Genomic DNA, 143480 nt, shown 5'->3' on the forward strand with positions numbered 1-143480 from the left:
CTGATAAATGTATAACTTGTCTCAACCAATTTTATCCTGAGAGTGAATATAAGAATTTATACATATTGGAAATCATACAAATGTGTACCAGCCTTCCCAGTTCTGCCTCAGAAGGCTTTAAAATTATTATAATTTGGCTTTTTTTTTTATTATTCACTAATTAGTGAATTAAAGAAACTTGCCAGGGAGGGAGTTCATGGGCTTCCCTTCCAGAGATGCCAGGTGGATTTTACTGAAATGCCCCGAGTGGCAAGATTTAAATACCTTCTGGTAATAGTATATCAGTTAACAGGTTAGCCAGAAGCATTTCCAGCCATTTCAGCAACTACAAGATCAGTTATTAAAGTATTTTTAGAACAAATAGTTCCAAAATATGAAACTGTAGAAGCAATAGACTCAGATAAGGAAACTCATTTTACAGGAAAAATTTTTCCAAGAATTATGTCTCCTTTAGGGATACGATAGAACCTCCATACCCCCTGGCACTCCCAGAGTTTGAGCCAAGTTGAAAGGATGAATAGAGAATTAAAGAAACACCTTCTGAAGCTGGTAATAGAAACTAAGATGCCATAGGTATGGCTCTTGCCACTGGCTTTAGCAAGAATAAGGGCCAGTAATTGAAGAAGTATTCAATTACCTCTCTTTGAATTGCTGTTTGGAATTCCTTACCCTTGTAATTCTCAGCCTAGTGGGGGGATAGAGATAAGTGATGTATATTTAAAACAATATGTAGTCCGGATACTGTCTCTTGTGAAATCTCTTTGACAGGAAGCTCAGCTGGCACAGATCCTTCCTTTTAGACTTTGTTGTTCACAACATCCAACCAGGAGATTGGGTCCTAGTTAAGGAGTGGAAAGAAGCACCACTGGTGGCTAAGTGGCATGGACTTTTCCAGGTGTTGCTGACCACAGAAACGTCTGTCAAGACAGCTGAACACGGGTGGACCCATCACACTCAGGTCAAGATCTCTGAGGCCCCAGAGATGTGGACATCTCAACTAGAGGAGAAAGATGAGAGGCCGCAACTGACACTCCACAGGAGTTGAACAGAGCAGTAGCCGTGCGTCGACATCAGGGGAAGCCCTGAGTGCCTACCCACAGACTGCCTGCTGAAATAGTTTGTGTGGGCATCCCTACTCTTGGATCTCCAGTCATTGGGGTCAATCCTGGCTGTCATTGCTTTCTTTATGCTAAGTTGTTTCTGTGCCTTCACTTGCCACAGGTAGTGCAGAAGACAATGTGAAAGTGGAAATTAGGTTAGGAGATTAAATGACACCATTAGAATGTTTCTCTTAATAATCTTACCTTTATATTGTCAGTTAAGTTGGGGCCAAAAGTAAGAAAATAATTTTTTAACCTTAAAAGAAGGAGTAGCAGAAACCTTTAACCTTATCAATTGTTCAGTCTACAGAGAGCCAGGAAGACCTAAAAACTAGACATGGGTGGCCAGCCCAGTCAAACCTAAATGGTGGGTTAGCACCCTAAGTGAGGTCCATAATAGAACAAGATTTCTGGGATGAAGAAAGAAGTCCATGGTGGCTTCATTCTTCTGAAAACGGCATTTATTGTCTGTCGCTGTTGGACACAAAGTAGAAGGGTGGATTCAATCACAGCAGCCAGAATGAGATGCTAAGGAAAGCTTTATTATCCAAACTTTTCAGCTATTTATTGGGTATTACGATACCGGTTTAACATGATTGGTAAAGGAAACACCACCTCTCTGTCCCACTGGTGGGACAAGAGAAAAACACACTAACCACAGCTGTACAGAACTCTTTTGAGAAAATGAAATTCTTTACAATAGTAGTCCTTGAGTGAGAGATGCTCTCATGAGACTTTCCCTTGGGACCAGATCAGCCACTGACAGGGTGGAACTCTCTCAGAAAAATCAGGTTCACAATTGTCTAAATAGAACAAGAAGCATATATATGAGAAAAAGCGTTTGTGACTAGACTTTACCTTTGGGTTTAGATTGTTGGATCCCCAACTGCCCTCCTTATGATTGTTCCAAATATCAAGGCAGATAGAATCAAACACGTTAAGCTCACTAATGGTAGCTGAGTAAAGTGTTCCTTCAATAATTACCAAATAAGTTTTAAAGGCTGTAAAGCTGTGGGGAAGGATAAGTTTTTTAACCCCTTATGAAGCTGCCCCTGAGAAAATTCCACAAACAGGACACATGCTGTCTGTGACTATCAATAGAAGTGGCAACAGCAAATGGAAGTCAAACCCTCTTAAATAAATTCTAGTCCAGCTCTAACAAAACAAATGTGGGATGTAACTGCAGGTAGCAACCTCAGATGGGAGCTTGGAAATGTAAATACTGTAATTCTTATGGGGGGGCAACTATTGTTGAGGGACCACTAGGTCTCGGAAACAAGCTGTTTTTTGACCCACCAGTTGATGATAAAAATTAGGAAAGTCCATTTGCCAACAGGACATGGATTTTAAAAGGGCATTATTAGATTTGTGGCCAATATGCTTACCACAAGTTACCCCCAAACTAGTCAGAGATGTGTTATGTGAAGGACCATGGTTCCTTCTGCTACCACAAGTTCAAGAAAATCAGTTAAGAATCAAAGTATATGATGATCTAGTTAGAAAAAAACAGTTAATAGATGCATCCCTGGCTAGAGGGAGCATCCAGAAGTAAGGTAAAAATAAATGGCCACCTAAACAAATCATACAACACTATAGACCAGCCACTTAGAATTCTACTGAATTAATATCAAGCGCCAGAGTACCAATTTATACAACTTTTTCAATGTGTGATCAGAGATGCAAGTAGTAGCCACACCTACTAATCCAAAGATGGCTACAAAAAGACAGAAATTAATGTCACTGCAAATAATTGCAAAAGCAAAAAATACCAAGAACAAGAAAATAAGTCAATAATAACTAAAGTTTGTAAAGGCAATTATTAAAAAAATAAAAGAAGGATTGAGAGAAATGACAGATTTGTCTTTACAAACAAGCTGTGGGTCTGCTGGTATATAAAACTAGCACTGAGAGATAAAAGAAACAATGGGAAAAATTCTTCTGACTTATGAGTAGAAAAAACATGTTTGCCTTTACAAACGAACTGTAAGTTTGCTGGTAAATGAAATTAGATATTAAAAGATGAAAGACAGAATGGAGAAAAAAACATAAATTCCATAAGAATTAAAAATCAAAAGGAAATGTTATACATTTGAGGATAATCTTAAGTATCACACATTCTGGGAAGTCTGTACCTCTCAAGTACCTCAGCCTATGGGGAAAGAGAGAAGGGACAAGTGGCCGGGAATTAAGATAAAAAGGAGGCTGCGCCCTCCAAAAATTTGAGAGACCCCAGGGGAATGCCCCATGGACTCTCCCTTTATTTGAATAAAGAAAAAAGGACTCCTCTGTCTCCTTTTTGGACATAAACCTCTGGTGTTTGTGGATTAATTTTCTTGACACCTGTTTTGGTAGGTGAGTGCAGTAGACAGAAGGTGGCACAGGTTTAGTAGATGGCACCTGCCCACAGGGCCAGGGCAGGCAACTGGGTGCTTTCCTGTGACTAGAATAGTTACTGCACTTTCCATCTCCATGAGTTGTTTTTAAAGCAGAGGAAGATGTTTTGGGGAAGTGCAATGAACCCAGCACCATGGGAGTGACTCCAGCATTTCAACATTTCCCTTGAGCTCCATGTCCATGCCTTACGTAGCTGTGGGCTCAGCTGGTCAAAGGCCCAGCCCTGCCTCCCCTTTCAGGGGAAGAAAGAGGAAGAGTTCATCAGGGCTCAATCTGAAATGAAGTTTTGGTGCTTACAGAAGCACAGCTTTGGTAGCAGAGGAACATCTCTGCTCCTGCCACCCGCTGGCCCTTGGAATGCACACACAGCCCTAGTTTCATTTCAGGAGACACCAAGAAGCTTGACAGTCTGAAAGGGCAGCTGTTGTTTCACTGTTGCAGTTCTTGGCTTGTTAAACACCCTCCTAGCTGTACTACAGCCTGTGCTTGAAGACACAAAAGTACCATCCTGGAGGAAAAGCATCAAAAGCTTGACAAAGGCTGAAGGGAGTGCCTTTGATTACCCCTTTTCCCAAGAGGTCTCTTGAGCTGAAGTTGCTAACAAGGACCGGACTTGACAGCCTAGAATGGGTTTATGGTTTTATTTTTTGGGTCCTCAGTCCTGCATGGGATTCAGTAAGTGGGTGCTGCAGAGGCTCCAGCAAGGCATCAGAAACGCCTGCCCCGCACCCAAGGGTGGCGCAAGATCTCCTCCAGCTCTGGCCTGTCCGCGGGGTGCTTGGACAAACACCAGCGGATCAGATGTTGGCACTCTGGGGAGAGAAGCCAGAAAGTGCTGGTCATTTTCAGAAGGCTCCAGCTCAGCTGCTCACGGCGCCCACGGGGCCCGGGCCGCGTTGCGTGTGCTCAGAGCTGCGCCAGCCTCCCAGCCGACTCTGCCCTGTGTGGGAGAGTGGCACGGTGGGACACATCCACCTCCTTCACGGTTGCTCGGGCCACCTCCTGCAGCCAGCTCTTGAGGGCAGATGGATGTCCTGTGGAGCTGTGTGAGGGCCATGCTGGGCTGCATGCTGCCATCTGCAAAAGTCTGCCTTCTTGAGGCCAGATACCAACCTGGAGAGACCTGCTGCCTGAAGAAGGGCTGCCCGAACATGATGTCACGGTCCTCCTGGAAGGGGTGGTTTCCACAGACCATGACATACAGCAGCACACCCAGGGACCAGATGGTCGCTGAATGGCCATGGTAGCAGCCAAGGTAGATCCACTCGGGTGGCCTGTACGCGCGTGTTCCTAGGGGAGATGGGAGAAGGCGCTGTCCAGACGCAGGCTGCTGGCTTTCAGCGCCTGGTGCTCGCCTCCTGGCAGAGGCAGGAGAGGCACCGGTGGACAACACTTCTCCCCGAGGCCACCCCACATCCCCCAGCCAAGTGGCCAAAGCCAAGAAACCATTCTGCAAGGCAAAGAAGGCCAGCGGAGCAGCCCAAGCCCTTGTGGGCCTGCTAAGCTGAGGGGCCAGGACCTGGCTTTTGCAGCTCCCCCCGTCGGCAGGGGCAGCAGCCAGCTCCTGGGGCACAGCATCTGCTGCCAAAGGGCAGCCAGCAGCCAGCTGAAGGATGCAGCCTGCAGCCGAGGAGGGAATGGGGCCGTGCAGTGCCTGGCACTGGGAGCAGGGCCCGGGCTGTGGGCTCACCGGCAAATTGCGTGAAGGCCCGCTCCTGGAGAAAGGTGCTGCAACCAAAGTCAATGAGCTTCAGGTGGCCGCTCTCCAGGTCCACGAGGAGGTTCTCCGGCTTGATGTCTCGGTGCAGGACACCGCAGGCAGTGCAGTGCCGCACGGCCTCCAGCACCTGGCAGAAAAGCCAGCATGCCACCTCCTCACACAGGAACCCCTGCTCCAGCAGGAAGTGCCGGAGATCCTGCGATGGCTCTGGACGCTCCATCACCAGCAGGAAGCTGTCAGGCAGCTCAAACCAGTCCAGGAGCTGGATGATGTTGTGGCAGCCAGAGCCCACCTTCTCCAAGATCACGATCTCCATGGGAACACGGGTGCCATCGGGCTGTGAGGAAGAGACAATGCCTCCAGCAGGCCTGATGCTGCCCTGTGGCTGTGCTGCCTCCTGCCTGGGATGCCCCAGTGCCCTCTTGGGCAGACTCCCTGGTGCTTGGGATTCCTCCTGCCCAGGGGTTGCTTGGAGGTGCCCCCTGCCCGGCCCTACGGTCCGTGTTTGGCATCTCTGGGCCCACAATGCCCCGGCTTGCACGCTCAGCCCATGCCCGCTCCCCCAGCCATCTACCGCCTCCCCCTCCCGGCACCCTGGGCTTATCCCTGCCAGCCGTGCCCCGCTCTGTCCCGCTGGCCCCGCTCACACACCAGCTTGTCCCACTGCAGGACGCTGTCCCGAGCCACGCGTTTGATAGCCACCTGCAAGGCATTGAGAGAGAGAGGCTTAGTTCAAGTCCTGCCCCTCCCCATCCCTCCCCCTCCTCGCACGCCCGGCCATCACGGCCACTCACGGGGCTCCCATCCGAGAGGCGGATGCCTGAGAAAACGGTGCCGAAGCCACCACTGCCCAGCTGCGGACCCAGCTGATACAGCTCCTGCAGCTTCTTCTTTTGCTCTGCGACCAAGACCGAGCCATCAGCCTTGTGCCCAGGAACCTCCCCAAATGCCCGCGAGTGCAGCGGGCCGGGCCAGTGTGGGTCATGTTGCTCTGACCTGCTTCCTGCCGCCTGCCGAGCAGTGGCCAACGCCTTGCAGCCGTCGGGCTGTTGAGCAGCAGAGCTGGGACAGCAGAGCACGGAGAGGCTGCAGGAGCCGGAGTGCAGTGTGGCTGGATGGCACCGTCACTGTCACTGTCCCCGGCGTTGTGGGCTGGACTCTGCTGTTGAGAACGGCCGGGGCTACAGCCCAAGGCTTTGCACAGGGGGGTCCCAGGAGCAGCTGCAAAGCAGACGGGTTTTTGAAGCCGTGCCATCAGAGGCACTGGAAACAGCCAGGGACTGGGCTGCTCTCAGGGGCCATGGCCTGGCCTGGGGTGTCCCTCAGGAGCACTGGGCGAACCTCAGACAGCTCCTCAGGAGATCTCACCTGCTCTTAGAAAGGCCTTTGTGGTAGTCAAGGTCTTTCTTGGGGCAGCTTCCTGGAGATGGAGGAACCTCCTTGGTGTCTTGAGGGTCGTCTCCACCACCAGGCTTGGGCTGTTGGCAGCTGGCACAACTTGCCCAGAGTTCTGGGAGCTGTGGGATGACAACTGCTGCTGCCAGGATGCTTGCTGCTCCGCCAGCTGCTCCTGAGAAGGCTCCCCTGGATTGGGCTGGGCTCCCACTTGGACTTCTGGGCTTTCCCTGGCCACGTCAATGGTCAGGCTTGTACCCTTACTGTTGAAGTCTGGGAGTCCAAGGGAGCTGGGAGAACTGTGCATGGGCTCTGCACCTTCTGCAGGCTGACAGGTCTCCCTGAGCCTCTGTGAGGGATGGAGGCTGTCAGAGATAGCAGAGGCTCCTGGCAGAATGGAGGCTCTCTGACAGCCTGAGGTTCCTGCATGGATGGTGGGTCTCTGCTGCTGTGCCATCCTTGCAGGGGTTGAGGCTTTCCCAGGGGTGGTGGAGAATTTTGCTGGGAGCAGCCTCTTGGGGTGATGGCAGCTTCTGGAGGAACCAGACGAGCCACAGCAGGCCAGGTGGCCTCGGTTCACCAGCTCTTCCAGTTCTTTCCAGAGTGCCTGCCACATCCCAGGGTAAAGTGGCGCACATGTCCCATTGCGATCCCAGAGCAGCAGCATCAGTTCCTGCAGCTCCTGGGCCACTGCCATGCAGGAGCCCCAGCTGCAGGAGCTGTCCAGAGGGATCGCGGGAGCACGTGGCCACTTGCCAGGGGCCGCCAGGGGCCTGGAGTATCTCGGAGCCACAGGGGCTCCTCGGTTCCTCCGTGAGCCTCTAGGCCGGACCCCACAGCGCTTGCCATGGCGCTTTGGCTTCCATGTCTGCTGCCTCCGTGGTTGCCAGTGGCCAACAGCCCACCAGACAGCCACAGCGGCCAGCAGCAGGACAAGCACAGTCATCAGGACAGCACCGTCATCCATGACTCCAGCACGTCCCATCGCGACTGCACTGACAGCTGTGGGTGCTGGCCGGTGTTATAGAGCGACAACGCAATGATGTCACAGTGCTGTGGCCAGGACAACTGTGGGACATCACAGCCCTGCCTCATGCCAGCTCTCAGCCCCTTTGTGCCGTCACGGCCCCTCCTGCCTCAGGGATCAGCAGAACTGGCTCATCTCTGAAGATGGACGTGGCCAGAAAAAGCCTGGAAGTAAGAACGGGAGCTCAGTCCGTTGTTGCAATGAATCATTCCCTGGACCAAATGGTGGCACATCAGGAAGGGTGCTGGTGCCAGCAGTGTCAAGCCCACAGCTCCCAAGATGCTGCCGCACTACCAGCTGGAAACAAACACTACTCTGTGCCTGAAAAAATCCTCCAGAGACAAAGGGAGTTGAAGTTCCTCTGTCTCTGGGAAGCTCTCCTGAACTGGCTGTCGAGGGCAGGAAGAGTTTTTTCTTAGCAGCTCACTGACTTCTGCAGTGCCTCTGCTATAAATAAATCTGGATTTGCCAGGGAGTGCTCATGGTGCTTCCACTGCTCTGGTTTTGACTGGGATAAGGTGTCTTTCTTCCCAATAGCTGTCACATGTTGTTGGGTTTGGATGGGAATGCTGTGGATCAAACAGGGGTGGTTTGCTTTCCACTGAGCAGGACTTACCCTCTTCAAGGACTTTGCAGTGTCCCTTGGTACAATGCAATGTTTTCCACTGGGAAGGGAGGGATGAGTGTTGAAGACAGAGGCAAAGAATGCACTAAACCCCTGTACCATGTCTCTGTCCCTGTTTGTGAGGTGACCATCCACACCCTAGAAGGGGACAATGTTATTTCTACAATGTTTTTTTCCATTCATGTATTTTAAAACTCTTTTTATTGTGTCCCACATTTCTGGCCACCTTCATCTCCAGCTGAGCTTTCACCATACCAAATTTCTCCCTACAATGGCAAGAAACATCTGTGTATTCTTCTCTTGACCTCACTCCCACTGGCCACACAACTTCCTTTTCCATCCTCTTTCCCAGAGAAGCTGCCTGTTCCGGGAGCCAGCCTTCTGCCTTGCCTGCTTGGGTTCCAACATTTGGGAATTGCCTGCTCCTGTGCTCTTAGGAGGTGATGTTTCCAAAGTGACCAGCAATGATGGACCCCAGCAGCCTCAACAACATTTTTTCCTGGGGACCTTGCGTACCAGTTCCCTGAGCAGCCTGAAGTCTGCTCTCCTCATGCCCCGAGCTGAGGTTTTGCTGGCCCTTTTTCTCTTGTCATATGTTTGAACCTAAATTTAGTTGTGGTTGCTGTGGCCAAGATGGCCACCAATCCCCACTTGGCTCAGGGCATGTGGGGCTCAGAAGGAGGCCTGGCTCTGGGGGGGCTAAGCTAAAGAATCCTGGGCTGAGGGGGGGCTCCCCCCTTACTGGGAGGAGGCTTCCTCGGGAGGAAGAAGGGTCTGGCAAGAGCCACAAGGCCCCTGGCCAAGGGACGGCAGCGGGGGATGTGTCCGTAGCAGATGCTGTCCGGAAGGAGCTTTGGGAAGGAGTGGGTGTGTGTACCATGATGGTCATGGATGGGGAGACAAAGAATGCACAACTCATGCTCCAGGTGCTCATGAGACAAACAGCCTCCTTTAATATTTAGAACTCACTTAAATACTCAGTTCAAATTTCCCAGGCTAGACAGCCATTGGCTGATACTTCTTTCCCTGCTCAGCGTCCTGGCCGGTGGTGTGCAGTGGTTCAGACATAAATTAGGCTAGCCACACTAGATTTGTGTTATGTCTAGATTTACTTCATCCAGTCCAGACCAGCTGCACTGTGACACTACTGCAACAATTCACCCTTTTCAGTTAAATTTAAAAAAAAATATAAATTGCTTTTTGTTGTCTTATCTGCAAGGGCCCTTTGCAGACATGATAGCAGGTACAGCATAGGTTTAATTTGAAGTTTTTGAATTAATTTGACAAACTTAGTTCTCTTCTGCTAGCAACATGCTTTGTGTACTAAATTGAGTTTGCAACACTCACTTCCAGGAACTGGCAGGTAAGATCACAATCCTTCAAGCTAACACGCCATGGGTTAACTCCTTATTGTTACAAGTTACAACTTAACATTAAAAACAAGAAACTGCTTAGAACTGACATTATTCTAGAACTCTAGAAACAAGAAACTAAAACATTCAACATTTAGAACCGTGAGAAAAACTCAGCAGAAAAACAATTTGAAAACAAACAGTTTTTAAATGAACTGTCCTTTTCAGGAGTCTCTGATTTCCATGAGGTAGATGAACAAGTTGTTCTGGTCACTCCTCTTCAATCTTCTCCATTACATCCATTGAGGTTCTGTCAGGAGGCTGTTGTTTGTGGTCCCGGGCAGGACATAGAGCAGGACAGACACATCTGGCAGGTACCCATTCTGTTCCAGTGTCTGTGGAAACACAGGCATATCCCCTTCCCCAGGTAATGAAACTCCATGGGCCTTCCCACTTCTTAGTGAGAAGGTCTTTCACCATTACCTTGGGTTTAGGCAACTGTTCATCTCCAGATGATTGTAATGATAGAAAGGGATTTAAAATGACTGGGTTCTGGTGCTTTTCTCATACTGTTAGCTGATTTGGTGTGTCAATAGCCTTAGCTATCTTGCTCTGTGGTGTCTCACCAGACATTCCTGCCTTTTCTTTTTCAGTAATATGTTTTAAAGTGCCATGTGCTCTTTCCACAATGGCTTGTCCCATTGCTATTTGAGGAATTCCTGTGTGGTGTGCTACACCCCAGAGCTGTAGGAAATGTCTTGTTCTCTGTGAAGTGTATGCAGGGCCATTGTCTGTTTGGATGGTGTGAGGGATGCCCAAAACAGCAAAGGCTGACCGCCAATGTGCAATGGCATCCCGGCCCTTTTCTCCTGTGTGCACTGTAGCCCATATTGCTGATGAGAAGCTGTCAGTGGATAAGTGTACACATTGTAAGCGTCCAAATTCAGGGATGTGTGTGACATGGGTTGGGCAGATTTGAAAGGCATGCAGTCCACGAGGGTTTACCCCCAGCTGCAGTGGTGCAGTGTGGCCTTGGCGGTCAGCACAGGTGCTAACAATATTATGAGCCTCTGTGTTTGTCAATTGGAATTGCCGTTGTAGGGCTCAAACACCCTGATGGAAGAAATCATGTGATGCTTTTGCTTGTGCTAGTGTGTCTGGCTGTGGTGCTCTCCAGGCAGGGCTCACTAGCATATCTGCTCTGGCGTTGCCTTCTGTGATAAAACCTGGTAGATTTGCGTGACTCCTGATGTGTAAAATATAATAATGGTAGGTTCTGGCTTGGATGCCATGGCATAGAGTCTTTAGCAGATTGAATAATTGTGCATTATTGTGGGGGCTGGGAAACCAGCTGATTCAGAGATCCTGGCTCTCCCTTGGAGGCAAGGCACTTTATCTCAGAGAGAGAAAAGTGTCACTCCCAGAAATCTTGGAGTTAGTTCTGTTAAACTGTTACACTCCATTGGTGCTCTCCCCTGCCATTCCACCCTGATACATGTGTATCCCAGTTTCCCCCGCACCCCTCTCCTCCCCTATAAATACCCCAGTTTTTCCCCTGTTCGAGGAGAGCTGCTGTCACTGGCTCCCTTTGCCGAGGGCCCTGCTTTAATAAAGGCTAGTTCTCTGCACAACGCCACACAGCGCTCTAGTCTCTCTCTCCGTGTCGCCTGCACGCTGTTGCTGAGCTGAGCTGAAATCGCTCACCAGGCAGAGGATGTGCCTGTGCCTCCGAGCAGTCCAGCCTCGGACCTCTTCTTCCGGGTCATCGCGGCACCCCTGCCACCTCTGCCGCCATGGCACATTATCAATTTCCTTTAACAGTGCTTGGTCTAATCTCTATGTGATGTCAGCTAGAAATGCAGAATCAGTTACTATATTTAGAGGGATATGGGGAAAACGTTGGAAAGCCATAGCTACAGCATGTAATTCTACTAACTGGGGAGATGCGTTCTGATAACTTTCCAACACTTGCCACTCAGCCTCCTCTTTCCAGGTCACTGTGGCTTTCCCTGTTTTCCCAGAGCCATCTGTAAACACTGTAACACCCTTGAAGGCTGTTCTGCTATTCAGAGGTTTAAGAGATAATGTGGTGTCTCCACTTAACTTTAACAATCTCTGGCTTGGTAAATGATAAGCAATTTGTCCTGTGAAATTTTTCAGGGCTCTTTGCAAGGCCGTACTGTTAGTAAAACACCATTCAAAATGTTCTTGTGTCACAGGTATAATTCGTGAAGGATCTCTTGTGTTCAACTGTAAAGACCTGTGACGACATTTGATGATTAACTGTGCTCTTAGCTCAAATACTGTGGGTGCTGTCTTTTTTGGTTGATGAGGTAAAAACAGCCGCTCTAGGATGTGCAAAGGATCAGGCCAGTGAGTGTTCTACTGTCCTAGAATAGCAGTAGGGTGCAGGGCAGCCTGGGCATAGCCGGTGGACTTGTTAGTTTGAGATAGCTTGCTCCACTGTTTTGAGAGCAGCCTTTGCCTCTGGGGTTAATTTTCTAGGGGAAGTTAATTCCGGATCACCTTGTAGTAGGTCAAATAAAGGTGCTAATTGTGAATTTGTCAGTCCTAAATAAGGTCTGACCCAGCTGATGGGTTTTTGTGCATCCTTTAGTGTCTGAATTTTGGTTGAAAATTGAATTGTTTGTGGTTGTATAGTCTGGTTCATTATTTTGAGTCCTGAATATTTCCAAGGTGCTTGCTGCTGCACCTTCTCTGGTGCTACCTGCAGCCCAAATGTTTTTAATGCTTGCAGGAAGCTTGGCTGAATCTCTGAAAGCTCTTTTTTGGTTTGGGTTGCAATTAAAATGTCATCCATGTAATGGTAACAGTATGCCCTTGGAAATTGCTTTCTCACTGATGAGAGTGCCTGTGCAATGTACCACTGGCAAACTGCGGGACTGTTTTTCATCCCCTGGGGTAGGACTTTCCATTGATAATGTTGCACTGTTGCTGTGTTATTAATGGAAGGCACTGTAAAAGCAAACTCTGGGGTATCATCAGGGTGCTGTGGAATAGTAAAGAAACAATCTTTCAAATCTACTGTCAGAATGTCCCAGGAGGTAGGTATCATTGTGGGAGATGGCATACCTGCTTGCAATGTGCCCATGCTTTCTATCACAGAATTGACTTTTCTTAGGTAGTGGAGAAATCTCCATTTATCGGATTTTTTTCTTATTTTTTATGACAAATACTGGGGTGTTCCAAGGGCTCATAGATGGCTCTAAGTGTCCTTGGGCTAGCTGTTCTTGTACTAACGATTTTAGGGCATCTAGCTTTTCAAGGGACCACTGTGGCACCCACATGGGCTGATCTGTAAGCCATTTCAGGGCTGGAGTAGGATAATTTACACCCATCAATACAGTGGCCCCTGTCAAAAATCCCTTCCCACTCTAACCCCCATGCTGACAGAACATCCCTCCCCCACAAGTTCAGTGGCACTGCAGTGATGTAAGGCCGTACTGTGGCTACTTGGCCTTCTGGATTTTTGATTAACACCGGATTGCTGCTCAAACAGCTCTGTGTGGTCCCTCCAAGGCCAGCAACAGCAGATCCTGCAGGTGTGGTAGGCCAGGATGAGTGCCATGTGTTGGTAGAGATAATGGTGACATCTGCTCCTGTGTCAATCATGCCACTGACCTTTATCTGTGAGGGCCTCGCCTGAAGCATCGTAGCAGTACAAACCATATTCGGTCTTTGATCACCTACGACTCGAGTCCAGTACACCTGGGGCTGTCCTGTTGATCCGAAGCCTTGGTCTCCTGGCTCCTTAGAATCTGCTTTGGGGACAGAAGAGTTAAAAGGAAGAAGTTGTGCAATTCTGGTCTTAGCAGGGATAGTCACAGGGGGAGTAGGGGTTGACACCATGGCTTGTATTTGTTTTGTAAAATCAGCATCCGTAACACCTGGGTACACAAAGATACCTTGTAAAGTTGCACTGCATCTCCCTATTAGCGGCGCACTCAGTCCTTGCCCTATGAGCCCGTGGGCCTCGAGAGAGACTTTGTGCACTTGGAATGAGTTTATGGTTATTGGGATTGAGGTGGAAACATCCATGCCAGCTGATCCCCTTGTCCTTGCTGTGAGCTGGTTGTTGCTATATTTTATATATTAGTAAAGGCCTGTATGCACAAACCAGCCTTTGAACTAAGTCGTGATATTAAGGGCTAAAGTCCTTGAAACCTTCATGCAGAAGAGAGAGTAAAGCAAAACAATATCCTTGTGTGTAAGAGAAAAAATGTAAACTGTGTGTGTTAGCCAATAGTAACTTGCTCTGCCTGCAGACCCTGTAGAACCCTATAAAAGTGTGCTAAAGATAGAAATAAACTGGCATTCACAATTACTTCTGTGAAGATTGGTGAACAGCTCAGGGGTCTCTCAATATTTGGCGCTCCGACCAGAGACATCCCTGCGGGCAGAAGGGCTTTGGAGTCATCGGAGTGGATCTGGGCGCTACGTCGTGGGCTCGGATCGGCACCAGATAGGCAGCCTGAGCGCGGTGAGACGCGGAGCGGTTAGACGTGGAAGTAAGGCTGCTGGGGGGGGCCCAGAAGGCAAGGGCGTTTGTAGAAGGGTCGCAACCTTCCCTCTTGCGGGGTGCTGTCAGCATGGATGTGGAATTTGCGGCGGCAGATAAACTGCTTCTCTGCATCCTCGTTAAACGAGGCGAAGCAGCCCAGGAAAGGGACCTGGATATGCTCATTATATGGGCTAATTGTCTTGGGCATTTGCAGTGCTCACTGCTTCTTGCGGGGCAAGAACGGACTGATATATATCGGCTCTGATATGGGAAATGGCAATTACGGAAAAGAGCAAGGACACTGTGTTTCTCGGTCGAACTTGGCAGATTGTAATTAATATGCTGAGGCTGTGAGCTCCGTAATTCTACCTGCGTCACAGCGGCAGATGCCTTTACCTCCCACTGCTGGGCAAGCACTCCTATCTGTGCTGCCCTTGGAGAGAGGGAGGGAGAGTTAGGGAGAAGAAAATAAAGAGAAAAAAAAGTTCCACAGGGAACGCTGAACCAACGAACAGAATCTGTTCAGTTATGGCAGGATGTGATACATCCAGAACTATTTGCTTCATTTTTGGAGTCACTTTTAGCACTACAACCTTATTTAAGTTCCATCTTTACCACCCTGAAAGAAAAGAAGCCTAATTTAGACTGGTTTCCACCCGAACCAGGGAGACATGAGGGAGCAAGGTGGGCGCAGAGAACAAAGGCACCCTGGGGGTAGAAGCAGTGCAAGGAAAGTTCCAAGGCAACTCTGAACAATTACAGAAACAACTGAGCAGAAACAGGTGGCTCAGACAGCTTCAAAGAGAGACAAACTAGTCAAAAAATCTCAAACTATATGGTATCTAGTTCAAAATTCATCCTTGTAATTAGAAGCTGATAAACTGCAATGATCGCTGTTGTTAGCACCTGGCCATGAGAGACTTTTCGTGTAAAATCGCCTGCTTTTGCAAAATCATGCCTTTTCTTCCTCTATCAGCGAACAACAAGAGAGATTGAGAGAAAAAACTGCATTTGTTAAACTTTGTGAGGCTTTTTTTCTTTCTCTCCGCTTTTCCTCGCTGCGAGAGTATGTAGAGAATGTGAAGAAAGATAAGAGCAGAGCTGCAGCAGCGGCGGGGTGGGCAGTCCACCCCCCCGCTCCCTCTCTCGGGGGGGGCACTGAGATGGTGCCTGGTTTGTTGCAGGGTCGTGATTTATTGGTTTTTCGGAGTGTTTTTGTATACCTTTTTGGAGTTAATTTTGTGTTTTAAGTAATTATGAGTTTATGCAGTTGCAGTTTTTAGAGTTTTACTAGAGGAATTATTGTGGTTCTTCGAAGGTTTGGAAAAAAAAAAAAAAAAGTGTTTAAGGTGAATACTAACAGAAGTTGCCTTGCAATAATTGGTTTTAGAACCCAAGGTTAAAACATGGTGTGATTTACTGCTTCTAGGAAAACCTTCCAATTAATGTTATCTACAGAAGAGATTTGTGGTTTAAGAAATAATTAGTCAAGAGAATTTTACTGTACAAGACAAAGTTAAGTTAAGGAACATATTATCTATTTGCTTGTTTTTTCCACAATTTTAATAAGGGAATTTTAATGTGAGTCCTTTTGTTATATAAAACACATATAACTGCATATATACCAATTTGGATTTTAGATTTTAGTTTAAAAATTGGACTTCATGTTTTTGAAAAGTGCTACAAGAGCTGGATGGCAACTTGCCAAATCCCATGTTGTTGTTGTGGTTTTCTCCAGAAAAACTGCACTTTAACATCCTAACCAATTTAAGCATATACTATGCTTATAAATTTTTATTATGAATAAGTATTTTTAGTAACATTTGCAGTTATTGTGGGTTATTCTCAAAGCTAGATGACATAGAATTGTGATGTGTTTGCTACATTTTTATAATCTTTATAGTGAATCCATGTTATTGTTATATTGTGTTTAAAAGGTATATATTAAACTTTTAGTTGTTTTTTTGTAGTAACAGAATAAGATTAAGTTATGTTTTCATTTAATATAGATTAAGTGTTAATAGAATTAAGGATAGTCAGGTTTTATAATGTTTAGGCTTGAATGCTTTTAAGTTAAGTTTTCTAACTTAGATATTCTTTTAAGGTTAAGTTTATTATTTCCTTTTGTCATATGTAATTATTATTGGGTTTAGATATTGTTTAATTTAAATTGTTTTATGTTTTCTTGGAGACACTTGTTTAAACTTCAAAGTATAATTGTTTTCCTAGAGTGAAGAGGACGGCCACAGCTGAGACAGCTGTGATGGAACACTGGTGCACACCTGCTTATGGATAGAAGTGAATGCAGTCTGTGACACCCTTGACTCCATTAGGAGTTCTACTAGTTGTTGCAATCTCTGCAGTTTTTGTTTGTTATAGTTTTCGTTTGTTATAGTTTTCTTATTTTTCAGTGTTTCCAGAATTTTAAGAAGATGTGCCATTGCTGAGGATCAAATGCCATAGGAAAGGCTTCAGATTAAACCAACTGCTGCATGGTTTAATTGGTCTGGTACCTAAGGCTCCTAATCATTTGCTTTGTACAAATGCATTTTAACAGTTTGCTGTACTGTAAGCATCTCATAGCTGCTACTATTGAGAACCTTGTTTTAGAAATGAGTTAAGAGGCATCTTTCCAGTTTAAAGCCTAAGGCCCTGGCCAAGCCTTGACTTTACCTGGACAGAATGTTTGCCAACAGATCCAGATATTTTCTGTCTCAAATCAGTATTTGAGTCACTTTTTGACTCCGCAATTTGACCCTATTAATATGACAGCTGGATCAATTTTGAAGTGGGCTTGGAGAATCATTTTCCGGAGGTGATGATCCAATCCTTCACTGATTTTTTGTTTCTGTTTGTTTGCTAACTATGGGATGCTAGTGCAGTGTTTTAGTAATTAATAGTAGTTTTATAATATATACCCTATTAATAATGTTTAAGATTTAATTGATTTTTAACTAGTATAAGTTCTTATTAATTGTGTATATGGTTTTGTGTTGATGTTGTTGCTTATAACAGAAGTACATCTCATTTTTATTTTTTTTTAAGAAAACGGGGGAGATTGATGCCCTAAAGCATTTAATTAGTATAATTCATTAACTTCAAGGAGAGAAGTGTCTGTGTTTTGTTGGCAGGTTCAGAAAGGTCACCTGTTCATCTGACCAGACTATGTGCCTCTGAACACACGAGATCCAGTGAACAGAGAAGTCATCACACAGCCGTGGTACTCCAGACATGGATCAGAAGTGGACCTGTCAGGACACAGTTGTGTCTGAACACTATATAGACAGTTGCCAACAGAGATTTTATGTTGTTATTATGATGTTGTGTCTCTACCAATTTTCAGGTATCCTTTGTTTTAAGATTTAGAAGGATTTGAAGAACAACTTGAACATCGAAGCCCTCAGTCACCGATCAACTGCCAGCTGACATCATGAGAGCAGTGAACGTTCCAGGACTGAATCGTGCTGGAGAAATTCTGTAGAAGATCTAAGAAGTGTAGAGACTCCATTTAACTGTATATAAAGCAAATTGTAGTTATGTGTTTACCCTTTTAGCAAATTGCTTTCACGCTTAGACTACACATATACCAGAGCACCTGTGTTAAAAGTAGTTAGATAATAGTTTAAGTGTTTAGCTTGTGTAGTAATTGTTATGTTAGTATAAAGTATAAGTATTCCCCCTTCAAGAGGTAGTGTAAGCATCTTTGAAAGTTCATTTAACAATTGAAGTTCTAGCTGTGAGTTTGCAAATATGGTGTCATTTACATGGTAAAATGCTTATGGTAATTGTGTTGTGTATAGTCATGACCAACTGTCTGCTAACTAACATCCAAAAGTGACAGAACATATGGGTCACTCTGGCACATTGAACTAGCCAAAGGTCAATGTGTTTGAGCCTAGCCACCCCTGGAGATCCTTTCGCACCTGTCTCACAGGAGTCCCTGAATGGGATCCTCCAGCATTTAAAGCTTTAATTAGTAACGAGACTCGACTGAATCGATTGGCAGTGTTGCAAGAGTGCAGTCGCACTGCTGGCTTCACATTAAGACAACTTGAAGCCTGTTAGCAAGCAAAAATTACCAAAGTTCTTAATGTTACAACCCTCAGAAGAATTAGATTTGTTATGTTCCACCAATACCTCGGGTGGATGGATAATGTTTGAACCCCCGACAAAAAGTCATTCTAACAAAGTAATGCAGCACTGGGCTGCAGTCAACCCTATAGCTGATCTCGTTACTACCACTGTAAGTAAAGCCTTTATTCGTGGTGCAATCTCACAGCACAATTACCAAAATGATCACCTAGTTCCATATTCCTAATCTGTGGAGATAGAGCATGGAATTAGATTCTTGCTAATCCACATGGAAGACCCTGTTATCTTGGGAAACTCACTTTGTTCCACCCAAGCTTACATCAATTGTTGAATATAGCTAGCAAAATGAAGAACATCAAACAGTCAAAGCGAAGCCTGAATGAATTAAAGTTTAGCCACCCTAAAAAGGCTCGCTTGCTAGACTAGGAAAGAATTAAACTTAACATCCACAATGTTAAGTGAGCTTTCAGGCGATGTGAGTAGTGTATATCATGCAGTACTATGAAATCAAGTTGCAATTGACTTTTTGCTCTTAGCACAAGGACATGGTTGTGGGGAGTTTGAAGACATGTGCTGCTTAGATCTTACTGATCATTCAGCTTCCATCCATGAGCAACTACAACAGCTACAGGATGGGTTACATGTCCTGAAAGAAGATAGTGATCCCATTGGAAGTTGGTTCGCCAGCTGGGGCATCACTAGATGGTTGAGGTCTCTTATGCTAGAAGGGGGACGGACTTTACTTATAATGTTAATTGGGATGACAGTCTAAGTTGTATGTTATCTTATCCAAAGCCTGGTTTGTGCAAAAAGAGAAAGGGGGAATTGTTGCTATATTTTATATATTAGTAAAGGCCTGTATGCACAAACCAGCCTTTGAACTAAGTCGTGATATTAAGGGCTATAGTCCTTGAAACCTTCATGCAGAAGAGAGAGTAAAGCAAAACAATATCCTTGTGTGTAAGAGAAAAAATGTAAACTGTGTGTGTTAGCCAATAGTAGCTTGTTCTGCCTGCAGACCCTGTAGAACCCTATAAAAGTGTGCTAAAGATAGAAATAAACTGGCATTCACAATTACTTCTGTGAAGATTGGTGAACAGCTCGGGGGTCTTTCAATAGCTGGTCACACAGGCTTGTGCTGGAGGGTGGGAAAATACTTGTGTCATCATGTGTTTCCCCTTCACGTTGGGCTTCTCTTTTCCCTGGTCTTTGAGAGATTGCCCATTAACATGAAATTTGGACCAGCATACCTTGGCTGTATGTCCGACTCTCCCACATCAGTGGCTTGCATTGCCACTTCTTTGTCCCTGAGATGTCCCCTGTAGAATGGGCTTGTGTGCACAGTTTATTTTCACGTGGCCTTGTTGTCCATGCTTATAGCAATAGGCTGTGAGTTTAACAGCAGCTCTAATAGAATTGGCTAGCATATCCATGTTATGAGATCCAGTCCCAACCTTAGCGCATGCTGTAATCATCTCCTCCAGAGAGGGATTCTCTTGAGGTAATGCATCTATAATTTTTCTAGAGTCTTGGTTTGCAGTATCTCGTGCCAATTCTAGCATCAATTGACCCCTTTTTTCACTGTTTGTGATTTGTTTTTCCATAGCATCCTGCAAACCTTCTATGAATTGCATATATGTCACTCTATTAGGAACGGCGAGAAGAACGACACAGACTCTCTCAGGAGTCAATCAGGAGAATTTTCTCTTAGTTTATTGCTTCAGGTCTTTTTTCTAGACCGATATGTGGAAAGTACAGAAAAGAAACTCTTACTGGTTAGTAAACTAACACATCACCATCATTGGTCAGTGGGGCTCACCACCCCTCGACCTTCTCCTGCAAGAAAACAAGGAACAGACAAACAGCACCTGCAAGGCTGTTTTCTGTCTGTGAGGATTGTTTTAATTCCTCCTCATGATTTCCCAGGCCACTTTCTCAGGCAAGACTGAGAAAGTTATGTGGCCTGCAATTTTCACAGGCACTGTGCTCCTCTGTTTCACAGTTAGCGTCCATACATATATAACTCATTGGGGTTCTGTCTTATGCTTGAATGGCTTTGGGTTGGCACTGACAAGTCTGTAATTTTTGTTTGAGCTCACATTGCTGAGTCTTTCACTTGGGCTAGAATTGCAGAGTTCAAGCGAGCCTGGGTTTGGAGATCTTCTGTGGGATACAATCCCATTAGTTGAGGAATGCCTGCCCCAAAGCATGGGTCCTGCTGCGAAGTTATTGCATTTTTCAACCCCTGATTCTCTGCGTAAGATCTCCAGGCCGTTTCAAACATCATATACTGCACCAGACTAGAGATTGATTTTGCAAAGTGCTGCATATCATATGGAGTTAATTCACTAGCAGTTATAAATCTTAGCATACTTGCTACAGCAGGAGATCCTAGTCCCTGTTAGCAGCCAGCTGGCGTAGCTCGGAAAGGACTTGCCAGTTAAAGGGTACATATTGATCAGGTGTTGTGCCATTACTTCGCACAACTGGGAATGCTCCTATTGTTCCCCCTCCCTGCTGCCAGCCCTCTTCTATTGGTAAATACACGGGTGCAGAGATCAGTTCAGTTCAATCCCCCCCGCTTTCAACTGCTTTTTGTTTTACCTCCATCCAGAAGATCAGTGGATCTCTAGTGGGGACGTTTTCTGCCTTGAACATCAGTAGGTTTGAAGCAGCTGACAGCGTGGCTAGACGTGCTTGTCCTTCTGGGCTAGTGGTGAGGTGAAGATTCTAGTTCTCTTTGTGGAGATCTTGTGTTTCCTTCTGCTGTGTGGCTTCTTCTGGCTGTGAATGATGTGCTTGTAGCTGTGGCGAAGCTGGAACTGCGCTGGGTGCTGGGTCGGGGTTCGGCGCCGGCACGCTCTTTGAAGCTTCTGGGGCACTTCCGAGTTCGGATCCGGCCATTTTACGTGACGTCATCTCGGGCCCTGCCCCCCGCAGCAGCAGCCTGTAGGCGTGGCCAGTGGAGGCGGATGGTGGGCGTGGCTTCTGGGCTGAGCCAATCAGCTCGGGGCGGGGGTGGGCCGGGCGTTTCCAGGCCGCTGAGGGGTGTGGGCGGCTGCGGTGGCTGAGGGGCGGTGCCGGCACAACCCAGGACCCACCGTTCTCCTTTGTTCTGCCGCTCAGCGGGGTCCGGACACCTGGCAGGGTTGCTACATTTCTCTGGTCATCTCATGCTGCCGTTTCTCTGCCTGGTGGGGTACAGCCTGCTCCCCAGGCTCTCTGGCTAGGCAGACTTGTAGAAAACGGCGCTCTAGAAAGCAGTTCTGGTGAGACAGGTGCGTTTAAAGCAGCCCTACCGCGCGGGACAGCTGTTTGGTGGTGCCGCTCCCTGCAGGGGCTTGGAACGGTGTTCCAAACTGTCTCTGTCCTCTCCAGAGCTCTGTTCCCGCTTTTCAGGTCAGCATTTATTTGTTTCATTATGTTAAAAATAAATCTCTAAGGTTTTAAAACCTTTATAGCATCATCATCCCCTTTTGAGACTGCTATAAGAATAAAATGTCCAATCCGTTCCCACATATTTGTATCAAAAGCCACTTCTTTGGTTGTATCTAAAACGTGGTTCTTTGCCCACGTTATTAAAGCTAATAAAGCTTTTTTTGTCATATCCTGATCACATTTCTTGTACAAAGAGCAATCACACCTTCAGAAGTGGAGGTGGTTGAGTGGATATCCAGCCTCCGTTCGCTCTGGTGAGTATTTTCTTCTATTTGTATGGATAAGGCCAGAAAGTATTATGGATTTTTAGCGATTTTTCGCTGCAAACAGCTTTCTTCACTGTGTGAAAAACGAGGTTCACGTAATTTTGATAGAACTTAAAAGTTTAATAAAAAAAAATACAATTAGGAGAAAAAAATAAAGTATACAGATATGGCCAGCTGTCTCTGCATTCAGCCAAGAGAGCACACCTTACTAACAAAGGATCGTCCCTTAAAAACAGAACCCTACAACATAGCCATAAATTCTCATACATATTCATACATTCTCATACATATTCATACATTCTTCTTAGGATCTTTGGTGTTCTTCTGTTTAGTTTTCTCTTGCCCCCTTCCCAATAGATCAATCTTCTTAACGCCATCGTGATTTACATTCCCTGATACCAGAATTGCAATAAATTCCTCCCCCCAGAGTTCTGGTCACTGCTGTCTTCATCTGGGTATGATAGTTTAGAAATGCAGGATTTCTCTAGCCATATTTTTTTTTTTTCTCTCAGTCTTTGGGTTATGCAAACAAAAGCAGTTTTTATTTTAATACTATTCTATAGCCTAACATATATGTATTATACCACTATTTCTAAGTTTCATCAATAATATAAATAAACTATATTAATAGAACAAAATTTCCATTCTTATACACATAACATTCATTTTAATATTTACGAGAAGCCAACAATATAGTATGTATCTATAACAAATCCCCTCTTTTATTCTTTGTAAATAATTTGTCTTGAGCAATAAACTTTTTTTTTTTTGCTTATCTGCATGTTTTTGGATTACACAGTAATTAGCTGAATAAAACAGAGAATACAACAAAAAAATTAAACCAGCTATAACACACAAAAGGAAGTTTAACTTTTTCCACTATCTTATTCCTAATAGATTATCTTACTTTTTACAGGGAGTATTTTCACTTCATTAAGAAATTTTCTCTATTCAATTTCTGTTTGAGCCTTGCACCCAGGTCTTGACATAAGGTTAATACAGGTCTAGGTTGCTGTGTTGGCTTTATCTTTTTACTTACCACTTGTTCTCTTACCAAATCTTGGTTCTTTTCTCTGGCGGTAACCGTGAAGCAAATGAATTTTTCTCTTTTCAGGTAATTGTTTTTCAGTCTGATACCCCTTGTTCTTAGATTGTCTGTCATCTAATATTTTTCTCTTTACGTATACTAATACCTAGCTTGGATGGGTTATAGCAGTGACTATTGATATTTGTGTGGGTAATAAAAAGGAAGCCCGGTGTCCTTCCATGTAAAGCTTTTGATAGCATTTGTAACATGGCTTTGCTGGCATCTCAAAAGGGAAAAAGATAAGTGACAGAAGAAGGAATAATAGAGGTCCAGTATGGCTTACACCCCCACCAATCCTGCCTATGAGGTTGCAGCTCACAGCAGGTGTTTTATATTCTTCTCAGTGGCGAGTTGTAGTGGCCAATCTGGTCTTGCCCCCTATTTCCTGGCCACTTCCTCTTTCCTGGTCACTTCCTCTTTCCTGGTCACTTCCTCTTTTCTAATTTCTAAGAAAATCCTTTTCGACACCTTTTAACAGTAGTTTCCCACCATTCCTCAGGTATTTCCCACTCAACAGGCACTAGTAATTTCCCATCTGCAAAGCAAAAGTTATCATTTAAGTTATTTTTAAGAGATTTGGCACACAACACTTCCTGCCTCTCCAATGAGAGGCTTAACTTTGTGAACCACAATACCTATTTTTCTCTAATTTAAACACTTATATTTAATCTAGCTAGCATGTCTCGTATTGGGATGGTTTAGACTAGGTATATGATGTGGCACTGATGGAAGTTGTGATTCTCCCCCCTCCTTTATACAAATCACAGGCAAAAGCAAAAATATATGAGGATCTCCCAACCAAAACAGCCCCAATCCACCTGTTTGGAGTGGGAGTTTTCCTCCCCAAGGTGGATATCGAAGGTGTCCCAGAACTTGTCCAGGCAGGACTTGAAACTACTGATACAGGCTTGGTCTTACTTCCCAGTTAGGTGTGATTCTTAGCTCATCCCTTGGATCATTTGGATTGTTTCAGTTCATTACCGCCCGATCTCTGCTTAAGAGTCCAGTTGGTATCACTCGGTTTCGGTGTTACAGTCCAGTCCTTAGGTCTTTTGATCTTATTGGTGTGAATCCAACTTCACTCTTTATTGAGAGACCGCTAGCTATTCACCAGTCTTCTCAGAAGTAAATGTGAACGCTGTTTATTTCTATCTTTAGCACACCTTTTATAGGGTTCTACAGGGTCCGTGGGCTAAGAAAACTACCATTGGCTAAAACACACAGGTCTACGTTCTTTCTCCTGTACACAAGGATATTGTTTTGCTTTACTCTCTCTTCTGCAGGAAGGTTTCAAGGACTTTAGCTTTTAATATCACCACTTATTTCAAAGACTGGCTTGTGCAGACAGGCCTTTACTAATATATAAAACATATCAACAATTCCCCCTTTCTCTTTTTGCACAAACCAGGCTTTGGATGTGACTCATTCTATACTCTTATGAAGACGAGATAACATACAACTTAGACTGTCACCCCGATTAACACTATAAGTAAAGTCCGTCCTCCTTGTAGCACAAGAGACTTCAACCATCCAGTGATACCCCAGCTGCCGAACCAACTTCCAATGGGGTCACTATCTTCTTTCAGGGCATGTAACCCATCCTGTAGCTGTTGTAGTTGCTCATGGATGGAAACTGAATGATCAGGAAGATTCAAGCAGCACATGCCTTCAAATTCCTCAGAACCATGTCTTTGTGCTAAGAGCAAGAAGTCAATTGCAGCTCAATTTTCTAATACTGCATAACGTACACTACTCACATCGGCTGAAAGCTCACTTAACATTGTGGATATTAAGTTCAATTCTTTCTTAGTCTAACAAGCGAGCCTTTATAGAGTTGCCAAGCCTTAATTCATTCAGGCTTCTCTTTGACTGTTTGATGTTTTTTATTTTGTCAGCTACATTCAGCAATTGGTGTAAGCTTGGATGGAAACAAAGTAAGTTTCCCAAGATAACAGAGTCTTCTATGTGGATTAGCAGGAATTCCATTCCATGCTCTATCTCCACAGATTAGGAATATGGAACTAGGTAATCACTTTGGTAATTGTCCTGTGAGACTGCACCACGAATAAAGGCTTTACTTTCAGTGGTAGTAACGACATCAGCCATGGGGTTGACTGCAGCCCAGTGCTGCATTACTTTGTTAGAACGGCTTTTGTTTGGGGTTCAAACATTATCCATCCACCTGAGGTATTGGTGGAACTTAACAAATCTAATTCCTCTGAGGGCTCTATGGTAACATTGAGAACTTTGGTAATTTTTGCTTGCCAACAGGCTTCAAGTTGTCTTAATGTGAAGCCAACAGTGCAACTGCACTCTTGCAACATTGCCTGTCTGTTGTTATTAAAAAAAAAAAAAAAAAAAACCAAACAAAAAAAAAACAACCTAAATCTTTCTTTGGATTACTTTTCAAGAAGGGTTATTTTTCCTTCACTCCTGTTTTAACAAATGAGGCTTTACAATATTCATTTTCCCACTTTTTCACTTGGAACCCAAAGTCCATTGTTCTTGCATGTGGGATCCAAGCTGTTTTGCTGTCAGCTGTGGTCTTGATACAGTTCACATCAGCGTGCTCGCTCTTCTGCTCTTTGGGCTGTCTGCTTGTCTCTGCAGCTGATGAGTTTCTATGTTTTTCTCTAGGAAGTTACTTCTGCTTTGAACCTGTGAATACACAAACATAGACTTTCCTCCAAATTATTAATTGAAATGAATTTTTTAATCTTGTTTCTGAACTTTTGACTAGACGCAAAGAATTCTCTCTTAACTTTGCTTGAGTACTTGTTAGAACAATACCTGGTAATTGATGGAATTGGCTTTGTAAAAGACTTGTTTAAAAAGGACTGTTCAAGAATTATTTGCAATAGATATAAGATCTTTACGTTTTTTCCAAAAATTTAAGATATATAAGGTTTTTATACTTCCGAGGCATAGCCTTGGTCCCCCCCCTTTTTCTTTATATAATTAAGTAAGGTATTTGTTTTTTTGTTATGAAAATGAAAAACCATCAAAGTAAAACACTTGCACATGTATACACATAGGAAATAACACTTTTACAGAAATTAAAAACTTATTAAGAAGATGCATAATTAATATTATGCGATATTAAACTTATCTAAATAATCTGTAATATGAATTGCTAAATGTACTAAATATATACTCTCATCCCAGAGTCTGCCACAGCTGATAAATCAATGGAAGATTGGAAAATCATGTCTGGATAACAATTTTCCAAGCTCACTGTAAAATCCATCTGCTATATTAATTCACTAATTGCCAAGTCAAATTGACCTGAATATTATTTTGATGCAGAAAACTTCTAGGTTTATTGGTAAATTCTCCATCCAGGTAAAGTCAAGGCTTGGCCAGAGCCTTAGGCTTCATCTGGAAAGATGTCTCCTAACTCATTTTCAAAGCAAGGGGTTTAAAAATAGCAGCTATAAGATGCTTAAAACACAGCAAACTTTTAAAAGGCATTTGTATAAAACAATGATCAGATGTTCTAGGCAATCGACCAATCAAACCATTCAGTAGTCAATTCAATCTGAAGTTTCTTTCATAACCCTTGACTTTCAACCATGACACATCTTCCTAGAATTTTGGAAACTAAAATAATAAAGATACATTGGATTAGGCAAATGCAAATCTTTTTAAACAAGGAAAAGAGTAAAAACCAAGACAAAAAAACTCTGTGTAGAAGCAGCTGCATAACTTATTTACCAAGATGCATCTGTAGTGAGAAAACAAAAAAAATCTCAAATGACACGTGTCTAAAAGGTAATTACACAAAGATATATTAAAATATGTATAAAGCTGCCTGTAAATACAATGACACTTTATACATAATGCTCATCATAGAAATCTATAAATTTACATTATAGAATGAATATGTCATCAGTGAGTGTCTGAGGAAATCAAGATAAATTTAAAATATTCACGTCTTAGTGACTAAAAATGAATTAAAGTGAAAAACTTTAAATTTTTTTGTAAATAACAATCACTAAGTTTTTTATGCAACTTTTAGAAAACTAAAACTGTAGAGATTATAACAAACAATAGAACTTCTAGTGAAATCACGGGTGTCACAAATTGCATTCACTTCTATTCTTAAGCAGGTGTTCACCAGTGTTCTGTCACCACTGTTTCAGTTGTAATTATCTTCATCTCTATAGGAAAATAATTATACTTTGCAATTTAAATAAACATCTTCAATAAAACATAAAGCAATTTAAATTTAAACCTGTTAAAAATTAATTATGATAAAAGGAAGTAACAAAACTTAAAATCAAAAAATACCAAAGTTATAACTTAACTTAAAAACACTCAAACTTAAACATAGTGAAATTTAACTTTGATTAATTCTATTAACACAATCTATATTAGATGAAAACACAACTTAATCTTACTCTGTTATTATAAAAAAAGGCAATTAAAAGTTTGGTATACACTTCTTTGAACACAATATAATAGGAATATTGGTTCACTATAGAGATTATAGGGATGCAACAAATTTATCATCATTCTGTGTTATCTGGTTTTGAGAATAATTTATAATAACTGCACATGTTATTAAAAATACCATTCGTAACAAGAATTTGCTTGGTATATGCTTAAATTTGTTAGGATTTTTAGAATGCAGTTTTACTAGAGAAAAAATACAACACCACAGATTTGGTAATTTGCGATTCAGCTTTTGTAGTACTTTTCAGAAACATTAAGTTTAACTTTTTTAACTAAAATCCAGATTGGTATATATGCTGTTATACAGGTTTGGTTTTGGTTGTTTTTTTGTTTTTTTTTATATAACAAAAGGACTCACATTAAAATTTCTTTATTAAAATTGTAAAAAAAATACCAAGCAAATGGGTAATATATGGTTAATATAACTTTGAGATTACTGAAAACTGTATTGAACTAAATCTACAATACACTTATTCAAATGAAAGGTTAAAAATGAAAGAAACCTGTCATTAAATCTTTTTTCTGTAGGATTAATCATATGATTTTTCAACTTAATTTTAAAGAAATGCATCTTGCAGAAATTAACTGTAATTTCAGTAATACTTGATCACTCCATATCATACAATATTACATTATCAGTAGATACATAGAGAAGATAACATTTTTAAAACCTTCATGTATTAAGAATACTAAAACAGAACCTAATTTTTTTAAATTTTTTGGGATGCTTAAGTATCATGTTTTTCTACGTTATTCTGTAAAAACAAAATCAACAGATATCATTAGAAATACAACATCCATATGCATTCTATTATGCAACATTTTTAAACTTTTAAATCTATTTTTGAAGGCACTTCAATAGGGGCTTCTCTCTGAAGCTTGTGACTGCTCTAATTTGCAGATCAGCCAGCAATGCATCTTACAATGCTTTTGATTTTGGCTTTTCGGCTATTTTTCTGAAACCATTTGAGAGATGCTGGACTTTGTACTGATATGTCCAGTAACTCTGTGTCCATGTCTGTGGGAGGATTTGTAGATTGACAGAACTGTGCATTAGCACGGCTGTGCTCAAAAGACTCTTGGCTTTGTGTGGTGTCCAGTGAAACTATCTGCGGTGGTGAAGCTGTTGTTTTTTCAAGATGTTGTTGCTCTGCCGCAGCTGTATTGTCAAGCGAATTCAATTTTAAAAGTGCCGCTGCAGCGCTCGGTGCAGGCCGAGGCTCGGTTTCTCCACCCGCCTGTGCCCCGGCTCCGGGCTGGGCACAGAGGGACGGGACCACGCCTCCCTGTGATGTCATGGGCACCCCTGATGAGGGCTGGCCTGGGGGTGGTGCCGCAGGCGGGGTATAGAGCTCCGGCTGTGGTTGCGTCACTGCTGACGTCACGTTGACTGACAGCTGTGGCTCCAAGCCCACCCCTGGCAGGCGGGGCGCAGGGACCGCCGTGCCCGTGGAGGTCCCGAGCTGCTCTGGGTCGGGCCGAACCCCCCCGTACCCTCCCAGGGGGGACAGGGCTGTCCCCTCCACCCCCCTAGGGCCGGAAAGGGACTCGGCTGCCGGCACGCAGGCGGCCAAGGAAGTTTCCCCTCCCTCTTCTGCCGGCACCAGCATACCGGCTGCTGGAACAGCTCCAAGAGAACTGAGACACTCTTGCAAAAGCTCTAAGACCCCTTTTTGCAAATTCTTTTTGCCCGCATTTTTGAATCGCCTCCTCGTCTCTGTATAGTTGTTTCTCTGGGCTTTCAACAGGCTTAGACATTCCTAAGGTAGATTTCAGGAAGTCTGATACAGACTTTACAGTGTGCGGTAATAAGCATTCCGCATCTGACTGAAACAAACCCTTCTGTTTTTCTGGACCCATAGTGTCCTTTGCCTGAGTTTCAGACTCCCATTTACAGGCGATGACTTCATAAGTCACTGCAGAAGCTGTTAGAAGTTCAGCTGCTACCTCGTCTCTAAGAGTGGTTTTTTCATATACTCTCACGTTTATCTTCTCCCACAGGCTTGGGGTAAAAATATTCTCTGAATTCACATTAGGGAATTCTACTCGTACCCAGGATAGAAGGCTTTTAAACTCATCCGTGGATACAGAGAGCGGGTGTTCCTTTACCATAGCTTCCAAGGTAGCCAAAACCTCCCCCTCAGGTTTGGACATGTTTCTCATATTTTTGCTCCCTTTTAACGGCTTACCTGACCTCAGGGTCAGCTTTCTCTCAGCTCCTCTATCCGTGATCCGTTCCACAGCTCACAGATGTCTGTCTTGGCTTGTCCGCTCTCACCAGCACTGGGATTACCGAGATCTTCTTTTTCCCCTTTCCAGGGAGTTTTCCAGCTTTCCGCTGTCTTCTCTTTTTTCCAGCTTTCCGCTGTCTTCTCTTCTTTTTTGTTTGTTTGTTTGTTTTTTTCTGAACAGGAGCCTTCAGTTCAAAGTGCCCCACGTTGGGCGCCATTTGTCTGTTTGTGGACTTTTTGATTTGGGTTCTTTTTCCCTTTGAACTGAAGATTGATGAGAGGGAGGCGGTTTTTTCTCTCGTTCGGTCTCAGTTGTTTATTTTTTCTTATCAGCATTACAAGGTACAAGGAGCTATGTGCACTATGATAGAAAAGGGGTAAAATGGCTAACAAAGATCTTCTTCAAGGTCTTTTATATGTCTATTTACCCAATTAACAGGTGCCAACTAAACTATTTTCCTTAGTGACCCAATGACCCAACACCTGTGTGCTGCACTGTGACATTTTCTACCCAATCACCTACTACTACCCAAACACCCCTAGGAGAAGAACATGAAGAAGAAAGAAGAAGGATAAGAGACAACACCCTAAATCCTCCATCTTGTCTCCTGTTCTCTAAACTACTTTTTCACCCAGTGATTTAAGAAACTTTCTAATCTACACATTTACACATTTCCTATCTAACTTTAACATTTGTTTTCATGTATCACCATGAAAACATGCACATGAATTTCATATTATATGAAATTCAGTGTTTCTTTGAATCTTGGAACTAAATATTAAAAGCAAGGGCACACAGTCTGTATCTCAGACTCCAACATCTGCCAATTGATTCAGTCGAGCCTCGTTACTAATTAAACCTTTAAACTTGAGGATCCCATTCAGGGACTCCTACAAGACAGATGTGAAAAGGATCTCCAGGTGTGGCTAGGCTCAGACACATTGACCTTTAGCCAGTTCAATATGCCAGAGTGACCCATATGTTCTGTCGCTTTTGGATGTTAGTTAGCAGACAGCTGGTCGGGACTATACACAGCACAATTACTATAAGCAGTTTGTTCTAGGCAAATGACATCATATTTGCAAACTCATAATTAAGATATTAATGTTAAATGAACTTTCAAAGATGTTTACACTAGCTGTTGAAGAGGGGAATGTCGCCCTGAAAACTCAGCTTCTGAGCTTGCTAACATGGTTTTCTAAGGACTTTCCCAGGACAGTAACTGTTAACATAGATATGTGTACATTCTTTCTGTTACATGTCTTGTGATGGGCATCTCTCATGGCCAGTGCAGTGAGAAAGTCTTATCCTGACCATCCAATCCCTGGCTGTGGTCAGAAACCTATAAATCCTGGGAGGAAAAATAAACTCTCTCTTCTTTTCACCACACCTCGACCTGTGTCCGTGTGATCTATTCATCTTCAGCAGCAACAGGGAATGCTTATAATTTATACTAATATAACAATTACTACACAGGCTAAACACTTTATCTTAAACTATTATATAACTACTTTTAACACACGTGCTCTCGTACATATGTAGTCTAAGCGTGAAAGCAATTTGCTGAATGGGTAAACACACAACTACAATTTGCGTTATATACTGTTAGATGGAGTCTCTACACTTTTCTTAGATCTTCTACAGAATTTCCTTCACAAACAGACTATGATTTAACACGATTCAGTCTTGGAACGTTCACTGCTCCCGTGGTGTCAGCTGGCAGCTGATCGGTGACTGAGGGCTTCGATGTTCAGGTTGTTCTTCAGATCCTTCTAAATCTTAAAACAAAGGATAACTGAAAAATTGGTAGAGACACAACATCATAATAACAACATAAAATTTCTGTTGGTAAACTGTCTGTGTAGTGTTCAGACACAACTGTGTCCTGACAGGTCCACTTCTGATCCATGTCTGGAGTACTAAGGCTGTGTGGTGACTTCTCTGTTCACTGGATCTCATGTGTTCAGAGGCACATAGTCTGGTCAGATAAACAGGTGACCTTTTTGAACCTGCCAACAAAACACAGAGACTTCTCTCCTTGAAGTTAGTGAGTTACACTAATCAAATGCTTTTAGGGCATCCATTTCCCCCGTTTTCTTAACAAAAAATAAAAATGAGATGTACTTCTGTTATACACATCAACACAAAACCATATACACAATGAATAAGAACCTATAGTAGTTAAAAATCAATTAAATCATGAACATTATTAATAACATATGTAATATAAAACTACTATTAATTACTAAAACACTGCACCAGCATCCCATAGTTTGCAAACAAACAGAAACAACAAAAAATCATCAGTGAAGGATTGGATAACCACCTCCAGAAATGATTCTCCAAACCCACTTCAAAGTTGATCCAGCTGTCATATTAATAGGGTCAAACTGCTGAGTCAAAAAGTGACTCAAATACTGATTTGGTACAGAAAACATCTGGATCTGCAGGCAAACATTCTGTCCAGGTAAAGTCAAGGCTTGGCCAGGACCTAGGCTTTAAACTGGAATGATGCCTCTTAACTCATTTCTAAAACAAGGTTCTCAGTAGTAGCAGCTATGAGATGCTTACAGCACAGCAAACTGTTAAAATGCATTTGTACAAAGCAAATGATCAGAAGCCTTAGGTACCAGACCAATTAAACCATGCAGCAGTTGGTTTAATCCAAAGCCTCTCCCATGGCAGCTGATCCTCGGCAATGGTACATCTTCTTAAAATTCTGGAAACACTGAAAAATAAGAAAGCTATAACAAACTATAAAGCTAACAAGCTATAAAAACTGCAGAGATTGCAACAACCAATAGAACTCGCGATGAAGTCAAGGGTGTCACAGACTGCATTCACTTTTATCCACAAGCAGGTGTTCATAAGCGTTCTATCACAGCTGTTTCACTTGTAGCTATCTTCCTCTCTCTAGGAAAATAACTATACTTTGCAGTTTAGACAAGTGTCTCCAATAAAACATAAAACAATTTAAATTAAACAATATTTAAACCTAATAAAAACTAATTATAACAAAATGAAATAACAAAACTTAACCTTAAAAGAATATCTAAGTTACAAAACTTAACCTTAAAACATTCAAGCCTAAGCATAATAAAACTTGACTATTCTTAATTCTATTAACACTTAATCTATATTAAATGAAAACATAACTTAATCTTATTCTGTTACTACAAAAAGCAACTAAAAGTTTGATATATACCTTTTAAACACAGTATAACAGTAACATGGATTCACTATAAAGATTATAAAAATGTAACAAATACATCACAATTCTATGTCATCTAGCTTTGAGAATAACTCACAATAACTGCAAATGTTACTAAAAATACTTATTCCTAACAGGAATTTGCCTAGTATGTGCTTAAGTTGGTTAGGATTTTAAAATGCAGTTTTCCAGAGAAAAACCACAACAACAGAGGATTTGGCAAGTTGCCATTCAGCTTTTGTAGCACTTTTCAGAAGCATTAAGTCCAATTCTTAAACTAAAGTCCAAAATCCAAATTGGTATATATGCACTTATATGTGTTTTATATAACAAAAGGACTCACATTGAAATTACCTTATTAAAATTGTGGAGAAAAGAAGCAAATAGATAATATATGCTCTAACTTAACTTTGTCTTGTACAGTAAAGTTCTCTTAACTAATTATTTTTTAAACCACAAATCTCTTCTGTAGATAACATTACTTGGAAGGTTTTCCTAGTAGCTGTAAATCACACCATGTTTTAACCTTAGGTTTTAAAACTAATTATTGTAAGACAACTTCGTTAATATTCACCTTAAACACCTTGTTCTTTTCTTTTTTTTTTAACTTTCAAAGAATCACAATAATTTCTCTAGCAGAACTCTAAAAACTGCAACTGCATAAACTCGTAATTACTTAAAACACAAAATTAACTCTAAAAGGGTATATAAAAACATTTTAAAAAACCAATGAATCATGACTTTTCCACAAACTGGGTACTATCCCGGTCCTTTCTCTTAGAGACGGAGTGGGGGGGTGGACTGCCCGCCCTGCTGCTGCTCTCTGCTGCTGTTATCTTTCTTCACATTCTCCACATACTCTCGCAGAGAGGAAAAACTGAGAGAAAAAAGAAAAAAAGCCTCACAAAGTTAACTTTAACACATACAGTTTTTTCTCTCAATTTCACTCTCGTTGTTTGCAGATAGAGGGAAAAGGGCATGATTTTACAAAAGCAGGCGATGTTACACGAAAAGTCTCTCACGGCCAGGTGCTACCAACGGCGACCATTGCAGCTTACCAACTTCTAATTACAGTGATGAATTTTGAACTAGATACCATATAGTTCGCGACATTTTGGCTATTTTGTCTCTCTTTGAAGCTGTCTGAGCCACCTGTTTCTGCTCAACTGCTTCTGTAATTGTTCAGCGTGGCCTTGGAACTTTTCTTGCACTGCCTCTGCCCCCAGGGTGCCTTTGTTCTCTGCACACACCTCAGTGCTTCCCCATGTCCCCCTGGTTCGGGTAGAAACCAGTCTAAATTAGGCTTCTTTTCTTCCAGGGTGGTAAAGTTGGAACTTAAATAAGATTGTTGTGTTAAGAGTGACTCCAAAAGTGAAGCAAATAGTTCCGGATGTATCACATCCTGCCATAACTGAACAGATTCTGTCCGTTGTTTCAGCGTTCGCTGTGGAACTTCCTTCTCATTATTTTCTTCTCTCTGACTCTCCCTCCCTCTCTCCAAGGGCAGCACAGATAGGAGTGCTTCCCCAGCAGTGGGAGGTAAAGGCATCTGCCACTGTGATGCAGGTAGAATTACAGGGCCCACAGCCCCAGCATATCACGTTTTATTGTTTTTTAAGGTATTAATTACAATCTGCCAAGTTCGACCGAGAGACAGAGTGTCCTTGCTCTTTTCCATGATTGTCGTTTCCCATATCAGAGCCCTTAAATCTGTCCATTCCTTCACTGCAAAGATCAGTGGAGGCACTGCCAAATGCCTGTGAAAATTAGCCCATATAATGAGCATATCCAGGTCTTTTTCCCGGACTGCTTCACCTCGTTTAATGAGAACACAAAGAAGCAGATTTTTCACCGCTGCAAATTCCACTTCCATGCTAGCGGCAAATGGCGGGGGGGAAGGTCGCGACCCCTCTACAACACTTCCGCCCCTCGGACTCCCCCAGCAACCTGAATTTCCACGTCTAACCGCATCGCGTCTCACCACGTTCAGGTTGCCTATCCGGTACCGATCCAAGGCAGCATCTATCTGTGCTCAGATCTGCTCCACCAACCTCGGTCCATGGCTCTGTCCCACCATGCGTGGACCCGCCGAAGCCCCTCTGCCCGCAGGGTGTCCCAGTTTGGGTGCCAAATATTGAGAGACCACCAGCTTTTTCACCACCCTTCTCAGAAGTAGAAGTGAACACCGTTTATTTCTATCTTTAACACACCTTTTATAGGGTTCTACAGGGTCTGTGGGCTAAGCAAATTACCATTGGCTAATACACACAGATTTACATTTTTTCTCCTGTACACAAGGATATTGTTTTGCTTTACTCTCTCTTCTGCAGGAAGGTTTCAAGGAGTTTAGCCTTCAATACCACGACTTATTTCAAAGACTGGTTTGTGCAGACAGGCCTTTACTAATATATAAAATATACCAACAGGTGATAATCAAAATTGACGCAATAGGTAGCCTTGGAGGACCCCAAAGGCTCCAATTCCTGGGGTTCCTTGGTGCATGGGGTAAGATCTTTGTCCACTCGTCCCAAATGTCTACCGGGTTGGGTTCTTTCCCTGTGAAAGGATATTCATGAGGCTTTAAAGGAATCCCTACCAGGCAGGATGACAGAGGGTTGGTGGCGCTGCCCATGGACAAGCACATGTGTTCTTGTTTGAGAGTCTTTGCGAGGGTGATCCACACATTCTCCTGGGGCTGTGCTACTAGCCAGGCATCCACAGCTGATGTTCTCAGGAGCATCCAGATGGTCAGGAATGTCAGGAACCCAAGGATGATTTTGCTCTCCATTTTCTATAACAAAACATAAAAAGATTAGCTCTGACTTTTGGGGGGGGGGGGTGGACTATTTTGTTTTTCCCCTTCCTCTCCTGTCTCCCCCCTCTTTCTAAAAAAAAAATAACTATAAGCAGGGAATGGGCATTGGGGATGAGGTAGTTGGTTGCTGGTGGGGCTATTTTGTGCATAGGGGACACATGACCAGACACCAGCAGCAGCATTGAGTTGCATGTTGGTGTAAACTGGCAATTTGGGTTAGGTAATGAGGGTAAGAAGGGGAAGGGAGAGAGGGAAAAGGGAGGGGGAGAGAGTTAAGAAAACTTGTGCAATGTCCCAGTGTCGGGCTTGACGTTGGCTCTTGTCTTGTTGCGGTCCTGGTAGCAGGACGGTTTGGCTTCTGGTTGATGGTCTGGTGGCAGGTCGGTTTGGTGGACTCCGGCAACGTCTCCGTTTCCAGGCTGCAGTGGTCTGTTGTTTTTCTGGACCTGTGTGGGTCTCAGGAGACTTTGAAGTTTATGAGTCTGGTGCAGGGTTTGTAGGGCCTAAATAAGGTTTTACATTTTTCCCTGGGAGCCACTTAGGTCCTGATGGTGTGGACACACACGCATACCCTCTCCACCAGGTAATCAATGGGAAAGGTCCTGATGTCATTTGCGATTCAGGATCCTTGATCAGCACCGGCGGCTTCTCGGTGAGTTTGGCATGGGTCAAATTGGAGAAGTTGCCGTATTACAGGGGGGTCAGACTCTGTAGATGAACAGTTTAGAAAATTCATGACCTACAGAGCTTTCCAGAGCCTCTCAATGGGAGGAATGATCTCTGTTCCTCCCTGCTGCTGATCAAGGACTTTTTTCAGGTTTTGGTGGGTCCTCTCCACAATTGATTGCCCTGTAGGAGAATGCGGTATGCCCGTGGTGTGCTTCACTCCCCACTGATTGAAAAAGTCTCTTAATTTGTGAGAGGTGTAAGCGGGTCCATTGTCTGTTTTAATTTGTTCCGGGATTCCCAGGGTAGCAAACGCAAGGAGAAAATGTTGGATGGTATGCTTGGCATTTTCTCCTGAGTGGGCTGAGGCAAACACTGCACCAGAGAAGGTGTCCACTGAGACGTGTACGTAGTTAACTCTCCCAAAGGACGGGACGTGAGTGACATCAGTTTGCCATATCTGGCAGCTGTTAAGTCCTCGGGGGTTAACCCCGGAGTTAACGACAGGTATCTGGAATGATTGGCAATTGGGACAGGTGGCAACTATTGCCCTAGCCTGGTCCCTGGGTAGTTTGAACATTCTAATCAGTGCAGGCACGTTTTGGTGGAAGAACTGGTGGGACAGTTTTGCTTGAGCGAAATTGTCCGGGACAATGGCTGCTCCAGCAGGCATGGCTAAGGTGTCTGCCCTCCTGTTTCATCCAGCAACGGCACCTGGGAGGTCGGTGTGCGCCCTCACAAGCATGACATAGTGTGGTTGCTTTCTGTGGGAGATAAGGTATATTAATTCAGAAAGCAATTTGCATAAATGTGGGTTAGAGACCTCTTTCAGAAATGTGTGTCCTAGCTATTCCAGCCACATAAGCCGAATCGGTCACCAGATTGAAAGGTTCTTGGAATTTCTCAAAAGCTCTGACAACGGCTGCTAATTCAGCAATCTGTGGTGATCCCTCAACCACTTGGACATCAGACTCCCACTTCTGTGTCTTGGGGTCTTTCCAAATCATGACTGTCTTGTGGGATTTCCCCGAGCCGTCTGTAAAAAATGGCAGAGCCTAGAGCAGTGTTTTGCTCTGTAATAATTTGGGAACCAAATTAAATGTGGTTTTGAAAAGTCTGTGGCCAGGTGGATGTATAGAAATTTGGCCTGAATAGCTATGAAGAACGAACTGAAGGCTCTCATTGGTTTGGAGCAAAGGCTCCAAATCTCCAGTTGTCAATGGGGGGAAGATGCAGGTGAACTCACAACCCGCAAGAGTGTGGAGACGGGCTCTGGCTCTTTTAACGAGTTCAGCCATGATTTCTTGTGGAGTGATAATGGTCTTAGTAGGTTGGTTATGTGTAAAGATCCACTTGATGATAAGGAGAGGATCCTTCAATGCTATGTCCCATTGAAAAATGAGCGCGTGTAAGCGCGGGGCCTTACCCAGGATAACCAGTGGGAAAGGCAGGCCGGGCTCATAGCTGTGGGCTTGCCACGAAGACAGGACCTCCTGGACCTTGGTGATGGATTCCCGGGCCTCTGGCGTGAGGGAGCGTGGTGAATTGAGGGTCTCGCTGCTGTGGAGCAGGTTGAATAGGGGCGCAAGAACTTCCGTCATTACCCCAAGCAGAGGGCGTACCCAGTTGATGGACCCGCAGAGCTGATGTAAGTCCCGCAGGATCTTGGGGTCGTCTCTGATGGTCAGCTGCTGGGGTACGACGGTCTGCTCACGGATCCAGAGTCCCAGGTAGGTCCAAGGGCAGGTGTGCTGGATCTTGTCTTCTTGGATTTCAAACCCCGCGTCCTCAATTGTCTGGATAGTTTTTTGTAAAGTCCGGTGCAGACAGTCGTCGTCAGCAGCACAAACCAGGATGTCATCCATGTAATGGAGGATGATGGCATCTGGGAACAGGGCCCTCACAGGTGACAGGATGTGGGCTACGTGCCATTGGCAGATGGTGGGCGAATTTTTCATCCCTTGTGGGAGGACCAGCCAATGGTACCTCTTTAAAGGCGCCTGTCTGTTTGGGGAGGGAACTGAGAATGCAGACCTGGGGGTGTCTCGAGGATGGAGGGGTATGTGGAAAAAACAGTCCTTGATGTCAATGATGGCCAGCTTCCAATCCCAAGGGAGCATTGAAGGGGAGGGCATACCAGGCTGAAGGGGTCCCATGTCCTCGATGACATCGTTGATCTTCCTAAGGTCGTGGAGGAGTCTCCACCTGTCCTTGCCTGGTTTACGTAGAACAAAGACAGGGGAGTTCCAAGGGCTGTTGGACTCAGTGATGTGGCCCTTGGCAAGCTGCTCCTCCACGAGGGCTTCCAGTGCGCACAATTTTGTCTCAGATAGGGGCCACTGAGCAACCCACACTGGATGGTGCTGTTTCCAGGTGAGGTGAGGGATGGTAGGCTTGGCCCACTCCTCAGTGACCCCCACTAAAAATCCCTGCTGGGAATCTGCAGAGATTGTCCCAATCCCCATTGGGACAATAGATCCCTTCCCCAGAGGGTGATTGGTGCCCTCACTACAAATGGCCTAATGGTTGCCATTTTCCCCTCGGGTCCTTCAATGACAACATTCCACTTGCTCCTCATGGAAGCTGTCATCCCTCCAATTCCCAAAATCATGCCTGCCACAGGTTGTAACTCCCAGTTGTCTGGCCACTCGGCGCGGGCGATGATGGTGACATCCGCTCTGGTGTCCAGCATTCCTGGGCCCTGGATTTTTTCCCCTTTGCAAAACAGGCTGAAGTCTATGACGGGTTTACTGGAGCCCACAACCTGAGTCCACATAGCGCTGGGGTTGAGGGGAACCTGTTCCGGGCAGTCGTTGGGAAGTAAAAAGGCCTGTGCCATGGGAGTCTGTTCCTTTAAATAATAAGGAGGGTCTATGCAGGTCAGGAAGATGGAAATTTCATCTCCAGGGTATATAGTTTGAACCTCAGGAAGGGTATGAATTTGTCCCGGAGAGTTGGTTGGATCCCCAAGTATTAAGCTGCTGGAGGGACCACCTGGTGGTCCATGTTTCCCTGTGGGGATTGTGTAAATACAGTCACCCTTCATATGTAAAGAGAGTCTAGTTACCAATTGGCACCAGGTTCCCATCTGAAGCGCTCCACCTGCTGGGTTTGAGATTGGGGTCCCCGTGGAGGCAGGATGGTGGATTTGGCAGGAGGGGTGGAGCAGTGCAGCATTTGATTTGATGTCAGAGCGCGGGGCCGTTCCGCGCTCTGCTTGAAGTTTCCTGAACGCCAATTTGGTCTGGGTAACCGTTGGTGGGCAGGTGGTTGTACAAAACGTCTCTCCGGACAGTTCTTGAAGAAATGTCCAGGCTCACCACAGTTAAAACAACGATTTCTATTGGGGTCTGCAGCATAAACTCCAGCTATCACTTCTGCCACTCCCTTAGCTACTGCAAGTGCCACTGTATTCTCACTTGAGGCAGAGGAGTGCTTGGTGCAGGCTTCAACCATCTGATCTATGGTTGCTTCTGGGTCCAGTGGGAGGGCCCGTAAGACTGCTTTGCACTCCGAATTAGCATTGGCCATTGCTATTTTTACTAATAATTCCTTTTGCGCCTGAGGGCTCTCTATTTGCTTTTTAATGGCCACTTTTCACTTATCGATATACTTAATAAAGGACTAGCCCCTTGTTTGATATTGGTGAAGCACTGCCTCGGCACTTTGTCATCAGGGGTGGCAAAAAGAGATATCTTGGCAGCATTGGCAATATCCTGTAAGGCTGCTTCAGGCAGATCCCGGGCCTGATCTCGGGGCTTTTGGAAATCGCCTTCTCCTGCTAATTGCTCCAAGGTTAAATTTGGTCGGTTTGCATCTTTAGCATAGACATCTGCCAACTGTTTTAGATTTTTTTTCCATTGCCTCTCCCACAACATATATTCTACTGGGGAGAAAAGGCAGTTCATAATATTTTTGATGTCATGGGGGACCATGACGTGGGCAGTGAAGGAGGCTTCCAACAAGTGTTTGAAAAAATGTGAGCCCTGGCCATGTTCTTCAGCAGCCTTACAAAGTTCCTGCAATTCCCTATAGTGAAGGGACCCCCAGGCAGCAACTTGTGCCCCTGCCCTGTCTCTCCTCTGTATTTACTGGAAAGGCAAGTATTTTCCGGGACAGAGGTGAGTTCCCCGCCCGTGTGGCTTCCCTCTGCACCTCAGCCCAGTGATCTTCATATTCAGAATCTGAATAGGAAGATTCACTGCTCTCATCCCCTTGTGGAGATGGGGGGCGCTTGATGATAGCGCGGGGCCGACTCGGGTGCCCAGGGTTGGTCCCTTTGTGATTCCTGGTCCCGGGGTGTTGGGACCCTGGAGCAGGCGTGTTGTTGGGGGCAGGGCCCTGGCATGAAGGGGCAGGACCGGGGTCCGTGACGGGAAGGGGTTTCCCGATGGATGGGGCGGGGCCCGACGCGTTTACACCCAACGCCGCAGTGGGATGGGAAGAGGAGCAGGGCACGGCAGGAAGAGAAGGGGTAGAGGTGGGAAAGTGGCCATTTTGGGCTTCAAGGGCAGGAAAACCAGAGTGTGAGTGGGACAAAATGGCAGGGCTGGCCACGTTGCCGGCGCTATCTGTACTAACGCTAGGAACTGGGAGGGATACAACCGGGTGTGAGGGCATAGGGGAGAGCTTAGAGGAAAGACCCAGAGCGGCATGGCCAGTGCCAGCCCGGTAAGGGTAGAGAGACGGTGGCGGCGTGTCAGGGAGACAGCAGCAACCCTGTGCCTGGAGGCTACGTCTACCCGCCGACTGCCCCTCAGATAGGGAAGAGGGTTTAGGGGCACTTGGAGAGGTTGATGGGATGGGAGTTTTAACTGGGGACCCGAAACTCCCTCAACCTTTTTCCCCTCTTTTTCCAATGAAAGGATAATATTTTGAAACACAGGAAAAAACTTGGCAACAGAAAAATCTCCCCTCGCTTGAACACCTTCTCCCCACATTATCCTAAAAATTTCCCAATTTAACAGAATCAGCATCCATCTTAAAATGTTTAAAAACCCAGTGAATAAACCTCTTTAACTCCCCTTTAGAAAACTTAAAATTTCCTGCTTTTAAGGCGCCCACAACTTGGACGTACAAGTCCCTCTCAGGAGGGGTCAGTCTCGATCTCAAGGACTGATTTCCCATCCTTATTCACTCCCCACCCAGCAGTAAAATAGCAACGAAACAAAAGCCCAAAAACCCTTCAAGGGATCGACTTACAATTTCTCTTTGGTAGATGCCAACAGGCAAAAAGAAATCTGGTGGGCGGGTGGTCACCTGGCGGCCGGTCCTCAAGGCCTCCTCCTCCTTGCCCCGGATGATAAGCAAAGGTCCCGGTCGCAGCCTCTTGGATCGCCTCTTGCTGAAACGCAAGAAGGTCTCCTCGAGGGGTGGCAGCTCCAACAGTGACACGCTCCAAAGTTCAAACTGCAGGCAGACGCTTCCCCAGCGGCTTCTTTGAATGCCTCGTGGTGAGCACCAGTTGCTGTGGCGGCGGAGGTGGCAGGGGTGCCGCGATGACCTGGAAGAAGAGGTCCGAGGTTGGACTGCTCGGAGGCATAGGCACATCCTCTGCCTGGTGAGCGATTTCAGCTCAGCTCAGCAACAGCGTGCAGGCGACACGGAGAGAGAGACTAGAGCGCTGTGTGGCGTTGTGCAGAGAACTAGCCTTTATTAAAGCAGGGCCCTCGGCAAAGGGAGCCAGTGACAGCAGCTCTCCTCGAACAGGGGAAAAACTGGGGTATTTATAGGGGAGGAGAGGGGTGCGGGGGAAACTGGGATACACATGTATCAGGGTGGAATGGCAGGGGAGAGCACCAATGGAGTGTAACAGTTTAACAGAACTAACTCCAAGATTTCTGGGAGTGACACTTTTCTCTCTCTGAGATAAAGTGCCTTGCCTCCAAGGGAGAGCCAGGATCTCTGAATCAGCTGGTTTCCCAGCCCCCACAATAATGCACAATTATTCAATCTGCTAAAGACTCTATGCCATGGCATCCAAGCCAGAACCTACCATTATTATATTTTACACATCAGGAGTCACGCAAATCTACCAGGTTTTATCACAGAAGGCAACGCCAGAGCAGATATGCTAGTGAGCCCTGCCTGGAGAGCACCACAGCCAGACACACTAGCACAAGCAAAAGCATCACATGATTTCTTCCATCAGGGTGTTTGAGCCCTACAACGGCAATTCCAATTGACAAACACAGAGGCTCATAATATTGTTAGCACCTGTGCTGACCGCCAAGGCCACACTGCACCACTGCAGCTGGGGGTAAACCCTCGTGGACTGCATGCCTTTCAAATCTGCCCAACCCATGTCACACACATCCCTGAATTTGGACGCTTACAATGTGTACACTTATCCACTGACAGCTTCTCATCAGCAATATGGGCTACAGTGCACACAGGAGAAAAGGGCCGGGATGCCATTGCACATTGGCGGTCAGCCTTTGCTGTTTTGGGCATCCCTCACACCATCCAAACAGACAATGGCCCTGCATACACTTCACAGAGAACAAGACATTTCCTACAGCTCTGGGGTGTAGCACACCACACAGGAATTCCTCAAATAGCAATGGGACAAGCCATTGTGGAAAGAGCACATGGCACTTTAAAACATATTACTGAAAAAGAAAAGGCAGGAATGTCTGGTGAGACACCACAGAGCAAGATAGCTAAGGCTATTGACAAACTAAATCAGCTAACAGTATCAGAAAAGCACCAGAACCCAGTCATTTTAAATCCCTTTCTATCATTACAATCATCTGGAGATGAACAGTTGCCTAAACCCAAGGTAATGGTGAAAGACCTTCTCACTAAGAAGTGGGGAGGCCCATGGAGTTTCATTACCTGGGGAAGGGGATATGCCTGTGTTTCCACAGACACTGGAAAGAATGGGTACCTGCCAGATGTGTCTGTCCTGCTCTATGTCCTGCCCGGGACCACAAACAACAGCCTCCTGACAGAACCTCAATGGATGTAATGGAGAAGATTGAAGAGGAGTGACCAGAACAACTTGTTCATCTACCTCATGGAAATCAGAGACTCCTGAAAAGGACAGTTCATTTAAAAACTGTTTGTTTTCAAATTGTTTTTCTGCTGAGTTTTTCTCACGGTTCTAAATGTTGAATGTTTTAGTTTCTTGTTTCTAGAGTTCTAGAATAATGTCAGTTCTAAGCAGTTTCTTGTTTTTAATGTTAAGTTGTAACTTGTAACAATAAGGAGTTAACCCATGGCGTGTTAGCTTGAAGGATTGTGATCTTACCTGCCAGTTCCTGGAAGTGAGTGTTGCAAACTCAATTTAGTACACAAAGCATGTTGCTAGCAGAAGAGAACTAAGTTTGTCAAATTAATTCAAAAACTTCAAATTAAACCTATGCTGTACCTGCTATCATGTCTGCAAAGGGCCCTTGCAGATAAGACAACAAAAAGCAATTTATATTTTTTTTTAAATTTAACTGAAAAGGATGAATTGTTGCAGTAGTGTCACAGTGCAGCTGGTCTGGACTGGATGAAGTAAATCTAGACATAACACAAATCTAGTGTGGCTAGCCTAATTTATGTCTGAACCACTGCACACCACTGGCCAGGACGCTGAGCAGGGAAAGAAGTATCAGCCAATGGCTGTCTAGCCTGGGAAATTTGAACTGAGTATTTAAGTGAGTTCTAAATATTACAGGAGGCTGTTTGTCTCATGAGCACCTGGAGCATGAGTTGTGCATTCTTTGTCTCCCCATCCATGACCATCATGGTACACACACCCACTCCTTCCCAAAGCTCCTTCCGGACAGCATCTGCTATGGACACATCCCCCGCTGCCGTCCCTTGGCCAGGGGCCTTGTGGCTCTTGCCAGACCCTTCTTCCTCCCGAGGAAGCCTCCTCCCAGTAAGGGGGGAGCCCCCCCCCAGCCCAGGATTCTTTAGCTTAGCCCCCCCAGAGCCAGGCCTCCTTCTGAGCCCCACATGCCCTGAGCCAAGTGGGGATTGGTGGCCATCTTGGCCACAGCAACCACAACTAAATTTAGGTTCAAACATATGACAAGAGAAAAAGGGCCAGCAAAACCTCAGCTCGGGGCTTGAGGAGAGCAGACTTCAGGCTGCTCAGGGAACTGGTACGCAAGGTCCCCAGGAAAAAATGTTGTTGAGGCTGCTGGGGTCCATCATTGCTGGTCACTTTGGAAACATCACCTCCTAAGAGCACAGGAGCAGGCAATTCCCAAATGTTGGAACCCAAGCAGGCAAGGCAGAAGGCTGGCTCCCGGAACAGGCAGCTTCTCTGGGAAAGAGGATGGAAAAGGAAGTTGTGTGGCCAGTGGGAGTGAGGTCAAGAGAAGAATACACAGATGTTTCTTGCCACTGTAGGGAGAAATTTGGTATGGTGAAAGCTCAACTGGAGATGAAGGTGGCCAGAAATGTGGGACACAATAAAAAGAGTTTTAAAATACATGAATGGAAAAAAACATTGTAGAAATAACATTGTCCCCTTCTAGGGTGTGGATGGTCACCTCACAAACAGGGACAGAGACATGGTACAGGGGTTTAGTGCATTCTTTGCCTCTGTCTTCAACACTCATCCCTCCCTTCCCAGTGGAAAACATTGCATTGTACCAAGGGACACTGCAAAGTCCTTGAAGAGGGTAAGTCCTGCTCAGTGGAAAGCAAACCACCCCTGTTTGATCCACAGCATTCCCATCCAAACCCAACAACATGTGACAGCTATTGGGAAGAAAGACACCTTATCCCAGTCAAAACCAGAGCAGTGGAAGCACCATGAGCACTCCCTGGCAAATCCTGATTTATTTATAGCAGAGGCATTGCAGAAGTCAGTGAGCTGCTAAGAAAAAACTCTTCCTGCCCTCGACAGCCAGTTCAGGAGAGCTCCCCAGAGACAGAGGAACTTCAACTCCCTTTGTCTCTGGAGGATTTTTTCAGGCACAGAGTAGTGTTTGTTTCCAGCTGGTAGTGCGGCAGCATCTTGGGAGCTGTGGGCTTGACACTGCTGGCACCAGCACCCTTCCTGATGTGCCACCATTTGGTCCAGGGAATGATTCATTGCAACAACGGACTGAGCTCCCGTTCTTACTTCCAGGCTTTTTCTGGCCACGTCCATCTTCAGAGATGAGCCAGTTCTGCTGATCCCTGAGGCAGGAGGGGCCGTGACGGCACAAAGGGGCTGAGAGCTGGCATGAGGCAGGGCTGTGATGTCCCACAGTTGTCCTGGCCACAGCACTGTGACATCATTGCGTTGTCGCTCTATAACACCGGCCAGCACCCACAGCTGTCAGTGCAGTCGCGATGGGACGTGCTGGAGTCATGGATGACGGTGCTGTCCTGATGACTGTGCTTGTCCTGCTGCTGGCCGCTGTGGCTGTCTGGTGGGCTGTTGGCCACTGGCAACCACGGAGGCAGCAGACATGGAAGCCAAAGCGCCATGGCAAGCGCTGTGGGGTCCGGCCTAGAGGCTCACGGAGGAACCGAGGAGCCCCTGTGGCTCCGAGATACTCCAGGCCCCTGGCGGCCCCTGGCAAGTGGCCACGTGCTCCCGCGATCCCTCTGGACAGCTCCTGCAGCTGGGGCTCCTGCATGGCAGTGGCCCAGGAGCTGCAGGAACTGATGCTGCTGCTCTGGGATCGCAATGGGACATGTGCGCCACTTTACCCTGGGATGTGGCAGGCACTCTGGAAAGAACTGGAAGAGCTGGTGAACCGAGGCCACCTGGCCTGCTGTGGCTCGTCTGGTTCCTCCAGAAGCTGCCATCACCCCAAGAGGCTGCTCCCAGCAAAATTCTCCACCACCCCTGGGAAAGCCTCAACCCCTGCAAGGATGGCACAGCAGCAGAGACCCACCATCCATGCAGGAACCTCAGGCTGTCAGAGAGCCTCCATTCTGCCAGGAGCCTCTGCTATCTCTGACAGCCTCCATCCCTCACAGAGGCTCAGGGAGACCTGTCAGCCTGCAGAAGGTGCAGAGCCCATGCACAGTTCTCCCAGCTCCCTTGGACTCCCAGACTTCAACAGTAAGGGTACAAGCCTGACCATTGACGTGGCCAGGGAAAGCCCAGAAGTCCAAGTGGGAGCCCAGCCCAATCCAGGGGAGCCTTCTCAGGAGCAGCTGGCGGAGCAGCAAGCATCCTGGCAGCAGCAGTTGTCATCCCACAGCTCCCAGAACTCTGGGCAAGTTGTGCCAGCTGCCAACAGCCCAAGCCTGGTGGTGGAGACGACCCTCAAGACACCAAGGAGGTTCCTCCATCTCCAGGAAGCTGCCCCAAGAAAGGCCTTGACTACCACAAAGGCCTTTCTAAGAGCAGGTGAGATCTCCTGAGGAGCTGTCTGAGGCTCGCCCAGTGCTCCTGAGGGACACCCCAGGCCAGGCCATGGCCCCTGAGAGCAGCCCAGTCCCTGGCTGTTTCCAGTGCCTCTGATGGCACGGCTTCAAAAACCCGTCTGCTTTGCAGCTGCTCCTGGGACCCCCCTGTGCAAAGCCTTGGGCTGTAGCCCCGGCCGTTCTCAACAGCAGAGTCCAGCCCACAACGCCGGGGACAGTGACAGTGACGGTGCCATCCAGCCACACTGCACTCCGGCTCCTGCAGCCTCTCCGTGCTCTGCTGTCCCAGCTCTGCTGCTCAACAGCCCGACGGCTGCAAGGCGTTGGCCACTGCTCGGCAGGCGGCAGGAAGCAGGTCAGAGCAACATGACCCACACTGGCCCGGCCCGCTGCACTCGCGGGCATTTGGGGAGGTTCCTGGGCACAAGGCTGATGGCTCGGTCTTGGTCGCAGAGCAAAAGAAGAAGCTGCAGGAGCTGTATCAGCTGGGTCCGCAGCTGGGCAGTGGTGGCTTCGGCACCGTTTTCTCAGGCATCCGCCTCTCGGATGGGAGCCCCGTGAGTGGCCGTGATGGCCGGGCGTGCGAGGAGGGGGAGGGATGGGGAGGGGCAGGACTTGAGCTAAGCCTCTCTCTCTCAATGCCTTGCAGGTGGCTATCAAACGCGTGGCTCGGGACAGCGTCCTGCAGTGGGACAAGCTGGTGTGTGAGCGGGGCCAGCGGGACAGAGCGGGGCACGGCTGGCAGGGATAAGCCCAGGGTGCCGGGAGTGGGAGGCGGTAGATGGCTGGGGGAGCGGGCATGGGCTGAGCGTGCAAGCCGGGGCATTGTGGGCCCAGAGATGCCAAACACGGACCGTAGGGCCGGGCAGGGGGCACCTCCAAGCAACCCCTGGGCAGGAGGAATCCCAAGCACCAGGGAGTCTGCCCAAGAGGGCACTGGGGCATCCCAGGCAGGAGGCAGCACAGCCACAGGGCAGCATCAGGCCTGCTGGAGGCATTGTCTCTTCCTCACAGCCCGATGGCACCCGTGTTCCCATGGAGATCGTGATCTTGGAGAAGGTGGGCTCTGGCTGCCACAACATCATCCAGCTCCTGGACTGGTTTGAGCTGCCTGACAGCTTCCTGCTGGTGATGGAGCGTCCAGAGCCATCGCAGGATCTCCGGCACTTCCTGCTGGAGCAGGGGTTCCTGTGTGAGGAGGTGGCATGCTGGCTTTTCTGCCAGGTGCTGGAGGCCGTGCGGCACTGCACTGCCTGCGGCGTCCTGCACCGAGACATCAAGCCGGAGAACCTCCTCGTGGACCTGGAGAGCGGCCACCTGAAGCTCATTGACTTTGGTTGCAGCACCTTTCTCCAGGAGCGGGCCTTCACGCAATTTGCCGGTGAGCCCACAGCCCGGGCCCTGCTCCCAGTGCCAGGCACTGCACGGCCCCATTCCCTCCTCGGCTGCAGGCTGCATCCTTCAGCTGGCTGCTGGCTGCCCTTTGGCAGCAGATGCTGTGCCCCAGGAGCTGGCTGCTGGCCCTGCCGACGGGGGGAGCTGCAAAAGCCAGGTCCTGGCCCCTCAGCTTAGCAGGCCCACAAGGGCTTGGGCTGCTCCGCTGGCCTTCTTTGCCTTGCAGAATGGTTTCTTGGCTTTGGCCACTTGGCTGGGGGATGTGGGGTGGCCTCGGGGAGAAGTGTTGTCCACCGGTGCCTCTCCTGCCTCTGCCAGGAGGCGAGCACCAGGCGCTGAAAGCCAGCAGCCTGCATCTGGACAGCGCCTTCTCCCATCTCCCCTAGGAACACGCGCGTACAGGCCACCCGAGTGGATCTACCTTGGCTGCTACCATGGCCATTCAGCGACCATCTGGTCCCTGGGTGTGCTGCTGTATGTCATGGTCTGTGGAAACCACCCCTTCCAGGAGGACCGTGACATCATGTTCGGGCAGCCCTTCTTCAGGCAGCAGGTCTCTCCAGGTTGGTATCTGGCCTCAAGAAGGCAGACTTTTGCAGATGGCAGCATGCAGCCCAGCATGGCCCTCACACAGCTCCACAGGACATCCATCTGCCCTCAAGAGCTGGCTGCAGGAGGTGGCCCGTGCAACCGTGAAGGAGGTGGATGTGTCCCACCGTGCCACTCTCCCACACAGGGCAGAGTCGGCTGGGAGGCTGGCGCAGCTCTGAGCACACGCAACGCGGCCCGGGCCCCGTGGGCGCCGTGAGCAGCTGAGCTGGAGCCTTCTGAAAATGACCAGCTCTTTCTGGCTTCTCTCCCCAGAGTGCCAACATCTGATCCGCTGGTGTTTGTCCAAGCACCCCGCGGACAGGCCAGAGCTGGAGGAGATCTTGCGCCACCCTTGGGTGCGGGGCAGGCGTTTCTGATGCCTTGCTGGAGCCTCTGCAGCACCCACTTACTGAATCCCATGCAGGACTGAGGACCCAAAAAATAAAACCATAAACCCATTCTAGGCTGTCAAGTCCGGTCCTTGTTAGCAACTTCAGCTCAAGAGACCTCTTGGGAAAAGGGGTAATCAAAGGCACTCCCTTCAGCCTTTGTCAAGCTTTTGATGCTTTTCCTCCAGGATGGTACTTTTGTGTCTTCAAGCACAGGCTGTAGTACAGCTAGGAGGGTGTTTAACAAGCCAAGAACTGCAACAGTGAAACAACAGCTGCCCTTTCAGACTGTCAAGCTTCTTGGTGTCTCCTGAAATGAAACTAGGGCTGTGTGTGCATTCCAAGGGCCAGCGGGTGGCAGGAGCAGAGATGTTCCTCTGCTACCAAAGCTGTGCTTCTGTAAGCACCAAAACTTCATTTCAGATTGAGCCCTGATGAACTCTTCCTCTTTCTTCCCCTGAAAGGGGAGGCAGGGCTGGGCCTTTGACCAGCTGAGCCCACAGCTACGTAAGGCATGGACATGGAGCTCAAGGGAAATGTTGAAATGTTGGAGTCACTCCCATGGTGCTGGGTTCATTGCACTTCCCCAAAACATCTTCCTCTGCCTTAAAAACAACTCATGGAGATGGAAAGTGCAGTAACTATTCTAGTCACAGGAAAGCACCCAGTTGCCTGCCCTGGCCCTGTGGGCAGGTGCCATCTACTAAACCTGTGCCACCTTCTGTCTACTGCACTCACCTACCAAAACAGTTGTCAAGAAAATTAATCCACAAACACCAGAGGTTTATGTCCAAAAAGGAGACAGAGGAGTCCTTTTTTCTTTATTCAAATAAAGGGAGAGGCCATGGGGCATTCCCCTGGGGTCTCTCAAATTTTTGGAGGGCGCAGCCTCCTTTTTATCTTAATTCCCGGCCGCTCGTCCCTTCTCTCTTTCCCCATAGGCTGAGGTACTTAAGAGGTACAGACTTCCCGGAACGCCTGATACCTGTGATACCTTCCCCCCCACCCCACCCCCGCCACCCCCCCCCCCCCCCAGTGCATAATCCCTTCTTAATTCTTAACTCTTATGGAATTCATAGTGTTCTTTCAGTGCCTCTTTGATCTTTTAGTGGAATCCATCCCATTGTTTCTGTTGTCTCTCAGTGATAGCTGCATCTTAGCAGCAGACCCACAGCTTGCTTGTAAAGACAAACCCATCATTCCTCCCACAGGGATTGGGGGGAAAATGGATTTTTTCATAAATGCGCCTGTTCTTTCATTTTTCTTTTCCTTTCATGAGGGCTGCTGACTGTCTTGTGCCCTGCATGGCTCTCCAAGCCTCTACCTGAAGACCTGACCTGAACTGTGATCCTTCCAGCCAGGACCCCACTGTGAGGGGATGGTGAGAGCTCTGTGTGTCAGCCCTGGTCTGGAGGCTGAGCTGGGAGTGATAATTATTCCTTTTCCAATGACCTGTGAGCAGTGACTGCTGTAATACATAGCATAAATAAATTTGTGCTAAAGTTATAATCTCGTCTAATAAGAATCCTAGCATATTTCCAAGAAATCTTCTCTGACAAGATTATAGTGATATGCAGCAAGGCCAACAAGAATATGCATCTGCAAGGAGCATACTTCCAAGAAACCTCTGTCCGATAAGATTATAACTCGTGAATATTTGTCTGCAAGAAGTGTATTTCCAAGAAACCTGACAAGATAACAACATATACACCCAAAACAGCATGAATATTTGTCTGCAAGAAGAGTATTCCAAGAAACCCCAAAAAAGCCTGAAAACATGTAAAAAACACCCTAGGACAGTCGCAGTTTGCGAAGCATGGTGAAGCGGTGCTAGCAAGCTCCTCCCTGCCTCACCTGATGCTGTTCGCCTAGTATAGCATCCAACTGATTTTTGCTTGTGGCTTTTTACGATTATATTTTTTTAATAAATTATTTTTATTAATCAAATCAGCTACTCACTTATAACACTGCCAATCCTCCAAGGGCCATAACACATGTTCTCCAGGAGTGTGAGGTCCCCATAGTCCTGGGATGCCAGTGACTGCTCTGCCTGCTCTGACCTAGCCCACAGCCATTGAGCTGGAGTTCTCCAGTCACCCCATGCTTTCTTCTCAGACTAGAAGAGATGGCGTCACTCTGGGGGCTGCCAGAGTCCCATCTCACCTGGGAAGCTTTTGGGTGTTTGACACCTGTGGGTGTTTCCCAGGTTATCCTCATTTCTTCAGGTGGTGACCGCTTGCCCCTCACAGCTTGCCCTAAAATGGCGGCTCCTCCCTCACCTGGCGGTCATTATGACGCGACATTGGGGTTCAGCTGCGGGTGGAAATGGTCCTAAATGGCCTTGAACTCCTGTGAGAGCCGTGCCAGCCAGGAGGTGGCAGTACTTCTTCCAGGGAATTGCGGAGAGTCAAAAGCTCCCCGCTGAGCCTCCTATTCTCCAGGTTGAGCTCCCGCCGCGCCCTCAGCCTCTCTTCACCCGACTTGTACTCCAGAGCCTTCACCAAGGCATTGCTTCCACCTGCTGAAGCACAGCCCCCCGAAAAATTCGCCTTGTCCACGAAAAGGGTCCTTGTCCGCGACCCAGGAGGACCCTGTGCTTAAACGAAAGATTTTTTTCGGTGTGGCGGCCTGGGTAAAAGGGAAAGAACCATTTCAGGCACGACTGAACAAACCTGGAAGGCGCCGATCTTCCCGCCCAAACGGCTCCGCAGCGGCCGGGGTAGCTCAGGGATGGCTCCTCCGGTGCCGCCCCGGTGCCGCCCCGCCAGGGCGGTGTGTGCCCGGCCCCGCCCCGCCGCCGTGCCCAGGAAGCGGGAGCAGGAAGCTGCGGGGCCGCGGGCATGGCGAGCACCGGCCCGGCGGTGAGCGGGAAGCCTGCGGGCAGTGCCGGGGCTGAAGCGGGGCTGGGACCCGGTGCTGCCCGGGCCGCGGGTGCGGAGCGCGGCCGCGTGCCCCTGGCAGGCGGCGGGGGCGGGGCCGGGGCGGCTGCAGTGCCGCTGGGGCCTGGCGGGGGCTCCCGGGCAAGAGCTGTTCGTGTCCTACCCTGCCTTGTCTGTTCCCTCGCGTCGGTTCCTGGCTGCATGGGTGGCACTGTGGCTGCCAAGTGCGTTTCAAACCTTCCCCAAGGGTACGTAGGTTGTACCTACGGCTCCCCAAGGTCATAGGTTGTGGTTTCTGGTGTGGCAGCGGTGTTGTGGGTGAGGCTGCTGTGTCGGTAACCAGCTCTGCAGGGTGCTGAAGGCCTCTAATTTGTCCTGATGCACCTTTACCACATCCCCGCTGTCCTCCGCAAATAAAAGGATTGATTTCTTGCCAGGAGGTTTTAAATGTGCTTTGAATTAACATCTTCGTTTGTATTAACAGAAACTAATACGCACAGTGAGTGCTTCTGGTAAAGAGGGAGGTGTGTGTGGTGTGCAGCCGATAAATAATGGTTAATAATTGCTTTGTTAACCTCCAGTGTAAAAGCCACTGCCATGGGTCTCACCGACCTCATATGCACAGCAGCCACAGCGTCCATAGAGATAAAGATCTCCCAGGCCCATATCCCATTGCTGAAGACCCCAGCACCTGTGATATTGTCAAGGCTACACAGTAAGTACATGTTCTGAGTGTGCAGTGTTGAAAAAGATGGGAGTGTGCTCAAATGTGAGACAGGCTGGATATTTTTACAAAGGAAATGTTTTCAGTTTCATTTTCTCCCTGTAGCAGAAGAAGAAAAATCACTTATAGGTGCTATTGTAAATGGAAGCATTTAAAGCAAACTTGTTTAAGTAGAAAATTTTACTCATCAAGGCACAGCCCCACTCTTTTTACAAGGCTTCCAGTGAATGCAATATGGAATTTGCTCCAGTAGGAACTGCTGGGTGATGCTTACTGAGATGTATTTTTTTCTTTAGGATGCAGCTGTCTCTGGACTGGAGAATACTGAAAAAAATTATAACTAAATTGATTTTTTTTTTTTTCTTATTTAAGATATGGACTCCTAGAGCGATGCAAAGAACTGATAGAAGCAGGATATGATGTTCGACAGCCAGACAAAGAAAATGTGACTCTTCTTCACTGGGCAGCAATAAACAACAGACAGGAGCTGGTGAAGTGAGCTGGGAGTCCCTGTGACAGTAACACAGCGTATTCTGTCATTGTTATCTATAATGACTTTGTTGCTTTTGTACTTGAAAACAAAGGATTGTGCTGCTTGAGAAGAAAAGGGTGTAATTCAAATTTTAATGCACTTATCTTTGTGAAAATGTCACTGAAATGTAAAGATAGTCTGTTTATTTACATGTGAAATCATGTAGTACATGAAATCATGTAATACATGAAATCATTAGATTTTCCTGGGTTTGTTTCTGATACAAAGATGAAAGCTGAGTTTAGAAGTACCCTGCTAAGACTATATTTTTTGTTCACCATCTTCTTGAAACAGCGTTATTTACTACCAAACCACTTTTGTCCATTTGCTTCTCTAGTGAATTTTTATTATTAATTGTTTACTCCTTTAACTATTTTATCTTTAGTATAATATTTAGCTATTTTATTATTTGTGTTCCTGACCTTACTGTGTTGTTATTACACAGATATTACATTTCCAAAGGTGCGATAGTGGATCAGCTCGGTGGAGATTTGAATTCTACACCCCTGCACTGGGCCATTAGGTAATGCTGCTTGCACCCAGTAACTGCAAATCTGTCGATGTTCACAGCTGTGGTAGCGTTTTCTGAGATCCAGAGGACAAAGCACTGCTTGTCTATAGAAAACGTAACCTGAAATAACTATTCTGGGGAAACTTCTCCAAGTGTGAAGTCTCCCATTGGACAATCAGTGCTTTCTTCTAGAGTGTCAGTCTTTTGCCAGAGTCAGAGGCTTGGATGACTGTTCACAGGAGAAGTTACTGTAGAATAACCACAGTAACATAACTATTCTAAATTAATGCTTTGCCCTAGGCTCATTTATTGTGGTGTATATATTTAATATAATTTACTGAAAAAAGCCATGAGAGTCTGAATTTTTTTTGGGATGCCTATGAGAATTGTTAAGGCAATACTTTCATTAAAATATCCATTTTTTTCATCATCTCTATAGTTTTATTTCACGTATCGTTATAGACAAGGACACCTTCCCATGGTCATGTTATTGTTGAAATGTGGAGCGGATCCCAGTCTTATTGATGGGGAAGGATTGAGTAGCATTCATTTAGCAGTGCTGTTCCAACACATGCCCATCATAACCTACCTAATAGCAAAAGGCCAGGTATGTTGCTGATGTCCCTAATGTTGTTTTCTGCTTACGAGTAGCTGCCTCTGTGTAGGAGACATTTCAGAATTAACTTTTTTTTTTCCCTAGATGAAAAGCAGTGACTCTACACCTATTTTTCTGTGCTAGAAGTGCAGACAAATTTAGATCTTTTTTATATTTGTACATATTATTTTTTAATACTCTTCCCTATTCCTGTCATTCCCTATATCCAGATTCACCTGCATTTCAGCATGTTTAGGGGTGTTGTTAAAGCTGTGCAGATTTGTGGTGCTGTGACATAACCAATGGCTTGGCTGGGAATAAGAAGCAGTATATGATGTACAGACATCATGAAATATTTGATTTGATTACAGTTTTGTAACTAATAATATGTGCAGTTCTCCATCAATTGAAGAATGCAGAATAAATTATCAATTAGGTCTGAATTTTCATTACACTACCATGTATCCGTGGTAGTTGATGTCTCTTAGCTTATTTCTTATCTGAAATGAGCAGAATTAATGGCAAGTGTAACAACTTGCTAATAAGAATGACAGGAGAGTTCTTATATGACCTAGACTGATTCTGAGGAGCAATATAGTGTTAGGATTTAAAAGTTTGCTAGGTCTATTTTCTTTCTCAATAAGTTCTCTTTAGGGAGAGTAACTGATTTCCGGAATGTAGGTATAGTGGTGTATATCACAAGCCTAATAAAGTTGTTGGCCCACCTATCTTCTACTAAAAATATCCAAGTGAATAATTCTTCTAAGAAAATCTGTGCTAATGTAATGATGGATGGAGGCAGGGAGCAAGGAAACCTTTCTTGTAAAGAAGGAAGAAAGGTAAAAAAGAGGAAGGAAGAAAATTTAGGTTAGATATTTAACTATGTCTTGAGATATATAATCCTTCTTTGTTGTTTTAATAAACCTGGCTTTCTTATTTTCTGTACATCTGTTATGTACATCTATTTACACAAGAAACATGGTTAGCATTGCTTTACAAGATCCTTATTTATTGTATTTCTTTGCAAGGAGGACAAGAAATACAGTTGACATGATTCACTTAAAAATATCCTTATTGGAGTCTCTCCCTTAAAAATTTCCTTAAATGGAAACTCAGAATATTCTGAAAGGGATGATATACAAAACTTGTAGGAGGATAACATTTTAAATGAGTGCTGGCTTCTTGGCTGATATAATTTGATTTCTGTCCTTTCTCTGTTCATTAGTGAAGCTAAGCTAGTTGTATAGCCTTGAATTCCACTGTTTCCTGAAATCACTGGTAATCACTTGCTTGTTATCTTATTCTTAGAACATAGACACAATAGACCTCAATGGACAAACACCTTTAATGTTAACAGCACAAAAAGTCATTGGGTAAGTAGAGAGTAACTGAAGAGTCTATTGTATTGTACTCAAGAAGCAGTCAGGTGAAATTTTCCTTACTGTTGTTTTTTTTTTTTTTTAATCTGACATTCCTTTACCTTCTATTTGTACTAAAATATGAGGTGTTTCAGAGATTAGGAGTTGGGAATAGCTCACTGGATATAGAAAAGAAAGTGAAAAGAATTTCTAAAAGAATTTTAGGTTTGTGGCTGAATCACCTGCAGCCTTATTTTTATTTTCTGCAAAATGAAAACAAATGGGTGTGGATGCAGTGAAATGCATTTAAAACAAATAAAACGGGGAGATACAAGCTACGTATGGTGTTGTAGAAGATATAACCTGTGTTATGAACCTCATATTTGTTAAAATGGTAAGGTAGCATGGTCTGGAGAAAAACTCCCAGGGTAGGTCTGGAATTCTAAACATGGATCTATCACCGATGAACTGGTTCTGAGAAGGCATTATATATCTGCTGTTGTTTCACAGATGGGAACTATTGTTTTATAGTGTTCAAAAGTTTCATTTCCAGTCTAATTATCTTCTGTTTGTTAACTCTCATACTTTATTTTCATCTAGACCAGAGCCCATGAGGTATCTCTTAAAGTTTAACCCTTCTCTCAATGCTGTAGACAATGTTCAAAAGAATACTGCACTGCATTGGGCAATAGCCTCAGGAAATACTAGTGCAGTGGATTTGTTGCTGGAAGCTGGTGCCAGCCTGAACATAAAAAATGTCAAGGTAAAATTTCCTTTGTGATACTTTGTCCTATGTGGCATGAATGTGTAAAATGAATGTAAAGGAAAATCACAGTCCTCTCCATGTTGGATGTACGTTACAGCAGGAGTTGGCTAAGAGCAGATGTTCTTAGTCTTTCCCGAAAGGAAGTAGCACCTTTCTTGAGGTGTGACTCAAAGTATGGATGCAACCATTTGCAACCTTTGTGTAACAAATAGCCAAGCCTTGTGTTCACTCAACAGTAATTGTGTCCTTTGCAGATTCTGCTCCCTCACCCTTTTTGGTTTCATTTTCTTGGGGTGTTTAATTAGTTTCATTTTCTTAGGGCCTTGTTTAAATTCTTTTTTATCTCTTATTTTGGATTTTGGCTGTTTTCTGTTTAAAAATGTCATGAGGACTTGGGCATATTTAAAAAAATATGTTTCTTAATGTTCAGTCAGACTTGTAAAGACTTAATTTTAAGTGAATGTCCTCGTGTGAAAGCTGATGTTTGGCAATGCCTGTTTGTACATTCAAAAGGTTATCACATATGAAAGGCTTCTACTTAATATTTGTAGAAATTGATAGTAAAAATGTTGAAAGTATAGATTCCCATTACTATATAGACATGTTACTGGAGGCAGTCCAACAGATAAATAGGTGCAAGCTATTTGCAAGTATCAGTTTTTAGAACTACGAAGCTCTGATTTGAGCATGTTAGCACTCTGAATTTAGCTTACCTTTGCCATAAAAAAAATGGGGGAGATGGAGCTGGGAAGTAACTGCCCAGTTAGTCTTGTTTTAACTATATTCATTTCTTGCTTCTGTTGAAAATGAGAGTATGTGTTAAGTACATAAATAAATAACCCTTTCTGTTGTTAAAGGGAGAGACACCGCTTGACATTGCTTATCAAAGTCAGAATCACTTCATGATTTATATGATACAAGAGGAAGAAAGAATGAGAAACAGGAGAAATAACAGGTTGCTGAAAATAATAGAGAAATATGAGGTAATTTCCTGAGTAATAACTAGTGGAAATAAAGCTTGAGCATGCTGTGGTTAGTGACATGCAAATTAACAAGAGTAATTTCTGAAATTGGGTGCACAAAATAGAATTCTTTAAAAGCACATAGGAGTGGTTTGGTGGGATGTTTTGTGTCATACCTCACCCCTGCTTTTGATGTATTGATGTGTCCTATCTTATTTTGAGTCTTTCAGCATTTGTTATTACATGAACTGAATACTTTTAGATAAGACTTGCTTAAGTACTTTGTCATATTTTAACAATTATAATTTTAACAGCTCTTCCTGATGTTGGCATCTTCCTTGACATTCATATGGGCCATTGGATATGTCATGGACTTGAGTTCTGATTCTTGGCTTTTAAAAGGAGGTTTGCTTCTTGGCCTGCTATTTGGGATGTCTCTGTTTGTGAGGTTTGCGGCTTTTTCTCTCTGTTTTTGTACTTACTTGTCAAAGACACTTTAAAAAGTATCTGATACATAATTATTTTCAGAGTTTAGTTTCATTTAGTATAAAGGTACCTTCTGAGAAATGGTTGCATGGTGTGTGAAGAGTTTAAATACAGGTACTTTTTAGAATGAATGACTATAGAAATTGAATGTATTTAAGTGTATACAATAATAGTTTCTTGTCACTGAAGGATTTGAAAAAAAAAAACCCAAACCCGGTCTGTTTGCTAATTTTATTGTCAGATCGTTATTAACGGTCTGCATCTGGTAGACATGGAGATATCTGCTCAGAAATGTCCTTTATCACAACGTTTTCCTGCTATATTCTGTCAAAGATGAGTTTTAATGAGCAGTCCCCTCTCTCTCTGTTCCCCAGAGCTCCCAGTATTATCTTGAGTTGTTTCTCACTTTTTTCTGCCACAGTCAGTGGTCACTGATACGACAATGCTGTCTGTGTGCAAATAGATAGATTGGAGTTTTCACCCAGTCCTACAGCACTTTTCTTACATAATATTGTACTGGAATAGAGCACTCTTCAGCTTTATTTTTGTATTGTTAATGCCCTGTATATGGATAAATAGTGGTTTTGAGTGGCAGTTCTTGACTGCTTTGAGAGACTTGAAGTAAACCGTAAATGAAATTTTTACAGTTACAAATAAGATTATTTATATTCTATGGATTTATGTTTCAGATGTATTTTGAAAAACATTTTTTTCTTTTAATGTTCTTTCAGGCAACTCATGGGGCTCAAGAATCTAAGGTATCTTCCCACAGCATTTCTGCTAAGTTCAGTTTTTTGGATGTCCATGACCTGGTTTTTCTGGTTCCTTCCTGATATCCTTTATACTCAAGAAATGCAACTCTCCTTGGAGTTTCTTGTAAATCTAAACCTGGTTGTGCAAACAGTGATGAGCAGTTCCAGATAATTCCATGTGACTGTTAGTATCAGTATTATTAGGTAAGATTGGTTTAATCCCATTGGGAAGGAGCAAAGTGACTTTTAAGTTATACGCTGACTAAAAATCTGTACCTTCTTTTGTCTGTAGATTTTTGTCTTTATAACCTGCACTATTTCATGTGTTACTGGAGTATCAGAATGAAGATGTTTGTTATAAAATTAATTGTTTCTGTTAGCATCTCCATGTCACTCTTTAGTCTTCCTCACTGAGACTGTTGTACAGTGATGTATTTTGGCATGTGGTATAACTGGGTAACACCTATATTAATAGTAATTTTAAAAGCATCTCTTCTTTCTAAAATGGTAAGCGTTCAATAGTTAGTGGTATTCATGCTCCTGCCTTTAAAAACAACATCCTTTACCTCCACCTCCCTAAAAAAAAAAGAAAAAATTTCTTTGTGTTCCTGCAAAACAGACTGTCCAGTCTCCCATTTTTATTCACAGGTTACACTGAATCTGTAGTATACAGTGGATTAATTTCTGACATTTACTTTCTTTGAAGAAGCTTTTCACAGATGAGTACAAAAACAGTTTAGTAGTTTGTGCTCTCTTTGCAGTGCTCTGCTCTTTTGTTACACAGTAGGTATCTGTTTATTGGTAAAGTTGTGTGAAAAGGCCTTTAGGAAAATACTTAGAACTGCGTATAATTTTGTACTAAACCAGCTATAATATATTGCTCCACAGTTTTAATTAATTCTTAATTCAGCCTTTAAATTACATTTTCTCTTGTACTGTTCCAAATTAATATGTCCTTAATAGAATTATCAGGATTAACTTTGAACTGATCAAGTATATTCCTGCTGGAGATTCACACATGCTTGTGTAAATGGAAATGGTGTTATTCACACCATTTTGTGAATTGTTGTGAAGCTTTAAGGTTTGTTTTATCGGTATCATCTAAGTTAAAAGGAAAAAAAATTCCACTGGTAGGGATTTGAGTCAGACACTTTGCTGAAGATAGTGAGCATAGCAATATTCTGAAGTCCTAACCATAGCCTGGTGAGATGGGCCAGTGGCTAGGTTTCCATTTCACTGTCCAACCCTATTTCTCATGAATGTGTTTTCCTTCTGGAGCTGGTCACATATCTGAATGTTTTAAAAGTTTTCAGGATTTTAGTTAGCTGCATTTGTCTGTCAAACTTCCTCTAGACTGAATGAAAATCCAGTCATACTAATTAAGGATTTCTCTGAGCTCAAAAAAACCAATAGCAGTGAAAATAGACCAGCAGTATCCACAAGAAACATATCATCATTTTGACTTCTAAAATTGTACCCTGCAACTGCATTGTAACAAACACAGCTGGTGTTTGTGCCACTATTTCCTAAATTATCATATTGATTTTAGTTAGAACTGTTTGCAGTGTTGTTAGTTCATAAGACAAAACAACCTTGAGGTTGCTATCTTGCATTTTTAAAAATTATATGCACTGGAGGTCATAGAGTGACTGAGGGGTCACTGGAGATGCAGTCCAGCTTGAGCTCTCTGCCTGCTCCTTGGTGGCAGCAGGGACTGTTCTTTAGCAGCCTGAGCTCTCAACTTTGATGCATGAATTGAATTAGTATGAAACTTGTCCCACTCCACATTTTTCTGTTGTTGTACAGAGGCAGTTAATCTTGACGTGTTTTTCTTCCCTACTCATCTGATACAGAGATGGCTTTAGTTCATGGTGTAAAAACTGTTCCTAATATCCCATTACCTTCAGAAGCATTTAGCAGTGTGTGCTTGGGGGCTTTTTTGTGTGACAAAAATTGTTTCAGGATGACTTCCAGTTACATTTTTCTGAATGAATATATTTAGTTGCTTTTAGCTAAAATGAATAGGACAAGGTAAGACTGCATAAGAGCCACCTGTTTGAGTTAGGGGTGAGTGCAGCAGCCAAACGAATCTCACAGCTGTCAGAAGCTTTATAGCTGTGCATGTCTGACTGATACTGTTTAAATAAAGTACAAAAGCTTCAGAGGGAAAGAAGAAATCAAATTTGTTTCATATCTGTGAAATAATCAAAGGCAAAAATCTGGAGGACTTTTAAGGAGGACGTGGAGCCATATTATGATGCAAATTTATACAGTTGTAAGAGTCTTCTCCAGCACTCAAACTAGACAGAATATTCAATTTCTCTGATAAAATGGCCTTGGAAGGACAGAGAGGATCCTTCTGACAAAGTGAAAGTAATTTTTTCCTTCTTGTGTCTTGCTTGTAACTAGTATAAACTAATTTTAGGATATTTTACTTGTTAGACAAATAATGGTGTTATGAGTTATAAGAATATAGTCCTTAACCTGACTATCACATACCACAAATGTAATTCTTAAAATCACTGTCATGTTCAGCATGATGGGTCTTCTCTATTATTTCTATAAAACCTGGAGTACTGATCCTGGATATATAAAGACTTCAGAAGAAGAAAGGAAAGAGGTAGGAGATTTTTGTAAAAACAAATGGAAAGGTTGACGTGGTGCAACATGTATGTACTTTTGGTTTGTCATCATGTGCAGCTTTGTTGAACTGGAAAGCAGTGAAATATTCTTCCTCAAAGAGTTTTTAGCAATGTCATTTAACAACACAGGTGTTGGAGAATTTCTCCTTCTACTGCTTTTTTCCTCATCTTCCTCGTTCTGCTATAATTTCCTTGCATCTATCCCCTCATTGAAATGCGAGCTTTGGCCAAAGGTTGTACAGACTCACTGGTGTTATCTGTGATATGAATTCTCATAGAATTTAGCTTAAAAAATACAAGTTTTGCATAATTTCTGCTTCAGTTGTCTCTGGTTAGAAAGAAATAGTCACAGTGCTATCCTATATATTATATGCTAGTAATTATTTAAATTTTATCAGGCACTTTTAGGATATGTATAATGGTTTGATTTTTGTGCTTGAACATTGTGCAACTCACATGCTATTTCCAAACTGTTTTATAGTGGCCAAAATAAATCATGAGCAGCCAATCAATAGAGAATTTAGTGTCTGGTCTCCCCAGCCTATGCATTAAGGAAAGCATTTTGTTTGTCATCACGTGGCTCTCCTTGAGGTTGTATTTCTTCAGACTGCCAGGGAGAATAAACTGCAGTTTTAAGATATTGCCACAGGACTCATAAACATGTCCTTATAAAGGAGCAGACTTCATCTCCCTGAAGTCTGACTGACTATATGAGAGATGCCATCTCATTGTATGGAATATGTAATTCACATAATTTTTTAATTTTGGCAACACAGAGATACTTTTCTGAGCAATCTTGTGTGGGTGAAGATGCATTAGTCTTTATTAGTTTGTTTTTTCTTGTGCTCCTCTTTATATAGCAAGTTCTTATTCCTGTTCACGCTTGGCACTTTAAATACTTAAAAAATGCAGAAGTCCTAATGTAGGACTCTTTATAGCACCTATGGAATTGTGATCCAAGTGCAAGCACAAAATACTTTGTCTTTCAGAACATAATAGCTCTTGCAGAAGCTGGTTGCTTGGACTTCAGAACATTCTGCACATCATGTCTTGTAAGTGGGGCTTTTGTACTTCTGTTCTTTGTGAATCTGCCTTTTACTCAATACTGCCATAAAAAGCCTTTTTCCTCACTGCTTGTCATTAAAGTGCTACAAAAATAGTTTGTTATATATTGTTTAGATTTCTCTATTTCTTTTATGGTGACAAGAGATTCTTTGAGATTCTTGGACTTTAATCTTGATTTTAAAAAATTAATTCCATCTTTTTTTTTTGGAGTGTATAGTTCTCATCTGTGTTCTGTGATATGAGGTCATATTGCAAAATACAATTATGCAAAATGTGGTCGTAACTGTAAGGTGATGCCTTAAACTTTGAGCAAATGCTTCTGCCATGAGTGTATTCTTTTCTTTCATCCCCACCTAGGTAAGGAAGCCTTTGAGATCTGTGCATTGCCTTGCTTGCCAAGCATGTGTAGCCAAATATGATCAGCATTCTCTGTGGACTGGACAGTGCATAGGTGAGAGTGTGTGTTTTATCAAATTTGAAAATGCCACATATTTTAAAAGTTGCAGAGATAGCATTTATTGCCTTAAAGAGAGAGTACACGTGATGCAAGAATATCCTGTTGATACTGAAGGGGTAGGTGCCCATTGATAGGTGCCAGAGGGAAATTAGGTGGAAGAGAGAAAAGCAAATAACATTATTCAGGGGTTGTTAGAGTGGTCACCCTAAGGACACAGACCACACAATCTGTAACTCTTTCTTTGGAGAGGGAGGAAACAGGGGATATGATTGAGACTTTAAAAAAAGGAAAGAAAAAAATTAATAAGATGGTGGCTTAAGTGAATACAGAATTATTAACCAAGCACATTATAGTAGAACTAGGGAATTAAAATTGATAAAGGAAAAAATGTCTCCACATGGCAGGCAGTGAAATTTTGGGCCTTGCTGTAAGGGGTTGCAATCATAGGCAATATCAGCAGGTTCAAAAAGGGATTAGACAAACTTTTTTGGACAGTGTATCCAGGAATAGATACTAAAAGAACCAGACAAGTGTGCACAGTCTGACATTTTAATGCAGTAGCTGTGGATGAGGAGAATGAACACATGAAGTGGCTGGACTTGTGTGACTTCCTGAACTTCCATTGCCTCTTGTCACTGTTAGGGACAGGTCTGAGTGGAGCAGCTGTACCACTGAGATAACGCTGTAGGGCGTTTCCATCTTCTTGTGTTCTTCCCTCTCACCCTCTCTTTTCCTTTCTGGCTCATTACTGGGGATGCTCAGGACAGGAAGGTGATAGCTTCACATTTGTAACAATATATTTCTCACCTTTTTTTTTGCCAATAGCTTTTTTCCTAGTGTTAAATGCTATATTTACAATGTTTGCTATTTACAAGGTGCTGAGTCATCCTTCTGGTGTTGTCTCAGAGGTTTGAGCAATACGATTGTAATTTAAAAAAAAAATCTTCATATAACAGTTTTTGTGACAGAGGTTTGGGAGTTTTTTATGTGTATGTTTTCAATTCTGAAGGACACAAGGTCAGACAAATTGAACAGCTTAGACTTCTCAGTCATATGAGACAGTTTTATTGTGCATGGGAGGGAGTTGTGGTTGCTTAATTAGTTTTCATCATACTAAAACAGCTGAAGATTTGCTCTGAAGGAGAGACAAATCCTGTTTGTCTTTATCTAACTAATTCTATTATATAAATTGGAGTGGCTTACAGGAGAAAGTTGAGAGAGAGATCAGCCTTGCCAAGCTCTCTTGTGGATGGCAGAGGTTAAAATAAGAAATGGTTTTGACTCTCTTTTTATTCCTGCTAATTTCAGTGGGAATGCAAATACTGCTGAATTTTAAAATGTCCAACTTTAAAAAATTCTTTCCTTTTTTTGCTCAATTTCAGGCATTGGGAACCATTATTACTACCTTTTGTTCCTGTTTTTCATGATGGTGACTGGTGTCTGGCTGCTTTATGGAACTTTTCAGTGTATGTATCCATGAATTCAATTTTATTTAGCTTTCAAACCCTTCTCTGTGTGGTCTTTATTTTTCAGCATTTCATTTCCAGCAAGTGTAACCTGCACAAGTGATACCTTATTTCAGCAGTGATGTTACTGTGTAGCTTAAGTGAAAATGCATCCTTTCTGAGTCTTTGGTCAAATACCTTACTGCGTTTGTGTTGAGCAAGAACCAAGATGCTGCTGTAGTGGGATATCCATTGGAAAATGAAATAGAAGGAAGCATTTTGTTAGAGAGGAAATAGGAAAGCCATGTGGAGAAAGGTCAGGTTCTAATCTGGATGCCCTTTGCTGTAACAGAAAACAAGTTCTGTAAATAGTTTGTAAATACATTATTGCAAAAGCTTGATTGATTTCTTTTTTTTAATTTGGAAATATCTATAATAAACACAAAATTCTTTTTTTTTGTTTTAAAGTAGTTTAATTCTGAAGAGGAAAAAAGTGTATCTTATTAATAAATCTGAACTGTTACTTTGAAAAATTAAAAAAAATATTGGAAAGGAGAGGAAAGCCCTTAGAATTTAGTTGCTAGGATGAATTACCATAGCACCAACCTTTAAAAATATGGATGTTTTTCTGTGGATCATGAGCACAGAGTGTAGAGATTATGCAGCCAGAACAGCAAGCAGTCATGCATCTGTGTGGGTGCTTTTACGTGGCAACAGGGTAGATGAAATGTGCCATTTCTACAAGACGTTGCTATGTAATATTCATTTTATGCAAATAGTCTTTGCTCAGCTCTTAAGGGCTTAAAAGCACCATTAATTGATTATGTGTCTTGTCAGATTGGTCCAACCACTGTGCAAGTTTCCATCAAGATGGAGCCTGGACATACTTCACCCAGACAGTGTCCTGTTCTCCCTGGGTTTCCTACATCTCCTCAGTAGCCTGTTTCCACACCCTATGGGCCTCTGTGTGGCTCACTGTTCAGCTTTATCAGGTAATATTTTCCTTCAGTTTATGCTTCTTGTCACATTAAAGCTTTTCCCTGGATAATTTACTCCCATAAAAACTCTGTGCCTGCTCTCCCTGATTATTGTCACAGGAAGGTGCTTCTTTTAAATCTCAGAGCAGACCTTGAAGTTTCACAGGTTCTTATGCACTCATAATTTCCCTGTTGGAAGCAATAGAATCACAGTCTACAAATTGTTCCTGTAACTGAGTTTGGGTTTACTACTCATCAGAAATTTCAAGCCTGTAAAAAGTTGTATTTAGACAAGAAATTTATTTGACTAATATAACTGATATTCATGACCCCAAAACTGCACTAAAGCTTAGTAGCATGGCTATTCCTGAGTTGAAAATTCTATGGCAGAGCTCAGCCATATGTCATTAGACTGTATTAAATCCCACTGCTACTGTAAAAACGTATGACCTGGATTTTATCTTGTTGAGGACAGTCAAATTTCTTGTTTATGTTTTTCTCAGAGAAAAGCTTGGCTATGCAAACAAAATTGAGAAGAGCTGTCTTAAAACATCTGTGAAACAGTTGTTTATCAGCTCTTGGGAAAGAGATGTCTTTGAAATATGTGTTAAACATACTGAGCTAAAGGCTTGTTTTATATCTTGTTTAGTAAAAAAAAAACCAAAAAGCAAAAGCTCTACAATTTTAGACATGTACTGCTAGAGTTTTGCAGTGTCCAAGACACTGGGATATCATGCTGGAAAAAGATAGGGAGGATATTTACAGTTTAACTACTGTGTTTCATACACAGTGATTTGAAAACGTACTGCTTTATGGCATTTAGTGTCATTGTGGATCAAGGGATCTTTTTCTACCATTTTGTGTGGTAGACTGTAGACAAAAATCTGAGGAGATTGGTGCTTAACTGTGATAGATTTTATACTTCTACAGACATCCCAATTAAGTTTGCCTTCTCTGGAAGCTGGTGTTAGAGCTTGCCAGATTCTGTTTTAGCCCAGGAGACATTTAAAAACATACCTTTCAGTCATCAGTTACAGTAGTGGTTACTTATTTGTTAGATATGTCGAGCCTCTTCCCCACTGCTCCCCTCTAATTAGTACCTTTTGGTCTCACCAGAATTTTAATCTGTGATGTTCATGTTGTAAGCATTGCTTACATTTTTTTTCCAATCAGATTGTGTTCCTGGGGTTGACCTCACATGAAAGAATGAATATCCTGGTACAGAGAAAATCCTCTAAGCATCCTGTTTCACTCAGAAGGACTCCATACAAGTGGGTATCATTGAATAGAGTGTTTTAAGCATGTTATCTCTTCAGTACTAATTTGTTTCACTGCTTCATAAATGCAAAAACACTGTTCTGGGGGTGAGGGAGTACTGTCCTCTAATTTATTCATCAGTCTCTGTGTCTGTTGTGTAGGGTCAGAAAGAGAATTACAGTATGAACTGGTCCCTTACTAGCTTCTCTTGCAGTATTTAACTTTATTAATAGAAGTCGGTACTAAATTTTGCCTTTTTCCTCAGGTATACTAACAGATGAGATCTTACTAACTTTTAAATATTTGAGTTCAACTTAATCTACTCTCATTTGTTAATGTAAAACATGTTGTAAAAGTTCAGCAAAGGAACAATGCTCAACTGAGAGCTGTTTCTTCTCCCTGAGCTGTCTCCCTTGACAGGTTAATATCTTAAGTAATGTCTCATGGTGAAGTGGTATTTTTCATACTTGCAGTCTTCTTTTTTTAGGTTTATTAATGCATATTTTTCTCTTTTTTTCAGCCTTGGATGCTTCCAGAATTTTGCAGACTTTTTTCAGTGCAGTTGCTTTGGTATGTTCAAACCCAACATAGTTGACTGGACCAAGCAATACAAACTTTTTCATCTGGCAAAGGAGAAAAATGTTCATTCTGTGTAAAGTTTTGCTTAATTTCTAAGACAGTTGAGCTGAAAGCTACATAAAACTGGATATTTTGTTAATTTTTACAATTTTTTCTGAAGCTGCTTGTTTTTATTTTTTCTTGTTGTTTCAAATATTAAACTTAACTTGTATAAGAAACAGCAGATTTGTATATGGAACAGTCACTGTGTGTCTGTGTATGTATAGTTTGAGCTGAAACAATTTAAAATTTTATGTGAGGAGATGACACAAATATATATATTTTTAAAGGTAAGTTTTTGGGATAGGATTTCAAAGTGATGTTGGGACTCTACTTTTCTGGTAATAAAAGACACTTGAATTTGAAAATTAAGGTGAATGCTCATGTTTAAAAACTTAATATTACAATTACATTGTAGTTTTATTGCTTACGTTTTGCAAACCTCTAGTAAGTCTTTGTATTTGAAGACTTTATATGTAATAAAATAGATCTTTCATACTTATAAATGTATTTTTGCAGTCTGAAATACATGCAAGGGATATGTGACCAGTGAAGAGTGGGTGGGGACAAAACCATAAGGAGTGTGACTTTTATGTTTTTCATATATATATGCCCTGTTAGGATATGAAAATGGGTACGTTTGTGATGGAAGATAGCAATATCCATAAAGAGAAGCAATTGTTCCCCACTGCATCTGTAATAGCTAATGTTAGTCACATTCCCAAGAAAAGGAGGGGCTAGCTGAACAGTGTGATATGAAAGTAACAAATTAGATAACAATAAAAACCAGCAGGGAAAAAGTTCAAGATCAGGAAATTAAAATCAGATACCATCTAGAACTGGCATCCTAAGTAATGTAGTGAAATGCAATTATTGAAATTAAAAAATGGGGGGTTTAATTCATCATGGTGAAATCCATTTATCTGAAACATTGTAGAATGTATAAGCACAAGCAAATGCAAATAAAAATAAAAATGTGAAGCAGTAATTACTTTATTATAGCTTAAAAACAGACAAAACTTACTGTATTCCGAGAAAATGTTGGGTTTTTCTAAGAACACCTTCAGAGAGAGAAAATTTTAAATCCTTTTTAATTGTCTCAAAGCAAATGACATCTACTTGTTATAACACAAATGCTAGCATGTTCAAAACTCAACTAGGAGACTGGTGGAAATACAGATGAGTTAACATTGTGAACAAAAGAAAGTACAGTCTAACTGGGAACACCTGGACCCTTCACTCCAGAAGGGATCCCTATCGTAATGGGGCACCATGAGTCTAAAATTCCAGTCTAAAATGTGACAAGTACTAGTTCAAGAAGTAATAATGTTCCATGAGGTTCCTTGTCTTTATATACTAAACACAAACATGAGTCTAGTTTTATCACTGTACCTTTTAAATCTACTCTAAGAATTTTTGAAGATGCAACTCATTAACTTTTCCTGCAAGGTGGAAAACCTTAATCAAATGCTCTAGGTTCTTAGAAGTATGTGATGGTTAATGTTTTACTTGACAACTGTCACTTGGTGGCATCAGCAGCAGTTTGAGTCTGTTGCATCTATTTCTTCTCATTCACACTCTTTCTTTTCCACTTGAGTGAGGCCACCAAACCCAATTCCTTTGGGACCAAAATTTTTTGCATAGCAAACTGCAAAAGAAGGAGGGGGAGGTAAATGGCACTCTGAAGGCTCTCAGAGGTAAATGTCTTTTGTTTTTCATTTCTAAATTACTATCAAATTTAAGTTGATAAAAAGGAAGCAAATTTGAAATAGTGTATTTCCCTTAAGTTTATCCAGATCTTAATAGTGAAACTGGTATCACATATTTGAATTACACAAAAGTTGAATCTGGTGATCTCATAAAAAATTAAGAAACTATACAGATCTAAGTAATATTTTCATTAAAGCTACTTTCCCATCTGAAAATTCTTAATAAAACTTGGTCTGATGAGTAATACAGAGTAAGCCAGAGATTTTTAAGGAGAACTTGAGCATAATCCAGAAACTATTGATGCACATTTAAGTAATTCCATTTAAACTCTATATTCATTAGTGTGTGCGTAGTTATTTATCACAACTCTGCTAAGAGGTAATGGTGAGCATATTTTTCCAAATATGCCAATTTGATCCACTTTGGGTTGACAGACTGTATGCAAAGTCACAGAACTCTGGTATTCTTTTTAAGGGTTCTCTATAAAATTTAGCTTTGGATATTAAAGCTTTGCCTATTTTTTTCCCCTTTAGCTATTTCTAGAAGTCAGGTGAAGTCTGTGACCTTTCTGGATCTGAGAAGAACATCTAGATGTATAATTTATCATTTTTGCATTATCTTCTGTGCTACCAATGCAGTGGAAATATCTTTAAATTTTACTGTCAAGAATTCTGATTTGGAGGACTAAAGATCTGTATCATTGTGGATTTTTTCTTTTAAGTGAGTGAGACTGTGCAGGTACAAGAGCCTGCCCAGCAGATATGGCCAGTGCTCTGTTAGAAGGTCTGACAGATTTGAGACGTCACATTTGAAAAATCGTGGCTTTAAAATTTAAATGTTAATGGTAAAAGTTGCAACTGCAATGTTACCATAGCACTTTGCTTTGAGAAAGTTGTTAAAAAAATATCCTGGGGATGTTAGGTGTACAGCAAGGTAAATTGCAATGGCAATCATAGGTCTAAAGACACTAACTTTCCATTGACTCTGTACCACAGTTCAGCTCCCTGCAACTCTCACCTTTACAGTAGAGCTCTCCATCCTTGTCTGTAACGTTCGTGGATTCTAAACTCTTCCCACAAATAGCGCAGCGGAAGCAGGTCTTGTGCCAAGGCTGAGCAAAGGAAGATAATTCATTGTATGGAACAGAAAGTGCACAGCCAGCAGATACAAGGAACAAAGAAGTACTGCTTTGTGTGGTGTGGAAAGCTTAAATTAATTTGTTGATGCTGTGGCTTCCATTTTAAGTCATTCTGGGTTAGCCTTGTTAACAACAGTTACATTGTCTAATATATCTTCAATTGCCACTACAAATAAATGTTTATACCCAGAGATGGAGGAAGAGCCACCTTGTACAGTAATCTGTGCTTGGTCCTCAGACATCAGTAAGAAGCAAAAAGTTGAAAAATGTTTACAGGAAGTACAAGACTTTAAACCTATTGTAGCAATTTGCAAATTCATCCTCATATTTTCTTTATGAATGAAAATTTAAATTATCTGAGACCTCTTAGCTATAGTTTCTCACCATTATAAAATGGTGGGGTTTTTCTCCTAGCACTGAAGTCAATACTTACTTTCCCTCCTCCCATGATCTTCTCCGCAGCATACACTGATTTGCCACAACGGGGACATTTATCCACATCTACCATCTTTTTGGCAAACTTGGAAGCATTAGTTGGTGTTGAAGGGCGAGCAGGCTTTGGTGACCCCCTAAAACAGAAGTTTTAAAGCTGCTTAAAAATGTTACCTTCTTTAGAAAAAGGATTTCATTATTTTTTAGTAAGGCATAAGAAAATACTAAATTTCTGGTCTCTGACATGCAAAAGGGGATAAAAAAAGAAGAAAATTGAAGTACTCTATTGAATTCTGTGTTGTGTGATTGAGAAGCTGGCAGCAGTCACATGCAGAAAAGATTATATTTAATAAAAATTGAAGTGAAAACCAGTTTTCTCTCATTGAGAGGCAAGAGGGAAAATGGATGAATGGAAGAAAAGATGTCTCTAGTCTTTGTAACTGGTTATCTGCTGGTACTCATCAAACTAAAAATAAAAATTCAGGTTTTTCATGCCGTAATTTCATTAGGCAGTGAAATATTTGGACAGGGAATTGCGGTTCTTACCTGGCCTGGGGTCAGGACATCAGAAAAGTAGCTTTGTTTTTTTATTTCTGAGCTTTGTGCTTTATATCTTTGTGCATAAAGCCTTTTGCAGAGTGATTTCTGAATTATCAGGTAGTTGGACTGCAACAGGTCATTATATCCACAGGATGCAACATTTTTCAGTGCAGAACTCTGCCCCTAATGGATTTGTATGGTACAGGAGCTACAGTTTAATACATTGTTTAAGCTTTTATTTCCTACACAGCTTCTTGGTTAATTGGTTTCTTTATAGTCAGACCACCAGAAGGAAGAAGCGTCGTTGATTTAGAAATGTGCAGCTTTGAGAATTGCAGGAAAATCCTATAAAAATGAACTGTCAGAGCCAATTATGTGCTTTTGGAAGATGGTATCCCATTAGAATTTCTTTGTTCAAATACATTCTTAGTGTGTTTGTAAGTGTTATTTGAACCACAGGGAGGATTTAGAAATGTTATTTCCCGCATTGAGAGGAGAACTAACAGTATGGGGTAATGTGATTATTTCTCTAAGAGTAAAACGTTAACTGTATTTTAGCCTCCAACAGGAAAAAAAATCTTTTTCTATGGTGAATGTGACTTCACCACTGTGCTGCAAATGGCAGATTACAATTGCAGTGAGTATTTACATGCGTGGTGGCATATAAAGGCTGTTTCTGCAGAATAATTGCCTATTGAAGGAGGACATAATTTGAAAGCAGACTTAAAGAGATTGAACATCATTAAAAACTGTAAATTACTGTGTCCATGGAGGGAAAGGGTGTAGGAAAGTCTGCTCTGCTCCTTATGCTGGATGTTGTTATAGAAACAGAATAAAACATATAAAACACCCTGGTAAGAGACAAGTAGGACCAGAAAAAGGAGCTGTCATTGGGATTTAACTCACTGCTGAAGATTCAAGCCCAGGTGGTCTCCAGTGTCAGTGCTGAGGCATCCAGCCCCTTGTCCAAAGCCAACACCTTTGGGGCCGTATTTTCTCCCGTAACAGGTTTTGCAGTAGATTTCAGATTCATGAGCTGCTACAGTGGTGCTGTCCAGAGCCTTCCTGCAAGCCACTGAAAACAGGGAGAGAGAGGTATGTAGCAGCATTTGCCTTTTCAAATTTGAATTTGTGTGTTTAAAATAATTAGAATTAGTGCCTGTTTTTGGTTAGCTTTAAAAATACGGGGAAAGGAGCCAGTCATTATAAAACTTGTCAGTGTAAAACTTGACTGGGCTATTGCTGAAGTAAGGGGGAGGTGCATGTGTATGCACAAAACCTGTTATTCTTTCGCCTCTCTGAAGTTATCCTGTAACCCCAGGGATCTGTGAAGCTTAAAATGGACTTGAGATAACCATCCTCAACTCCCAAACCATTAAAAGAGGGAGGAAAGAAGGTTGCAGAGACATCAATGCTACTGTGCATCTGGACTTTTCAAAATACTTGCTCTGAGTCTGTGGTGGCTTTCTCAGCTCAGCCCAGGCTGTTTTGATGTGGTGTGTTTCTGAAAGAGGCTTTAAAATCAACACCATGTCTGGAGTCAGGCCAGACATGTTGGGGTTCTTTTATCATTACTTGTTTGGTGGAGCTGTGGCACTATGGCAAAGCAAATGTCAGATCTGTCAGACTCCATCTACGGTGTCAAGACTGTGGATGTAGCCGTTCCCAAACAGAGCTTTTACAAATCATGTTTGGTACAGAGAATGATGGTTTAGTTTAGCTCACTAAGAAAGGTCTGGCAGGCTTTTGGACAGAAGATGCCATAGGAATTCCCAGCTTTCATCAGGGAATACAAATTATATCATCTACAGCACTACTAATAATGAATAGGGGAAAAAAATAGTAGCTACACTCCTCACTACTTGCCGAGGAGTTCATGCCTGTGTTTGCTGCACCTCTTTGGGAACTCCGTGTGAGACAGCCTCCACTCCACAGAGAGGAACGTCTTTCAATTCAGAGTCTCTCTTGAAAACCAGGATTTTCTAGTATGCTAAAAAATTACTATTTCATACTTCTTATGAATTGTTCACTGTTTGACAGTAGTTTATTAGAAGTGGGGAAAAAATAGGCAAAAACTTTCTCTTCAGAATCCTTAGAATGAATGCTTGCCCTCCAGAGGGCATTCCAGTCATGGGCTATTGATAGCTTGGAAAACAAAGTTGCTGAGTTCATGTATGCAACAGAAAGCTGTGAAATACAGACGTATTAGAAGTGGCCAGTAGTGCAAGCTCTGGAGGAGCTATCTGGGGGTTTGATTAGCCCCTTTCCTACATGTTTACTTTAAATGTCCTCTGAATCCAATTTATCCACTGCCAGGAATTTTCACCCTAGAACCTCTGCAGCTTTAATTACAGATTCCTAGAATGGTTTGGGTTGGAAGGAACTTTATGTAGTTCCAACCCCCAGACCAGCTTGCTGTTAAGGGGCAGTATGTAATACTAGTTATACATCCCCAGCTCTCCAGTTATCTTTGTGGCTTTCATCCTCCCTGCATTGCAAGGAGGAGGAAATAGTTTGCAAAGACCTTTATACTTAACAGAAATAAAATGAGACACTTCTGTAAATGTGTGAACCTGATCTCCTCATCTTGCTTTAAGATGATAATTATATTTGCTAAGGGAGTTATGGGATGATGGAAACTCTAGCAGCAGATAAAGTGTTTCTATTTCTGGTACCCTAGGGATAGGGTATCGATTCACCACGACAGACAGAGCAAAAGCCCTTGAAGTGCTATTGTTGAAATAACTTTGAGACCTGTCATCTGCCAACAGATCCTGTTCTCCCACCGGTGCTGAGGAGATCCAGGTTGATAGTGGGAGATCCTGCCAAATATCCATCACAGCTGCACTTTGGGTAAAAGCTCTCAGTGAAACATCAGTCTGCAGGTAAACAGGAGTCTGCATGGGAAGGAGGGGCTGCTGGAAACAAGTTTCTCTCTTGCAATACTTGTAGGGAAAAACTATGGAGCAGAGAGGATTATATAAAGTTTAGCTTGTCCGATTCTTCCTGTGTTAACAGATTGCTTTGAATTGTTTCTAATTCTGCTGAAACTTCTTTGGTCAAAAAATACTGATGTGTTTTGTATGCCCGGTCAAATATAATGGGAAATAGAAGTTATATTTGAAATAGTTTTATTTAGATATGTAAAAACGTGCATCTAAACTAACTGTTTCCATGCCTGAGTTTAGGCTGGGAAGAAATCTTCCTTCTGTTGAGAAATGAAATCCTATAAATGGTTCATAGAAAAGCCCATGAATGTGATACATGATCCTGAGGCACCCATGGCTGCTGAATAGTGTACGTGAACCATGGGGGACAGTAAAGCCAATTAACATACCTTTCATATGCCAGCTGGGTAACTTTAAGGATTTGACCTTAAATATATTTCTGATGGGAACACTTTTTTTAGTATCTAACCTATCAATAATTCAATTCAAACTTAAAACAAGGGGCAAATAAAAGAAAATTTAAAAAAAACAAACAGCAAAATACACCATCAACCAACCAACCAAGAAAAGCCCCACAGCAACCCAAATATTCAATAGAGCTAATGGATATAAGTCATTCAAGTCACTAAAGTCACTAAAATAAAATATTTCAGTTGTACTGAGAATGAAGTTTACACTTGAGAAATATTCATAACTATGCTCTATTAGGATTGCTCTTTATTTTTATTTACTTATATTTTTTATATATATATTTTATATTTTTTATACTTTATTTTATTTATTTATAAAATAGTTATAGGCAGAACATGGAAGTATTAAGAAGGTTCTAGTTGAGACCAAGATTTTCCTTCTGCCATTCTCTAAGAGTTAGCTGAAGGTTGTCAGTTAACTGAAAACTTTTTGAGGGAATCCTTTCTTACTTGGTCTTTCAGGCATCACTAAAGGCATCATTTGGACTTTTAGGCATTACTTTTAGGGCACCTGGAGAAAGGCAAAGACAACTCAGGTGTGTCCTTTGAACTCATTCTGCAAAGTGCTGCACTTTATTAGCTAAACACAAAATGTTAGTCTCATACCTTCAAATATGAAGTCTCTATCCCTCCAGGAAAGGAAGGAGAAAATTTGATTCAATGGCTCCTGAACTGTCATGATGGAAGTTGTACTAAAAAGGTACTAATCCCAAGTATTGTCTGCAAAATAAATTTTTCACTGATCTTTAGTTATTAACAAATTGTTTGCTCTCTCCCTCTCTATAAAAGGCAAACAAAGCTGAATTGGTACCTTCTCTCTGGTTTTCTTGGGTTTTTTTGTTTGTTTGTTTGTTTCGTAATTTCTGCCTCTTCTGCAGAGAAAGCAAAACTCCTGGAAGCCAAACATCACAGAGGAGTGTGGAGGGAAAGAGTAAGTAAGAGTAAGTGAAGTGGATCTACATGAAATATGGGAAGGAGGAGGCTGAGGTATGTGCAGAGCATTGGTGGGAAGGTTTTGATGACACCAGGGTCTTTCAGCTTTTCGGTGTGGAAAAAATCAATGTCGGGATGTGAAAATAATCATCTCCTGAAAGTGAAGAAGTAGTTGTCCTTCTATCTAATGAGTGCTGTTTGTTTAGTTCTGCTGGACTTTTTAAGCTGAAGCAAACCTGTTATGTGCCACATTGTGAGTCAGAAGGAAGAGTTTCCTGGAGATGGGCCTAGATACCTTGATTTTGCGGCAACTCTGTGTCCCTGACAAAATCTTTCCAATGTTTGGACAAAGAAAAGCCAAAAGCCCAAGAGGCAGATTGCTCCAGGTAAAAGGCAACAAAACTGCTGGCCAAGTAATACAAAAATAGAAGTTCTGGCTTTAATGAAAGAGTTATACAGAGCTGTAGGGGTTCTGTAATGTTAAACCATTCAGCCCAGCTTACTGCAGAGGAAGCACGACTTGTGGAAACTCCTTCCATTGCACTGGATTTCCTCAGCGTGGTACACTGTCTTTTCACAGGCCCCACACTTGGCTCCTCCTCCCCAGTTTGGCATCCTTATCTGGAGGGCTAACCTAGGAAATAAAATTACATAAATAAATACAACAGAAATTGTGGGGTTTTTTTAAATGGAAGAGCTTGGTTTAATAAAAAAGAAAAAAAAAAAATTCTCCCTCTCCAGTCAACTGCTACTGCTTACATGTGATATACTCTATCCTTGTGTGGTAGCAGAAGTGAGGGTGCTACCCTGGTGCTTTGGGAACAGGCACAGTCTAAATCGCTGTGATTCTCTCTTGTAGAAAAGGATATTCCTTAGCTTGGTATATTGTGATGATAGATATGTGAAATAATTGCAAGGTGTTTCAGTGAAAAGGTGCTAGGATCACTCAACCCTCTTCTGGAAAAGAGGATCTAGGATTTATTTTCCATCAAGCAGTCATTTTCTTTCAACATTGCCCACTCCTGTACCCCAGCATAGCCTTTTCTGAGTTCTTCATGAAACAGCCACAAGGTCACTGTGCTGCACAGCCATTGTAGAGTAATAATGGATAGGTTCCTGAAGTGCTTAAGGCATGGTTTTTTCCTTTGTCAATTGCATTTAAAATCTAAGCACCAGAGAAAAAAAAAGAGCCATGGAACTACAGTTCTTGCTATTCCAATTAGCACTGAAGTGCCATGCCCAAGGTCACACAGGAGGGCAGGAGCCCAGCCCAATTCTCCTGATGTCAGGCTCAGTGCCTGCCCTGTGACTGTGCTGTCACACACGTGGAACAACCCCAGCCCTTAGCCTGCCCTTCTGTTTTCTTGTTTGAGTCATTGTTTCTGGAAAGACTGGGACGTCATCTTATCATCTGCACGCCGTATTATTGGGGTGTTCCAAGCTCCTGGCATGGACCTTCCTCCTCCTTCTTGGAAAACTGGTCACCTTCTTATTATAGTTACTTTGAAGTAACTTGTGCTATTTGTGTTTGATTAAATTCACCAAAAGGTACTTTTAAGCAAGAGGAGGATTTTAAAAGCTGAATCCGACTTGCTACCTGAGAATTTTCTTCTGAGGTCAGGTGATAGAGAGAGGGGAATTTATCACAGCAGTGATGTAAAAGAGCTGGTATTTTCAATTAATTGCATTTTAGACTAACATTTTACTACATATTTACATTGGACTAATGTCCTGTGCTTATCATCTCAATGACTTCTGCACTTTAATCTTTTGAATTTCAGAATGAAATGAACAATGTCTATATGCCAGCTCTGCACCCTGAGGGGAATCTTTTCTGACAACTAAGACCAAAATTCCTGCACTGGTACAAAAGAGTTGTCTGTCTAGCAAAAGGATGGTGCTCACATTGAATCAATAGCACTGGAGACGTGACAATGGGGGGCAGGTTTTGCAGTCTTTGTTTGGTAACAGTGCAGATACCAGCATATCCAAACATCTCTGCCTTACCACAGCAGTTATTAGCATATCCTTAACCCTGTATAATTAAATAGTCACTCTTGTGATTGCTACCTTCACTAGACAACAGTACCTGTCATCCTTGTGCAAGATCCAATCTCTCCTCCTCTTTGTGAGGCTGATTTATGCTCAGCTGAACACCCTCCCCAGCTCACTCAGCCCAGCATTCTGCTGTCATACAGCAGCAGCATCATTAATCTCTTCCAGACCCTCCCAGCGCTCTTGGGAGGCTGCTCAGGAGTAGAACTGCTCTGGCAGTTCTAAAACAGTAATGGTGAAGGAAGAAAAACTCTGCTTTCTTCTAACTCTGTGTATCTGTAATGTAACAAGTGAGAAGCAAAAAAACCCTGATGTATCTGAAATAAGAAACGCAACTAACCATGCACAATGAACAGATGATGAATTTGATCTCTCTCTCTCAGTGAAGCCTTTACTGAACAGCACCGTTAAATTGACTTTTCCATTTCTTTTAAATGTGAGATAAAGGACCAGAAAGGAATCTTTCATGTAGGTAAAAGATTATTCTCACTCTGCCATTCTATATTTTCTTCTGTTTTTAAAGTACTTTTGTATTGGTGCCATTTTTTCTTTCTCTTATGAAAACAGTTCAAGCAATGCTTCAAACATTTTAAAAGCAGGAAGAGCAACTATGGATAAAAATCAGTTTTGCGACACTTCCTTGAAAATTAAAATGAAGTTTTTGTGTCTACAGTGTTCCCTTTCAAATAAGGTTTCCAGTGGAATCCCTTCCCAGCTGAGGCAGCACTGACAGCTGCCTGGAAGAAGAGTGGTTTGTACCTCTGGTCTCTGTAAAACTTCTTCTTCTCTGTTAGCTCTCCTCAAAGGCACACCAAGCCTCTGAGTCTGTGGCAGCAAGGACAGTTGTTGGAAAGTAGCTCAAATTATATCATCAGTTGAAGGGGAAAAAATAATCTCTGAAAAAGTCTGATAAAGTGTGATAGTGAACCTTGTGCTGTCAAGGGCTGTGGTTAAAGCTCTTAGAAGGACCATTGTTCCTGAGGCTAATTATAGTAACATGACTGGGCATGCATACACATTTTCCATGTTTTTTTGCCATCACCTGATGGGAAGCTGTAGGAGAAAGAAGAAAGGCACGGCAGAAATATTCCCATAAGGATACTGGTGTACAAACAGCAGGGCATGCCATAATGTCTGTGCTGGCTGGAGGAACAGCTAGGTGAGGTACCAGGGCATGTCTGTGCTCTTCCTGTATGGGCTTTGCTCATCCCTCTGGAGATGAGTGGCCATCCCTGCAGATGATGCCTGTGCAGCAGGGTTACCATGAGAAAATAACCTTCACAGGGGGTGTGGCACTCATAGTTCTGTACTCATCTAAATTATAACGGTGGATAAAGCTCCATCCTTTCAATGTGCAAATAGAAATTGGGATCCCATTTGTCATCAGAAAAAAATAGATCCAAAGTTCCCACTTCCCATAATTTCATTGGATGTCAGTGTCTAAATCCCCATGAAATTCCCTAAACTTTGTTGTCTTAATCTGGTTAACTTTTCGTATCTGCTCATCAAATGGTACCTGTTATATTCTGGTGATCTGGTGGGAAGTGGAGCAGACTCATCCTAAGCATAAGAAATGTGTGACACAGAAACTTCTGAGTGTTAGTGTAGCGACGTGTGGGCACTCAGGCTGCTGCTAAACTGGAGGAGTGTTCTTGGGCCTGCTCAGTTGCCACTCAGCTTGTGTCATTCTTCAGAATGCAGCTTCTATATGGAGCAGAATTTATATACAAGATGTGCAGCCAAGGATTCATGCCTCCCATTATTTAGAGCTTATATCACTACTTCGTAGGCTGGGCTCGGAGCAAGGAAGCCTTTGAAGCGTTGGTGTGCTCTGCACAGGCATGAAAACATTGTGAGCTGTCTTCTTTTGGGCTGTTAGTCATACTGTCCAAATCTGGGTGTCACATCACTGCCACAGAGTGTCTCTCTGTAATCAAAGTGCTATTGATAAGGATATAATCCAAAAATGTATTTTGATCCATTGATCTAAATGGGGCATAGGTGCAGTATGGGCCTGATGAAATGTGGAGGAGTAAAAGGCAGTGCTAATACCTGACTGTGCTGCTGGCAAAAAAATGTAATTAATTAATTGATTCATTGGAATTCATTCTGGTGCTTCCTTGCTAAACACAAGTTTTCTCTTCTGTGTGCTCATGCATTTGACAGTCTAGAGCTCAGGTCTTATCTGAATGGACTGCAGGGCTGTGCATTGTGTGGCTGGCAGGGTTATCTTGGGGCCACATGTGCTGCAGGATGGCTTTGAAGGGGATAAACAGAAGGGGGAATATTGGTCTTTGTGACCACTGGTAATAGAAATGCTGCGTGGGGAGTGGTGGGCAGGGTGTGCCTTGCATCTCTCTGCATTTTAGTCCCAGCTAAGGTGCTTGGTCTAGACTCGGGTAAGAATACTTATTCCTTGATTCCTCACTTAACAAACAAGAAATAAAAATATAAAACTCAAACATTGCTGTCTACATTGAAACGCAAAGTATCAAGGCCATATTTTAAATTCTTTTCCCAGCTGAAGTCTGTGGGAGTAGCCAATGCAGCCAGAACTTCACTCTGGTATCTAATCACAGCTCTGCTGTGACCTGTCCTGTGACCACCATGACTCATTTGACCGTCTTTAGTGGTACTCACCCCACCAGCACTGTGGGGGTAGCAAGATATGTCTTCCTTCATATAATAGCAATAAAATGTTGCTGTGGTTTTTCTCTGCAACTGACACTCACAGTGAGGCTTTATTTTGATGTGTCTGCATTTGAGATTCCACTGCGTCTCAAACAGCCTGGAGGTGTTTCTGTCAAAATCCAGCCCCTTGTCGAACACTTTTCTCCCTCAGCAGGAGAGATTCACAACAGAGGGAGCATTTGTGTTTGAAGACTAAGCTCATTTGATGGAGATGTGATGTTGTTATGTTTTTATAATTGTATTTCTGATATTCCAATGCATTCAGTGGACTGTGGCTACAGGTAAATTTTATTAGCGTCTTTCATTGAGCTTCCACCATGATCTCATAATAACCAGCATTTCCCCCTTAATTCTTCAATAAAGCAACAGAGAGGTCAAGGGATGGGAATTCCAACACTGGAAAGTAAATACTGATTTTTCATTGATACTGGTTACACTAAGTTACACATGGCGCTTTGAAACAAAAGATTTTAACTGACTTATTTTAACCGACTTGATGTCAAGCACGTGATGTACATTGCTGAGAGTTGATAGTGTCCCATTTCCTTGCTTTCATCTATGTTCTTCCACTTTTTCTATTATTTTCTAGCCTAATGATGCCACATTTCCTTTGAAATTTCCTTTATGCACACTTTTGTAGAAATTTAAGATTGTGTCTTCAAAAAATACAGTATCTTGACACCAGGAAAAGGTACTTCATTCTGACTTAGAAACCAACCACACCCCACATTCACATGCTTGTACATTCACACTCATAATTCAGTCTGATCCATGTGGCTGTGGGAAACTGCATCATGCTGTACAAATGACCCATTCCTTTTTCCAGGCCTAATCCTGGGCTATCAGCTTTCACTATTCCTTCCATAAGATCCTTGTCTAAATCCTTATCCCTGCACTAAGTCTTTTAAGTGCCAGGCAAAACTATTACAGACTTTGAAATAGCACTGTATGACTGAGGTAAGACACAGAATTATTTTATTTGCATACACAGCTTTATTCTCTGAAATAATTTTACCTTTAGGCAGAAAACTTTACATAGTAAAAACAAGTATGTATTTATGTGTTTATTTATTTGAATTATTGGGGATTTTTTCTGAAGACTTGGCCAATTCTGCTCTCTTAGATTGCTTGAATGATGGATTTGGGAATAATCCTTTCATCCTGTATTCTTTCCTAGCCATTTTCTGTCAAGTCTGCATAGATATGCAGATATTATTTGACATGAAACCAATTGGTCACTGACATTAAATATTTTGAAGATTTGGGGGGGTGTGTTTTAATTTTTTTACTTTCAGAATACTACTATGGAAGCACACAAATTTGTATGCTGTGTACATGTGCTTTCTAAAGACTGGCTGCTTGCAGAAAAATAATTCTGTAGCTTTGTAACATAATTTTGAAACATTCTGAAACTTCTGTTATCCAGTCCAAATGAGTGTCTCTAATGAGGATCCCCCCCAGCCCTGCTCTTGCAACACCAGTAGCTGCTCGCTTGGCTGAGCCAGAAGAATCTTTCTATTGGCTATTCCAAACCTAAAACACTGCTCCTATAGGACTCATATTTCTGTACTATACCTACATGGTTTTCTTTATCAGGCAACAAATGGCTTCTGTTAGGAATAAAAAAATACCCAAACCCATTTCGGCAGAACCCAGGAGACTCTACTTACCGGAGTTGCTTGAAGTTTCTCCCTTTTTTTCGGTCTCAGAGGGTTTGAACGGGAGGGGTTCCTGCTCCTTTTAAATGCAGTGACCACCTCTGCCTGCCCTACAAGCTGGGAGGGGAGGGGAATCAGAGTTTCAGGGATCTGAGCAATGCCATTGCTATCACCAAGCTGAAAATAACCTCTGACAAAAGCCTGGCATTTTGTTCCCTTATGTCCACTTGTGAGTAGGTGGACAACAATGCAGCCCCTCAGATTACACCTAAAGGACATTCCTGACTGCAGCCTAACAGATCAGAAATAAAGATTAAAGTTTTATAGTTGCTCTACTGCATTGCATAAATGTGAATCATAAAATAACTTTCCCGAAATTATGATCTAGTTATTAATGGTCACATTGCCAAAAGTAATTTACCTAAATAATTGTTAAAAATAATAATACATCGAAACTTGTTTGTAGCACCCCCAGGAAGACAACAGTTTTAAACTAAATAGCATTTCATTCTGCAGTTCATGGTTTGAGAGATACAACCGGTTTGTCTTCTAGGATACAGAGAATTAGGCTATTAACTCAAATATTCCATTTTTTTTACTGTTTTTAGGAATTAAGATGGGTAGCTAATATGTATAATATTTAGCTTGTGTAATTATTGCAATTATATTTGCCATGACTGACTGAGCCCCTTGGAAATGGATGAGGCTGCAGACATGTTAAAGATGTGGGCAGTAAAGTATGAAGCACTGTTTTACAGGGCTTTATTTTAAGGGCTTTGAAGGTTCAGAAGCAAATTCTCATTTTCTGAACAGATGCCTGAATTTAGCACTATTTTTCAGGATCATGGACTTTGCTCTGTATGAAAGGATCCATCCCAGGGGTTAAGCACCAGAACTCTCAAGCTAAAAGTCTCAACTTGGGGGCTTTCATGGAAGCATAAAAAAATTAGATGCCAAATCCACATCATACTTTAGGATTTAGGGGTCTGTTAGCTGAGGCTGCTAAGAAAACTCTTATGAAGCTATAAATCTGTTTGCTGTTGAGTCTGGCATGGATTTTATAATGCAGGTCCTTGGTGTAAAATTGGACTATTTCTTCCCTGAGTAGAGGATTCCATCTCTTCTTGGTCATTCTCCCCATATAGTTAATGGAACAGTTCTCTATCAGCTAAAGCCAAATGCAAAAGAGGGTGCAGTGTGTGGTGTGAGGGTTCATTGTACGAGGGCAGAGAGGAGGGGTTGGGGCAGGCCTGAGCTCCCTTTTGGAGTTCATGGGAAGCACCAAGAAGCTTCTAGAGTCTTTGTATTTGCACCCTTGGTGACTCCTATTAGGACCCCTGACATTTAAGAGGGATGAACCTTCTCTAATGTCCATTTATATTTTATAGATCATGTACTTGGATGGATTTGCACCATAACCAACTTCAGGGAACTCTGCATACAAAGTTTTTGCCCCAAAATGTAAGTATTTTCCCTTTAGTTTTGGTAGAGGATTTAAGGGAAAAATGCGGGTGAAGAACTTTTAGTCTTCCTGGTGTTGGGTGCTGCTTAATTTCTGTGCTGCTGTGTGCCCCTGTAATGATTGTTGAAAGGCTCTTTACAGCTCAATGGAACAGCTGGATCTATACAGGTTAGTTGGGATTACCTATCATTCCAGGTCAACTGTGGTTAGCACAGAGGTAACACTTCCTGGGATTGGAAGAAAAGACTCAAAATATGCAGCTGCAGTTGCATATTACGAACTGGAGTGAGAACGTAGAGTCTTCTGTAAATCAATGGACTGGATTTTCCCGGAGAGCTGGAACACAGCGACTCAAAAGAAAAGGCTGCCTGGGGATCAGAGGGACTTCCCAGAGCCCATCAGGTACTCAGGGCACGTTCCAGGGGAGGTGAGACAGGTGGGAAGAGCAGAGACCTGGGCTGTCAGAGACAAATGCAGGTCTGCTGGGGCATGAGACCCTTGGAGCTGAGAAACCAGATTTTCAGCCTGCAAAACCAGCATATAGGAAGAAAAGTGCTCATGAAAAAGCAACTGCAATGTGTCAGGAGCCAAGGGACACTGGACAGCAAGTCACAAAATGTGCTCAACTTTCCAAAATATGCTCAGCTTTCTCAGCACCATGTGTGAGGAGACCATTTCACCAAGCCTGATTACTGGAGTTTCTTAGTCTGTCAGGGGTGGTGCTCAAAAAATGAAAGGAGTGTAGTTTGTTTCCACTGAAAAATGCAAGTTTATAAAGTCTTTACCTTTATCTTTCCAAAATGAAATTCATAGGTGTAAGGAAGATCAGTTATCTCTTTGGATACTCAGTGCTCTAGTGAGAATTCTTCCCTCTTTCAGCTATTATTCTTCTTTCCCCTTTGTTTAGGAATATTTCAATAGTGATCGTGTTCTGTCAGGTGTATTTTAGATCTCTGCATTATTAAAGAGCAGATGAGTTTGTTTTACTGTGGTAGCCGTTTTAATTGTATTTTTTTATGCAGACCAAGCCTGAATCTTGGGCTTTGCTACCATTTTTCCTATACCAGGCCCATTGTACCTGGGAAGGCAGATACACTGTATTTTTATTTATTTTGTTAGCTGTTACTTGTTATATGAGTGTAAACTGTATGAGGAGCCTTCACCTTTCTTCCTTCAGTGTATATGAGACATGGCTGCCTGTATTATAATTCAAGTGGTTTGATTGAACCTGTTTGAAATTTCTGTGACGCTTGGACACACGTTCCTGAAGGCTCCAGGATGATACCTTCCTTCCTGTTTTGTTCTAACCTGTTTTTAGGAGTTGTATTATCTACTGCTAAGAATTCAGAAGTTACATTGAGTTACTTAATTCACTTTTTCACAAAATACCATTTTTTCCCCTTCCTTCAGAACACAGCAAAGCCCTGCCTGACAAAAAAAGAATGAAGAGATGCCAGTGAATATGCAATGTAAAATTTAGGTAATCTAATCTGATCAAACAGAAAAAGCCAGTGTAGAATTTTATGTAAGTTTAATCTGAACAAATCGATTTAAAAATACAGTATAAATAATTCTTAACTTATATAAAAATTGATTAAGAAAATTTTTGGGGTTTTTTGGGCTTCTTATTAACTTTACAAGAGAGCATTATTAAACATAGAAGCAAAACATTTTAACAATAGCCTTTTTGCTAAGATGAAATATTTACACACTCACAGTACTTTTTTTTTGGTGCAAAATATGTACTGACTGTACCTTTCTGTACAAAGATAATTTCATTTTACTTTGCATAGAAGAAGTCAACACACAAAAAACCCCACTAGATACATAACTTTGTCGTTAAAACACTTCAGGTAAGCCTTTCGGAAAAATTAATTAGGCATTAACTTTCTCCTTAAGAGTCAGTTTTATTTTCTAAAGCATCAATTAAGGCTATTCCAGCATTGAGATCTTGGCAATACATGTCCAAACCATTGTCCATCATACAATGCCAGACGTGTGCAGTGTGTTACCAGTAAGTAATTTTGCCTGCTAACACAGTCAGCAATTCCCTATCCCAAAATTAGTCTTCTGAAACTTCAAGTTTTCGTTGAGGAATATACAGAGCTTCTTGAGAGGTTCTTTGGGTACCATCTGAGTTTGCAGATAGCGAAGGTTCTGTGTTTGGCCCTCCTGGTGTGCGGAAAAAGTTTTCTGTAACTGTCTGAGGCTCCTGAGGTTCCTTTGGAGCAGAAGGCTGAAGAGAAAAGAGAAAGATACTTTCATTTATGGAGGAATAAAAAGTAAATTCTACTTCTAAGTTTCTGCAGGATGTTAGCAATTTTTTTTTTTTCCCCTGAAATATAAAAACTTGACTTTTTGCTGAGAAGGATATATCTGCATTCCTTGATATATATATAAAAAATACATAAAAATATACTTTTTCTCTTCCCCTTCTTTTTTAACACAAACAGATATTAGGCAGTACAGTATTACATAAAATATAGAGAAACTTCCTGTGGGAAAAGAAGTATTTAAAATCCTGTACAGTCCTACCCTACTAAAGAAAAGCCTACTAAAGAAAAGCTATTATTAAATACAAGAACTTGAAGGTAGATTAGGGAAATAACAAGGAAAGATAAAATAACAAAGGGACTGTTTGTTAATAAGTACAATCTCAGATCTATGTAAAATCCTCCCTCTAAAACAGTTGTCTCTTCACATCTTGTCATCTTCCAGCTGGCTCCACTTCCACCAAAAATAAGTCACTTATCTTCCTTGCTAACCTCTCATTTCTACTGTACTTAGGCTGGCCTTCACTGCTAGCTCTTTTTGGGCAGTGCTGATTTCTAAAGATCAAAAAGAAATGTTTATTTATAAATTTTACCTGCTGTAAGGGAATTACTGCACCGCACTTCCCACACAACCCACCATGGTGGAGTTATCATATATTTTAACTCACCTTCCCTTCTTGCACATTTGTGCTCCCTGAGCTATGGCCGATATTTTCTGATTGGGAAGAGACTGGCACATGCTGAAGAACAGGATTTGCAGCAACTTGCACACCAGCAGGTAGTAGTCCTATGTGTTGCAGCATAAAGTTCAGAGCTGAAGAGCTTGGATTTGGGGCAGAACTCGTACTGCTAGAATTGAGGCAGGAGTTGCTCAGTACAGGTGCAGCAGCTATGGAATTTGGTGACACCATTATGTTCAATGGTGTTATATGAAAAGCAGGAATATTGACTGTTTTTAGTTCTGAGGCTGGCATTGGAACGACACCTAGAATGGAAACATCAAGTGTTGAAAGGAATTAGGACAAACTGCCCCCAGCCTCTTGAGCCAGCCCCCCATGCCTTTTTCCCTGGACACGCACCAGTGATGGGAGAGCTGTAGGTCGTGTGCTGCAGAGAACACACCCCAGCCTTCTCTTTATTGGAGCACTCTGCCTTGTTGCCATGGGTGCAGTGAGTCAGAGGAATAAGATAACCAGATGGAAAAAAAGTCTGAGAAAGAAAGAGACAGCACACCTTTAGCCCAAACATATAATAAACAAACCCCAAATGTTTTCTCCAAAACTGTAATCCTCCCTCGCCTTGTTCTTATTCTTTATCCTCCATGTCCCCAGGATGCCATATCCCATACCTGTACTATTTTCTGTCTGAAATGAGACACAACAGACTCAAGGACATGCTCTTTCAATTAAAACCACACAGAAGTCAGCTGGCTTCATTTCCAGCTGATACTCGTGGTGAGGAACTATAAATCCACCTGGGATTAACACAGTACAATTAGACCAGATGGAAAAGAAACCCTGATACTGAATATCATTTTTCCAGAACAAACATCCTGGACCTATCAAATAAACACATCACCTCATTCTTGGATTGTGTTTTTCATAAAACAAATATTGGAAGACAAAGCTTTTGCATTTACACATTCTGTTTTTTGTCAACAGAACTGTTCTTTATTCAGGTTCTGCACAGCAACCAGTCTTAACTGCAGAATACTGAATTTTACTGATGAAGAGAGTTTCACGCGATTCTGTTTCAAAGTATTTGACACTAAGTACATGCAAACAAAGGACTGGGGAGGTAAGGGATCTCAACATTGCCCTCAGCTCCTTAGTGTGACCTTCATTCCAATGGAAGTCTGAAAGCCTCTTTATGTCCTCTTATTTGTGTACTCAATGCAGAAACAGAAATCCTACATTCCTACAAAATAAGGTTTTAAAAGGACACTGAAATGAATTCAACCAAAGAGAACCTGTGTAGGTGTAGTTCATTATAGTTTGTTTCTTTTGCTAAGGCTCCAAGTAGTATTTTCCCAGGGAATGGCAAGAAAATCTTACCTCAGGAGCAGGAATGGCAAATGCCACAGGTATGTCTTGTTTTGTTTTGATTTTATCTTCGTCTTCTGGAATATTTTCTGTTGTACATTGGTCACAGCAACTTGCCATGTTTTGATCTACTGTTTTGGTCTCATTCTGTCTCTCTTCCTGGACATTGTCCATTTCACGATTCATTTGTGAGCTTTTGGAAGGTGTTTTTTCGTTCTTAGTGGATTCTCCCTTTGAAAAAAGTACATATAAAAAGAAAGGCAGGTGTTGAAAGGCTTAACGATCTCATTTAGAGCCCTACAATGATATTTATCCATTCTTAAAAATTGGAAAGCAAGCTTTTTACTCCATCTTCATTCCCAAGTTTGTGCTATAAAAATTTCTGAGCCAGGTCCATGTTATCACCTCTTGTTTCTTCCCAGCTAGTGGGTGTTTGATAGCATGTGCTCTCATAAAACACCCATAACATATGATGACTGTTTAGGCAAGCCAAATTTACAACAGATTTATAATTTATAGAGATGTTAAAACAATCAGCAATTGAGGAATAGAAAGCAATCCAGCCCCAATCTCTCCATATACATCAAGTTTATCTGAACCTCTTATTCTCTTCATGTGCTGTTCTATTATGCCTACAACAACCCAACACTGGGTGGAAATATTTAGCAGATATGAGGATTTTGGGATGTTCTCTGTCCAGTGATTTTTATACATCCACTTTCTCTCCTAACACCTCTAAAGCCAAGAATGGATGCCAGCAAGTTTACAGAATCCTAGAATTCAAGAGACATTGACCAACCTCACTCTCAGCCTGACCAACTCCAGAATCATGTATAAATAGGTATGTTTTGACATCATGTTGTTAGTTATTTTCATTACACCTGTACACTTTGTCTTCTTAGATACAAACCCCAGCCTCATAAACATTGGCAGACTCAGCAAGTGAACACCGTCTCTTCAAGCCTGATGTTATTTAAAATGCCTACACGCACAGGCAGACTCCTACATCACTTTGAAAATGAGTAGGTGGCAACATCACTAAGCCATGAAATGGCATTTTAAAACTAATTTAACTTACCAAAGAAGAATCAAGGCTTTCCTCATCACTTTTATGCCTTTTAATTAAATTATTCTCTGGTAATGCTTGTGATCTTTTAAGGCACCGCTGAGATGAAGTTTCTGATTTCGTCTCAGGTCTTTCTTCAGCTGCCAAGGATTTTGTAGGCTCATCCGGACCTTTCTGAGTGTCCCTTTCCTCAGTGGTTATTTTATTTAATACCTTTGAATTATTACTCTTAATTCCAGTTAGGTTAGCACATGGCAGAGGTTGCAACATGAAGCCTGGGCTGTACGTTGTCACCGTGTGGGCTTGGGAAGGGTGCAGACAGATTGCATATGAAACCCCAGACTGAGGATGAGGTAAGATGACTGGTGACATGGAGCTGTGGCTTGCAGGGCACACCCCAAGGGGCTGGCTCAGACCTGGCTGCTGAGAGGGTTCAGGCTTGGGAACAGCCTCAGGCGAGGACAGGGCACATTTCATTTGCATCTCTTCTGCTGCCCTTCAGAAAAAAAAAAACCAAAAAGATTCACAAATCTGTTTTAATTCCTTCATGCAGAAATGAATGTCCTGACAAATTATTTTCTGTAATACAAAGACTTAACATGAACTTGTACTTCTCAATTCACCCAAGAGAAAATAATTGAAAAACGAGCCTGCAGTACTCAGGGTTACTGGTTTTTGCAGGCTATTGTCCCACCAAACAGAGCATAACTTTAACTTGTTCTCATCTTTAAACTTGTGCAGACTTACTTGGATTGTCCTTCCAGCTGATGTTTAGTGATTGCTGGAAACTGAGCTATTGTATTTGGGAAAACTGGTAAACTTTGATAAGTACCTGGTCAGAGGAGAAGAACAAATCAAAACGGAGTACATCAAATTCAGAAGTTAAAATTTAACTTTACGTTGAGGAGACTGCATTATGTAATGTAACATACACGTTTAATGATACAACTTATCCTCAAACTCAGCCCAGATTTGATTTGATCAACTGGACATCAGCTTACATCAAACAAATTCTAAAGGCCCAGAAAGAATCCCTAGCAAGAACATGAACATTGACAGGTACTTTTCTGGGCACTTTTTGGAATACAGAATTGGTTAGATAGTATGCTCCAAAGTAGAGTTTCCACAACAAAGCAGGTTCAGAAAAGATCCAATATTCAGAGATTCAGTGATTCTAGACAAACAGAGGGTTTGTAGCCATTTCTATATTTTTGACAGTTCTTAAGAAGGATTTTTTGAAAGGAACCATTTTGAACCCATGCATTTGCAAGTCCTGTTAGAAGAGATCAAGCTCAAATATTCAATGCAAGACTACATCTGATTTTAAAAACAAAGAAGTTTCTAAAAGAAAAGTTAGGAAAATATATGTACTGGCACTTATTTTAACTGGGCTGGTTGGAGCAGACTGGATCTTCCTTCTGTCGTTCTCTATACTCTTAACTAATTTTATTAGAGATGAATGCCGAGTAAAGTTTTGCTTTCCTTTTGAAGGAAAAAGGGCTTTTGAGCACTGCTCTTTGGAAGGGATGGATTCTGAAACAGGTGGGGAAGAGGTTGTAGAAGTTGCTTCCAGCTTAGTATCTGAAAGACAGAAAAAATGAAGAAAATATGTACCAAATGCAGATTCAGTAATTAAAAGCAATTATTTGAGCCTGGCTTATAATTCTTGAAGTACCAGCAGCAGCAAACAGGGAAATTCAAGAATCTCAGTAGGTGAACATCCACTATGTACAAATAGATACTGGTTGCTGTGCTGTTAAGGACAGTGATGTGACTAGTAAAGGATTTTCTGCTTAGTTATTCTCTCTTTTGGTCAAAAAATTCTAGCAGAGAAAACAAAAAAACAATCATATCAGCAGAACAAAAGGAAATGACAGATACACCTACCCTGAGTATTTGGCAAGACCTCAGGTCCTGTCCACTTGAATGCTGGTTTTCTACCTCTCTCCTCTGTAACATGAACTTTTTTGATAAGCTTAAGGCTGCTGAGAACATTCGCTATGTCATAAAGTCTTCTAATTTTGGCTGAAATGAAAGAAATAGCATACCAGCTGCAATTAACAAGTTAGCATGTATCAGATAAAGAAATGTTGTAACATCTGTTAAGCAGCTAAAAGGAAAAAGCTTTTAAAAAAATTGTAATAACAATTTTGTGGAGCAAAATTTATACAATGAAATAACACTGTGATACAAAGTTTACACATAAAAATAGAACAACATTGATACAGACCTACACAAATCCTGTAGTATCCTTAAATATAAGTAGATTAAAAAGGTACACACATGCAATGGCAAACATGGGAACTGGAAGGAAGAGAGACACTAAAATGGAACAGGATAATCATCCTGCATGTCTTCCCTGTCTCTAGGTTGAGGTATTAGGGGAAAGTTTCAGGTAGCAATCAAACTACGGGTGAGTTCTAGAGCAAAGTGAACATGCTTAGGTCATGGAATTTTTTGGCTTCATAACCAGGAATGTGGTAAAACATGGAATTGATACTTGAAATACAGGTAGACAGATGGAATGCCCTGAAAATGCTTTGACTGTGTGTCAGGTTCTTATGGAAGACTAAAAGCAAGCAAAAACCACTACTGAGTAGCCACCCACACTCACTATGTTGCTGTGATGCAGTGGAAAGGAAATCAAGAACTGAAACCAGAAAGGATCAGTATTTACATAGACACAATTCCACAAAAAAAAAAAAAACCAAACAAAAAAAAACCCAAAAAATAACCCAAACAAGCAAAGGAATCTGAGAATCAAGCAAGAGTCTAATTTTCAATGAAACACACAACCATCCCTCAAAAGCAGCACATTTTTAATTAATATATGTCTACTGACCTAGACCTAGAAATACCATTTCATTTGAATGGAGAGGAAGGGGAGGAAGTGCACAGGGAACTGACAGAAATGTAAAAGAATGAAGAAATAATTGGCAGTTAGAGCACAGGGTTTCACTTCCTCTGACATGCAGATTGGTTACAGGACTTTTACAGAATTTCTTTAGATTTCTACCAAGTTAATTATGTGGTCAGAACACAGATTTTGCATTCTGGGGCATCTTTGGTGAAATGATGCTGAAAACTTTGACAGGCTGCTTGAGGAAAGAGAAATTGTTACCAATATGGAGCCTTGTGACATTACTTCAGGAGGGAGGATTTAATGGACACTTCCTCTCAGGTGGGTATCAATGACCAGAAATTATGAACATCATGATTATCAATGATACAAAAATTATGAACAGCAGAAGGTTAGTGAGTTTTTGGAGGCTGAAATAAACATCTGTGGCAGGAAAAATAAGAGCATTTTTTAGTTACATGTAGTAGTACTAGGATAATTCATTTAGCTTACACTTGTTGTTGTACTTACTTTTAAACTTGCTTTTATCTAAGTCTTCTAACTGATCTTCTCCAATCAAGATTTTAGCAGCAACTTCAAGGCTCACGATTTGAGGTGTTGACACAAGGAAAAGCATCACAAATTTCTGACTCATGACTCGTAAGGACTTGTATTTCCTGCCATTCACTGATGCTGCAGCAAAGAAAAAAGATTACAGTATTCAGTGACACACCAGATACAAACACAAAATACTGAAGAAATTTGTCAGTAATAATAATTGTAAGAACAACACAGAGACTAATCAGGGTCAGTGGTGACTCCAGAATCATGTTTCTACATGACAAGAAACAGATAATTGGGTGGATACCAAGTCTAACTACAGAGAGGTAGATACATATATCCCACATATACATTTCCCATTATATCTGACAACTTGTACTCTTAAAGATGCTTAACCCTCAATTAAATTTCTTCCATGAATCAGAGCAAAATTAACAAAACAAATTGAGTAATATATGCTTCAAGTTTCTATACATTCAGTAGTAACTTCTGATTTCTATAATAGTTTAGTGGTAATGGCAATTGGATTGTATGTTGGTGTATTTGATAGTTTCACCTGAGGTAGAAACAAATTACAAGAACTGAGTGAATAAGACAAGTGAAAGAGTGCAGAGCACTTTTTCTCACCACAAACAGTTGTGGTGCCTTTGGGGCAGAATCACCTCAGGAAAAAAAAAAAGGAAGGCTAATAAATGTTCTTTTTCCAAGTTCATAGAAATGTAACATTTTAAGTACATATTATTCTTGGCATTGTAAAGAATTATTACCAGCGTGAAATTCCACTCCTGGGAGCTCGACAAAAGACATTTCTGACTGGTCACTTGAGCCAAAAGAACTTGCCATTTCTTCATTTCTTTCACTGTCAGGATCGAATTCATGCTCATACTCTCTTTTCTTGATCATCTGGATTTGCTGTATGTATTTGTTCTCTTCTCCCACCTTTTTCAGGGCCTGCAGAGTCTGGGGGAGGTTGTGGCGCCCATGCCAGACGTATCTGTTCCTGGCCAGGCGGCTCACCATGTGCAGGCTCTCCAGCACGTTCACAATGTCATAGATGCGCCTGCGCTCCACGTCTGCAGAGGGAAAGGTGAACCTGACATCTCTGCTATATAAAATATATGCACTCATGCATTACCTGCAGAACAGATTCCTGTCCGTCCTCTTAATATACTTATAAATAATTTTTGCCAATTCCATATCACAAACAGAAAATAGCCCTCACAGGTCTTGCCAGCAAGGAAAACAAATCGTGCTTCATATATGGAATGACTTGCTGTTCCAGAGTTACACTTGGCTTTCAGCATTCCTTAAGAAATAAAACTTACTGTTGCCAGAAGAGCCATTACATGGGTTTCAATACAGCTTTAGAAAAAATAGAGCATTTTTAATTATACACTGAATTGATTTTAGATTGTGTCCTTAAATATCCATGGAAACTAATAAGAAACTGTTTTGTAACTTTTTCTTGCATGTTATTTTATTAGCATGCTCTTCTTTTCTCATTTGTCTGATACACTCCTTATTTTGACCAGACATTTCTTAAAAGATATGTTCTTTTGTATAAAGTATAAAAAAACGTAAATCATACAGCTTTAAAAAATTTTATAACCATCAGCATTTTAAAAGAATTGCTCTAGGAATGAGGAATTTAAAACTGGGTTTAAATAAATTTGAGAACAGAATAAGCATCCAAAATTATATGGAGCAAAAATGTCCTAACAAAAATGGTAGGTTATTGGCAAATTTGCATGAAGAAATATTTAATAGGATGAACAGCAACTTACGTAGCTCTTCAGTGACTTCATCGAGGCAAATGTAACTTTTCTGTGAAGGGCTGGGGTAATCAGGATATCGAGCTAAGAATTTATGACACAGTAATCCGAGACTTTTCTCTTTGCGACTTGGTTGAGATTTTTCATATTCATCCCCCAATAAGTCCTCCTACATGGAATAAGAAAAAGAGATTGTGAGGTTTTTGACAATATGTAAGCACAGACAATTATCAGCTTTTAGTAAGCACTGAGGACAAAGGGCCAGTGTTCTCCCTTTGTCCTCAGCAGCTGTAAAATAAAACCAGAACATTACCTGTTGCGTGTAGCTACTCAATATCCTTACTTATATTTGGTAAATGCTCCAAAATCAAAACTTCAAAAAAAAGATGTGCCATGTCAATGTATAATTTTTATACTTGATAAACAGCCTTCAGCTAACTTAAAAAAAAAAAAAAAATAAATACAAACAACTTTACAACGTACCTGTGAACAGTGTTTTGTCTGTAGGACCTCATTTGAACTGTCTGACAGTTGCCTTCTCTGTTCTCTGCTCCTAATCTCAGGACTAGCTGCACTAATCAGCATTTTCAAGTTGGAAGTAGGTGTCCATGGATCCGCTGGAGGGGTTTCCTTCAGTTTCGGGGGTGTGGTTAGAGGCTGACAGTCAGGCTGTCTCTCTGTCAATACTAACTGTGAGGTAGCCGTTTGTTTCAAAGGGGTTTTCAGTATATTTTTGCATGGCTCAGAATGCTCATTTTCCTACATATCAAGAAAAAGAACAACGGTGATATTAAAACCCAGGTGCACCATGACCCATTTATCAATGTCAAAGGGGAATAGAGATCCATTGCATTTTTTGGGTAGCTCTGAGTCAAGGGTTCCAGTTCTACTCTGAACCAATGGGTACCTTCCCTGAAACCATTTCTGTGCCTGTAGCTTAAGACTCGGGTCCTGTGGCATTTATTCCTCGGGTAATTTCCCCTTTTCTTCCTCTGAGGCAAATACAATCAGAATGTACATTAATGCATAGCAAAGAGCAATAAATAATGCCTGAAACATATCATGACCCGGGAGCGGGTGTGATGTTGCTTTATAAATTCTTGTTGGGCTAAGTAGACATCAGCCTACATGTTAGGAAACTCTTACCCTTTATCATATTATCACCTTAACTCGGGCGACCAACCCGGTACTCAGCAGTCATAGGAGTGTTGGCAAACAAGCTCTTAACTTTGACAGTGAACTTTAACAAGCTCCCAATTCTCTCAAAAAAATTCGGAGTGGTTTAAGGTGTGGAATGTAATCGCGGGGCTTGCCGAACAAGAACATGAGAGGATAAAGACGGGAAAGTGAAGGAAAGGGGTGCCTGGGCGGGCTGGGTCAGGGATCGATCCACTTCCTTGTAGTTTCCCTCGTATTCCCCCCCTTTACTTTTCCCGCCGTGTCTCTGCGCATGTGCGGTCGGGCCCGCAGAGCCCTCCAATAAATGGGTCTGGGGTCTGTGGTGGTCCTGGAGCCCCTTTCGGTGAGGTGCCCGGGGCTCCAGGCAGGCTGGCGAGACTGGAATTGTGAGGGAAGCGGGCTCGGCCCAGCGCCGCCCCACCTTCGCGGGACCCTCTTCCAGTCGCAACTTCCCTGTCACAGCACTACAGAATGTCCGAGACAAACACGCTTTAAAACATCATTATACCTGTTTCTCCACACACCTCCTGTTAAGGAAAAAGCAAAGAGGAAAGGAGAGCCAGGAAGATGTGCTCTTTAGGGACTGTGTGGTCGTGAGAGATGAAGTTCAGGAACTTTTGTTGAGGACAGAAATTAAAGCGAAGGTAAAACACCCTCGGTTTCTGCCATTCCGCGGTTTCTACGCGCGATCGTTCCGATCGAAGCGGTTTCACCCCCAGCGGGGCTGAACGCGGGCAGCGGGGCTGTCACTGCCCCGCGGGAAGCGGCAGCCCCGGGGTTTGGCGGCTCTCGCCCACCGGAGGAATTACCTTGTCGCCGGCCCCCATCTCCCCGCCCGCCGGCCGCATTCTCCCACCGCCTCAGCAGGCGACACCCGCCGCTCCTGCCGCGCCGCTCCGCATCGCAGGTCCCGCCGGCTCTGCAGGGCGGGAGGAGGGACGGATGCAGTGGTTGAGGGTCCCCGTGACGAGCCGGTTCCTGCTGCCCTCCGCGGCCGCCGGGCTTGTCCCGCCGCCTCCCGCCTCCCGACCCGGCACGCGCGCGCCCACCGCCCAACGGCCCTGGCCCCGCCCCGTCCCCCGCGGCCCAGCACCGCCCATCGGCTCTGCCGGCGGCGAGTTTAAACATAGGGGAGACGCTACCCCTGCGCTCTCTCGCTCCCTCCGCGCACCCCACGGTCCGGGAGCACCGGCGGCGCCCAGGAGCGGCGCTGCCACCGCCGCCGCCCGGGCCCGGCTGAAGCGCGGGGCCGCTCCCAGTGTCGATTTGAATTCAACGCGCGGAGCCGCCGCGGGCGGGTGGGGCGGGCGCGGCAGCCAATCAGCTCCCGGCGCTGGGCCCCGCGCGGCCAATGGGAGCGCAGCGCTGCGCGGCCTCTCCCTCCTCCTCCCGCCTCCCGCTGCCGGGCGAGCGCCGGCGGGGCTCGGGCCGGGGCTTTGGCGGGTTCCCTCCCTCGCCCCCTCCCTCCCTCCCGCCCCAACGGCCGTGGGGTCGCGGGGCGGAGCGGGCGGGGGGCGCCGGGCGGTTTAGCGGAGCCCATTTACCCGCTCGCCCCGTCCCGTCCGTCAGGGACCGCGCGGGCTCCGCGCGCCCCTCGCGCCCTCGCCCGCGCCTTCCCCCGCGCCTTCCCCCGCCTGCCGCGCGCCCCTCACGGGGTCCCGCCCGCCGCTCCGGCGCCCGTTCCCGTGGTCCCCGCGGCTGCCGCGCTCCTCGGAACCCTCCGCACACATTGCGTTTAAAACACACGGCGTTTTGTGTCCGTGACCCGGGCCGGGAGCTCCAGGCTGAGCTCCACAGTCGGGGCCGGGGCTAGACACCGGCTGGAGCGATTCCTCCGCTCCCCGCTCAGCAAAAAGAGGGGATAAAAGTTGAATGGCTGAGCCGGTGAGGGGGGCGCAGTTGGGTGGGAGCGCTTCGATCGCCCCTGGCCAAGGGGTGTTAGTGTCCCCACGTAAGAGTCTCAGCCGTCTGGCGCCGCTTTTCGCAAAATCACAGAACCAGCTAGGTTCGAAAGGACCTCTGGCATCAGCTAGTCCAATTTATGACCAACCCGACTATGGCAGTGAGTGCCACGTCGTCTTTCCTTAAACACCTTCAGGGACAGTGAGTGACTCCACCATCTCTCTGGCTAGCACATTGCATTGTCTGATCACCCTCCCTGTGAAGAAATTCCTCCTAATGTCCAACCAAAAAAGCCCTGTCTCATCTTAAGACATCTTGTCCTGTCCCTTGTTCCCTGGAAGCAGAGCCCGGCCGCCACTGGGCTCCATCCTCCTGTCAGGGGTTGTGGAGATTGATAAGGTTGCTTCTGACCTTATCACAGAGGTTGCTATACTTTTGTTCTGCAGGCAGGAGTCTGGGATTTAAACCCACCTCGCCTCAGCTGGGTTTTATACTAGAGTCGGGTTTTGCAAACCTTTTAATGTGACTCTAAATTCTTCTGAAAGGGAAGTCTGAAAGCTTGTAAACCCAAATGAAAAAATTGACCCCAAAATGACCTTCACTCCTTGGTGTCACCAGCCATGTAGCCAACAAGGGTTATTCTCTTGCAGTACAAGAAGTGGACATTTGCTTTTTTTCCTATTTGTGCTTTGATACAATTACTGTGCATTGGTTTCTTTCCATAAAAGGTGCACTAGAAGGTGTGATTATTTTAATCTAGAGCTGGGGTGTGACTCTCAAGAAGTACAAATCTAAATACTAAAAAAATAATGTGTGTTTTTTCTTTACCCCCCACAGTGCTAAACATGACCACACAGAATTCACATGGAATTTGAGTTACTTAGATGAGGAGCACTCACATGTTTCAAAAATCAAACCAGGAAAAAAAAAAAAAAAAATCAGGCTTTTGCATTCAAGCTGTCATTTGAGTATTTATTTGAGTTTTGAAAATTACCTTTATCACCTAATCAAGAAGCCATTATCTCTGTTCAAACAGCACACTTGTGACCTTTGTTCAGGGGACTTCTTTCCTGGTCTCCAAGTTAACCTTACAAGCTGCCCATTATGACAGGCTCAGACATTTTAAAGTAAAGGTTAAAAGAATTTCCGAGGTTATTACATCTACTGAAATAATCATTCTGTTAATAATTTGTGTGCCTCTTTTGCCATGCTCCTTGCTATGCTAGTGCCTTTTGTGTTTCTGAGATTATGGAATTACGTGGAGCAGTAAAGGGCATTCTCACTTGTAGCCATCAATTTAAATTGTTTCTGTTTCTCTCTGCTCTTGCTTGAGTTGCATAAGAAACTGCAATTACGTTTTTTGTCAGGAGCCTCTTAAAGGAAAAAGAACAAAGATTGAAAATTTTAATGTCCCTGACATAGCAACTGAAGGCACCAGTAGCAAGTTAATAATGGGTCCTTTAATGTACAACCTCAAAACCTTTTGTGTGATGATCCTTGTGGAGGATGTTTGCTGTTTTCAAGTATTGTGCTGAATCAAGACCCACCTGATGCCAGAAATCAGAGTTGGAGAGTGATAGGTGATTTTATCTATGCTGGTTCAGCCAAAGAGTGACTTGTAGCATTGTCATGTGGATTAAAGAGAACGTGTGATGTATCCTAGTGGTTTGGTCAAATCAAATCACCGATAAAGTGGTAAATAAGCAAAGAATTTGTGAAATTAAGTGCTTCCAGTGCCTCTATTATAGTTAAACATCCCTCCTCATCTGCCTGTAGAAATTTTCCTCTTCCAGAAACAGTTTTAGCAATGCATTGTGCTGAGGAAAGCACTAATCTGGTTTGCTCTGCATGCACTGCTTGAGTTGTATTTCTTGTATGAGCACATGTTGTTAATAATTGATTTGTTTCAGTGTGATCACAAGGCAGTAAAGTTCAGCATCTTGTGCTGATGTGCATCCTAGATGTGGTGCTGCACTTGTGTCAAGAGGAATTGTAATGAATGGCTCACATAAAGAGAAAATACACAATTAATTTTACTGGAGTAATTCTTATTAAGTAATTCCATGTATAAGACCACTTACAAAATGCCCAGGTGGAATCTTCATTCTTGGGGTTACTCAAAAACCCTCTGGACCCTCTGGTCCTGAGCTGCAGGAGATGGGTTCGGGAATCAAGAGACAACTCAGTATGAGTTATCTGCTTGTTCCATTTTATTGCAGTTTCAGATACATTTTTATAGTATTTTGGAAAGGTAACATGCGATATGTGTTCTATTATAATTGGATAATTACTGTTCTTCACGCATGAGCTTCTACATTTCTATTGGTCCAGCTCATAACATCTGAACTCCATAAGATACTTTTTAGCGGAACTTATAAGATACATTAAGTGGCTATATAAGATACATTCTGCAGAATTCACATCTTGACAAACTTCACAAGATACATTTTGCAGATTTCTCATCCTGAATTCTCATCCATTCTTCATTGTCTTATAAACACTTAGTCTTTTTTATATCTTTGGTACAATGTTGTGCCAAGGACTCATGCTAACTCAAAGTCAGGGTTGTGCAGGCCTTCCAAGGAGCTATGGCCTCGAGAAGCAAGCCATTCTTCAACACTGAGCAAGGGGCTTTAGTGATCACACTTCTAAGAATACTCTGTTGTAAGGTTCCAGTTTAAAAAAAAAAAAATAAAAAAAAAATAAAAATCACTGATAACATAGTATGTGAATTGAAAAGATTTTGTGATCTCTACAACCTTCAGAAAGCTGGTCTTTCTGTAGCTTTATGCCCTGCTGTCAGAGTGCTCAGACTATTTTAGGCTGCTTTCCTCAAGGAGCTACTTTGTTACTTCTCTGTCTAAGGCTGGAATTGTGAATTTGAAGGTCGTAGCTGCCAGCCAGAGACTTGCAGGGAAATGCCTCAAGTTCAGCATCCAGTTCCACTGTTGAAACACTGCTTGTGGGAATCCTGGCAAGTGATGCTGTTTATTGCAAATGTCTCTTTCAAATGGCATGATTTCTGGTAATGTTTCTTTTATTCAAGTTAATTTTAAAAGGCAATTGATATATTTAATTTATTATACTTTAATTTTAATGTCTAATGGGTTTCAAGGAGAAACTACAGCCTTCTGCAGGTATGTACTTCTAGGCAAGAAGTTCATGAATAAGCAGACCCCCAAATACTTTAGAAATCTTTCAGTAGATTGGGTTAAATATATGATATATTTTAACTATAAATAATTAAATTATTGTCTTCAATAAAAATGAAAATAAGTCAGAGTAGTTTCAGGAGTACAAGGTGTCTCCTTATTCACATGCTGATGTAATTTTAATCTCTCCAGTCACTTCAAAATTTTGTGAAAAATGATGTTCACTGTTCTGGTAAACTTTAAAAGGTTTAATAAAAATTAAAAAAAAAAAAAGACAAGACAATAGGAGACAGAGATAATAAAGCAAAGGTTTACAATGGCCTGGTGCTTGGCACTCTGTCAGGAGCACACCTGGTGTTTTGCAAACACCCTTTATATACTATTTTTATTGCATCAACTTGATGCATATTCATAGACTTTATGCATAGTCAAACTTTTCTACTATCTAGTTTACATTTTCCAGGAACTTTTTCGCATGGCCACTCTTTGGGTCCACTTTTTTAGATCATGCATGTTTCTTGGCTTGTGGTTTTAATCTTCTTCTCGTCATTTTTTAATTTGGGCTTTGGCTCCTTCTTTTTACAGGCAGTGAGTGGTGATAGCAGCCAGGTGGTCCTCATCATCTGTTCACTGAAGGTTATCTTAAATAGGCAGACAGTTCAAACATCCTATATTGACTATTACAGCAAAGCCATTTTAACATTATACATATAGCATTCCTCTTAATACTTGCGAAAAGCCAGTATTATAACAACTGTGATGAAATCTAGATTATAACATTTATCCTTTTCTTGTCCTTGTCTTCATTCTGGGCTGTGATGTAACAAAAATATATCTTCATTTCTGAGCTATGAATAAAATTTTGCAGAGCTTGCAGATAACTTCAGGCTGTGCCTCTTGCAGGAGTGGTATAAGTACTTGGGTTCACTAGAGGTCACACTTCTTTTACTCCTCCCTGTCTGTCTGGAAGACACTATTGCTCCTCATAGAGATGTGCTGGCGGGCTGTGCTCCTGTCATGTTATTTACTCAGCAAAATGACATCTGTAATTCTGTACAGTGTATAGCAGTACTAAATGGCTTTTAAATTATTTACAAAAGAACAAAAACAAGCAAAAAAACACATCAAACAAACCAAAACAAAACCCCACGAGGAAAAAACCCCAAGCCTTTTAAAGATTAAACAGGGAAATTATGGCAAATAAATGACATGTGGCAGACTGAAAACACAATGTCTAGAAGCGATCTCATGGATTTTTGTCAGACAGTATCTTCACAGGCAGCAGCGTGTTGTCACAGAATCCTAAAATGGTTTCGTTTGGAAGGGATCTTAAAGCTCATTCAGGTCCACCCCCCTGCCATGGGCAGGGACATTTTCCAGTTTGCTCAATGCCCCATCCAACTTGGTCTGGAGCACGTCCATGGATTTAACATTCACTCCTGCCACGTGCCAGCCTGGGGACTGGTGTGGTGGCAGGGAAAAGAGACAGGGGAGGAATAATTGGGATCCCCTGATCCGGGCACTGGAGCGGCGCTCAGTGTAGAGCATGGCACCATGTCAGGAGGTGGCAATGACTGTTCCACAGGGCCCTATGGAGTGCTCTACTGCAGCCCTAGCTAATTCTGTATTCACTAGTCTGCATAAAAAATTAAATCATATTAAGGCATATTATTGAACAAGCTGATTCAATTTAACTGGAGTTTCTTTGCTTTCAATTGTTACATTATCTTTTAAAATTAGGCAAATTAAATCAGCTGGTCAAGCTATGAGGTGAAGGCTAGGAAGGAAACAACCCCAAAACATTATGAAAACCTGGATTCCTAAACAAACAAATGCCTTTTTCAGACATGATAATTTCAGGGAATGCTAATTAAAACTTAATGCATGCACCAGAAACTACACTGCAAGAATATTAATAGCATGGTACTAAGAAAAATAGAGATGCAGTATTTCAGTAGGTATATTGTATGTAGGTATATTTATATATAGGTATGTAGGTATATTTTTCCTGCTAAGATAAATTATTAGGAAAAGAGGATAACAGCAAAGGAATGTGTGCTCTGGAACATCTAGAGCTAAGAGTTTAGAGCACTCAGTAAAGAGCATGTTTGTACTTTAAATGCATTTTACTTTTTGTAGTCAAACATTTCATAGATAATACCATCTAAATTATTTTAGTGTACTTTAGATTTTGTTTTTTCAACATTTCAGAGGTGAGTTATCGCTACCAGGATTTGAGAATCATGGCCATTTAAGTGAGATATTTTTGAGAAATTGAGAAGAATTCTGCTTCCCAAAGGGAAACATATAGAAAAGTCTTTCACAAGAGTTATTTCCTGAAAGGGTAAGTTGGAGCAAAGGTCTGCTTGCTTCATATCCTTGAAGTAGAATAATTTTTTAAAAATTATTTATATACCCAAGTTTTTTATGTGAAAAAAAAAAAAAAGAAAAAAATAAAAAAATAAGATTGTTATTATTTTGTTATTTGTAGGAGCCTTTAGAAGGTCTTGTTTCCCTAAGTGATGTGTTACTGAAAATACTTCATTTATTTTGCATTTGTTCTGTTACATATTTGTAGCGGAATTCAGCATGGATTCCTAAAGCAGGCTATGAAGAATTTTTTCTTAAGACCTGATCTCAATTTGTTCTTCTCAACAAGCAGCATTTAAATTCTTATTTAAGAGATTTCCTACTGCACAGAGACATCCAAAAGATAATGTTTGTTTAAAACACAGACTCTTACACAAATTCCTTCCCCCCTCAGTTTTTTAGCTGAGAAATGACACATGTAATTTTCAATGGCATGTCAATAGCAGAATTTTCATTGTGGGATTAACCAAACAGGCTACACTGACATTGCACAGACATACTTTATTACTCTGGTTTAACTGAATATTCTCATGCCAAATTGTTTGCCATAACTCATTGAGTCAGAATAATGTTACATTCACATCAAGACATTTTTCTCTACTGCAAAATGACTGGTTTCAGAAGATTTACATCAGGAAGGAATTTAGTTTGAGAATGTTAACAGTATTATCTATTTGAAGATTTTTCTCCATGTCACTATAATTCTCCTTTTCCTGAATTTTTGTACCATATCATATTTGAAAGCTGTTTCTATGAGTTTGCTCTTCATATGTCTCACTTAAACCTTCTGTGAAGCTCTGCCTTTCTAACTTGGGCCACCTTTTCATCTTCTAGCTCTGCGTGTTCTCTTGCTCTAAATTCTGATGGCTCAGAAGTGTTCCACACTGGCTCTCTTTTAAGCCTGCTTTTGGGTACTCCCACCCACAAGAGGTGTGTTCTTGCAGGCTGCCTACAACAAGTACATGGCAGGCATCTACCCAGGGACACGAGTGTGCATTGTAGTTATCTCTGTTTGTGATGTACAGCTAAACACATTGGACAAGGACTCAGCATTCCTCTGTCCTTCCTTCTGCCATCCTCCCAGCTGAAAGGATTGCCTATGGAATGACCTTCTGCTTTTCCAAAGGTATTCAGTACCACATACCCTGTACCCAGTCTTCCTTGCAATAAGTAGATATGAAAGGCAGACTCTTAGTCTGTCTGTGCTGTGGATTCCATGTTGTGGAATGGGTGATAAAACTTCCTGTCTTCTTGGAAATGGCATGCATTATAATGGCATAAAGGGAATAGGGGATTCCGAGCTTCTTCCATGTGCAATTAAAGCAAAATTCTGTTAGGAGTTGAACACAGACTTTTCTCTCCATTAGCTAGTTTTCCATGTCTTTTGCATGTAAAGAGAGTTTTTCAGCACTGCATACATAATGTTTTTCCTTTTTCCCCTATGAGAATGCTGCTTGAGTGCAGTAAATCCACCACAAAGCCCATAATACCTGAAATAAACTTTACTTGCACCTGCCATCTTCTGCTCCAAATGCCATCTCTATTGAAACACTCTATATTCTGTATGTAGCATCTCAACCAAGCTGAATTATTTTGTCTGCCACGAAGGGATTAAACATGTCAACAGTAATTATCTTTGCCTTAATCTCTGGCAGTCGCTTTTCCTTAAATATGCTCAGAGATTCATTATAACTTTCTCACTGAATCCCTTGCTGCATAAATCTACCAAGGTATCACTTGCTGGCATAGCAAGTGCTGACACGTGTCCACTCTTGCAAACAGAAGTTTGATGGTGAGGAGGGTTTTACTCATAAATTCTGGTCTGTGCTGTTCTAGTAAAAATCTCAGTGGAGCTTACACTCTGTTTGGAAGACTGTTAGGCTGCTGGAAAGCGATTCTAACCTATGAGAGGACTGAGAATTTTTGCAGAGCTTTGTGTTATTAATATGAAATACATAGTGCTATTTTTCAAAACCTATTAGTAATTCTTGCTGATAAAATCAGTTTAACTTCATGTTGTGATTAATTAACCAGTTTTATTAGTTAAAATGACTGTAAAATATCATTGACCAATGCCTTGAAATGAAGGTTTTGATAAAAATATCACAGAAGTCAAGAGCAACAAAAAATTCTGTTACTATCAAGTTTTAAAGGGTAGTGTTTTTTTTAATATTAAAGCCATGTTTCACTCTTTTGAAATACTTGTACTGGAAAAAAAGTGCATCATCAAGTATACATTAACCTAAAACTGCATGAAAAGATAACTACAGTCCTCTGCTATTAAAGAAAACTTTTGTTCATTACCTTTTCACTATAATCCTGCTGAAAGGCTAGCAATTAAGGCTAATAACTAGAGAAGTACATTTAGGGTTCTTTCTGGGCATTACAATATTCCAGATAAGGTTTTTGGCATAGGCAGTACAATGCAGTAAGACTTGTGCTCCAGGAAGGCACAGAGAATGACAAATACACATTGTGGTGCGCCCATCAAAATAAAATCCCATTTGCTCTGCTTGGCAGCCCTGCCAGATCTTCACACAAATTATAATTCTCTGAGGATATTTTCTTGGGAAGACAGAAAGGAAGAAAAAAAAAAAGAAGAACCTTAAATGCATTTGAATATTCATTTCTTAGCTATCTTGTTCTGGTTTGTGTCTTCCCCTTTGGAGAATGCAGGAAAATGTATGGTGCTCTAACAAAGAGCTTTTTTTCCCTTCTGAATAATCTGACACAGGGAAATTCTGCATCCAGTGACAATTATGATGAACTGGGGTTTTCACTGTGAATTCCCTACTGGCTGTACTCCAGAACGTGGCCTGTCAGTCAGGTAGGGGTGATGTGCGGTGTTGGCTCCTTTTTCCCCTGAAAGGAAACACAGTGTTTAGCCACAATGGAGAGTTGTCCATTAAAATGACAGGGGCCTGGAAGGACACTCGGCAGGCTGAGCTCCAAGATAATGCATAATGGGCTGTTAACAGCCAAACAGGCACCTTTTTCAAGGACCATCTACCCTGAGGGAAGCTTGCTGAGCATCCTCGACAGCCAGGGATGCCTTCTCCGTGTTAGTTTAAGGAATGGAAGCTCCTCTTCAGAGAATTTTGTGGCATGAAATGATGCTCTGCAATGTGTGGTTTGTCATCAGGCTGGAATAACAGCCAGCTGGTTTTACACCTATTACCTTCTGTTGTTTCTTGTCTGAGCTACAGCACCATTCAGGAGCATCAGCTGAAATAGAGTCTGTTTTTATATGGTGTTCACCACCCCAAAGTACACAAGGATGGATTTTCCAGCAATCGGGTACTTATTGGAAAGATGGCCTTAGATTTTTCTAGAATCCTTGCTCTCTTCAGTTGATTGTGGACTTCCCCCTAGCCAAGGCCATTCCAGCATCCCCAAACAGCTGCCTCTGGCTATGCCTGGAATTATTTTAAACTTTCTGCATTATAGATAAGCAAGCATTTATTGGGCCAAAGAGTGGAAAATAATTAGAATGTGTCACAGCACCGTCATCTCTGAGAACATACTGCTGGTGCCTTCAGTGATTACTTCACAAAAAATACCTGTAAGCTGTTTAGTGTAGGGGAAGAATGGCAGGTGGCTGCCCTGACTTTTCCATTGCAATGTCTTTCTTTCTCTGTCCTAATAAAAAGTCAGTTATGCTCTACAAGTGACAGAGCTTCAACAGAAGAATGTTCTGTGCTTAAGGCCGTCATAAAGAAACAGGACAGAGAAGTTCAAATGTCGCCATGTAGAGAAGAACTTCAACTGTCTTACTTGAGAGGATTTCCCTAGATGAATTTTGTGGGATGGAGCAAAGGTAGTTTATTCTAGAAGATGGTGTAGACTAAAAAATCCTGAGGGAAAGAAGGTGCTGCTTGTCAAAATTACAGAGGCATGGGAGGGTGAGGGTTCAGCTTATTGAGTATGTTAAGAGCTCAGCTTTTTACCATCTTTCGAGCTTGTAGTGGCAAGAATTATTCATTTAGCCTAGATACCCATTGCTTTCTTAATCTATTTAAATGACTGTCTTTACATTAAGAAAAGGTAAATTCTGGAGTGTATTTTATCTTTGCGGGGGGGAGAAGCAAGGTTCAAACACATCTGTCTGTTCTCTGTTTCCCCACATTCAAGAAATCTGAGGAAGAACAGATTCAACAAGTCTGTGAAGCCAGCACTACTGCTGGTTTTTAGTTCACATCTCAACAGCTGGATTTCATCTGAGCACATGATCAAGGAAGGACACTCAGGTAAGCAAAGATCAATGTTTTTCCTTTAGAATTTACAGTATGCACAAACTAGCATTAACAGATAAGTTGCAAGCAATTAAACACATGAATCAATGTACTGATTTGAGCAGTAGATTTAGGTGGAAGCAGCATCAGGTTCATTCAGTTATGTTCATTCAGTTCATTCAGAAAGACAAAAGCTCCCTATTCTGTGAGTTTCAGAGATCAGAGATGTGCTCCCAGGGGAAATGCAGTCTGACCATGGATGGATATTGGCATGGAAAGCTATTGGAAAAGGCATGATGGAAGTTTTGTGTACAAAAAAGTACACCAATGACCTTTGTGGCAGTGCTAGTAGTGCCTTAAGTGGCCTTTACGCTCAGGCCAGGCTGCTCTTGCAAATTTTGTTTTCCTTCGCCTAATTGCTGGAATGAGGTTGAGCAGGTACCCAGCCAGTTCATGGGGATGGTTTGCCAGGGTGACTGACAGGCTGTTGGGTTGGAGATAAGCATGCTTTTCCAGTTGTTTGCAGAAAGTCCTGCCTTATGTTGAATAATTTCTCTCTGTAATAAGTGAATCACAGATCAAGATAAACACTCATGCAGAGTCAATAAACCTAATTTTTATTTTTATAATTAAATCTTGAGAGCTACCTGATTCTGCATTGAATCAAGACTATAATTTCAGCAGTAAATATCTGATATTGTAATGAAGAAGCTAAGTATGAATAGAGCCACATTTTTGATTAATTAGAATTTTGTTGCCAAGGAATTAATCTGTTTTCTCTTCTCTGTGGAAAAAAAAACCAACCTTCTCTAAAATGGGTTTCTCAGCAGGGATAATTATAGAAATGTTGAGTGAACTCTGGCATCAAATGTGTTTCAATGTTTCTTTGTTTTCCCAGAGCAAGGGGAATATGGGGGAGAATAGATGACCATTAAATACTGACTATGGCTGTTATTTTTCCTGATCATAAAGTAACAGAAAAGCTAGTCCTGGACCTAGGTCTTCCTAGCCAGTAAGCTATTTCTGGGTGAGATAAGAGCGAGTTTAGCTCAGGTTGTATTAACTCAGACCCATATTCATGTAGAAATGGCTCCAGGCTGGCAGTCTATACTAGTTAGCTGCTCCTATGTTAACAGGAGAGCTGCTGTAGTAATATGCTACACAACTGTGCTTCCTTGGATGATCCTTTGGACCGATTCCCATCTTCTTCTGAGGCAATGGGGGTGATGCTAGCAGAACTGACAAGACCCCAAAATAAGTTAACTGTACTGCAGTAAACTTTGCTGAATTACTTGCAATTTATGGATGTGAATCCATTTGTGCACATGGCAAGCTAACATGTAATTTCCATGGGTATGGGTAAATAGAGTGACCACTTAATGTCTGAAAACATTACTTTCTGTCATAACTTATAGCAGCAGGGGATGTGTTGAGGCTGGGACTAGGAGTCTGTATGACCCCCAGCTCTGCCACCAATGATCCCAAATGGAGGTCCCAAGAAGGAGTGGCTGTCCAGGGAGTCTCAGGCAGTTTCCAGACAGGAGTAACCCTTAGGAGTGCAGCCTGAGCCTTTACATGATCAGCTCTTTTAGAAGTGATTTCAGCTCTTGTAGTGATCAGCTCAGATTAGCCCAGCCAGCGCTGCTCACAGGTTACCCCAGCCGACGCTGGGGTAGGTGATGATGTAGATGAGAGATGGGAGACCATGTGGAGTTCCACGGGGGTCCTTTATTGCAGACTTCAGTGAAGGGAGCCAGTGACAATCTTCCACTGATCTGGGCAAAAGCCAGGGTTTTTATAGGGAAGGGGAGAATCAGGAAAAGGACCAGTGTTCTGAGACTGGGCTAAAATGACCAATAGTTAACAGGAAGGTAACATGGGGTCCTGGAGCAGGAAGGGGTCTGCAGCTTAATCACTATGACTAAGTAGTTTCATCTTATCTTAGGGGGTAGATCTCCAGGGAGGAGGCCTGTCAGAGAACTGGGCTTTCTCCACAACTCCCCTCTCTGTATTTAGTAAAAAGGCATCTCCTATAGCTCTTTTGAAGCAATGGAGAAGGCATGAGAACATAGCTAATACAATAATAACCATAATAAAAATCCACAAAATTCCCTTAACTAAAAATTACACCCATCCCATTAGTCCCCATTGACTGAGAAGGTCATTGACCCAGCCCGGGGTGTTCTCCCCTTTTAAGTCCTTCACTTGTTCCTTCAGTTTCTGGATGTTTGTATGGATGGATTTTGAGTGTGAAGAGAGGTTGAGGCAGCACATCCGTTCAAAGGTCTCACAGCCATGTCTGTGGGCAAGTAGTAGGAAGTCAATTGCTGCTCAGTTTTGTAGGGATGCATGTCTTGTGGTTTTCTTGTCCTTTAAAAGATCACACAGGGCAGTAGATGTTTTTTGCCTGCTTGCTAAGTCAACACCCCAGGTGATTTATGTCACCAAGGGCTTTATCTGCAGCTCCCCATGGGTAAAACAGGGAGGCCGTGACTTGCTTTCTTGTGTTCCAATTGTAAATTTGGCTGTCACAATTTTCATTGAATTCAGAATAGGATCTTTTTTGGCATGCCAATTTGGTTTTTTGTTTCCAATTATGTATTAATGTGATAGTTGGAGTGAAGGTAGAAAGCTTGCCAAGGCCACAGGGACTACCCCAGAGGTGAGAGGGGATCCCAGTCCATACCTGGTCACCACAGATAAAAACATTCCCTGGGGCAACACTTTATGGTGGAGAGAGAACACAGAAAGTATGCGGCTGGTGCAATTACACCAATTTAAATTATTGTAAGCTTCGTTAATTGGTGATATGTCTTTTCTGTACGTATTTTTTGCCTGGTCAATTCCAGGCCAATGTGTTGACTTGGTTGTTTAAAGTAAAATTTGACACAGTATGTTGCTTTGGAGGACCCCAGCAGGTCCAGTTCTTGGGGTTCCTCCAGAGCATTTGGCAGAATCTTTGTCCACTCATCCCAAGTGTCTACCGCATTGGGCCTCTTACCTGTGGTGCAGAGGAGCTCTGAATTAGAGATGGGCCAGTCATCTGCTACCAAGGGAATCCCTGCCAGACACATGGAAAGTGGGCCGTCAATGCTGCCCATAAATGGGCACATGTTATCTTGTTTCAGTGTCCTTGCTAAGGTGACCCAAACATCATGGTTAGGCTGTGGACTAATCCAGCCAAAGGCATGTGGCATGGTGAAGAGCATCCAGGCAGCAGTGACGACAGCACCAACAGATAATTTTCATCTTTGGACAGGGATGGGGCTTCTGATAGTGAATATAAGCAAAAATTGTTACCTTTATGGTGGGGGGGGGAGGTTTAGGGTTTTCTCCCTCATCTCTTTCCTTCGTTCTTTCCCCCTTTTTTCTATTTACTAGAAACTGAGGATGGGGGAAGTAGGTATAAGGTTTAGGGAGGTTCTGGCAAGGGTAGAGGGAGGGGAACATGAGGGTTTTTAGGGAAAAAGGGGTAACAACATATAAACTAGGAAGCAATTTGTGACCAGACTGCATCTGGCCTGTGGCTTGACTGATGCAGGAACATCTTGTTCAGTTCTCTGTGTTGTCTGCTGTCGTGTGACAGAATGGTCTTCTCTCTGGTTTGTGGATGCTTGGTGACGCCTTGGTCTCCATGCAGAGCTGGTCTGGTTTTGTGGAATTCTCTCTGTATTTGACTCAGGAGAATTCTTGTTAGTGTCCATGTGGGCAGAGTTTGCAGTGCAGATATGGTTTTATGTTTATTCCTGGGAACCATCTAGGGCCCGATAGTAGTGAAACACAGGCATAGCTTTTTCCACAGGTAATCAATGGGAAAGGCCCAGAAACCTGATGTGTCTCTGGGTCCTTTACCAGCACTGGTGGCTTCTCACTGAGCTTAGCTTGGGTTGAATTTGAGAAATGGCGAAGGATTGGAGGGTCAGGCTCAGATGCTGTACAATTTAGGAAGTTAATGACATAGAGGGCCTTACAGAGTGTCTCAACAGGAGATATAATTTCTGCTTCTCTCTGTTGCTGATGAAGGACTCTTTTGAGGGTTTGATGAGTCTTTTCTATGATAGATTGCCCTGTGGGATTTGCAGGTATGACTCTCTTGTGTTCTATTCCCCACTCACTGAAGAGCTCTTTTAGCCAGCAAGAGGCATAGGCAGGTCCATTGTCTGTTTTGATGTTTTTTGGGACTCCCAGAGTGGCAAATGCAAGAGGAAAATGCTTGATGGTGTGAATGGCATTCTCTCCTATTTGAGGTGATGCAAATACTGCTCCAGAAAACATATTGACCGACATGTGCACATATTTTGACCTTCCAAAAGGTGGGAAGTGAGTCACATCAGTCTGCCACAACTGACAGCTGTTCAGGCCTCGGGGATTGACCCCAGTACCCTGGTACCCAGTATCTGGTAATTTTTGCAGTTTGGGCACATTGCGATAATAACCCTTGCTTGATCTTTTGAGAGCTTGAACATTCTGATGAGTGCAGGTACATTTTGATGATAAAATGCATGTGACAACTTTCCCTGGGCAAAGATGTCAGGGATATTAGCAGTTTCTACTGGCATGGCCAATGCATCCACCTTCTTGTTCCCTTCTGTGATGGCATGTGGCAAGCTGGTGTGTGACCTCACATGCATGATATGGTAAGGTTGTTTTCTGTGAGATATTAAACAAGTTAATGCAGAGATCAGTTGGTGTAATTTTGGACTGGAAACGTCTTTCCAGCGTGTTCTGCCCTCATAGCTATACCAGCAACATAAGCTGAATCTGTGACCAAATTAAAGAGTTTGTCTTTGAATTTCTCAAAGGCTCTGTTGACAGCTGCTAACTCAGCTATCTGTGGGGATCCTTCCACTATCTGGATATCAGATTCCCACTTTTGAGTCTTGGGGTCCTTCCAGGTCATTACAGACTTGTGGGATGACCCTGAGCCATCTGTAAAAATGTAAAATGTAAAAATGGTTAGAGCTTTGAGAGGTGTCCTGGGCTAATTTTGGTGTCACATTAAAGGCCACATTAAAAAGTTTATATTTTGATATGTGGATGGAAATTTGTCCTGTATAGCTATCCAGGGTGAACTGGAGTTTTCATTAGTCTGGAGCAAATGCTCTAGGTCTCCAGTAGTCAGTGGCAGGCATATGCATGTGAACCCACACTCTGCAAGAGAGTGGAGGTGAGTCCTGGCTTTTATAATTAGACTTGTCATGATTTCTTGAAAGGTGGTAATTGTTTTTGTAGGTTGGTTGCTTGTAAAGATCCATTTGAGTATCAATAAAGGGTCTATAAGTTGAAGGTCCCATGGAAAAATCAATCCATGGGAACTGGACAAACTTCAAAAAATGACAAACTGGAAAGGTAGGCTGGGCTCGAAGTGATGGGCTTGGCGTGAAGACAGGGCTTTTTGGGTTTTGGTAATGGTATCTCAGGCTTCTGGTGTGAGGGTGCATGGAGAGTCCAGGTCTTTGCTGCCATGGAGAAGATTGAACAGGGGGATGAGGTCCTCTGTAGTAATTCCTATCAGGGGATGGATCCAGTTGATGGACCCACATAAACTGTGTAAGTCTCTCAGGGTTTCTGGGTCGTCTTGGATGGTGAGGTGCTGGAGTATGATGGTTCTTTCATGAATTTGGAGTCCGAGATAAGTCCATGGGCTGGTGTACTGCACTTTGTCCTCGTGAATCTCGAATCCTGCTTTCTCTATGGTTTCAATGGTCTTTTTAACTGCCTTGTCCAAGTAAGTCTTTTCTGATGCACAGACCAGGATATCATCCACGTAGTGGTGGATAACTGCATCTGGGAATAGCTTCCAGATGGAGGACAGAATGTGAACGATGTATCACTGGCATATGTTTGGCTTGTTCTTGAGGTCTTGAGGTACATAAAGCAAATTATATCTTTTGAGTGGAGCCTCTCTGGTAAGAGAGAGGATGGAGAAGGCAAAGCAAGGGGCATCTAGGGGGTGCAGCAGGATGCTGAAGAAACAGTCTTTGATGTCTATGATGGCAAGAGTCCATTCTCAAGGCAGCATCGATGGTGAGGCCAGGCTGGAGGGGACCCATGTTGTCAGTGACGTTGTTGATCTTGCGGAGATCGTGAGGAAGTCTCCATTTGTCCTTTCCAGGCTTTTTCAGCACAAAGACTGGGGAATTCCAAGGGCTGGTGGTCTCGATGATGTGGCCTTTGGCAAGCTGCTCTTCAACCAGAGCTTCCAGTGTGTGCAACTTTACCTTTGAGAGGGGCCACTGCTCAACCTAGACTGGGTCCTCACGTTTCCAGGTGAGCCGAGGGGTAGATGGCAGTGCGCATTCCTCGGTGTCTCCAATTAGAAATTCCAACTGGGAATGTGTAAGGAAGCCCCCCACTGGGATAGAAGGTCCCTACCCCATAAGGGTGATGAGGGCCCTTAGCACAAATGGCTGAACGGTTGCCAGCTTGCCTTCAGGTCCTTCAACAATGACATTCTGCTTGCTGTGCATAGACACTGTAACTCCACCAATCCCTGAAATCGTGCCTGCCACAGGCTGGAGTTCCCAGTTTGCTGACCATTCTGAGCAGGCGATGATGGTCACATCTGCGCCAGTGTCCAGCATCCCTGGCCGGTAGATCTTCTCCCCTTACAGAATAGGTCACACTCAATGGTAGGCTTATTTGAGCCCACAGTCTGTGCCCACGTAATTGTGGATTTGAGGGGAAGCTGTTCTATGCTTGGTGGTGGGAGTAGAGAGGCTTGTGCAATTGGGGTTCCCTGTGAAAGATAAAAGGTTAGGTCCTCTTCATGTGGCTTGGGATCTCCTGGGACGATGCGCTGTGATGCTTCCCATCTTCCTGGTCCTGGTTGTCCGATGTGAATCCTATAGTTGGGATGGAGTGAGATGGCTTTTGATTTGTTGTCTGTGTGTGGGGCTTTACTGCGCTGCGCTGGAAGTTTCCCGAGTGTTGTTGGTATCACTGCGGTCTCTGGGGCCTTTGGTAGCCAGTGAGGGGCTCTCGGGTGGGTGACCTTTCTGGGCAGTCTTTTATAAAGTGTCCAAATTCCCCACAGTTGAGCATTATCTCTGGAAGTTACCACTGCAAATGCTCCAGAAACCCCTTCAGCGATGGCCTTAGCAACTGCCTGGCCAAGTGTGTTTTCAGTGGAAAAATGGTGCGTACAGCTTTCCACCATTTATTCAATGGTGGGTTCTGTATCCAAGGGTAAAGCCCTCAGAATAATTTTACATTGTTCATTAGCATTCTTTATAGCTAGTTTACTCAGAAGTTCTTTTCGTGCCTCTATACTCTCTATCTGTTCTTCCAAGGCATCCTTTAATCTATCCACAAATTTAATAAAACTCTCATCTACCCCTTGTTTGATGTTAGCAAAATGTAGTGTGGGAGTAGAGTCATCTGGAGTGAGGAGCAATGATGTTTTTGCTGCAATAGCTACGTCTTGCAGTGTGTCCTCAGGTAAAGCGTTAGCTTGTTCTGAGGGTTTTGTAGGTCATTTTCTCTGGCTAGATGTTCAACAGTGAAATTTTGCCTATTTGCACCTTTAGAATATTTGTCAGATAATGTTTTTTCCAATGCCTTTCCCATATCATATATTCAGCAGGGGAAAGAAGCCACTGAGCAATATTTTTGATATCGTGTGGTACTAAGGTGCGTGTGGAGAAGATGGCCTCTTGGCAATTTCTAAAAAGATGTGCTCCTCATCCATGTTCTTTGGCTATTTTAGGAAGGTCACAGGCTGCCACGCTGTTCTGTTTGCAGCTGTTCCCCTCGTGTCTTTTTTATAAGTTACTGGAGAGGCAGAGATCTTTTGAGCTAATTCACATTCCCCTGCTAGAACGGCTTGAATGCGATTCACTGCCCAGTGATCAACTTCATCTGAATCAGAATTAGTTGTGGGGCTATGGCTGTCATCAGAAGGGGAGTCAGTGTGTGTATGTGCTGTGCGATGCTTCCTTGAGTGCACCAAGGGTGCCTGGGGGTGCGCAGGAAGGCTGTGGCGGGGCGGTGGTCCCAGCGCCGCCAGGTGTGGGGCAGGCACAGGTCTTGGCAGGGCAGGGTGCTGGGTTTTGCAGCGATACAGCGGCAGAAGCCGTGGCTGCAGGGGCAGAAGCCGCAGTGCGGGGGGAACCTGCGGCGGGGAAAAAGCTGTCGGAGGGGTGGGGGGAGCCACGGGGGTGGCGGGGGTGGGCGGCGGGGCCGCGGGCGCGCCATGTGCCACGGGCACACAGGGAAGGGGTGGTGTCCCACCCCACGACCACTGTTGTGCCACTGCCAAGAGTGGTGGGGTGGCTGCCGGTGGCGGGGGCTTTGAGGGGGGGGGTAACCAATGGGGGTGCCCTATACGGCACTGCGGGGTAGGGATAGAGACAGGATGTGGTGGGGTGATGGGGAACGGGATGTGTGCTTCGCGTCCCGAAGGGGAGAAGTGGGGCTGGGGGAGAGATGGTGTGCACAGTGGGGGTGGGAGGAGGGTGAGGGAGCACAGTAGGAGGGATAGGAAAGGGCACCAATGGGGGGGAAGGGTCGAAAGAGTCGATGCCGTGTATGGTGGATTGTGCCAGGGAAGGGGGGTTGGGTGGGGTAGGAGTAGATTCCACTCTCCGTTCCCCAGCAGAGGGAGTGACCACGGTGGTGCTGGGCAGGAGCGGAGCGAATCCCCCTCTCCCTGGTCCAGCAAGCGGGGTGAGGATTGGCCCCGGAGGAAGTACGGAGGCAGGGTGTGGGGGGATTCCAGGCAGAATAAACGGTTTTGCAGGTTGTAGCTCTGGGATAGAGTCAGGATCATTTGCAATTGTATAGGGGGGAAGAGATGCATGAGAGCAAGGAGGGGTGGAGAGAGAAATTTTAAAGTGAGAAGGGTTTTTCTACAGCTTTTGTTATAATGTGAAATAAGGGGATAAAACATGTGACCGAAAAATCTCTGTTAGCTTGAAAGGCATATATTTTGGTCCCCACTACCCAGAAAGAGTCGAGACAGATAGAGTACCTGTTAGAGTCAGGAAAATGCTTAGAAATCCCGTGGATAAACAGTTTCAGGTTTGTTTTAGGAAGATTTCCTTTAGAGAAAAAAAAAAACTGCTAGCAGATAGAATTTGTAGAATTTGGGAATATAGGTCTCTCAGTATGGGATTGATAAAAACTTTCCTAGTTTTAACCCCATATTGGTAGTCTAGATCCCAGCTCAGCAGAAAAGAAAGAGAAAAAAAGCAAAAAGACCCAGAGAAAACGAAGTAGTGCACAGAAAAATGCTGAGTTAATTTACAACCCTCAGCTGGTTGGGTCAAAATAAAACTGCTGGGTGTCAGGTGGTTGACTTTTTTCCTAATCCTCAGGATTTCTTCTCCCAGGTAGTGCATGCAAGGGTACTAGAACTGCCTCTTTGGATATCTTGTGCTAGAACGCAGAGGGTGTCTTCAGAGGGGTGGCAATCCAGACGGTGGTTCAGTCCCGAAGCTTTGCTCTGCAGGATGATGCTCTTTCCCAAGACCTAGCTGCTTGCAAGGGTCCAGCTTGGGGTTTGGTGTGCCACTTGTTGGGGCTGGGACTTGGGGGTCTGTCTGACCCCAGCTCTGCCACCAATGATCCCAAATGGAGGTCCCAAGAAGGAGTGGCTGTCCAGGGAGTCTCAGGCAGTTTCCAGACAGGGGTAACCCTTAGGAGTGCGGCCTGAGGCTTCACGTGATCAGCTCTTTTAGAAGTGATTTCAGCTCTTGCAGATCAGCCCAGACAGCTCTGCTCATGGGTTACCCCAGCTGATGTGTAGATGAGAGATGGGAGTCCATGTGGAGTTCCACAGGGGTCTTTTATTGCAGGCTTCAGTGAAGGGAGCCAATGACAATCTTCCATTGATCTGGGCAAAAGCCAGGGTTTTTATAGGGAAGGACTTATATATGAAGGACTGGGCTTCCTCCACAGGGATGCATTTAATTTCTCCTAAGGTTAAGGGAAGAAATGCCTTTTCTTTAAGAAAAGCTACCACACATGATTTGTAGTAAGTAATGTGTCTGTTGCCATGTTCCTGCTTTAATATGCCTCTTTAGGATGCAGAAAGCTGTGTTCAAAATAAGGATAACCAGACAGCATTAGGAAATTCAAAAAGATACTGTCTCCTTATCAGAAGTGCAGATTCAAATGCCGCAGTTTGGGCTTATCAATATTGACTCTGATGTGAGTAATTGAAACTTGCTGTCACTCCGTGCTTCTAGCAAAGTGTGAAATTGAGAAACTGGAAGACAATACCCAAATGCATGGGTGCATGACTGCAGCCTTGAGTGCTTTCCTTGTGGGTTACTGAAGGATTTTATTGCCTGGTTACCCACAGAGTAGAGAGCGCAGAAACTCTTAGTCATGAGAATACTTTGGGTCCTAAACTCTACTTCTTCATTCTACTGTTAACTAAAAAAAATCCCAACCAAAGCCCTGTGTCAGACTGATTAATGTATAATAAGCAGTTAAGTCTTGCTGTTAACAAAGTTGAGACTCTACTGTTGATGTTTTTAAATCAGTTTCTCTCAAAGAGGTGTAATGTAATTTTTCTTGTGTGAGTGATGATGTACATGGATTGAAAACTTGAACACGATGATCTGAGCTATTTCTTAAGAAAATGTTTGTGGTTAAATAAGGACTGGGTTGTTTCGTCCGCCAGCTCATGCTATGCAAAGAGCTCTTCCCATACATAAGAACTTCCTTTTGAAGATTTTCTGCTGTATTAATGATTTCTCCAGTTGTAGGGAGAGGGATGAAGAAGAAAGAGGCCCTTGTATCTTTAAAAGCCACGTAAAAGATCTCTAAATAAGTTTGCTCAGTAAACAGAGTTCTTGTCAATGAAGTACTAGTTCTTGTTTACTAGGGTCCTAATTAGTGGACAGAAAATCTAGTATCTGCAGTAAAATATAACAGATTGTTCTGTGTAACCATACAAGGTAGAAGACCCTGAATATAGCAACTTGGTAAGAAGTTACCCCCAAAGAAAATTTCTATTTTTGCCTGTTTGAACAAGCAGCATATGGTTTATTTTGAGTTACAAATTTTTGTGTGAACTCAACTTTGAATTCTTCTAGGACACAGAGAGCTATTTTATTCCCTTCTGGTCAGGTACATTTATGTCTCATGAAAACAGTGAAGAAACGCTATTTAAATTAAACTACCTCAATATACATATTTATAATCTCCATGCACCCTTTTGAAAAAGAATAAAATGTTGTACACATCCTAGAAATTGCATCCAAACAGTCTTTTCACTCTAAGAGGTAGTAAATGAATCCAGTGAATCCAAGTTTCTTCTCTGTTCAAAATTCAGGTATCCTACTAAAATCCATAATCTGCCTTAACTCTGAAATCTTGTAAATCTGGTTATCAAGTGAAATGAACAGAAGGTTGAAATTGACTGCAAACTCATGGATATATTTAATTTTCCTTCTTGCTCTGATTAGTATTCTATTCCTTAAACAGTGTTCTAAACACCTCTGAGACTATTGTTACAGGAGCTATATTATGAAAGAATGACAGATGGTAGATGAGGAGAACCTTTTTCATAAATAATTTCCTTCTGCGTTACTTCTATTTTATCTTCTGTAAAATAATTAGGCAAAAATATAATATTCTTTCTGGTATAAATGAGAAAATCTGTAAACAAAGGAATTCTTTGACTCCAGGCAGTTACATTTTACCGACTAGCCCTCAAAATACAAAAAAACCCCAAAAACGTGTCAGAAGCTTGAAGTGGTGTCTCTTCCTGGTTGCTAGCAAATTTGCTTCTGCTTCTTTCACAATTTTACCACAGATACGGTCTTCAACCCTTCCTTCAGTGTTAATACTGAAATTTACTGAAATTGCTATTTTGGGTTTAAAAAAAAAAAGTCCTCTCAGTCTATTACAGTGTAACAGTATCATTTCATTTCACATTCTACCTCCTTAATAGGTTGTCACAGCAGCAGTAAACCCAAGATTACTTAAAAGCCATGACAAAATTGTAACAGTCCTATACATGAGAGAACAGGTGACGAAAGATTTCCACCCCACTGAAAATTCCTGCTCTCTTACATCTTCTTAACTGACACTTAGTGCTTGGATAATAATGAGAACATAGGAAAAAAAGATTATAGCTTTATGTTAGTGACAGTGGAGTTATGGCTGAAGAGCTGCTTTCATTCTAAGCCTTCATTTTCAGCACTTACAGCTTCTGAATATATTACCCTTTGGGCTTCCATTACATGTGCTTGCTTTCCTCCCAAAAGGTGGTTTGTGGCTTTTTGGTTTAGTATTTTTCTTTTTTTTTTTTTTTCCATTACATTTTCCTGGCTATTTTTTAAATACCTAAACATGAGGGAAAATATCCTCAGTATTTCACCGACAGTTCAGATTTTTTTTTCCTTGCACATTGGTGCTGGTGTTTCTACAGAACATCTTCCTTTGATATAGTAGAGGAAATTTCTTTTATAGATAGCTATATAAAGTTCTTAAAACCTACCTGCTCTGTTTTGGTTTTTACTTCTTGAAATAAGCATGGAATTTGTCCTTAGAAAAAGAATCCTGAAGTGCGATATCATAGTTAAAAATGTAAGTATGTGCTAACTTATTCACAAAGTTTCTCTGTGTGAATAGTGGCAACATGTGTCTGAGTAAAAAGAATAGATGATTTCTGACAGTTTAGAGGAGGACTCAACTTTCCTTTATGATGTGGTGGGAAAATAGTGTCTGCTTCACCAACAAATTCCATAAATAACAACCAAACTTCATACACAGCTTCAATTTTGAATTTTCTAATGCTCACAAACCATAGCCTCCCTTTGTTTATGTACAGTTTAGATTAGTGGGCCTGATCCGGGGAAAATGATGAGGAATTAGGAAAGTCAAACCCACTGCTATGGGTTCCTGATAGAGGCCCCAGCTGTCAGCCCCAACAATAATAATTTCAGTCTCTTGGCTTTCAGTGGAAATGGATTAACTCAAAAGATGAATTAACATCAAGGGTTTTGTATTTGAGTGAGAAACTATTCGATGTGCCTGTGCACATGCACAAAAAGAATGAAGGATCAGCAACAAGAACCAAAGATCATTAAACACAAACAAAACCCCCGTCCTGAGTGGGAAGTTTCTCTCACACAACCATCATTTAGAGTCTTTCTCAGGTTCTTTAAGAATGTGGATGTTGTTTGTTTGAGAGCTTATATAGGTACTTTGTTATGATTTAACTACCTTTAGATTCAACAATATATCAGTTTTGTCTGTTGTAATTCTAAAACAAAAGGGGTTTTTGTAGAGAAAAAAACATCTGTAGAAAGCAAATTTTTAATATCTGTACTACCTGTGTTCCTAGGACCAACTTTGTAGTGCTTGGCCCAGCTGGGACTGGCAGTAGCATCTTGAAGTAACAAAACATATCTCACCCTCAGGGCCTCTCCAAGGCCAAAATTTCACAGCAAACATGGCCCTGGCAATGCTGCTGATCTCATTAGGACTGGGAGTATGGTTTGTTTGTTTGCTTGCTTGTTTGTTCCTGTTAGCTATGCCAAATTAAAATGCATTTAAATAAACGTGAAGATTTCAGAAAACTTATGTCTCAGGCAGTGAGAATCTATGGAGCTCCCCTAAAGAAGGACATAAACAGATATTAACTCTACTGAAAAACTGTCTTGCTTTTCCAAGCTACTATGGGGTGTTGTGAAGAGAGAAAGATTGAGGAAAATCCAAGGCAGTGCAGCACTGCACACTGTGATCAAAACTTCTGAACTCATAAACCTAAGCATGATATCTGAACGCTGCTAACAAAAGCATCTCTTTGGAACAATGGGTAGTTATGACAGAGATCCCATAAAAGTGATGGCCTTGGAAATATGTGGGCTTCTTTTAAAGGAAATAGTTAGTATGAGTCTAAGGCACAGTTTTATCCCTTCTCTTCCTTCTTTTCCATAATTTTTCCCTCCTCCTCTTCCTCAAATCTCTCACAATAGCTTGGTCAACAGCATTTTCTTGCTTCATTGGTTTTGAAAAGGACTTGCTGTTCCCTGCTGTTAGATTATTTCCTGGAGACTGTCTCAGGTCAATAGTCATAACATTCTTTGCTCCACTCCTCCTCTCCCCCACCCAGACAGAAAAGTAATAAAACAAAAATAAATTAACAAATTAAGTTGGGAAGTGGATAAGGCAAGCATGTTTATATTTACAGGATTGATCCAGCAATTTAGGCTATGGATTCTTTTTGTGTTCAAGGACCTGGTCTCTACATGCAATTCCCATAGAGAAATTTCTCCTACGAGGCATAAGCGGTAGCAGTTAGATTTCAAGTGAAATTGCCAAAGAAATATAGGGACTTTTTATTGGTACTAATTTTTTTCAATCTTCAAGAAAGAAAAAGATTCCTTCCTTCAAAAATCCTAGGAGACATTGACTGTAAAGAACTTAGCCAAAATAAACATCACATCATCCAGTTGTGGTTACCTTGGAACTTGAGGTTCTTTAGTAGTTTTTTTTTCCTACTCTTCTTCAGCTTTAACAGTGTATAAAAGGGCAGAAAGATGTTCTTCTGAGGCACATGCTGCCACCAAAGTGACAAGCACTGCAGAGGGCAGGCCCAGCTCACGCTGTTACCCTTGCTCTTTCTCACGCTCCCTCTTGCCTGGTTTGTTTAGTTCTCGTGGTAACAACTGTTTATACACAGAAGTGTTCAGTGCACAATTCCCAGCTGGGGTTCACCTGCAACTGTTCTTCCCTCCCCCCTGCATATACTATGCATTTAAACATGTCACAGGTAAGGACTGCCAGTATAAAGTAAATGTATTAGGTTTGTTTGGCACCCCAGTAAATTTGGGTTAATGTTTGGATAGGCTGTAATTTTCTGTAACTGCTTGAACTGATTCAATTAGCATGGGAGCAGGTGGTCACAAAGAAAGACAGTTCCTGTGAACTGAAATGAAAATTTCAGTTTAAATAGGACAAGGTGTGATAACTAGCAACCATTGGTAGTTTTGCAGTTTACAAAAAGAAGGGAGATCATAGCAGGTGGATTTGACAGCAGCAGGAGTGAACAAGAAGACAACTCAATATTCAGTTAACCTGTCTTGGGAACAAATGTTTCCTTTATTCTTCAAAATCTGATTAAAACCGTCTTTGACGTGCATTTTAGTTGTTGTTACCTGTGTGTGCTACTGTAGAGTTACAGAGTTATCCAGAAGCCAAGATTTTTGTGGTGAAGCCCAGTTTGGGAGCTTGAATTTTGCAGATCTCTCTAAAGCTTCCATTTCTTTCCTTCTCTATGTATTATTTTGCCTACTTATAATCTAAATACTGAAGGACCAAAGAGATTGTTTTGATCTTATATTCATTAGCAGTCATTAAAACTGTTAGTTCAAGTTTTTGCTTGTACTTTTGTAGCTGAAAAATTCAGGTTCTGTTGATGACAAACTGCTGGTGCACAATCATCTGCTACACAAAAGGTATTGGAATAAAAGGAGAAGTTTTTGCAGGAACAGCCCCTATTTCAAAGATGGTTGTCTTGCTCATACAACTAAAGATAAAAATATGAGGTAATTGTCTTATCCACCTATTGGGGGAATGTCTTAATTGTGAAGCTGTGGAAAATGACCCAGGGTATGTGACTTCCTGGCCTAACAGCAGTCATCCCTACAGGACACAAGAGCTTGAGCTGCAGAAGTTGAAGTTTCAAGTTCTGGTTCAAGCCAGAAAGAATATAAATTCTTTGAGTCTGGACCTTTTGCAACACACAGCTATTTGCTACCCAAGAGTATTTTGTGTTACTCAGAGTAGCTGAGGGTGGAAGGCATCTCTGGAGTTCATCTAATTTAGTCCCCTGCTCGTATAGTCAGCCACATCAACAACTGGTTCCAGCATTTGATCACACCTGAAGTAAAAAAAATAAAAGAAAGCAAAACCAACCCAACAAATCCACCAAAAAAGTCCCAGAAAACAAACCCAAGACTTTAAAAATATTGAACCAGGATTTCCTGTATTTCAGCTCAGGCCCATTTCTTCCTGTCCTTTCACTGACCAGCAATGAGAAGAGCTTTGCTTTGTCTTTTCCCTACATCCCTATGAGAATTCACACACAGTTTTATCTATTTCACTGGAAAGAGATGAGGAAACGGTGTGGGATGCCTAGGTGCCTGTGATGCCCAGCTGTTTGTTTTCAGAAGAAGCCTTGGGAGTATTCACTTACTCTCTTTTCTGATAGAAGAACAAGAGGTATTGCCTGGCTCAGGCTATGAGCCACAGGTTGCTGGAAGCTGGGACTACACACTACATAAATACCACTGTGCTTGATTTGCTCGTATGTCTCCTCACAGACTTTGGTAACTGAGCTCTGCTAGGGATAGGACTTTGAACAAAACTGCGTTTTGGCATGACTTGATACATCTGTTTTTACTTTCTAAGGCTTTAGAGAAGTTTCAGAGGGATATATGCCCTCCTACAGGAAAGAAAAATTACTCCTAGATGTTTATCTTGAAGATTGACTATTATAATTGTAAATAAAGGCTAATACGCATGTATTATAACTCAGATCTTGTTTGCTTTTTATAGAGTGTGAAATGAGCTTCCACTTATAATTGCAGGTTTTCTTGATTGATGTGAAGCTATTTTCTCTGTAAGCAGATATTTCTCAGTTTCTAGCTTTGTTCATAGTATGAATGAAAAAAAACAATTTGGAAAAAAAATAGAATTGCAAGGAGGTTCATTTCCTTATGCCTCAGGACAGCAAGAACTTCTGAGTTAGAAAATTACATGCCCTTAACATGACTGTTGACTTTGCATTGAATGAAAGCTGTACATCAAGAGGGATCTCTCATTACATGATTACAGCACATATTCTTGGAAGATACAAGGCACTTCCCCTTTGGGTCTTGCTTATGAATTTTTACAGCTTGGAGAACTGCAAATGTGTTTGAGAGGAAAGTGTACCTGTGACCAATGGAAACATAAAAGGGGAAGAAAAGTTGAAAGACTTCACAGACCTACTGAAATTTCATGTCCCTGTGCTTCAAAGGCTTTGCCTCCTTTCTGAAAGATGCTGTTTTTATCATTGCATATGATACCACATCCTTTGGGATGAATACTGCCAGCTATCAATAGAATTATTTATATACAAAACTTGTCAGGTTAGCAAAGGCACAGGAATGCAGCTGATCATTAAATAGGTAAGTGCATTTAAATGTACTGTATATCGTTCATTCCAGTGAGAACCAGGACTTCTTTCCTTGCTATGTTCTCTGTGTTCAGAGACTGGGTTTGATTCTGAGCAGAAGTGCATTTCTCTAACTCTACTGTCTTGGCTAAGTGACTTTATACAGTCCTGAATGTAGTAATTTGTAAAGCAAATCCATTTCGGTACAAAAGTGTTCTGTAAAATCTGTTACCTCTAAAGGCTGAAATTAAGTTTAATGTGTTCAAAACAACACTTCTTTTTCAGTCTGATCTATTCCCTGTTTATTTATGCTACCATGTTGTCATTGCATTGAATCTGTGTATATATAAACATTTGTAAATACTTCTTACCAATTTTTCTAGTACTGTGAATTGCCTTGAAGGCATATGGGATAGATAGATAGATAGATAGATGGATAGATAGATAGATAGATAGATAGATAGATAGATAGATAGATAGATAGATAGATAGATAGATAGATAGATAGATGAAAACAGGGGATTTTCCATATGATCTGAATAGTATATGATATTTTAAGAAGGCTATTTCCCATTTGTATCCATTCATCTCTTTGAATTTCAATCTTTAAATCATTAGCTTTTCTCTCAGGACTGCTGTGAGGCTTAATTCATTAATGTCCATGCAGTGCTTTGAGATCCTTAGATAAAAGAGATTATAGAAGTGGAAAATATTAAAGCAAAAATGTGAACTCACAACCTCTCTCTTCTTTACCTCACCTGTTTATGAAGGTCTTTATAATCATATAAATTTACCTTAGAATCAAGGCAAATATATTTTCCTTTGATGTACAGATAACATGAGGCTGCAAATACCCATTTTTAAAAGAATATTTTTCATATCAACAAAGTTAATGTAAAAACTTCTTAGCAATATTTCTAATCTTCTATTCTGTGCTTCCACCATTAAAAATGTGGTCCTGGTTATATCCAGCTGAATCTTGTAGGACTGCATCGATGCTGAAAGATTTATACTGCTCTCTCTATAGGCTCACATTAGGAAAACAGAAGTTCCTCTATCAGGTTTATGTCACTTCAGACTGTAAAATAATTGGCCTAACACAATCTTTTCAAAATACATACTTTGTTTTCTAAATGGGAACCATCTTTTCTATCCTAACATCTGCACTGGTTTCTGTAAAGCAGATTGCTTATTTTCATAGAATGATTGGATAATTCAGGTTAGAATGGCCACAGAAGATCTTTAGTCCAATCTTTTGCTTCAAGCAAGGACATCAGATCAGGTTTCTCAGGGATTTATCTTGGCATAGAATATAGTTGCCTACCAACTTCTATCTGGAGCCACTAGACTATCCATTAACTAAGCTGCTTCTGTTTTCACCTTCAAAGCCATAAGAATGTCCATGGTCATCCTTGGTAACTTCTTTTTCCCTAGAAAGAAAATTGGAGAGAGGGGAGAGCAGGGTAAGAACAGTTAATAAGTTCAACTTATTAATAATTAATATAATTATTAAGAACTGTTAATAAACCTCAGGGAACTGTAAGCCTTTTTGAGACCTTGGAGTACACATATTTAAAGATAGAGTCAGAGCATGGAAATAACCTCAGCTTCTTGGTTTGGATATTAGAAGTCCCATTCTCCAGGTCTGCTAAAAAAAGAAATTACCTCTTGGCTGTAGCTATTAACTAAAATCTGTAGAAAGCTGCTTTTCCCAGGCATTTGTGATTGCCCTCCTTATTCACATAAGGCATTTCATACTATCTTTCACTGTCTCAAAGAGGAAAAGCAACTTTCCTGTCTTCTGAGTCAGCATGAAGAGACTGAAAAAGAATGACCTGCTGCAGAAGGTTTCAGTTTTCTCTCCAGCGCTGGTCTTACAGCACCCAGCTGGGCAATGTTTTTCAGTATTGCAATTCTTACTTACAAATAGGATTGAGAACTCTATATCAGTAGGGAAAAACCTCACTATCCTTAATTCAATGCTCAGGTACAACATTCCAGATACCCAGATTATCCAAGACAAAGAAGCTAGTCATGTTTTAAAAAAGATACTGTTGTAGTGTCTCTCTTCCCATTGGAGTTCATATAAATTTCTGACAAGAGCCAATGTATTTCAGAAATTCCCCTTTCTGCCACTGCTGTGACATTATTCAGCTTTTCCAGTTCAGCCATTTAAAGTAAGTAGGAAAGTCTACTGACCTCTATTTTCAGACAGAGCAGATATCTATAAGTTACTGGTAGATAGCAGCTAGTTTCAATCTGTATTTAAGTACTCAAATAAGCATACAGTTATTCAGATTTCTCTTTAAACTTCAGGTCTGAAAGTTTCTCCTGTATTACATAGGCATGTGTTGATATAATCTGGACTTTTGAGTTGACTGTAATATTGCTACTAGATATTAGGATAGAATTGTTTTACCACCACTTCATCCTCAAAGGACAGTTAATAATTGACTTAACTAGAATGCTAATATGAATGTTTGTGTTGTTATGCATATGTTGATTTATTTAACTTTTTCAGCCTTCTAGGTCCCTTTTGAAAACAAGCTTAGCCAACCAAACATAACAAGCTTTTACTTGAGTGTGTATAAATATTAAGTAAACAAAATATATTTGCTGCTTATGCTTGCAGTATTCAGCTTCATTAAACATGCTTGTATGCAGTCTATGGCCTTCTGCAGTATATGTGACTAACTTGTAAGGCCCATTTCATTCAGGTAAAAGAAGACACAGAAAATGTGTTTGGAGATCTCATTTGAATGTACCTCTCCCAAGGCACTCTCAAGGTGTCCTGTTCAAGCAAAACAGCTCAAATCTTGAAAACTGTGAGGAGAAAAAGGACTGTTGTGGTTTAACCTCAGCCAGCAGTCAAGCCCCTCACAGCCACTCACTCCCCTAGGAGTGGGATCAGGGAGAGAATCAGAAGAGTAAAAACTTGTGGGCTGAGATAAAGACAGTTTCTTAGGGAAAGCAAAACTGTGCATACAAGCAAAGCAAAACAATAATTAATTCCCTGCTTCCCATGGGCAGGCAGGTGTTCAGTCACCTCCAGGAGAGCAGGGCCCCACAATGTGCAATAGTTACTTGGGAAGACAAACAGCATCACCCCAAACATCCCTCTTCCTCCTTCTTCTCCCCACTTTATATCCTGAGCTCAATTTCACATCATCTGGAATATCCCTTTGGTCAGTTGGGTTCTGGCTACATCTCTTCCCAACTCCCCAGCTTCCTCACCAGTGTGGCCATACAGAAAACAAAAAAGGCCTTGTATCTGTGTAAGTCCTTCTCAGGCATAACAAAAATATTTCTATATTATAAATATTAATATTAATATCTGTATTATTGTGTGTTCAGCACAAATCCAAAATACAGCTCAGCACAATCCTAACTTAATGTTTGCAAAGGTGTTTCATTATAGTATTGGGTGACTATGGAAGACACTGGCTGTCCGTGGACATAGGCCATGGAGGGAGCCAGTTACTTTGAAGAAACACTAACCAGGGAAATACAGACTGACAACTCTGAGGACAACAGAGATATGAGATAACAATAACAACAGTGGATAGAGGGTTGTCCTTGAATAGTTACATTGAAATATAAGGCACTGTTAAATAAATTCTTAATCTTTAGGAGCCATAAGTGAGGAATCCACATATTTCTTACCAAAGAGGTCCAGGGGCCCATATTTTAACAAGTGTAGGGGACATAAGTTTAAAAAACAGCTGTCCCTTTTTTTTCAAAGCTGCTTTTTAGATTTAGTGTTTGAACTTTCTCTTTAGTCTAAATTGTTTTTAGATCACAGGAGAGGTGAAACAGCTTCTAGGATATTATATACCTGTTGCATTCAATTGATCAGCACTTGATTTCTTTTTCCAAACTTAAATGTTATTTAAAGAAATCTCTCATATTTAAAAAGGAAAACAAATCCCCCTCATGCCAAAGAACACAATAAAGAATGACAGGATCTGGCTGTCCTAAAGGAAACCTATTAGCTATCTCAAGGGTTAATCTTTCAAAGGTTATATTGGGTGTCAGTGAGGTAAAATAGATTCTAAAGATGCATTCTATCCCCAAAAGCAAAAACATTTCTTAATGTACATACAATGCACAATAACATCTTAAAAATGCAAAATAAGACATTTTAAAGAATTCATTGCCTAAAGTTGGAACTTATATGAACATTCAAATTGATTAACTACAGCCAAAAGCTAAAAGGTACATAACAGAGCCTGAAAAATTAATGAACGTGTTGCTATTTTAGCTTAACATCCCTTTTTTTTTGCTATCTAAACACTTCTACCATTGCAGCCATCAGTTTTGTAACATAATGTTTTATCAGACCCTGCAGCAGACACACAGACAAAAGAACTCAAGATTATCCTCAAAAGTCTGTGAAAACACCTCAGGAAATATTGACTCTTACAGTCTATGGATCAAAGCTGAATTATCTGAAGCTAAATGATTTAAATTATTCAGATGATGAATCACATGTAGCTCTTCATGAATGTTTTGTTTTCTAATTATGAAACATTTTTCACTTGCACCTAAAACTAGTTCTTTGAGAGTATGAATAATATTCAATGTTTTTAGGCATCTTTTAATGTGTTAGAACTGAACTTTCTCTGACATTTAGCAGTGTCAGAAAAAGGGCCATTGCAGAGGAAGCCTCATATTTCTAAATGTTTACGGCAATGAATGGGTTTATGGCATCACAGCTTCCACAGCACTGAAGAAGCCTTGTATTGCAATGGTGATTAAAATTCATCAGGCCAGGTCCTGTGCTAAGATCACAACTCCAAAGCATGGCCAATGTCAGTGTGCACTCAATCACTGCAGACTTGCTACCTCTGACTTCCAGCCAAGATGAAGAGCATGTTTAGGACAACTTCTATAGAATTTGTGGTAAAAGGCAATCTTTGTTTAAACACATTTATGTTTACATACAAAGTGCATGGTTGGCATTTAGACTTTATCCTGTGAGAACCTAGTGTACTTCCACAGAACCTGGGGTGAGCTTAATTGACATAAAGCTGTCAAATTCAGGAGTCCTGAGTCCCAGGCTGCTGCTCCTACCCCACAATCTTTTCCCTTCTGTGAAAATACTAAATGGCTTTTTCATGGGAATTGTACTGGGATTTGATTGACATCTGTGGACTAAAGGTGTGCATTCAAACTGCTTTGTTACTGATTTTTACAGGATGACAACTGTAACCTTTGGTTATGTATGGACTCTTATTTAAGAGATTTCTGTGTTAATGTCCAGTGAGAACTTGGACCTTGATCATTATCTTTTTAGAGTTCAAGGGTGTAATTTTACACATGATTACTTTTACCTATCTAACAGGCTGGAATACATCAAAAGGATAAGAACCAACAAGAGCAGGAATAGCTTGTGGTTAAGATGCTGATTCAGTTGGGAGATATGGTCTTGGCAAATTCTCCTCATCAGCTCTGTGCCATAGCTTTCTGCTTCTAGAACAGATTAAAATGTTGGGGTTTTTTTCCTCTTGCCTTTAGTCTGTCTAAATTGTAAGCACTGGGGAAGGTGCATATGTGCAACACCTTGTACACTAGTGTTTCTTGCTACAACCATAACATTTAATCAATAAAAATTAGCCTTGTGCTTCTTTGATTCATGAAATGCTGAATGTCTCACTAGTCTGAGCCAGAGTGGAACATGTATTTCAGATGACCTTTAACTGGAAAGAGTGGGAGATCACTGTCCTTGCCTTTCAGTTGGAGAATATGAAGCCACTAATGCAAATTTTTAGGCTCTTGGCATGGAAATTAACAAAAGAGGTAGTAGTACACATGTCTTTTCAAAGCACAAAGCATCACATGTGTACAGGAAAAAAATAAAAAAAGTTACACTTCTGTAGTTCTCTACAGTCAAGCATTCTTTCAAAGGGAAAAATCCGTCACTTTGAAGAATTTGCAGAAGAAAACCTCCACAACAATTATATCTGCAGGCAAGCAAGAGAATGCAACTGCTGAGGAAAATAAATAAGGGCCTTTACAGCAGTCCCATTGAATAGAAGTTTTCCTTTATCACAGACTAGGCTGTTCTAATTGAAGATTTTCTAGATATAAAAATGTCACAGTAGAAGAAGAGTTTCTAAGTAATGTATTATAAACCATCTCTTACCAAACTAAAATATCACCTGAATTTGCCAAAGAACCAGTTTGGCTTAATTTCTCATTCCTGTTGTCTGCATGAGAAATATTGGTACAAAGAAATGGCAGTTGGGTCACACATTGACAGAAATACCATCTTCCATGGGAGCTGGCAGTCAACAAGTGCCCCAAAATGCTTGAAAAGGCCTTGGAGCACAGGCCAGACTGAGAGTTGCAGCAAAGAAGTCATCTGGAAGACACATGGTCCCCAAAGGTCCCAAGAGCCACAGCAGCCCAGGTGTTTGTGATATCTTGTTTTTCCAGATAAGCATAAACAAAACCTCAGGCAACCTAAGTTCATAGGATACTTTTTATAGAGGCCACATACTTTGACATTTAGAATAGAGAAATAAAGAAATGGTCTAAATGAGATGTAAATTTTATTTACTGGTAGATGTACCAAATACTGGGCTGAAAACTCTGCTGAATCAAGCCTTGAGGATAAAGCTAAAAGCAGGGAAAGACTGTAGCCATAATTTTATTTGGCATTGAACTGAATTTTCTTTGTTCAGGAATGGAGTGCTACAGGAGTCACATATAGGACTAATTAGGAAGTTTAGAGAGAAAATTAAGAAAATGCCTTGAAAAGGTGGGCTGGTGCCAGGATAGGAAGGGGGAAAGCTGCTGATGTTCCTGAATATATGCTCCCATGGAACATTAACCACTCCTGGCTGGTCTGTCATGAAGGGTGGTTGGCAGGAGCCACCCTTGGTTCCTTGCACTGTAGTAAGAGCAGGCATTGAAGCATGACTAGCTGATTGCCCTCAGAAATCAACAGTCCCTCAACATTATCCTACTTCTGTGGCTCCAGTCAGCCTTGACTTTGATGGTAACATTATGCTCAGAACACAGTGTTCCAGCACTTCCACTACAAAAAGTGCATTTCAGTTTGGGGCCAAATCTTTCAATACAAGTCCTCCCTTATTTTGCATCTGTGATAGTATTTACTAGCACTCTTTTTGCTCCCCCACAGAACTTGCATGGGCCAGGCAGGGTGACCAAGGCTACTTGAAGTCTGCTGGGCCAGAAAGTCGTGTTGGACCAAAGATGGCTTCTGCTGAACCTTCTGGAGTGCAGCTACTTGTAATTTTCAGAACTGGTGTTCAGCTTCCTAAGCGGCTCTGCAAGGAGTGAATTTACACCCAGCCTGTCTTATTACCTCTGGCTTGTTAAACCCTCGATGCTCCGGAGCAGGCTGGCCCAGCTCCAAGCAATGCAAGGATCTGCACTAACGAGAGGGTGATTCCACGTCTACGTTAGTTTTTTTTGAATACACACCTATTCAAGACATGTTTGGTACCAACAATATAGTGCATTAGTACTGCTGTACGAGCAATACAGCCATGTGGTATCCCTCGAGCGGCATCCTCCCGATCTGTGTGCCCGAGGAGCAGCGATGCTCCTACATCCGAAGGCATGGGGACGGGATGTAGGACAGCGGGCTGGGCTGGGCTGGGCTGGGCAGTGGACGGACATGAAACGCTCTGTCCAAAAGCCTGCCCGCAGCGCTCTGCTCCCGATACTGCAGAGTCGGGGGCTTTCTTTGGGCAGGTGACGCGGGAGAGTCGAAGGGGCAGGTGTCCGGGGGGTGGCGATCGCTGCCTCCCGCGACCCTTCGCTCCGGCCTGGAGACCTGCCCTTCCCTGCCTCCACCGACCGCGTACCCGCCTTCCATTGGCGTGGCGGCCCCACGTGGGAGCCCCCGCGCTGGGCGGCGCCGCGGGGAGGGCGGGAGGCAAGGAGGGAGGGGGCTCGGCGAAGGGTGGGCGCTCGTTGTCCTGGCGACGCCAGAGTGAGTTGTGGCGGCGGCGCGGAACGGCGGCGCTGGAGCCGGAGCCAGGCGTGCAGGGTGCAGGGCGGCCCCTCGCCCTGCCCCGGGCGCATGGGCCGCCGGCCCGCAGGAGGAGCAGCGCCCAGAGCCGCCCGCCTCACAGCGGCAGCCCTAGCAGGTACCGGCGGGACTCGGCAGGCGCGGGGAGCCCGGCCCGGCGCGCAGAAGGGATGCGAAAGTTTGTCCCGGCGCGCCCGCTCCGGCGGCGGGAGGGACGCGGCCCCGGGCGGGCGGAGCTCCGCGCTCCGTCGCGGGCCAGCAACGAGCCCTGCCCGCCGGAGAGCGGCTCGGGGTGGGAGGGGGTCCTGGGGGGCTCTGCCCCATCCGCAGCGTGGCTTGGCGGGGCCGGCACCGCCCGCCTCGCTGCGCTGCGCGGGAGCAGCTCCTCCGCGCTCCCTGCGGCGGCGGGGCCGCAACTTGTGAGGGGCAGAGCGGTGCGGACAGCGCGGGCTCGGCGCCGGGGTCGCTCCCTCGGCGCGGTCTGGAGGGCTGGGCGCGGGCGGGGCTGGCCACCGGGCGGGTCGTGCTGCTGCTGCTGCCCTCTGTGATTATTTGTATATTATTGTAATTATTTTATCTGTCGTTGTGTGCCGGGCAGAGGGGCGCCCGCCCCACCCCGCAGCCCACCCCGGGCGGACGCGGGTGGGGTGTCCCCAAACCCGCGGGGTTTTGTCTGGCACCTCACGGAGCCGCGGGACTCACAGGCTGGCGGGTTTATGTTCTCCGTGTGAAAAAAAGAACTTGGGAATTTTCTTGTTGCTTGTCCCCGAAACACGGGAAAAAATCCTGATGCTGCGAGACTGCTTACACTTTAATGAGAAAATCTCCAAAAGTTGTGTTAATTTGCGTTACTTTTAATGGAAGACTGGCGAACAGGCGGCGTCCTTGAGGATTTGGGTACCCAGCGAGGTATTTCTGAGCGATATTCTGTGCAGGTGGGGACCTTTTTGGGACTGTTGTGTTGAAGATGGACCCTGGTAGGACATATCCAGGTGGAGCCCTTGTGGCTTAAATTTAAGAGTTATCAGTTCATATGTGGTTCATTGAGACCGTTAATGTTTGAAAACCATGGTCAAGTGTAGGCTCTGAGCTCTTAGGTCAGCTTATTCAGGGTGTATGTTTAGTCGTAGCCCAGCTGAGTCTAGAGCCCCACTGGGGGGCTGTGATGGGAGAATAGGGTAACACAGATTTCGGGTCACTTGGGTTTTTTGTTGGTTTCAATGTCTCTGGCTATGTGGTGATTTCCCCAGCAAACCTTATCTTTTTTTGTTCTTGAAGTTTTTGTTTTGTATTTAATGCAAATTAATTTGCATTAAATTAAATTTGTTAGTAAATCCATCTCCACAGTCAGCTATTCACAGAGATTAAAAAGTGAAACTTATTTTTATTTGAGATAGTAAGAATAAAATTTGGTCTAGATCTTCAAAAATGTTTTGGTTTGTAGCTGACTTGAAATGGTTCTTTAAGCTTAAGAATGCATTTTTTTTCCTCCTGTTAATAATTTTTTTTTTAATCTATGGAGCTTAATGTAGCTAACTTGGGCTGTGACACTAAATACCTATAACACATGGTCTTAGGTTGCAGGCATGTGCTAAGTACTACATACAAATTGATCCTCACGTGTTTCCCCAGAGAGGCTGTTTCCATGATGGTTAAAGCTGGAACATTGAATGCATAGGAACTTCCAGAGACTGCACTTTTTTTTTTCCTAGTTGAGGGGACCTTTCATGTTGTCCTTAGTTGCACTGGTTATGTCATGCTATTCCAGCATGGCATTACACGATGTGACTGATGCAGTCTCATGTGTCACATCACAGTGAAATCACTGGAGGGAAAAAGTTTTCCTTGGTGGGACTTAAAGATATTTATAAAATTTGGGATTTTTTTGCTTGTGGTATTTGTTGCTGAGGTCAGAGGCCATATATTGCCTTCAAGGTACCTCTCTGATTTTTGTGGCTATTGGCAGGTTTGAAACTACAGATCAGGAGGAGATTCTGGTTCAAAATAAAATTGGAAACCTCCTGTTTCTCTGTAAAATGGGTTAGATGTGTTTTTAGATTACTTTCAAATGGCAAAGCATTGCTGCAATCAGCTATATTCTTTCCTGTGCTCTTTAGAAGAAAAAGAATTTGCTTAATGACCTACTGCTTTCATGGTGAGAAGCAGCGAGAGAGAATTTGAGGTGATAGGCAAAAGCAGTATTTCTACCTGTTGTCAAGATTTTTGCCTTGGCTTAAAAAGGGACCTCAGCATGCAGAGCAAGCATTTCCACTGTGTTGTCAGAAATCTATTTTTTATGCTGTTTATCCTTCAGTGGTGGGAGAGTATCTGATGATGTCCTTATTTATTAGTTCCTTTGTTACATAGGACGCAGGTTTGGATTTTTTTGGTGCTTACCAGGCTTGTAACAACATGCAGCTAAATATGTGCTCTTATATCATGCTCAGCTAAGGTGTCTAAAATTGATTTAATGTTTAGCCTTTTTAGTATGGAGTTCAGTGTTGTAAATATGTTTTTCCTGATGCCTGCATATTGAAGGCTGCTGATATTGATCCCACCTTACAAATTAACTCAGGAGACTCTTTGTCTCTTGTAGTAAACTTCTGCTTCTCAGTACAAAAACAACATTTTAAGCTGGTCGACCTGCTAAGCTCTGATTTCAGGAGCTTCTCTGCTTTCTTTCCCAAGTAATAATAGAACCTGTTTGTTCACTCATGGTCGTGCTCAGGATTTTGGGAGGTGGCACTCAGTAACTTTACAGGCTGTGGAGAAAGAGCCCTGGGTAAGAGACCCCAGAAGAATAACAAATCTGGCTTTAGATCTGGGACTCTGAACCCTAAAAAGCTGAGTTTTGTGTTGATCCTTGCAGGCTTCAGCTAGTGTTGTTGCAGTAGGTTCAGCTCTGATGTACAGTATTGTTATTCTGGGCTGGTTTTATGCAAGAAGCCCCAAAGGCAAGGTAAGACTCCAAATAGGCATCAGAGCATTTTGAGAAGCTTGGATGAGGAATGTAGTATGTTCAAAACATGTAATATTGTATCAATTCTGACTTGTGGCTCCTGGTGGTGGGCAAAGAACATCAATAGCTATGTTTTCTTTCAAGGTGGTAAAAACTGCTTTTTTCCCCCCCCTCTTCTAGGTATTTGTTTGAATACATAGAAGAAGATGACAAGTGTGCATGGATGGTTTTACATAATTAACACCTGCTAGATTTGCAAAAGGCAATTATCACTGCGAAGTGTTTACATTGATTTATGGGAGGAAGGTGGCCCATGAGAGGGATGCTGATAATATCAACACAGTGGATTAAATGCACATTTGCACCTTTATTGACATATAAATTATCTGTGCCAGGAATGCACTGAAAAGGCTGCTGATGGAGCAATAATGTGGCACAAACTACTGGGTTTGGATTCAGCTCTATCATCCTTCTGTAAGGCACGTACTTGGAAACCTTCATCTGAACTACTATAGGATATAGAGGCTTACGGAATGGCTGCTTGTTAAGATAATGAGCTGTGATGGCAAACAGGAATTTAGAAGGATGATAAAAGACAATGGATGAGGTTTGAAGGAATTATTTCATCTTTTTTTTAAATTATTTTTGGATTTTTGTTGTTTATACTATGGATTTTTAGAGAAAGCTTAAAGAGACTGGAAGAGTGTTTGTAGCAGGGAAATGGAACCTGGCTCTGAATCCAGCCAACATCAGAAAAGAAAGACTGTGACACATGGACTGGAAGATCAAAAAAGGGTAAGTGACAAAAGGTGGGAGCACTTTTTGCTTAGATGACTGAAGAAGATGCAAGTGGCAGAAGAGCTCCTCATAATGCTTTTATCACTTGCACTTGCTGCTTGCTATGCTCACCCAGCTGTAGATCTCTTCACCTGATTATATGTTTTAGAAAATGTTTGTCTTTCTCTTCAGGCTTCTTCTAAACCATGGAGCAAAGAGCTGAGGGAAGGGGAAATTGTGATATGAGTGAAAAAAGGGAAAAATCTCTAGAATTCTGGCTGTTTGTTGATGAAGAGACATACAATGTCAGTGCAAATGAAGTATACTGACTTGTACTGAGTCTGATCAGATTATTGATTTATTGTAAGGTTAGCATTTTTTCCTGTTGATATATGAAAATAGAAATAGAAAAATGCTTTCTTGGCATTTGGTATTTTAATTTGGTGAGAATGTTGTACAGTTGTTAGTCCTCATTGTCCTGGTGGTACTGTTTGCATTTTCCTGCAGTTGCCAGATGTAATTTTGGCTTGAGTCAAAATGTACCCTGGAACATGCTTAATGTCAGCTGTTGGCACTTATTTTTGCACAAGTACTTTGTGGCATCTCTGTGTGTCAAGGTGGTGTTGTGTTATCATATCCTAATGGGTTGGTGCACTAAATTGACCTAAGTGAAGTCCTTGTCTCAGACAAAACTGTAGCTTGTGAACAGCTGGGACTCCAGAGTTGTTTTGTTGGCACCAGTCAAGCAAACTAAAACTTGACATGTTCCTGCTGTATAAATCATTGATGTTGTCTTCCACACAGAGTTGATGGGATATAGAAAATGCCATATTCAGCTCTGTGGAGAGCTCCTTTCCCCTGTATGATTTTTATTTCAGTTCAAAACTGAGTTAGAAAAAGAGTGACCATCAGCTATTATTTTGCTGTTCAACAGCACTGTCTAATTTTAGGGAAAGGGAGCTTTGTGTCACAGTTTTATCAGGTTTGCTGAAGAATAAAAGTGGTTTCTCTGTCACCCCATTAGAAATCTAAGCAGCCTGGAAAACTTTCAGAAATTGGATAAAATGCAGCTGCTTTCTTGGAGAGAAATGGCATTTGGGGAACATTTATTTGGGGAACAAAATAAAACTTCTGAATGTATCTTAATTGCACCAAGCATGATCTATAAACTGACAAGCTTCCAAGGTCTTCCTTCTGCTTTTTTTACAGAAGCGTTTTGGAACTGAAGTAAATCAATAACGGTTGAAACTAAATCCTTCTATTGACTTAATTTCTGGAGGCTGCTAGAACACTTTTCCCCCTTCCCCTCCTTAAGTGTACAACATTATACTGCATGTGGGGTGTGATGGGAAAAACATTTGCGACCTGTGACACCAAAGTATGCTGTAATTGTTTTGATGCACCAAAATTAATATGCAATTATGTCTGTCTTTCCTTGCTGATAGGTATGGGAGCCTACATCTCCCATCTGCTCCTAGCTCTGAGTGCTTGGTGCACATGTACCATGAAGCCTCTGAATGTATAATATAACCTCAAGTAAGGCTCAGTGGCAGCTGGGATAACATCAATTGGTCATGCTTTGCTGACATTCATTTTAACTTGAACTCTAGCCGTCATGGAGATTATTACATTTATAATGATATATGTAAGATCCATTTTAATGACTCTGCATGCTTGGGTTATCTCTCTCACTTCTGTTTGCAAAACAAGTCTTTATATAGAGTATTACATTTCATTTCCTATAGAATTTTTCAGGGAAAGCTTACTGATGAGACTTTTGCTTAGACTTACGCTTACTGGGAAAAATCAGTTTGAAATAATAATAATGTCGATACAACTCATTGCATAATATCGATGTTATGAAGTTGAATAGTAATGTAAATGTTAGTGTTTCTAAGCTTAAAAAGCTTAGATTTCTGGTAGGGAAAAGTGTACGTGTGATCAAAGGTCATTAAAATTAATCATCAATTGACACTTTTTTGTTATTGGAAATGAGGCTTGTGCTGGAAGAAATAAGACCAAGCTCATATTTAATCAGGTGAGTGCATTCTCCTTTTTGTCACCATGTATTTTATGGACATAAAGTCAACCATTGTTTAGTGTTTCTGAAGCAGTAAGAAATCAGTCTGTATATGAATATCCCTCGATGATATATCTGGCTTGTCTTTCCCAAGTAAAATACAGAATGCTACATCTGCATTTGTGTTATAGAAATAAAGCTTAGTTTCCTGTTTGTTTGGTTTTTTTAAAGTGCATTTTTAAGTATCAGCTTAGTAGCTATATTGATTAAAGCAAGACAAGATTTAATATTTGTGCTTCTTTTTAGAGGGATGTGGGTTTGCTTTTTATGTATTGGCTGATTGTCAAGAATTCAAAACTGGGCTGCCTCTGTCTTCGTTGAAATCAGCCAAAACAGGTTCTTTTCACTCAGCTTTCATCACAGCTTCCCAGGCTGACTTTAAGAGGACTCATATTAATCTTTGGGATGGCGATGCAGCCATCTACATATCTTAAGTTGGCTCTAGTGGGAATTACATAGCCAAATTCCATGTAACTGGTAATGTACAAGTGAAGAATTTGATCAGGTTTAACAACCATGTAAGCTGACCGTTTGAAGGTAGCAGGATTACCAACATGAATACTAATGTGAATAGTGAGCAGGCTTTATAGCAGGATATGACCTTGGCAACAGAGTCTTTAATTACAAGAGTAATATAGGTGATGCTACAGACTTTTGGTCTGTAAAGCTTGTATATAGACTATTGTTTTGATATATAATGGATAAAGTATCTGATCAATTCAGATACTTAATTTTATTTTTCTTGAAGAGACTTGACATAAAAATGGCTGCTAAAATAATCTAGTTAGGTACATTTTCATATCCTGTATCATGAAAAATTTTGTGCTGCCCTGTGTTCTGATAAAATGCATTTTCTGCTGAGTGAAATGAAATAATTCTTCCATTGATTTCCATCCTTCATTCCCCCTTCTTGACTTTTCATTCAGGTCCATAGCTCTAAGTTAGTGGGACATTCTTAAGAAATGCGTATGTACAATAGTGACAGAAGTGTCTTCTGCTCTGCCTGACTGAACCCTATTTGACTGAATCATGAGTAAAATGTAATTGTGAAATGCATTCCGACTTTGGAAGGATCTCTGTAAATGTGTATTTTATGCTTAGATGTGCTCTATTGTCTAACTAAACATTTGTCTCTGCTTAACTTGTAATTTTAATTTTTTATTAGCAGTTTATTTGCTCTTACCTGGTGTACTGGGCTGGTCAGTTTTAGGAAGCACTGTGTTTGTTGTCAGCAGCACAGGAAGTAGCATGGTAATAGTGCACAGGCTTATAGATGGTTGATTGCTTTTGTGTGTGGGTTAATGGGCATTTTTGGTTTTCACTGTAAAAAAATTGTCACCCATGACTTTTAAATATCAGTTCAGGCTTCCCAAGCATGCTGCCACAGAGGCAGAGTGTATCTGGTGCTGGACCTAATAAAGCCAAAATGATGGTGGTCTTCCAGTAATTTTTTGCTACTACTAAACATCCACAGCTCTTTTCTTTTTTTATTATTATTTTGAGTGAAGAATGTGTGAGCTGCAATTTTACAGTGTTACAAGCAGACTAACACTGTTTTCAAGGGGCGTCTTTCTCTCCTGACTTGTTTTTGTTGGAGCAGTCGTTGTGATACCCATGACTGAAGCCATATGCTTTAGCTTTCTCCTGGGTTCATGTTTTTCCTGGCTTATTATTGATACACTTCCCATTTGCTTGAGGATGCTCTGCTGCTACCTTTATCTCAGTCAGTTTAAAAAGCATAAGTAGTCTCACGTGTATTGGCCTGCTTATACTGAGGACTTGTGTTGTTTAAAGCAGGGTAATGGTGGCTGAGTACTGTGTTTATTAGCAGAATTTTGTGCTGAGACATTAATGCAGTTGGGTGGTATGCTGCTGAGCCAGTGTGGGAGCATTCAAGTATAACCACTTATAAATTGCAGCAAGACTTAGCTTATGAAATTACAGCAAGCTGTGTTGTGGTGTTTTGATAATTTAACTAACTGGGTTTTTATGGAAATAACATACAACAAAAATCTACTGAGCAGGAGAACTAAGAAAATTTCAGCTTCTACTTATTTCTTCAAATAGTTAAAACCTTCTGTAAGCATAACAATCTCTGTAGAATTTTAGTTCCTGACTGGATTTTATGTTTTTATTGCAGTGATTAAGGTTGTTAATAAATTTACTTTAAACTTTATAATCACAGAATCAGATTTGGGAGATTTTAGTTACATGGATGTATCTTGGTGGTGTGTCTGGGGCTTGGCTTCTGCTTCAAGGTCATAAGTTTCCTGCTTTTTAAGATGCTTCTATAAGCTTTTCTGTGGGTGTATTTTCTGTGACAATTTTAAACCACTCTTCACTGAGAAATTGTCTCAAAGAAACAGGTAGTTGTATTTATTTTAGTGATGCAGATTTTCACCTTAATGGTTGCTACAAGGTTTTTTTTTTGGTCTGTTTTATGTGAAAATTCTTTCTACAATTGTTTTAATGAGATAGTAGTAGGAATGTGATTAGGTATTTCCAGACCTCTCCCAGTCAGACCCTGGTCATGAAGAAATTTTCCATATTGTTAAAAATGTTTATATAATATAAACAAAGGATCTTGCTTATTCAGCTGATGTCTCTTGTAATTTTTGTCTAGTTAAAGGAATTTGTGAACTTTTTAAGATTCAAGGGTGATTTTTCTCCAACTTGTTTAAGTTTATGTTAGGATGTGGTACAAAGGATCTGTGGTGATGTCAACCAGTCAAAGATTAGACTGCAAGTGGTGAGCTTCATGTGCCTGAGGACTCTCTGGCATAGTCTCCACTAGAACTGACTAGTGTAATTCTGTCAGTCTTTGCCCTGACCTTTCCCCATGTCTGTGTTACTGTACAATGAAAAAAGCTTGTGTGTGATTCCTTAAGGTCTTAGGCTTGCCCACATTTTTGAGCTTTACTTCAGTTTTGTAAACTGCATAAACTATATGTGGCTCAGCTACATATTCTATTTCCCTTCCTTATACCAAGTGAAGTTCATTATCTTGAAAATAACTTGACTAAAGAGTTTCAGCTGAAGTTCCAAGGATGTAGAAGAAATACCCATGTGCAAGCAGATGGCTTAAACCATGAAGAACAATGAATGAAATGAATGAAAAATAATGGCTTTCCACATCAACTGTTGCCTTAAAGCCTCTTTGAGAGGGAGGGAATGAAGTTGATCAGGAAATGAAACAAGTAGCTGATGAGATGCATAAACAACTCCTTCTTGTGCTATGCCTCTGTAGTGATGGGAGAATTGTGAATGAAGCATTACACTACAAGGATGGGACTCTGGGAATCTCTGTGGAAAACTTCTGTAACACCTTTTACAAACTTGCTGATGGCACTCTTTGAACAGGATGCCCAGTTCTGTATCTCAATCTCAAACAAAAATAGGGTTTGGGGGTGAATTACAATATGCTCAGACGCATATCCCCCTTCCCCCACATGAACAAAAAGCAGAACAATTATTCTTCAGGGTTTATTCCAAAATCTTGGCAAACATGGCTCTGAAAAGGCTTTCATGGTCGACAGATTACACAGCAGGTAAGTGAAGATGCTGTTAACTGTACAAAATCAGGCAGAAATTATTTCTATTGCTGAAATTTTCTTGAATAACATGGAAGAGGTGATTATGTTCAATCTTAGAGTGAGGATCAGTGCTGAGGAGGACTTTATATGGCACCCCTGACTCTGCTCATGCCTAGAAGAACGTACCTGCTTACATTTCTGTGTATCTATACAGCGTATAATTTTAAACTGGCTTTTCCCCCTTCTCTTGTGGTAGATTAAGACTACACTGGCGTGATCTGCTCGTTCAAATCCTACAACAGTGTCTGGTATGCTGTGCTTCCAGTGGCACTGATCAATAGCTGATCTTTCAGATCTGGACAGAAACCCTGCAATATGATGCATCAGCTGCTTGCCTTGTGTGTAGGGAAGAAATTCAGCCCTTCTTCCAGCTGCTGCTGCTGATGACAGGCTTTTAAACCCTAAGGCATTGCATATGATTATTGTTCTTATCTTGGATGACTATGAGTATTAATGGTCATAAATTAGCTGGGATATTTCAAAATTTAGCCAGGCATCTTGATTCTGTGGAAAATCTCCATGTCTGGGGTGGATTATATATTCTGTTACCTCTAGTTGGCTTTGGGATATCTTGTCTGGGGCCCTTGTGAGTGTGGGCTAAAGAATGAAAGCTGGACATGATGCTGTAGCTGTGGCTCAGTGCATTAGTGAGCCTCTTACTCCAGTTTTCCACATCCTGTGGTATGAATGAAAATTTCATAGCTAAGATCCTAATGGCTTCATCAATGTAATTTCAAAGGTAATGAAACCAAAAGGCTCAAGCAGCAAATACAGGTAAGTGCTATGTAATATAGGATATATTCTTTGGAGTATAAGAACACTTGTTTCAAAATCAAGTTAACTTCTGATATTAAAAAGGGTTGTAGGATGCTAAAGAGAACTTTCTACTTAGTAAAAAAATTCTTCTGTTACTAGTTAGATTGTAAAAAAAATTACCTGTAATACCAGAGTGTTCCTGGAAATGTTTCTGCAGCTGTGAAACGCACTTTGTCTCTCATTCCCTTCTTTAACAGTGGTTTAGCAGAAGTTGCTGAATTTCCCTTATTCTTTCTGTGATTAAGATGTAGCAAACCCTGTGCCATAGGATCCATTTCACCTGATGCACTGCTTCAGAAGCCAGTCCACTTCCCAGCCCTTACTCATGGGAAAAGTCCAGTGGAAATTACTGAGTGACAGATGAATCAGTGTTGCAAAAATTAGTTCTATGTCCTGTGCATTTAATAGGATGGATGTCTCTGTCTTTTACATGAAAAGTACAAGAAGGTAAACACTAGAAGTTGTGTTTTCAATTATTTTTATAAAGCAAGTGTAACTTTCAGATAATATACATTCTAACTCATTAGTGTGTAGTTTCCCACACACCTCCTTAGAAAAATGTTCATTATTATGCAAATGGATACCCTCTGGCTTTGAAGTAATTGTCACTTGGAATAATGTGTTGGCCATGGTATAAAATACTTCAGAACCTAAATAGCTGGGAAATTCAAATTGGACATTTAGACATTGCCTCTCGTTATATCTGTGCCTGGAAGCAAATTTGATATCCCTGAGGTCTGCTATCTATTGTGATATTCTTGGTGAAGGGAATCATAGGAAAGGGGATGGGGAAAAGGAGGAAGGAGTGTACAGGAGATAGTCTCTGTGATAATGCAGACTTCACTAATTTTAGGGCATATTGCAAAGCTTGGAGGCTTCGGGACTCAAGGGTCTTCCAGAAAGGGAGGCATTAGGGAGAGAGAGCCATGCATTTGTCAGTATTTATTTTTAGGCACTCAGTGTTAGGGGTTTTTCTGGTTGATTATAGTCTAATTTGACAGACGTGATATAGATTTATTTATGCTTGCACACTGTAGCAATTTATAATTTTAACACAAATACTAGTGACATCTTCCAGTAGCAGCAAAGCTCTAGTATATTCTTTAACAAAGAAATAAGGTTTCTTTGTTAAGGTGTATATCCATTACAACAGACAACTTTAAGTATATTTATTGGTCTTGGTGAGTGTGATGAATGTGTATTTCTTTGGTATTTCTGCTTGGAACGCATCATATGTTTGTGTTTGCATTCATGTTCATGGGTTACTTTGAAAGGGTCATTAAGAGGAATACTTAAAATGTAATAGAACCTGGCAGTAAAATAGGTGTGTTGCAGATGAAAATGGTATTTTCTTCTAAAATTGTTCAAGGTTACATTGGTCTAACTCTAAAATAACTGATAGGAGACTGCTGGACTAAGTGAGCTTATTCTCCCAGCTGAATTTCCTTTGTAATGCAGTACCTTATTATTGTTTTCTAGATAAGTCGTAATTTCCCTTTACTGGGGAAGACTGGAAGTGATAATACATCTGACTTTCTTGCCTTTTCTTGCACAAACCCTTTAGCTAGTCAGTCCACTCACTGTTTCTCCTCTT

At 42.3% G+C, this 143480-nt stretch overlaps 3 protein-coding genes and 2 long non-coding RNA genes across 11 annotated transcripts; 2 read left to right on the forward strand and 3 right to left on the reverse strand.

Annotated features, from left to right (window-relative positions):
* Positions 1–11095: 11095 nt before the first annotated feature.
* On the reverse strand, positions 11096–21108 carry LOC131585161 (uncharacterized). The gene is made up of 3 exons (XR_009278872.1): positions 19357–21108; positions 13540–13712; positions 11096–13395 (listed from the first exon to the last, which is right to left on the reverse strand). It is a non-coding gene; the product is annotated as an uncharacterized LOC131585161 (long non-coding RNA).
* Positions 21109–51842: 30734 nt separating this feature from the next.
* On the forward strand, positions 51843–67607 carry ZDHHC13 (zinc finger DHHC-type palmitoyltransferase 13). Of its 6 annotated transcripts, none has more exons than XM_058850845.1 (17): positions 51843–51944; positions 52544–52677; positions 53059–53181; positions 53664–53741; positions 54192–54336; positions 55633–55697; positions 56283–56445; positions 57306–57431; positions 57725–57858; positions 58628–58728; positions 61144–61268; positions 62280–62342; positions 62713–62806; positions 64195–64278; positions 65095–65249; positions 66381–66505; positions 67012–67607. In XM_058850845.1, the coding sequence occupies exons 1-17, from the start codon at positions 51924–51926 to the stop codon at positions 67145–67147; spliced, it is 1872 nt and encodes a 623-aa protein (XP_058706828.1). In that variant the 5' UTR covers positions 51843–51923; the 3' UTR covers positions 67148–67607. The 6 variants fall into 6 exon arrangements, with proteins under 6 accessions (XP_058706828.1, XP_058706848.1, XP_058706837.1 ...); XM_058850865.1 differs by having other exon boundaries at positions 66408–66505; XM_058850854.1 differs by lacking the exon at positions 51843–51944 and adding an exon at positions 52015–52210 and having other exon boundaries at positions 52588–52677.
* A 475-nt stretch (positions 67608–68082) lies between these two features.
* On the reverse strand, positions 68083–81844 carry CSRP3 (cysteine and glycine rich protein 3). Its single transcript, XM_058850931.1, has 6 exons — positions 81697–81844; positions 75784–75914; positions 71836–72004; positions 70391–70526; positions 69837–69930; positions 68083–68757 (listed from the first exon to the last, which is right to left on the reverse strand). The coding sequence occupies exons 2-6, from the start codon at positions 75893–75895 to the stop codon at positions 68678–68680; spliced, it is 591 nt and encodes a 196-aa protein (XP_058706914.1). The 5' UTR covers positions 75896–75914; positions 81697–81844; the 3' UTR covers positions 68083–68677.
* Positions 72012–93010, forward strand: LOC131585154 (uncharacterized). Of its 2 annotated transcripts, XR_009278871.1 has the most exons (6): positions 72012–73814; positions 75226–75666; positions 83073–83145; positions 83342–83548; positions 91622–91708; positions 92876–93010. It is a non-coding gene; the product is annotated as an uncharacterized LOC131585154 (long non-coding RNA). The 2 variants fall into 2 exon arrangements; XR_009278870.1 differs by lacking the exon at positions 72012–73814 and having other exon boundaries at positions 74703–75666.
* E2F8 (E2F transcription factor 8) lies at positions 83544–95838 on the reverse strand. Its single transcript, XM_058850955.1, has 13 exons — positions 95688–95838; positions 94183–94458; positions 93712–93868; positions 92695–93000; positions 91898–92059; positions 90415–90552; positions 89899–90108; positions 89275–89359; positions 88540–89023; positions 87474–87692; positions 86499–86628; positions 86088–86404; positions 83544–85382 (listed from the first exon to the last, which is right to left on the reverse strand). Exons 1-13 carry the CDS (start codon positions 95724–95726, stop codon positions 85209–85211), a joined length of 2697 nt encoding a protein of 898 aa, XP_058706938.1. The 5' UTR covers positions 95727–95838; the 3' UTR covers positions 83544–85208.
* Between the last annotated feature and the right edge of the window lie 47642 nt (positions 95839–143480).

Source organism: Poecile atricapillus, chromosome 1, assembly GCF_030490865.1.
Source record: "Poecile atricapillus isolate bPoeAtr1 chromosome 1, bPoeAtr1.hap1, whole genome shotgun sequence".
Classification (NCBI taxonomy): domain Eukaryota; kingdom Metazoa; phylum Chordata; class Aves; order Passeriformes; family Paridae; genus Poecile; species Poecile atricapillus.

Excerpts from the sequence above, each read along its gene's own strand:
- ZDHHC13 (XM_058850845.1), top strand. The coding sequence starts at position 51,924 with ATGGCGAGCACCGGCCCGGCG. Across the intron at positions 56,446-57,305 it reads TGAACATAAAAAATGTCAAG|GGAGAGACACCGCTTGACAT; the intron begins GTAAAATTTCCT and ends CTGTTGTTAAAG. Across the intron at positions 66,506-67,011 it reads CTCAGAAGGACTCCATACAA|CCTTGGATGCTTCCAGAATT; the intron begins GTGGGTATCATT and ends TCTTTTTTTCAG.
- CSRP3 (XM_058850931.1), bottom strand. The coding sequence starts at position 75,895 with ATGCCAAACTGGGGAGGAGGAGCCAAGTGTGGGGCCTGTGAAAAGACA. Across the intron at positions 70,527-71,835 it reads CTGGGCTTGAATCTTCAGCA|GGGGTCACCAAAGCCTGCTC; the intron begins GTGAGTTAAATC and ends CTTCTGTTTTAG. Across the intron at positions 69,931-70,390 it reads AGATCATGGGAGGAGGGAAA|CCTTGGCACAAGACCTGCTT; the intron begins GTAAGTATTGAC and ends TCCTTTGCTCAG.
- E2F8 (XM_058850955.1), bottom strand. The coding sequence starts at position 95,726 with ATGCGGCCGGCGGGCGGGGAGATGGGGGCCGGCGACAAG. Across the intron at positions 94,459-95,687 it reads AGATGGGGGCCGGCGACAAG|GAAAATGAGCATTCTGAGCC; the intron begins GTAATTCCTCCG and ends CTTGATATGTAG. Across the intron at positions 90,553-91,897 it reads AGATAAAAGCAAGTTTAAAA|CCAAAATTAGAAGACTTTAT; the intron begins GTAAGTACAACA and ends CTTTCATTTCAG.